This window comes from Enhydra lutris, unplaced genomic scaffold (assembly GCF_002288905.1).
Source record: "Enhydra lutris kenyoni isolate GAN:26980312 unplaced genomic scaffold, ASM228890v2 scaffoldscaffold3, whole genome shotgun sequence".
Lineage (NCBI taxonomy): Eukaryota > Metazoa > Chordata > Mammalia > Carnivora > Mustelidae > Enhydra > Enhydra lutris.
Genome location: NW_019154087.1, coordinates 30028629 through 30155165, shown reverse-complemented (window position 1 = coordinate 30155165; position 126537 = coordinate 30028629). Strand labels below are relative to the sequence as shown.

General features: G+C 39.0%; 3 protein-coding genes across 6 annotated transcripts; 1 reads left to right on the top strand and 2 right to left on the bottom strand.

Annotated features, from left to right (window-relative positions):
- Nucleotides 1-9668: 9668 nt before the first annotated feature.
- LOC111155524 (tRNA methyltransferase 10A) lies at nucleotides 9669-25121 on the bottom strand. 2 transcript variants are annotated; one of them, XM_022515692.1, is made up of 8 exons: nucleotides 25069-25121; nucleotides 19050-19246; nucleotides 18041-18203; nucleotides 16653-16724; nucleotides 15559-15633; nucleotides 12955-13104; nucleotides 11171-11276; nucleotides 9669-9966 (listed from the first exon to the last, which is right to left on the bottom strand). In XM_022515692.1, exons 2-8 carry the CDS (start codon nucleotides 19232-19234, stop codon nucleotides 9698-9700), a joined length of 1020 nt encoding a protein of 339 aa, XP_022371400.1. In that variant the 5' UTR covers nucleotides 19235-19246; nucleotides 25069-25121; the 3' UTR covers nucleotides 9669-9697. The 2 variants fall into 2 exon arrangements, with proteins under 2 accessions (XP_022371400.1, XP_022371410.1); XM_022515702.1 differs by lacking the exon at nucleotides 25069-25121 and having other exon boundaries at nucleotides 19050-19252.
- A 386-nt stretch (nucleotides 25122-25507) lies between these two features.
- On the top strand, nucleotides 25508-81832 carry LOC111155888 (microsomal triglyceride transfer protein). 3 transcript variants are annotated; one of them, XM_022516363.1, is made up of 19 exons: nucleotides 25873-25909; nucleotides 37081-37238; nucleotides 42720-42907; nucleotides 44191-44334; nucleotides 50635-50742; nucleotides 51920-52036; nucleotides 52348-52487; nucleotides 54413-54563; nucleotides 56683-56840; nucleotides 60728-60896; nucleotides 61724-61831; nucleotides 67204-67416; nucleotides 68927-69138; nucleotides 71418-71515; nucleotides 71639-71760; nucleotides 73107-73334; nucleotides 77279-77403; nucleotides 79583-79753; nucleotides 81228-81612. In XM_022516363.1, the coding sequence occupies exons 2-19, from the start codon at nucleotides 37178-37180 to the stop codon at nucleotides 81397-81399; spliced, it is 2685 nt and encodes an 894-aa protein (XP_022372071.1). In that variant the 5' UTR covers nucleotides 25873-25909; nucleotides 37081-37177; the 3' UTR covers nucleotides 81400-81612. The 3 variants fall into 3 exon arrangements, with proteins under 3 accessions (XP_022372054.1, XP_022372071.1, XP_022372063.1); XM_022516346.1 differs by lacking the exons at nucleotides 25873-25909; nucleotides 37081-37238 and adding an exon at nucleotides 25508-25580; XM_022516355.1 differs by lacking the exon at nucleotides 25873-25909 and having other exon boundaries at nucleotides 36850-37238; nucleotides 81228-81832.
- A 26854-nt stretch (nucleotides 81833-108686) lies between these two features.
- LOC111153392 lies at nucleotides 108687-114092 on the bottom strand. Its single transcript, XM_022512393.1, has one exon. The coding sequence runs from the start codon at nucleotides 114090-114092 to the stop codon at nucleotides 108687-108689; it is 5406 nt and encodes a 1801-aa protein (XP_022368101.1).
- Nucleotides 114093-126537: the final 12445 nt, after the last annotated feature.

The following is a 126537-nucleotide window of genomic DNA, read 5'->3' as shown; positions in this document are numbered from 1 at the left end:
GTGCTTTGCTTTCTCCTCATTTGGAATTCCGCTGCTCTCCTTGGTATAGAAACTGTACTCCTTGGTAGGTGAACTTGGTCCTGGCTGGGTTTCTTGTTGATCTTCTGGGGGAGGGGCCTGTTGTAGTGATTCTCAAGTGTCTTTGCCCCAGGCGGAGTTACACCGCCCTTACCTGGGGCCGGGCTGAGTAATCCGCTCGGGTTTGCTTTCGGGAGCTTTTGTTCCCTGAGCCCTTTCCGTAGAGTTCCGGAGGGCGGGAATGAAGATGGCGGCCTCCCGGTCTCCGGCCTGGAGGAGCCGAGAGCCCGGGGCCCTACTCCTCAGTGCGCCCTCAGAGAACAGCGCCCATTTACTCCCGTCACCTTGCCTCCGGCCGCGCTCTAAGCTGACCCAGCCTGCGACCGGTTCAAGGTAACGCTGAGCTTAGAGCTCACTCCTCGGCTCTGTCTCTGTAGCCAGCTTCCCTGTTCTAATACCTGTAAGCTCTGAGACACTCAGACACCCCCGATCCTTCTGTGACCCTGCGGGACCTGAGGCCACACTGACCCTGCATGGGCTTCACCCCGGTTAAGCCTCTGGAGCGATGTCCCTCAGCGGAACAGACTTTTAAAAGTCCCGATTTTGTGCTCCGTTGCTCCGCTGCTTGCCGGGAGCCGGCCCCTCCCCCCACGGTCTATCTTCCCGTCGCTTTGGATTCACTTCTCTGCCAGTCCTACCTTTCAGAAAGTGGTTGATTTTCTGTTTCTAGAGTTGCTGTTCTTCTCTTCGATCTCCCGTTGGATTTGTAGGTGTTTGCAATCTTTAGATAAGCTATCTAGCTGATCTCCTGCTACCTGAAGTAGTCTCAGCCTGCTACTTCTCCGCCATCTTGACGACTCTGGCCCAGTGGAGTCTTTCCACAACATTCCCTCCAACACTGACTCTTCTGCCCCCTTCTTCCACTGTTACGGACCCTATGATTGCACTGGGCCTGCCTGGTATCCAGCTTAATCAAGATCATCTTAAGGACACATGATTAGCAATTTGACTTCCCCTCACTGTGTAACCTCACAGGTTCCAGGGATTAGGATCTTGACAGGACATTATTCTGCCTTCCACGAGGCGGGTACATCTTAAAATCTTGGCTTTGAAATGGCAAACATCACTTCTAGTCACATTCCATGGTTGGAAAATGGTCTAGCTGAAAGGGGGTTGATAAAATTCTTAAGTGGGAATCATATTCCAGTTACAACTATATTCTATGGAGAGGAAAATTGAATTCTGGTGGATAGTTAACTCTCTCTGACACAAAGGTTTGGTGGCTGACTCAAAGTGTGGCTGGAACCTATCTGCTTAACTGCTAGGCACTACTGATGTGTATCAAAACCAGGCTCATTTCATAAAATTAATGTCAAAGCTTTGCTTTTTTTTTTTTTTCCCTGTTACAGAGAATTTACAATGGTACTGCACATTCCTTTTCCTTGAAAACTTAGTAAAATTCACCCACCCAGACCATGTAGGTTTGGTGTTTAGCCCTTTGAAAATTTTATTCCTCCAATTGTAACTGCCCTGTTTATGTTTTCTGTATTTTTGGAGGACTGAGTTTGGAAATTTTGATTTGATTTTCTGAGAAATTTAAGCCTTTCATCCATGTTTCCAAACTTATCTTTCTAGAGTTGGGACAGATTTACTATAATTCTAAATTCCTTGCTATATTTACTCTACAATCTCATTTTTATGTATTTTAATTTTTTTGATTCAGCTAGTTAATGGCTTTTATATTTTATTATTACTTTCAAAAAAATCAGATGGATTTAGTGCTATTTTCCACAATGTTCCTATACTTTATTTCATTAATATATCCTTGCATTATTTATTTTAGTTTCTTTAGATTCATTAGTATTCCAATGTCTTGAGTTGGATTACTACAGTTCTATTCATTCATTCTCATGTATTTGAATAAGTTTTTAAGATAACAAAACTCAATACCCTTCATAATTAAAATACTCAACAAACCAGGAATAGAAAGAAACCACTTCAACATAATAAAAGCCATATATTAAAAGCTCACAGCTAACCCCATATTTGATAGGGGGGACCACTGAAAGATTTTGCTCTATGATCAGGAACAAGGCAAGGATGCCCACTCTTACTATACTCTAGTCAATATTGTACCAGAACAGAATTCCAGAGTGATCAGACAAGAACATGAAATAAAAGGCAAAAAAATTGGGAAAAAAGCAAACTGAAGAAAACTCTGAAGATTATATGCACACACACACACCACACACAAGCCTGTTAGAATTAATAAAGAAATTTAGTGAAATTGATGATATAAAAATCAGTTGCATTCCTAAACAATAACAATGATTGGTTCAAAAAGGAAATTAAGAAAAAATCCCATTTACTATAGCATCATAAAGGATAAAATACTTAGGGATACACTTAACCAAGGAGGTCAAAGACTTTTACACTAAAAACCACAAAAGACTGATAACAGAAATCAAAGAAACAAATAAATGGAAAGACATCCTAAACTTACGGATTGAAAAAAATATTGCTAAAATGTCAACACTAGCCAAAAAGATCTATAGATTCAGTGCAATCCCTATCAAAATCTCAATGACAATTCTTGCAGAAATAGAAAAAAAAATCCTAAAAGTCATATGAAATCTCAAGGGACCCCAAATAACCAGAAACATCTTGCAAAAGAACAAAGTTGTAAGCCTCACACTCACTGATTTCAGAACATACTATAAAGCAACAGTAATTAAAATATTATGGTATTGGCATAAAGACAGAAATGTAGGCCAAGGGAATAGAATAGAGAGCTCAGAAATAAACCCTTGCATTTATGGCCAAATGATTCCCAACACAGGTGTTAAGACTACACAATGGGGAAAGGACTGTCTTCAACAAATAGTGTTAGGAAGACAGGATTCCAAATGCAAAAGAATGAAGTTACCTTATACCATATACATAATTAACGCAAATTTGATTAAAGACATAAATGTAAGTCCTGAAACTTAAACTCTTAGAAGAAAACAGAGCAAAAAACCTTAAGAACGTTGGATTGGGCAATGATTTCTTGGATATAACGCCAAAAACACAAGCAACAAAATAAAAAAACAGACAAATGTGATTCCATTAAACTCTAAAACTTTTTGTCAAAAGAAACAATATAATGAAAAGACAACCTATGCAATGGGGAAGAATATTTGCAAATCATATATTTGGTAAGGGGTTAATACCTAAAATATATAAGGAACTTCTAGAACTCAATCACAGAAGACATTGCTATTTGAAATGGGCAAGGGACTTGAATAAACATTTCTCTAAAGAAGATATGCCAGTTGCCATGAAGCACATGAAAAGATGCTCAACATCATTAATCATTACGGAAATGTAATCAAATCTGTAATGAGATACCACCTCACAGCCATCAGAGCCACTATCAAGAGAACAGAAAATAAATATGGGAAGGATGTGGATAAGTTGGATCATTATGCATTGTTGGTGGGAATGTAAAATAGTACAGCCATTATGGAAAGCACTAGAGACTATTCAAAAAACTAAAATAGAATTACCATATGATCCAGCAATACCACTTCAGTCTACATATGGAAAAGAATTGAAAGCAGGATCTTAAAGAGATATTTTCATACCGCATTCATAGCATTATTAAGAATAGCCAAGAGGTGGAAGAAGATGAATGGATAAAAAATATAGTACATACATACAGTGGAATATTATGCAGCTTTAAAAAGGAGATCCTGTCACATGCTACAACATAGATGAACCTTGAGGACATTATGCTACACAAAAGGACGTTAGTCACGAAAGGACGAAATACTGTATGATTCCACAATTTGAAGTATCTGAAGTAGTCAAAATTTCAAGCAAAATAGAAAGGCTTGTGAATGAGAGGAATGCCTTACTACCTTACTACTACCAAGGGCAGGTGGGATAGGGGAGGTGGAATTGGGTGTTTAGTGGACATAAAATTCAGTCCTTCATGATGAGTAAGTTATAGATCTGTTGCACAACAATGTGAATATACTTAACACTACTAAACTGTACACTTAAAAATGGTTAAGATGGTAAATTTAATATTGTGTTTTATCATAATTAAAATTATATATACATAGGAAAATATAAAGACTTCAACAGCACAGTTAATAACATCATAAAATGAGTGTACCCTCATTTTTAATTATCTACAAAGAGTCTGTGTAAGCTGACTTACATTTGGTATGTCTCACAGATATGCCCATAAAACATATAGGTCTAGATTTTAAAACACTACCCCAGTTTACTTTTGAGTTAAAAAATTCTTGGAGTTTTAATTTTTTAAGGTTATTTTGGTAATTTTGATTTATAACTTAATTATTTCATATAAACTTTCAAATGTATTAACATGAAGTATTTTATAATATTCATGTTTCTAATATCTCCATTATTAATTTCCATATTTATGTGTCTTCTCTCTCTCCCTCCCTCTTAAAAATTTTTTTTAATTTGCCAGATGTTAGTCTATTAGTCTTTTCAAAGAGTCAATTTTTTCCTTGAGCCTCTTTATGATGTTTAATTATTATTGCCATCTTTATTATTTTCCTTTTTCAACTGTGAATTTATTCTGCAGTCCTTCTTTTAACTTGTTAAATGCATAACTCAATAAAGATAGTCTTTCTTTCTCTAACTTAAGCAATTTAGACTATACATTTTCCTTTAAATGTTGCTTTAGCTACATTCCACAAGTTTTAATTCATGGTTTCATTAAATTTACTTTTAAATATATTCTAATTTTTACTTTTTTCTGTGACCAAGTTGTTTAGAAATTTTTTTTTAATTCCCAAATATAGACTGTTTTTCAATCTTGTTATATTTTTAAATGATTTAATTGCATTGTGGTCAGATAATGTGATCTGTAAAAATGACCAATCCTTTTATTTTCTTGAGGGTAGTTTTGAGGCTTAGCATATGGTCAATTTTATAAATGCCTCATATGACTTGAATGAGAAATTAAAAATTTTTGGATGCAAAGTTGCAGATCCATTAGAACAAATGTGTTATTTGTACTGTTCAAATTTTATATATACTATCTAACTTTTCTTTGTATTTATCAATTAGAAAGATGTGTAATAAAAATGTCTGTATTTCTGTGGTCTTTGTAATTTTGTCCATTTTGATTCATACATTTTGACATGATGTTCAAACACGGTCTAGAATTTTATAATGAAGTCATGACCAACTTTATCTCTAACACTAATTTTTACAAAATTTTTTACTAAAAAAAGTTCTAGGTAGTAAGGCATTCCTCCCATTCACAAGTTTATTTCCTATTTTAATATATTATCAGTTAAGCTGCCTATTTCTTATGTTTGGAACTTATTTTCTTTTGTGGCCTAATATATAGATACTTTGATGAACATTACATGGATGCTGGAAACTACTTTCAGCTTAGAGAACTTGATATATATCAATTATTAATTATAGCATTTACATCTCCCATATATTTATCTTTTGTCCATTTCAGCTATCATAGGTTGTGAAGTATGCCTTAAAGTCTCCTTCTACTAATGAATTTCTTAGCATTTCATGTAATCCCAGTTTTTCCTCAGTGAATTTGAATACTAAGCTTTGTGCATAGATATTCACAATTGCCAAATCTTAACTAAGGATTTCATTCTTTTTTTTTTAAAGATTTTAAAAGATTTTATTTATTTGAGAGAGAGCATGCACCCGTGCATGCACAGTGAAAGGGTGGGGGGGGCGGTGGATAGAGGGAGAGGGAGAAGTAGGCTCTCCACTGAGCAGGACCCTGAGATCATGACCTGAGCCAAAGGCAGACACTTAACCAACTGAGCCATCCAGGCGCCCATAAGGATTGCATTCTTGAACATTACAACCTGCCCGTCTCTTCCTTTTTTAATTATAATGTGTTGATCTTTACCTAATGTTAAATTTGTGACTTCTTTTTCTTTCATTAGCCCAATCTGCCCTTCTTTATTCTTTTTAATTCAACACTGGTGATTTTCAACATTTATACTTGCTCATAGGAGAGATTTGGTTTTGTGAGGTTATTGTTTTATATTAGCATTCTGTTTTCAGTGTCTTTTAAAATAATTCACTAAATGATCCATGATATCCATATTTTGTTTCACGAGTGCTCATTCTGGTAATTTAGAAGTTCACATTTTAAAATCTTCTCTACATCTGGGTTCCTCAGAAAGCAGAGTCTGAAACAAAGGCTTATATATGGTTTATTCATTTTGCAGGGGGGGGTGCATATAATGTCAAACAATGTGAAACAAGGGAAACAAGGCAAGATATGAAGGAATGTTAATGAGAAAGTATTGTGAAGTTAGCTGCTGCTCAGTTTCAAATCAATTGATTGCTCAACCCTAAGAGAAAGGATAAATGGGTAACATTCCTATTTCACAAGTGAGGACACAAAGACTGACAGAAGTTCATTAAGTTCCCCCAGAGTCATAACCAAAAGGTGGCTGTGCCAAAATTTAAGCCTATTCTTCCCACTAACTCTGTTGTCTTTTCATTGTGACACTGCTGCTCTCCTTCACATTTATGAAGCGCCTATTCTATGTGCCTGACTAGGAGCTAGAAACACACATAAGCATCTCTCTGCCAACTGAGGTCAAAATTTAATGAGCACCATACCCCACTGCTGTCTAATTCTAATCTCTGCCATTTTTTCCCCTTTTTTAAATTTTCTTCTTACAACTTTTGTCTGTATGTGTTCTCAGTGATCTATGGACAATTCTTGCCTTTTACCTGTATCATCTGTGACTCTCTCCATCTATAAAATGGTCTATCACTTTACTTTTTAATTGGCAATAATTGATAGGTTTCGTAATTGTTCATTCACCTTAACATTCTTTCAGAATTGCTTGCCTTTTTTGTTTGTTTGTTTTCTTTCCCAATTTCAAGTATTTTCAAATGCTTCCAGATGGCAACACACTGATTTCTGGGGGATCAATCCAAAGAACGCTCCTTCCTTAATGAACAAGCTTGATTTATTAACACTGCAGGTTTTTGAAGAAATGAAGTGAGAGAAAATTTTATTATTTCAGGAGACATATTTCCTTTGGATGCATTTATTTAAATACTAACTGAATTCCTTACCTTTATTATGTCCCAATACAGGAGACTTCACTGCGAATGAAGTCTTAAATAAGGCACCTCAATAAGCCAAAACAATGTAAAAGTAATACATTAAAATGAGAGATTACCATTATTTAAAAAAGATTTTTAAATACCTCAGCAATTACTTATTTCTCATTGTAATCTTACCCTGAGGTGAAGGTTGTGTCTCCTTGTCATCAACAGCCCAAGATATAAACTTGTATGGATAGAATTGTGCCTACTCAAATATATGTTCAAGTCCTAGTATCTTGTACCTTTTAAATGTGACCTTATTTGGAAATAGGATCTTTGCAAATGTAATCAGGTTAAGATGAGGTCATACTGGATTATGTTGGACACTGATCCAGTGATTGCTATGCTTATAAGAGGGACACAGACATAGGCAAGGAAGACTGGGGGCAGAAGCCATTTGATGACAAAGCAGACACTGGAGTGATGCAGCTGTAAGCCAAGGAACAGCAAGGATTGCTGGGACCACCAAAAACCAAGAAGAGGCTAGGAAGGACTTTTTTCCCTTTAGCCTTCAGAGGGTACATGATCCATCTTGATTCTGAGTTTTAGCCTCCAGAACTATAGGGAAAAAAATTTCTGTTGTTTTAAGCCACCGGGTGGTAATTTGTTATGGCAGCGCTAGGAAATAATACAGGGCTTTCATAATTAGTGACAAACTGCACAGTGCCTGTAATGATTTTCCCCCTCCTTTCAAAATTAACTTGTGCCTCATTCCATATTAAATAATTTAAGTAAAAGGCATAATACAGTTGACCCCTGAACAACACAGGTTTGAAATGCATGGGTCCACTTATATGTGAATTTTTTTCTATACAGTACAGTATTGTAAATGTATTTTCTCTTATGATTTTCTTAACATTTTCTCTAGTTTATTTTCAGAACACAGTAGATAATACATATAACATAAAAATACGTGTTAATACACTTACTGTGTTATCAGTAAGATCTTGGGTCAATGGTAGGCTATTAAGTTTTGAGACAAAGTTATACATGGATTTTCAACCGTGTGAGGGGGATGCTGCCCCTCATCCCCACACTTTTCAAGGATTAACTGGATTTCATGCTACTAAACCATACTTAGGAAAACCTGAAACTTTGAGAAATACAACTTAAGACATAAGCTTTGCTCTTCTAAAATGGTAGGGGCTTTTATTTCTGTACCTTGCTCACAGACCTTATTTTAAACGGATAACTATATTACTAGGAATAAAGCAACAAAAATTAGGAGACCGTGACTACCAATACTAAATCTAATGAACTTTCTACCAATGTGTACATAATTTGAGATGCCAATGAGTAAAAAGAACAGAAAATTTATCCAAACTCAGTGAAGGCTTCTGAAATCTTGCTTTAGCTATGATAAAGAATAATCACTATTTTAAACATATCTACTCTACATTTACCAGGAGAAAATAAAAACCTCTCCTTTCAGCCCCACCTTGCCAATGTCCTCATATAAAAGTTTAGCTATGGATTTTTGCACTTTCTGAAATTCAAGTTCTTAGTGTTGTTCAACACAGTCATTGAGGCAATTATACAGATATTTGGCAACTCAGTTCTGTTATTAACTGAGAATCATACATGATTATGGACAGATATATATACAATTATATATTTTTCATACATGCTTATTTATAGGAATATACAGTTATATTAGCTTGTATATTATATGCTAGTAGACAGATGCACATATAAAGTTAACTTTGTTCACTTTAAGAACCAAGAAATATATTATTTAATAAAAGTACATACAGAAGGAAAGGACAGCTAAGAGCTGTTTCCTTTTAAATTTAAGACAAAATTGATACTCAATGGCCTTTTAAAATAATCTAGTCTGAAGAATTACATTTGGTAATTGAAATAAGTTACCACCATTATTGAACTTAGGAAAGAACATTAAAGAGATTCTTTACTCTTCGGTGATTGCTTTAGAGCCACAAAAAGGCATCACAGAGGAGGAACAGAGATGGGCTCCACAGTCCAAAAGAAATAAATTGTTAAGTTTATCAATCTAATACTTCTTCCTAAGATAACTGCATTCTTTTGAAGTAACTAAGTTGAATAAAAAAGCTGCAAATAGGAGGTAACCTCCCAGACAGAACATTTCAGCAGACTTACAGGAGATTGATGAATATCTACCTCCACAACTAAGTAGGCAAAAATCAGAAAGACACTTGATATAAACATAAAAAAATAAAACTGAAAGGTCAGAAGGCACATTCTTAAAAATATAATCCAGTAATTAAGAGAGAATGAAGGTTTACCAATAAAGTAAAATTCTCGAGAAACTCTTGAGACTTAGAAAACTATTTAAAAAATTATACATTTAAATTTTATGTAAAAACAAAAAATACTTTCTTATAAGGGCTTTTTTATCAATTAGCTCTAAAAAAAGTTTTAAAAATTGACAACAGAAATAAGAGGAAATAAAATTTTCTCCCAATTAGAATATTCTATGAAGCACCTCATTTTCTCTGGCTTTCCTTAAACTAAAAAAAAAAAAAACAAACAAAAAAACAAAACAAAAAAACAACAGATGACATTAGTGTGGCATAGAGTTCACTGTAGATTCATTACTATTTTCTTTATCTTGCTTTTCTTCTTCATGTGGTGATTCTAGCTCATTTCTGCTACTTTCTTCCTCACTAGAATCATTGTCCAATCCATCTTCAACCCTGACAGATGTCTTATCATGCAAAGAACTTTCACAGGTTTTGTCTGTGGGAACAGCTCCTTTCCGTTGGGGTAAGATAGTAAAAAATGCTTCTTGCCAGTCTTTGGTCTCCAGATATTCCAGAATAATCTCAAATACTGCAACAAAGAAAAAATCCATACATTTATTGGCCAGGTTCATCACAATGTTGCATTCTGTATTTTAAAATACACTGCCTTTGTATTAAGAGTGCTAAGATGTCCTAGTAACTACATTGTTTGTATCACTTCCTTCTCCTATGCATTGTAAGAGCCAATCTGCCCCAAGGCCCACTAGGCCTGTTACCTCATCTCTAGTTTTTCCTTAATTCAGTTCTTGAGCACTCAAAGATCTACCATTATCTTTTGTCAATTATAATCAATAGGCAGGGCACCATTTTCATTTCCTTCTTATTCTTCTTATCTGTTTCACTTCTATATCCTTTATATGCTAACATAAACTAGGAACAAACAAAAAAAAAAACCGGTGAGCATTAATCTAAATTTCTTCTGTCTTTCCTATAAAGAGTCACTCACTCTGGGGAGTATCTTGCCCCCCGCTTTTTTTTTACATTAGAGATAAAGAATATAAATACTGTCTGCAAGGTACTCTCACTTTAATATATTGCTGACGGGCATAATTTGACTTTCTTTATGAAAAAGGAATTTCCACTATCAAAGGTCTTAGAAGTTCATTCCTTGAATTGATAAATTCATTTCTGTAATTCCCTAGAGTGTGCTGTAGAGAAAGTGTTTAATTTAGCACATAAAAAGAGCCCAATAAATAGTTGTATACTAACAAAAATCTCCACTAAAAAAAAAAAAAAAATCTTAGCAAAACTCCAGGCAAAACTCAGGTCTAAGAGTATCTACTACAATGTTATTTACAAAAGTAAAAAAGGAAAAAAAAAATCAGCAGTTATATTACTGTATATTCAGATGATGGAATATTATGTAGCCATTAATAATGATTCAATGACAGAAAATAAAATTATAAATGGGAGAAAAACATCCAAATTTATAATATTTTATGCAACAGAGTAAAAATCCAATTATGTAACAAATAATATTATATATGCATAGGAAAAGAACTGGAAGGACACACCCAAGAAGTTAATAGCAAGTAACTCTGGGTAGTGGAATTATAGCATATTTTTCTACATTTCTAATTTTTTCTAAAATAAGCAATATTCAAACAAATTATAAATGATTACATTTTATAATTTTGTCTCCAGCAAGATGTATATTTTCTACTTGTCCAAAGGTAATGTTATTCTTCACACTGTTCACTCAAGCATATTTTCATAATCCGCTTATAGCTTACCATGATTAATTGCCAAAACTTTCCTACTATTCATCTTCACAAAATTTCCAAGGGGGAGCTGTGCATGATCAATTCCATGATCTGATGCTTGTTTATATGTGAGTCCCTAAAACAAAGATACTATAACTTGGACTAGAACATTAGATTATTTTAACTTAAAGTCTACAACAGAATAAGAAACAACTTTAGTTCAGAAAACATTATCTACAAAGTGTGTGTGTTTGTGTGTAATTGCTAATCTGGAAGCGTTCTTTCGACAGAAAGTATCGTCAGAATGTTTAGGGCATTTGCTTTAACAGCTTTACAAATGGGGAAACCAAAGACTAGTTTAGTGTTTCCTACCCCAACACAAAGCTCCTCAGTGGAAGAACCACAAGAAAAATCTGGCTCATGCCTTTTGACTCAGATAGCTCTTCACCATTCCACACTGCCTTTCTCTCAGTTTAAAATACTCAAACTGAATTCCTAGAGAAGCATCATCACTCTTCCCGTAAATGTAAAAACATATAGAGATAAAACTATGTTTCAATTACATAACAGTAAGAGGCACAAATGGCAAAGACAAAGTAAATGAAAACCTGATTTGAAAAAAATTTTAAATTGCCTATAAATTTTATTTTCCCTACCAATTAAAAGATTGTTAAATATAAATTTTCTCCTCAAAATTAAAATTCTGAAAGCCTGTTCTAAACAGAATTGAAGTAGCCAAAAGACAAAGTACAGGAGAAAGAAGAGTTAAATTTCTTAACCAGTAGTCTGCAAATTTTAGGGACAAATAATCAACTGAGACAGGTGCTTTTGAAAACAAACTTAATGTAGTTCAGAAAAACATACAACATTAGAGAAAAAAATTTGGTTCTACACAACAAAATAGAATTTTTCCACTAAGAAAAAAATTTTAAGAAGCTAAAGATCATTCTGATAAAAATTTCCTGTGATGCTACAGAGCTGCACTCCCCAGTTACGGCCACAATTGTGACTGCTTAAGTTTAAATTGATTAGTTTCTCAATCAAACTATGTACATTACATGTGCTCAACAGCACATGGCTATCATAATGGACAAGATGATATAAACTATCCCAACGTTACAGACAGTTCTAACTCAGAGTGATGTTATACAAGAATAATGAATTATTTCATATTATTCTGATAGCATTTCCTTAGACAACTGGTAAAGATGTTTTTCTTGAATTGGGTTGAATTTAGCATACTGCAAAGTAGCTGGCCAAGTACAAAATAATGTTTTCTTTTAGAAAGTAAATTTCTGTAATTTTTCATTCAAATGAGGGTAAGGAGGTGGTGGGAAGAGACAAAAGTACAAAATACAAGAGAAAAGAAAACACACCCCATGAAAATTACGTACTTAAAAACTCATATAAATTTACCATTTGGCACTAATTTTGGTATAAATTGGTATAAATTTTGCCATCAGCAGCATCTACTATCAACACAGCATATCATTTAAGCATGTGGACTCTGGAACAATCTGCTGGTGTCAAATATCTGCTTTATCACCTACTACTATTGAGTTTAGACTTAGTTTCTCTGTGCCTCCAGTTCCTTATCTGTAAAATATAGATAATAACAACACTAACCTCACTGTGTTGTAGGGAGGATTAAGCAAACTAGTAATATATGTGAAATGCTTTCTTAGCTGGAAAGGTGACTGGATTATAGTAGGCATTCAATAATGATCAGCTATCAGTATTATTGATACTATCAAGAAAACTGGTATATCCATTTTAAAGTATGAGCAAAAGTAAAAATAAAAACTTAATAGTACCTTGTGATGGTTGTGATCTACTAACCCTCCAATCACATAAGCCTTTGATTCATCTAATTCCTTCAGTACATTAGGTGAGTCTGATGTTAGATAAATTAGGTCTTCTTTCTTTATGAATTCACTATAATGCTCTGCTTTGATGTGGATATCCTTTAAGACATAAGTAGAAAGATGTTATTAATAAGATTTTGTAAAAATTGGCTAAAAAGGATTATTTTCTTTTCCTTAAGCAAAGCCACCCAACAGCATATGAAAGGAAGTATGAAACAATATTTTACAATTATTGAGAACCTACTACTTCAATTCCTCATCACCTCACACCCCAATTATTTAGTAGCCTCCTATTGCTATTTCCGTCTCTAGCACCAGATCCCTCCAGTTTACTTCTACAGACCAATGGCAGACTCACTTTCTAAAAACCCTACTTTCAAGGATTTATCTTTACCCGTAGGATGAAAGTTAAACCCTTTTACTTAGTAATTCTTTTTTTTTTTTTAAGATTTTACTTATTTGTTTGACAGAGAGAGAGAGATCACAAGTAGGCAGAGAGGCAGGCAGAGAGGCAGGCAGAGAGAGAGGAGGAAGCAGGCTCCCTGCTGAGCAGAGAGCCTGATGTGGGGCTCGATCCCAGGATCCTGAGATCATGACCTGAGCTGAAGGCAGAGGCTTAACCCACTGAGCCACCCAGGTGCCCCAGTAACTCTTTCTTGAATATGGCACTAATGTAGCTTCCTAACTTTGGCTCTGTTCCAACAAAACGAATGCATTTTTTTGGCCACAATCGGCTCAAACTTCTCTCTAACCAAAGAATGCCTCTTCCAATCCTTCCTATCCATCTGCCTGTATCATCACAAAAGGATTATAGATTTAATAAATTCTACACATCTGTTTCTATAAAGATCACATTTGAAATCTTCACCAAAATTATCAGGTCAGAGGTACAAGACTGAACAAAAGTCAGCAGTCAAAATTTTGCAAACTACATTGATAGAGTAAGAGACGATGCATCACCAGACTCAGATTGCATTTACTTAGTAATTTTTAAAGAAATAAAAAATGAAGAAGCTTTTTCACCTTAAATGTATAAGCTACTAGGTAATAAATAGCCGCTTTTCTGGAAAATGGTATTATTAATTTGATGGCCATGCTTAATAGGGGGCCCTACAAGGCCCTGAGTAAAGACCAGTTAACTTGTGAGTCTCTGGAAAACTGGTGGTATAAATAATAAATTTAACAAGCCAGAAAATAACTGAAAGTATGCCTATACAAATTACATTATTTCTTAGGAAAATAGGCATGGGTATAAAACTTGGTAAATATATTGTACTTTAAAACTTAGGAAAGCTTTTGAAGAAAATGTTTCACACCATAGGCTATTATTAAAATAAATTCAGGGGTGCCTGGGTGGCTCAGTCGTTTAGGTGTCTCTTGATTTCATCTCAGGTCATGATCTCAAGGTCATGAGATCAAGCCCCATGTCCCAGTTTAGGATCCTCTCTCTTCCTCCCCACCCACCTCTCCAAAAAAAAAAAAAAAAAAAAAGCAGTATTATGGGATTAGTGAGTGTGAGAGGGAAAGTTTATCACGTAAAAACTGGCTCTGAGGAAAAAAAAAAAAATAGGACTAACCCAGTACTTCTCTGAATAGGGGAAGGTTCCTCAGGGATTAATACTAAAGCCAATCTATTCGTCATCTTTGCAAATGAGAACAGTTCAGTCCAATAGAAAAAAAAATGTGAGCCACATATGTAATTTTAAATCTTTCAGTAGACACATTAAAAAAAGCAAAAATTGGTGAAATTAATTTTAATACATTGTTCCCAACACATTATACCCAATATGTTATCATTTCAACATATAATAAATTTTTTAAAAAATTTCAAGCAGGTATTGTACATTCTCTCTCTTTTTTTTTTTTGTACTTTCAAATCCAATGTACATTTCACATTTATAGCACATCTCCATTCAGACCATTCCCATTTCAAGAGTTCAATATCCACAGGTGGGTAGTGGTCACCATATGGAATGGCACAGATTTAGGAGAAACAGAATATAAGTACATTTCCAAGTTTTAAAGAGATCTCACTCTGGTAATGTATTACCAGTTTGCTAGGTAGAGATTATACACACAGACTTTAAAATTTTTCCTGTTTTAAAAAATTGTTTTAAAGTTGGCAGTAAAGAAGAAAGTGAGGGTTGCTGGAGGGGGGGGTGGGCAGGGAATGGGCCAGATGGTGATGAGAATTAAGGACTGCACTTGTTGTGAGGAGCACTGGGTATTATATGTAAGTGATGAATCACTAAATTCTACACCTGAAACCAATTTCACCATATATGTTACCTAACTAGAATTTAAATTAAAAAAGAAATAAAAAAATAAAAAGATAAAGTTGGTGGTAAAATAAGTGAGACTTAATGAGAACATGTGAATAGGCATTTCAGTTTCTTTAGCTTCTACCGTTAGTAACATTAGACTTAGGTATAGTGATATACAGGGTTTAGAGACTGTTGACTCCTGTATTTATTGGCATTATGTAGAATTTAAGTAAAAAATTTAAGCATAAAAATACTTGGAATTATGTGAGAGTTCATCTATTTTAATTACCTTCCAGTTGACCCATCCTTTGTCATTTTCATCCATGTTCTTTTTCAATTGGCCTCCATGGCTTGTCAAGTAAAACTGATAGAAGAGATTGATGGACATAGAAAGAAAAAGCAAATAACTATCAGAGTCCAGTATTTTATTTTTCTTCTAAAATCATCTGATCATCAATGAACCATAAAATATAGCCATTTTAGAAAAAAAAATTTGTGACATGCTTTAAAACATACAAGAATAAATGTATGATAAAAGTGACATGTTTGTTGTATCTCATAACCCACTACCTTGAGTATTCCTTCCACATTTTTCTCCCATTTTACAAGCAGCTACAATCTGACTCTCCCTTAATAATCGCTTCTCTACAAACTCCCTACATTTATGTCAAGTTTTCATTCAGTTTCTTTTGCCACCACTGTTTTTTACCAGTCCAAAGTCTTTATCATTTTCCTTTGATTCTAAACCCTGACACCTATTCCAAGTCTAATCAAGGGTGAGAGGAATATAAAATGTAAAAATATAAAAATACTATTACTTGATAAAAAGAAAATAAATATCTAACCAGAAATATATTAAGAATTTCTGGTTCTTAACATCAGTGAGCCAGTGTTCATTTTTAGGTCACCTAGAATTCAAACAAATAGAAAAAAGACCCTACCTACTCTTAACAGTGGGAGTACCTCTCCAAATGGCCACAGACTCAAAATCCTTTAGGTAGAAGAAACCTAACCAACAGGCACGATGGCACACATCAAGCTGGGGGAAGTTCCCTCACTTTCTGTGAGGAAAGGAGTTGAGAGCTGAGAAACTGGTATGAAAATACATATATATCCTTTAGCAAAGATGTTCAACTACACAGGAATGAGGTCAGTGGGTACAAAACACAATGACTGTGCAGCGTGTGACTAAGACTGACATAGGAAAAAATGTTGAAAATACTTTATTTTTGTAGCAAATTAGAACATTTTTCAAATAGGCATTTTGTTCTTTAAGGAAAAGCATCTGTAAGATTCTTGTATAGGCAACTGGGATTATCTATGCCTTTTCCAGAGGAAGTTATAAAAGGAAACTGGAATCTGTTTTAAATTCCCCAAACATACCTGCACAGGATGCAGTGCTCGCCGATTTTCGGCGTAACATCGCTGAATCTGTTTATGAAGTTTCTTAATGTCCTATAAAAGAGTGCGATTTTTAAAGCAGCACTTTGAAAATCACCTATGGCCATTCCATAATCTTAGTAGAATAAAATAAGCAAAAGAGAGGGACTAGACAGGTACATTTTTTCCTCTGGAAATACAGGTCCTTTGTGACATTTTCCATTCAACTTCTGTACATACTGATATAATAATTACTATAAGTCAAGTCAATACCCTGATCAATAACTCAATTTTGTATCCACTTAAAATGCTAATTCATGAAAGTATTTACTCTTCTTAAAAGACAACAAAAGGGGGCACCTGGGTGGCTCAGTTGTTATGCATCTGCCTTTGGCTCAGATCATGATCCCAGGGTCCTGGGATCGAGCCCCACAATGGACTCCCTGCTCAGCCAGAAGCCTGCTTCTCCCTCTCTCCCTCTGCCTGCCTCTCTGCCTACTTGTGCTTTCTGTCAAATAAATAAATAAAATCTTTAAAAAAAAAAATAAATAGGGGCACCTGGGTGGCTCAGTGGGTTAAAGCCTCTGCCTTCGGCTCAGGTCATGATCCCAGGGTCCTGGGATCGAGCCCCACATCGGGCTCTCTGCTCGGCAGGGAGCCTGCTTCCTCCTCTCTCTCTGCCTGCCTCTCTGCCTACTTGTGATCTCTGTCTGTCAAATAAATAAATAAAATATTAAAAATAAATAAATAAATAAAAGACAACAAGAGAAGAAAAACTCTCGTAGAGCCATACTACTGCTATTTTCATAACTTACTAATGGTTTGGAAAGTAAGTAAAGCATGTTTTCTTTGCTAACATTGTTCAGATAGCCAGTTTTCTCAAATTACTAAATAAGAAATAATTCTATTAAACCAATCACATTTCTTACTTTCTTCTTCTGATTAGGACAAATAACAAAAACACTCCTGGATCTTTATGATTAATATACAGTTACTGAGTCTTATAATCTAATTACAGTGTCTGTCTCTCTCTTCTATGCATATAAGAAAGAGCAATTTATTAGCTAGTTTAACTTAGGGGGCATGATCTTGAAAAACTTTATTTAAGATACATTTTAATACATAAGTTTATATTAAAGTGATATTACCTATTAAAGCAAGAATTATTCAACCTTTTTTTTTTTAAGACTTTATTTATTTATTTGAGAGAGAAAGTGAGAGAGCACAAGCAGGGGGAGTGGCAGAGGGAGAGGAAGAAGTAGGTTCTGGGCTCCCCCCAGGATCCTGGGATCATAACCTGGGCCAATGGCAGACACTTAACCGAATGAGCCACCCAAGCGCCCCTCAACCTACTTTACCTACAGGATTTTTCTGACAATGATTCATGATACCTTCAATACCATCAAGCTGTCAAAACTGCAGTCAATGATAAGGCGGAGTGTACTGTGGACAACATCTCTTCGAATGCGTTTTCTGTCATTTCCATCTACGTTTGATTCCAGTTGACATTGTCGCTCTAATTGTTTTCTCTTGCGTTTTTCCTTCCGCTTCTGTCTAAAATTAGGAATTGAAACTTTTTGTTGTTATTTACACATTCGGATATTTACAAGACTCTTCTAAATAGACAAAAAAAGCCAATAATTTTTTTTAAATTAGCAGGCTGAACCACATAAAACTGCTACTTCTGTGGATCAAATGTCAGCGATTTCATATCATCCACCAAAAAGCTTTAGATAGAAAGAATATTATTTTGCAAAAGCAATAAAATACTTTCTACACAGACCCTCACTACTCCTAATTTCATTTATCATTGGTATTACACTATACTAAGACTTTGTAAAATACTGAATTTTGGACTTAAGGATGAATTTTTACTTTTATCATTCTTCTCCTACATGATTTTCAAACAACATTAATATAGAATAAAGCAAAGTAAGAGTGTTTTTTTAAAAACACTTCATACTTTTCCTATAATCTACACCAACTATAGTTTATTTTCTCCCAATAAATGTTGGCATTATATAATAACAGCTTCAGCTTAACTGCTCTCACCAAAACCTACAATGGTTTTTCTAGCAAAATCAATGTTAGGACCAAATTTGATCTTTCTGAGGTGGTTATTTTTGTTCTATATCTAGGACACGGATGCTAACTATATCCCTTATCTAAGTCAGTTATTTCAGAAACTGTGCTGCTACTCACAATAGGCTCTGCGTGACAAAAAGTGTACTGTAAATCTACCAAGATGGAAACAAATACAGTTTTAACAGCCAATTGACAGTGCTAACAACATACATAGCCCCAGTTTTAATTATCACAGTTACTTTTGATGTGTCAAAGGGCTATGCAAAGTTCAGCACTCCCGAATGGTGCAGCATATATATACATTTTGAAACATACTTGCGGAGTTCTCTTTGTTCTTCCCATTGTTTCTGTTTAATTAGCTTCTTCATTTGTCTTTTAGATATTGGTTCAAACTCTTCCCCTAATCTTGGCTTCTGGCTCTTCTCTTGATCTTCACTTAAGCTTTGCTTTCTTTCAACATTAGAAGACTCAGTAAATGCTGGCAACATTTCAGAAGACATTATTTGATGCCTCTGAAAAAATTGAAAAGCAACTTTTGATGTGAACAGGTCTCTCTCTCTCTCTCTCTCTCTGTCACACACACACACACACACACACACACACACACACACACACGGAAAGTTAAAAAAAAAAAAGACCAAAAGATGTAATTAAAATTAAATCCTATCAATAATGAAAAAAAATATAAATTTAGACAATTAAATGTCATTTACTGGCAAAGACCATTTGATGAAATGGGTGTTTGCATATACTATTAGCAGTCATGGCAATTTTTCCAGAAAGTTAAGCAGATCTGTGTTTCAAGAGCTTTAAAATGTCTCGATACCCTTTGACCCAGTAATTTATTTCCTTAGAATAAAATCCTGTAAATGGATTAGAAATATACACAAAATTAATGCAAAAGAGTATATGTACCAGAGTATAATTTTTAACAATGAAAAATTAGAAATTACTTGAATGTCAGCAAGAGGGGTCTGTAAATAAATTAGAGTTCATCTATAACATGGGCTGGGAATACTAACCATCCAGTAAAAATCTTGTTTCCCAAAATTATTCAGTGATAAAAGGAAATGGTTATGCTAAATGGAAAAAAATAAAAACCAAAAACAGTATAAAATTATGTTCAACTTTGTTTTAAAAAGAACATGTACACATAATCATGTTTAATTTTTACCCACTTTTTTGCATTTTCTGTATTTTATATAATGAAAATATATTGCTTTATGAAAGAAAAAATACTTTAAAAAAAGTGATGGGAAGAACCTGTCATTAATGCTACAGTACAAGGGAAAGGTTATTTTCATTATCTGGGTGTACACTCAGAAATGATTTTTAACAAAAGATATGCTATAGATTTATATATTTTGGACAGTGAAGAAAACAAATTTGGTTGCCTTTCAGTATATTTCATTGTAAATACATAATTATAAATATCCACCTTAGTCTTGGCTATAAAACAAAATATGTAAGCTGATCTTATAATCAGTCATGGGCGGTGCAAGACCATCTCAATCATATTTAATTGGATTAACCACCCACATCTTCATATCTGTTGTCCAGAACTGAATTTACCTTCAGATTAGGAAAGAGCTAAAAATACTAAGATGTCTTTTCTCTTTAATAGATTACTAGCACTACAACTTAAAAATTTATTTATCCCTAGCAAAGACTAAGCATGAATTGCAAATGTTCTATTGGCATTAAAGAAAACTCCATGATTCTTCCTTCTTTTTTTTTTTTTTTAAAGATTTTATTTATTTATTTGTCAGAGAGAAAGAGAGAGAGAGAGCAAGCACAGGCAGAGACAGAGAGAGAAGCAGGCTCCCTGCAGAGCAAGGAGCCCGATGTGGGACTTGATCCCAGGATGCTGGGATCATGACCTGAGCCGAAGGCAGCTGCTTAACCAACTGAGCCACCCAGGCGTCCCTGATTCTTCCTTCTTAAAGAGATGGCTAACAAGTCTGTGCAGAGAAGCTAGAATCTAAGAGAAAAATCCCAACAATTCAGATAACCGAAAGGACAAAGCCTTGCAGAAGATAATTTACGCAGTTTTTTTAGAGTTCTTGCTTTCTTTAAAAATGTAATGTTATAACAGGACACATGGGGATAACTAAGAAAACACAAAGGTTACCAGACTTTGACTGAAAGATGAATTTTAAGATGTGTGTATTAGGGGCTACAGCAAAAACCCTGGCGTTTTGCTAAATCACAAATTACTGAAGGGGAAAGAACCATCTGATAATCCAAGGAAGAGTTCACAAGTTTTCCTTATGCCACCAACCAAACAGTACCCTTAGTCTGGGGGTAAATATCTCTTAGAAATGAAAACCCAAATTTGATTTTATACTGGAAACTGCCTGTGGGCATGGATGAGGTCTGCTTTTGCCTAACATTTATCACATTACATTACTAACAGAGTGCCTGGCAGTTAGTAGATGCTTACTATATATTTTCAGAATAAACAAATGAGTGAATATATTACAAAAGTTTTAAAAAGTAATGAAAGTGGTTATAATGAACTTGTTAATTCTTACTATGCTAAATAATATTGTCTAAATTAATCCTTAAAACAACCCTATGAGGTAGAGAGCATCATGTGTATTTTACAAAGAAGGCACTGTGAGATAAAAAATAATTTGCCTCAAATTACAAAAGTACTAATTAATTCCTAAGAAACAAGGCATCTAGAACAAATCTAGGACAAAGTCCTCTAAATACTTGCTGAATGAATAGACAAATGAAGTGATGGAGCTAAGATTCAAACCCAGATTCAACTCTACTCTCTCCCAGAAATCCAAAATCTTATTTAGAAAATGAGGGTTTCCAAAGAATGTAAAAGAGCTGTGCGGCTTCATCCCTACTGCTGGAGGGCTCTGAGAACACTGTGTCACTGAAAGAGGAGAAAAAAATAGCTCCAGTTCAATTCCTATGCAACTGAATACAAAAATGGGACAGAGTATTCCTAGAGATAGTTGCCAAAAGTTCATGTTTTGAGGCATCCTGTCTCTCAATCTTGAAATACGTGACAACAGTAGATAAAATACAAGGGGAAACAAAAAAGGTATAGCTTCTCTCAAAACCAAGAACTAAAATAGATGTTGTTCCTGCTGGGTCTGCAATGTAAAGGCAACTGGGAGTTCTCCTAGCTTTAAAGAGGATGGGAGAGAGAATAGCGCTTTTTAAAATTATTATTAAAAGATTTACTTATTTTAGAGAGAGAGAGAAAGAGAGAGAGAGAGGGAGAACACATGCACTGGTGGGGGCCGGGCAGGGAGAGGGTCAGGGAGAAAGAGAGAAGCAGGTTCCCTACTGAGCAAGGGCTTAATCTCACAACCCTGAGATCAATGACAGGAACCAAAATCAAGAGTCTAATCAACTAAGTGCCTGGTGCCCCTAGCAGAGGGTTTAAGATGAACCTTAAACTAGTGTTGGGGATGGGGCTCCTTTTTCCATGAAAAAAAGCCTGAAAACAGATGAAATTTAGACTAAAGGCTTATACCACACTGGTTACCTGGGGAAACCTGAAGGAAGCCGTGTCTAGCTCTCAGCTATAACCGGAGCCAAACGATGAGATGACATATGACCTTAGAAGACTATAGAACTAGAGATCTGAATCACCTTTGCAAGCTGTGCGTGGAAGGAAGCATTTAACAGGGCCAGGATAAGAGCAACCACAAATTCAGCAGCACATAGAAAGATGGTTTTGAGGGGTTGGTAGTGATAATTCTATAAGAGGACTATGCAAAGCAAAGTTACACAAAGAAATGATGGGAAAACCCCAGGAAAATCAATGATCAGGAGATAAATCCACTCTTCACAAACTGAAAATAAGAGAACAATGTGAAAGACTTAAAATAAATTTGGTTGGAATCTTTCAGAGATCATAGCAATAGAACGATAAAAACAAAACCAGAAATTGGGACACAAAAGCAGGCATAAAATAAGCAAAAGAAGAATCTATGGAAAAGAGCCTATTTGGAAACCAGTAAATAAAGACATAAAAATTTCAAGATGTAAGACAAACTCCAGATTACCTGGAGCCCAAGAGGTAATGGATGAATTAGAAGACATCCTGACAATCTCAGAATTCAGAGAAACAAAATGACATGAAAGACTTAATAGCAGGATGAGAGAGATACAAGCAAAAAGGTAAACTGGAGATCAATGTACAACCTTGAGTTCATTCATTAAAGAGTGTTTTTTAAAAGCTGGAAAATAAATAAGCATTCAACTTAAGAAACAGGAGATGCGGAACATCAGCAAGCTTGAAAAAATTATAAGAAAGAAAATTTTAAAATATATATTGATTCCCAGAATCACTTTTATTTTACTTCCTTTATATACACAGTCGATTAAATAAAAGCAATGCATGTATGCAAAACCGTACAAGGTAGAGAAAACAAGTTAAACCCGTTCCACTAAGCTAAATACACAAACTTAAAATTCACAGGAAACAAATTGCTCCCTTCATAAAACAATGACTCATATTCCAAAAGAGAACATTTCTGTTCATCAGTGGCATCGTGTTTTGCTAGTTCTTTATTCTGTTAAAAAACTTAAAGTGTTGATTGGCTCTATAATGTAAAAATTAAAAAAAAAAAAAAAAAGGCAATATATAGCTATGTTTTACAGTTCATGTACACCAGGGGGAGCTTTTGTCTTTCCTACCTGAGTACTCTAAATTAAATTTAACTTGGCCTAAAGGTCATGAGCTGGTTGACATTTTCATTATTTTTAAAGCTATTCTGAATTAAGAAAATACATTGCAGCGAGTGAATTTTTTTAAGCTTTGATAAGCTAGATACATTGAGGCACAAAATAAAAATGATGCTGGCTTGAGACCCAATATATCGCTGCTTACATCACACTCTTCAAAGATAAGTATCAACTCTCACTTCCGATACCATACAATAAGTATTTCACCATATAATAGCTTGTTCAGATGACCTGAAGCAAAATGTGGCATTTTTTACTAGGTATACTTGCTTTTTAAAGTTTGTGCCACTGTTTATAAGCTCCATAGCACTTTTGTGTTCCTCCCCCCCATGCTGTGACACAGTATATTTTCATTTATTCAACCACGTTCAACAAATATTTAAGAATATTTTGTATAGAAATATCTGTGTGAAATTTAGTTTACTTTAATAGAGAATTTTTACAAAGTTGGTTCGCTTAGTTACAGAATTAGGTTATCAGATGGTCTGATAACACCAAGAACTGGATAAAGGTGACTAAGGCCATTTGGTATGAGACAAATAAGTAAAATAAATAAACAAGTAAGTAAAAGTCATCTCAATCTTCCTTGTATTTCCAATTCTCAGCACAGCTTCCAGCAGGGAACATAGACATACATCAGTCAAAAGTTAAAAAAAAAAAAAAAAAAAGGTTTCGATTGGGCTAAATAAATAGTCTTCATAACTTATGACAACCTCCCCTCCTGAAAGACCCAAACGAATGTTGGAATAACTGCAAAATGGAGTTGAATGACCCGACAGTGACAGGTCATTTAAAAAAAATGAGAGGGAAAGAAAACCTTTCTTAAAAGGCGCCGGCCAGATCTGCAGTATTGAAAGCGCATGATTTAGCTGGGCTGGTATAGGGAGAGGGGAAGGAATTAAAACCACCAAAACAAAAAGGGAGAAAGTCATCTGTTGCTATCCTCTTTACATTTCTAGAAAAAATTCCCGAATTTTAACACTTAAAATAGTTCGCTGAAATCAAGTAACGCCTGTCTTAAAAACCATCCTCGGCTCACCACCATGGGGCTAACAGCACCTGCAGCAACTTTCCCTTGGGCTCTCGGCATTTCAGAGCGTTCAGCTACGTCAGCCCCTCGCTGGGAGAAACGAGGTAAGGCGGGTTTAAAGAGGTAAAGCGACAGCTCGCGGTCTCTAGGCACCAAGTGGCAGAACCACACTCGTTTTCCAGCCTTTCGGGGTCCAGATTTCCCTCTCCCTTCATTATTTGGAAACTCACTCTCTTCATACACTAAGGACCGGATCCCGACCCCCACACAAACGCCGACCGCGGGCACTCCCACAGCGGGTGGGCAGAGCCTCGCCCAACACTCCCCTCCAAGGCACCCGTCGGCGGACGCACTCGAGGAGGGATTAAACTACAGCCAGCGAATCAGGGAGCTGCGTGGCTCTGGGGACGCGCTCTATCTGACATCACTTCCTTCGGGAACGAGGTCGCGGCTCCATTTCTACAGCCCCACTCCCCTCTCCCCCGGAAGCCGTGTTGCTAGTCGAGAATGGCATCGCCAAGAGTCCCTTTTGCGCCCAAAGAAGACCAAAGAGTAGGCAGGCGCCAGAGGCAGTACCAAGAGACTTACGGAGCCGAGGAGTTGTCAGGGAACTGAGAACACCAACACAGAGCCTTCTCGTAATGGTCTTCATAGAGCTCACGAATCTTCCTTAGGAAACTTCAACTCCCAGAGGCAGGGACGGCTGCTACGCGTAGGAGGCTACGGCGCGTACGCCTTTACGTCATCAAAATGCGCCACACTTGGACCTGCAGAAAGGGGAGGGAGTTCATGTTGGGCGGGGTCTGGAGTGAGGGTTTTTTGGAGGGGCGGTAGTTACAATGATGTCTGCTTTTGCACCTCAAAGCAAGTGTATGCTTGCAGGCATGTATTCATTTATATATTCCTATGGGGATAGAGGAGGGGTGTAAGGCATAACTACTTTTATAAATTTTAAATGCGAAACAGTGATGGTGAGCTCTTTAATTCTCTACTGGAGTTGGAAGGAAAGCATAGCTATGCCTGAACTATGATGTATACGGAAGAAGGTTGTCAGTATCACATGATTTCACACAACTCAAATGGAAAATCAAATTGGAAGAGTGAGTCAAATTCCCAATAAGATGCATTTAAATCTAGAATGTCTAAATTTTTTTCTTCATTATATCCTAAGTCTTACTCTCCTTTCATTCCTTAAACTAATTTTCTTACAGTTTTGCAAAACATCATGTGACGTTTCATTGTTCATAATACACGACCTTATGTGATCTTTTTGCTATATATAGACCAAGTCAACTTGAGGGAGAACTGAAACATAATCTAGTAGACTGTCGTTTTTAGCTTTTCTTTTAGCCTTCTTCTATTGGTGATTATTGCAGAATTTGAAGATAAGAATGAGATTTGAATGGATGACTAGAATACTGCCATATTGGTATGGGAAGAATTATGAAGTAAATTATTGATACTTGAAAACATATTTGAACATGTTTAAAGGCTTTAATGAATAGAAATTAAATTCAAAATTTGAGTTCTCTAATCACAAAACTGAAAGCATTCTTGTTTTAAACCCTCAAATTTTACTTGAAAAACTAGTCAGCTAGTTTTTCAACTAGGTCAGCTATAAGACTGTTGTGGGTTACTCCCTGTTTCTTCCTCATCTTAAATCTAAAAGATCTCTTAGCTGAACATTGACAACAAACTCTGGATCCATTTCTGATGTTAGTAGGGCATCTCTTTTCCAGCTGCCTCTATATCAGGGCAAAGAGTAGCTGAGTGAGGATTAGTAATTGGATATGTAGCTCTTCACATGTAGGTCATTAAACTCGGCCTGGCATAATGACGTGCCAAGTTTTTCAACAGCTGTTCAGTGCCTCTCAGGATTCTGTTTATGAGTAATAATATATTTTTTCAGTGTTACTATTTGGCATCCTTATGTATTTAAAGCAGGATTTTTTTAAGTTACCTTAAAAACCTTCATATTTTCATGGCAGAGTCAATAAGTTTTCTTTTGATATAGCCATGTGGTGCAAATATTTAAGTGATTCTACTATCAAGCACCAAAAAAGTGCCAGCAAAACAAAGGGGGGGGGATTTAATCAGAAATTGGAGCATAATATAGAAAGTATAGGAAAGTAAATTCATGATATGAAATAATCTTCATTGATTTGTAAAATTCATGTGTTTATTGAGTTCATGTTTTTGTCTTAGTACTGTTCATACAAAGATAACTAGATCATAATCTGTGTCCTTGTAAGGAATCCATAGACTAGTGGCAAGCCAGCAGTAAATAAATACCCATACAACATACAATGTACTTGAGATACCTATACATGAAAAGGAGCAACTAAATGCTCTTGGAGACAGGAAATACAGTTTTAGAAATTGAATAATTTTGCTCCATGTTGGAAAGTAAGTGGTTTTCCAGGTATAAAGAAGAAAAAGGTATTCAAATATTGGGAGCTATAAAAGCAAAGACCTGTCAAAATTTGGCACATGATTGAAAAGCTGTGGATAGGATGAAGAAAAAGGAGGAAAGAATAACCCTAAGGGTTTTTTAATTTGGACAACTATAGGAATGCAATTATGTTAACTGGGTCATTTAGGGAATAGTGGAAGAAAATTAGGTTTTGAAAAAAATAGTTTGATATTGAATATGTGGGTTCCGGGGAGTACGTGGGATTTCTAAGTAGAAACAGATTTAGAAATCATTAGCAAATATTTAGTGGTTTAAGCCAAAATAAGAGTTTGAAATGAAAGAGATTCAAGTTCATGGGTTGCAAACCTATAATGTCTATGAGGACTAGAAGATAACAATGAGAGAAACTATCTGGGAGAAAAGTACAAACCTGAGAAACCATTCTCTGTTTAGTCAGGGCACAGATTCCAAGTAGGAATATGGGCTTCATTACACCAGATCTCAATTTTTTTTTAAAGATTTTATTTATTTGCCAGAGATCACAAGTAGGCAGAGAGGCAGGCAGAGAGAGGAGGAAGCAGGCTCCCTGCTGAGCAGAGAGCCCAATGCGGGGCTCGATCCCAGGACCCTGGGACCATGACCCGAGCCGAAGGCAGCAGCTTTAACCCACTGAGCCACCCAGGCACCCCTCAGATCTCAATTTTTAAAGAGAAGCCAGGAAACCGGATTTTTATGTGAAATCTGGTTTTTAAGTGTTGGCAACTATTTTGTTCATTTTTTAAATAGTGAGCAGGCTAAACAAAACATGTGGACCACAGTCAGATAATTAGCACCCAGTTTGTTAAGTTGGACTGTAGTTTGTAGGGTGAGAAAGGGGCTCAGATAGAACCAGAAATTTGTAACAACAACGATGACAACAACAACAAAATGGTAATAAATACAATTATGAGCTCCTCCAAATGTTTGGCCTGAGAACATTGGGCAGTCATCACAAATTGCATTATTTTAAGCCTAGTTGTGTTATTTCATTAAGTCTAAGAGTGTCCTTCAGCAAGTTGGGAGTGGGGAGGTATGGGAATAGACTAATCCTTGTGAGTACATTAATTTCAGGCTAAGAAAGCAAAACAAATTAATTTTTAAATTAGTTGGAGTTATCTAAAAGGCAGAATAATATATTATCATTTCAACTTGTATTTTGATTGATTTCAAAAATATAGGAAAAGTTTAAAACTTGAAAAGATATAACGTACCCCTTCTCCACTTAATACATGAATATTGAAGCTCTGTGAAGATAACTATGGAGGCATTGTAGTCTGAATCTCTTTTTAAAAACAGGTTGAACATCTTGGATAGCAAAACAATAACAATAACAAATATAGACCATGACTATAACATAACTAAGTGAAAAAGAAGCCTCATAAAGCTCATAATATGAGTAGGTGGGAACAAACTGTCAACTTAGTATCAGTTTCTGGGTAGGAAGAAACAGCAGGATGACAACAGAGCATCTGAAGGCCATGAGAATGGGAGGACCCCCAAACTGCTCACAAGTATTTACTGAAAAGCAAGGGAGCCCAATATGAGAAGAAGAGCAAAACGGGCTGTCTGTAATCTCAGGGTGAGTAGAAAGGGAGGAGCAGGAAGGTCTGAAAGTGCTGGAGAGATATGAAGTTTATGAACTCATAAAACTTAATAAACCTGAGCTCCCCTGTTGAACAAAGCCCAATACTAAAAAGAAACTTCTGGGAATAGAATCCAAATTGAACAGGAATGGGACAACAGAGGCAAAGAAAAACTCAGGTCCAAATCAAAGTGGGAGAGAAGAGACAGAGCTCAGAAATGACAAGGATACATAGGTGTCATTGTATGAAAACATGAGAAAAGGAAGCTTTAAAACCATGAGGCTAGAAATCTATTACATCCATCCCTTCCTTTTAAAGGTAAAGGATAACTTATTTAGCTTAAAAATATACCACAAAAAGGATTACAGTTAAATCCTTTTCAAGTTGTTATAATAAAATATGAAATGGAGAAAAAAGCATATGAAAACTATAATCCAATATTTCAAACCAAAAGATTTTTTTTAAATGATAGAAGATAGAACAACATAAAACAAACAAAAACCTCAGAAATAAAGTAACTGAAGAAAAGATTTGAAGAGGAGTGACAGAACTCAGAGAATACAAAATACAAAAAGTACATATATATGCATTTGACCATCTTACTGGGAGTCTTAATGCAGTAAGATAAGAAAAGGAAATAGTTTTCTTAGAGATTACTAGACCAATATATTCCAACAAATTGGAAAACGTAGAAGAAATTGATAAATTCATAGAAATGCATAACCTTGTAAGACTGAATCATGAAGAAATAGAAAATCTAAATAGACCAATTACAAGTAATGAAGTTGAAACAGTAATTTTAAAAGTCTATAAAAAAATAAAAGTCCAGGACCAGACAATTTCACAGGTGAATTCCACCAAACATTGAAAGAAGAGTTAGTACCTATCCTTCTCCAAGTTGTTCCATAAAAAATTGAAAAGGGGGGAACACTTCCAAACTCGTTTTATGAGGCCAGCATTATCTTGATACCAAAACCAAAGACACCATCAATATTCTGGATGAACACAGATCCAAAAATTCTCGACAAATTATTAGAAAACTGAATTCAACAATACATTAAAAGAATCATAAGTCATGATCAAATGGGATACATTCTGGGATGCAAGGATAATTCAACATCTACAAATAAATGAATATGATATACCACATTGACAAAAGGTAAAATTATCATTTCAAGAGATGCAGAGATTGACAAAATTCAACATCAATTTATGATTAAAAAAAAAAAACTCGGGGTGCCTGGGTGGCTCAGTGGGTTAAAGTCTCTGCCTTTGGCTTGGGTCATGATCTCAGGGTCCTGGGATTGAGCCCTGCATCATCAGGCTCTTTGCTCAGCAGGGAGCCTGCTTCCCCACCCTGTCTCTCTGCCTGCCTCTCTGCCTGCTTGTGATCTCTGTCTGTCAAATAAATAAATAAAAATCTTTTTTAAAAAATTAATTAAAAAAAAAAACTCTTAACAAAGTGAGCACAGAAGGAAATGTCTCCATATAAAAAGGGCCACATATGACAAACTCACAGCTAACATCATCCTTAATGTGAAAAACTGAAAACTTTAAGGTCAGGAACAAGATAAGGATGGCCACTCTCACCACCTTTATTCAACGTAGTACTGGAAGTCCTCGCCACAGTAATCAGACAAGAAAAAGAAATAAAAGGCATCCAGACTTGTAAGGAAGATGAAAACTGTCACAAGCTGCAGATGTCACGATACTGTGTATAGAAAACCCTAAAGGCTTTATTTACTAAAAAGAACTAAAATTACAATTTAGAACTGTTAAATGATTTCAGTAAAGTTGCAGGATAATATACAGAAACTTGTTGCATTTTGTACACTAATACCTATCTAAGAACTTAAGACAATCCCATTTATTATTGTATCAAAAATAAGATATCTAGGAATAAATTTAACTGAGGTGAAAGACCTGTATTCTGAACACTGTAAAACATTGATGAAAGAAATTGATTGACGCAGATAAATATGTATACCATGCTCATGGATTGGAAGAATTAATATTGTTAAAATACCAAAGCAATTTACAGATTCATTGCAATCCCCACTGAAATACCAACGGCATTTTTTACAGAACTAGAACAAATAAACCTTATATTTGTATGGAACCACAGAACATCCTGAATAGGCAAAGTAATCTTGAGAAGGAGAACAAAACCAGAGGTATCACACTGTCTGATGCTATACTACAAACCTACAGTATTCAAAACAGTATGGTACTGGCATGAAAATAGTCATATAGATCAATGAAACTGAATATATAGCCCAGAGAAAAACCCATGCATATATAGTCAATTAATTTATAACAAAGGAGGCAAAAATATTCGATGGTGAAAAGACAGTCTTTCCCAGAAATGGTTTTGGGAAAACTGGACCACTGTCTTACACTATATACAAAATAAATTCAAAATAGACTAAAGATTTTAATATAAGTCCTGAAACCTTAAAACTCCTAAAAGAAATCATAGGCAATAAGGTTTCAGACATCAATTTTAATACTTTTTTGGGACCAGTCTCCTGGTCCAAGGACAATGGAAGCTAAAAACACCAAACAAACCAAAGGGATTATATTGAACTAAAAAGCTTTTGCACAGCGAAGGAAACCATCAAAAAAATAAAAAGGCAACCTACTGAATGGAAGATATTTGCAAATCACATATCCAATAAGGGGTAAATATCCAAAATATAAAAGAACACACACAAATTAATATCAAACACCCAAACAACTAGATTAAAAAATCAGCAGAGGACCTGGGTAGACATTTTATACCAAGAAAACATTAAGATGGACAATAGTCACATGAGAAGATGCTCAACAATATTAATCATCATCAAAGGCAAATCTAAACCACAGTGAGTTATTACTTCACACCTCACACTCAATAATGCTGTTTGATAGTATTTTACCCACAGTAGCACACTTCTTTCAAAATTGGAGTCAATCCTGTCAAACCCTGCTGCTGCTGCTTCATCAATTAATTTTATGTAAATCTTTTGTTGTCATTTCAGTGAATGTCACAGCATCTTTACCAGGAGTAAATTCCATTTCAAGAAATCACTTGATCTTCATCAAGATCAAAAGCTTCTGCACAGCAAAGGAAACCATCAACAAAACAAAGAGGCAACCCACGGAATGGGAGAAGATATTTGCAAATGATAGTATGGACAAAAGGTTGATATCCAGGATCTATAAAGAACTTCTCAAACTCAACACACACAAAACAGAGAATCATATCAAAAAATGGGCAGAAGATATGAACAGACACTTCTCCAATGAAGACATACAAATGGCTATCAGATACATGAAAAAATGTTCATCATCACTAGTCATTAGGGAGATTCAAATTAAAACCACATTGAGATACCACGTTACACCAGTTAGAATGGCCAAAATTAGCAAGACAGGAAACAACGTGTGTTGGAGAGGATGTGGAGCAATAATATTGTGAAAGGAAGGCTTCTGAGTAGTAAGTCTCAATAGTGGGCTTAAAATATTTAGTAGCCCATGTTAGAAACAGATAAACAGATATGCTGTCATCCAGGCTTTGTTGTTTCACTGATAGAGCACAGGCAGAGTAGATTTAGCATGATTCTTAGGAGCCCTAGGATTTTCTGAAAGGCAAATGAGCATTGGCTTCAACCTAAAGTCACAAGCTGCATTGCACCTAACAAGACAGCCTGTCCTTTGAAGATCTGAAGTTAGGCACTGACTTCTCTTTAGCTATAAAATTCCTAGATGCCATCCTCTTCTGTTTCTTCCACACCAAAAAAATCTATATTTAGTGTAGCCACCTTCATGAATTACTTATCTAGGTCTTCTGGATAACTTACTGCAGCTTCTACATCAGCACTTGCTGCTTCACCTTGCACATTTTTGTTATGGAGATGACTCTTCTTTAAACTTCATGAATCAACCTCTACTAGCTTCAAACTTTTCTTCAAACTTTTCTGTTAGCTTCAAACTTTACAGCTTCCTCACCTCTCTCACCCTTCAGGGAACTGAGGAGTGTTAGGAAGTTTCCCTGGATTAAGCTTTAGCTTGAGGGAATGTTGTGGCTGGTTTGATCTTCAATTCAGATCTCTCCACCTTCCTTCATATCTGCAAGAAGTTTGTTTCATCTTCTCACCACTCTTGTGTTCAGTGGACTAGCACTTTTAATTTCCTTCGAGAACTTTGCATTCAAAAGTTGGCTAATTGTTTGGCACCAGAGGCCTAGCTTTTGGCCTATCTGAGCTTTTGACATGCCTTCCTCACTAAACTTAATAATTTCTAGCTTTTTATTTAAAATGAGAGACATGTGATTCTTCCTTTCACTTGAACACTTAGAGGTCATTGTAGGGTTATCAACTGGCCTAATTTCATTATTGTGTCTCAGGGAATAAGGAGAACCAAGGAGATGGAAAGAGATGGGGGAAGAGCTTGGTTGGTGAAGCACTCAGAGCACACATATTCATTTATTAAATTCTCCATTTTATATAGACGTGGTTTGTGGTGCCCTAAAACAGTTATAATAGTAACACCAAAGATCACTAATCACAAATCACTATAATAAATATATTAATAAGGAAAAAGTTTGAAATATGGCAAGAATTACCAAAATGTGACACAGAGTCATAGAGTGAGCAAATGTTATTAGAAAAATGGCACCAGTTTGATCTACAAAGCACAATAAAGTGAAGTGCAATGAAATGAGATATGCATGTATCTTAGTTAATAATAATGTATCAATATTGGTTTGTTAATTTTAAAAACCCAAAACAAATCTTACAAATAATGTAAGATAATAGGAATAACTGGGTGTAGGCTATATGGGAAATCTCTGGACTGCCTTAGTAATTAAAATCAATCTGATCCAAATTTAAATTTTGTTTTATTTATAATAGTCTACTGAAAGAGAGTCATCCTTTCTCTCCTTTAAATGTTAGAAATTCAGGGGTTTTTTTGTGGCCAAAGATAATGTAGTTAGACTGTTCTTAGGGAGCTGTTGGGTTACTACTGAACCATAAGGATTTTTGTTGTTGTTGTTGTCAAATATATATGTGTGTGTAGGTGGGATGAGGGTAAAGTTTAATAACTTCATTTTGGAAAAATTACTATCCTTTTCAGAGAGCCTTAGATTTCAAATGTTTGAAACCTAAGTCTCAAGTTTATTCTTGTTAAGGAAAGACATTTAGTGTTAGGCAACTAGGTTCTTATTTTTCCCAAGAGAATTCTTAAGATATACCTTTTAAAATAGTTTGTGTATTCTCCTATACTTTTGCCTTGGCATAAAAGTGATCATTACATCATAAGAATATTCTCAACCTAACAGAATTATTATTTTTTTTAAAGATTTTATTTATTTATTTGACAGAGAGAGATTACAAGTAGACAGAGAGGCAGGCAGAGAGAGAGAGAGAGGGAAGCAGGCTCCCTGCTGAGCAGAGATCCCGATGTGGGGCTCGATCCCAGGACTCTGAGATCATGACCCGAGCCGAAGGCAGCGACTTAACCCACTGAGCCACCCAGGTGCCCCAGAATTATTTTTTGTAAGACCTCTTGAAAATTCTAATTCCCTCACTGAATCAAAAATGCTATTGGACTTTATTATGACCACTTAGGGGTAATTTGAAATGTCCTAATTTTTTTTTCCCTATTAATGTCATGTTTTTTTTTCCCCTAAGAAAAGAGTAAGGTGTTCTAATGTTCTAATGTTATAAAGACTTTTTTTTTCCCCCTCTATAGCTATCTTATAGCCTAACTTACTCTATCTATATCTGGTAGAGTAATACACTTCCTTCCAACCTTTAGTGGGTGAAGTTCATTTATCTTCCAATCTACAAAACTGAGTTAACTCCTAATAACCTCTGATACTCAACAGAAACACAACTGCACTTTGGAATTAGTCATCCATCTTTATGTCATAGTCTCTTATTTGTCACTGCAAAAGAGTTGTGTAGCAGATATTCCACAGTATTATGTACTATCAGTAGAATTTCTTTGCAAGAGAATTGTTTTAAAATCTATTATTTGATTTTGACCAGTTTAACACAAATCAATTTCTTCCCCTGTATGTTCTGGCTGGAACATCTAAACACAACAGTCAAGTGCTCTGTTAGCCACTGTACAAAATTGTGATGGATTTGCTAAAGTTAATGACAGTCCCAATTAATATTTCTCTGTCATCATTAAGAAATCAATTTTTCCACTTCCTATCTCTAACATTTTTTGAATAGAGTAGTGATTAGGTTTTAAGGTTTATTTTTCTGTATTTCATAAATTATTTTTACTAAATCAATCCAAGCCTCATTTTTCTAGTATGTTAATTGATTGTTAGGCTATAGTAGAAAAAATCTGAAGTGCTCAGCATAGAGTATTATACATAGTAATTCCTTCATAGATGGCAGCTTTGCTATTTTTATACTGTGCTGTGCTTCTGTCCTGCTTCATATGCCATGTAAAATAAGTGACGAGTTTGGGGAGGTATCTTCCACATATATTATACCACATTTGCTCTACTTGATCAACCGCGCAACAGAGAAGAATGCTTCTTCTTCGGTACACAGAATTCACTGAATATGGAAGAGTTTGACATTCTTATTTTATTTCTGGTAAAACAGTCTTAAGTCTTTCAAATGTCTTTGTACAAAGTAAAAGTTATAAGCAAAATATAAAAGGATGATGTTATTTAAGGATGATGTTATTTATTACTAACAGAAACAGGCTCCTTTGAACATCCTATGCTGAAATGTTTGTTTAATACTATGATTCACAGAAGTTTTCTTTCTAGTCCGAAGCAAATGCTCAAGTGAAACAGCATTTATTTTATTAAGCAATACTGATACGTCTTTTATTGGTTGGACTCTGACAAACACTTGACAACAAATGGTACTTTACCCAAAGAGACATGTATCATGCATGCATAGCATAGTCTAACCACAAACATTAAAGTTCTATGTAACTGTGAGCCTCAAATGGAAATACAAAAGATAGTTTTCATAGAATCACATGAATCAAACCAATCTTTAATTTAAACAAATAAGAATGTAAAGTTTATGTGTCTATAATGGCTTCATATAACTATGTATGTAATGCAGATATTGTAGAGGACATAGAAATCCATTCAAATGTAAAACAGCAAAGCACTTTCACATTACCTTGTACTTATAATTCCTGCTATTCATAAAAACCTATATTTATTCAACAAACATTTTTCTAAGAATGGCCTTTTCTGTTTACCCCAGGAAAACTTATTATTTATACTTTTGAGGTGGTAGTCACAGCTGAACATTTTATTTTTGTATAGGTACTTTAACCATGATTTGTATATGAAACTTAGGATAGCAAATTAAGTTTTAATATCAATAGGTGATAAAGGCAATTTTCATCCTTCAATTCTTTATACAAAATATATTTCAAGAGGTAATATGCTTAACTTTGGAAGTTTAAAAATTTTATATTTCATTTTGTGACCCCATTAAGTTAGCTGTCTTTTATCTGGTTTGTCTAAAAGATATAAGTTTAAGGTTAGGATTTTAGAAAAGGGCTTTGAGAAAGAGGAGGGAAGATTTAAGAACCTGTTTTATACTTAAAGATAGCTGTAAGTATTTTGAAATTCATTCAAATAAAGCCCTTCACCAGTGCTTTACTCCTTGCCAAAACATCCCTACAGACACCCCGACTCCCCACCAACCATCTCATTTTAGTAGGTTTTCTTCATAGCAGGTTTCTCTTGCAGGAGTTTTCAAGGACAAGAGTTGGTTCACTTAACCAAACTAGAATATTCACTTTAATTCTAGAGAAATTTCCTAATTAATTTTCTGTAGCAAAAATGCTAAGGGCTAGAATTTCCCCTCTGAATCTCTTCCTAGAAATGGGATCCAGAAAGCACAGGGGACACCTAGCCAATCTGAGGACTCAGACAAGTATTTCCTGTCATGGAAATAGCTAGAGTTCTGCTATAATATCCTCACTTGACCTGCTAGCATGTTAGTGATAGGGCTGATTTACTACAACCCCATTAATTTCACACATAAAGAGAACAATCTAGTTTTCAAAATGGAAAGCTCTATCTGCTATAACGTTATTTTGAAGTGGTTGGTGGTGGTACAACTTAAAAATTTAAAAATAAATCTTAAAATTCAGAATGATTTTTAAATAATAGCATACACATAGTATTAAAAAATTCCAAGGATGTAATAAAATTCAATTAAGTTTAGCTTAGTTTGAGAATCCTCACCACCCTCCCACATAAAGTGGGAAAATGTACAGAAAAGCACTTAACATAGGATGATGATGACTGTGTATTGAGCAGAGACGTATCACCACCAGTTTTTCTCAAGTGTCCTTCCACACTTCTGAATTGATAGGAAGGCAGACTGGTTTAGCTCTCAAAAGTGAAAATTTTCTTGATTTTTCTTCTTAAGTAAAAAAAAAAAAATAAGTAGAGTGAGAGACTGAAAACTGCAGCCCACCTAAGTTTAATCATTAATAGTGAGTTCTTTGGTGACCTTAGGTCCTCATTTTGGAGTTTGGAATCTGACCTTTCCCCAAAGATAAACATGCTTGTTGCAGGTTCTGAGGAGGGTCACTCCCTCGCTGCCATCAGAAGAGTCCACTTCTCAGTGACTCCTGGCTGGGAACTGGATGCATTAGAGGGTAGCTAGTCAATATGATTCTCCTCGCCGTGCTTTTTCTCTGCTTCATTTCCTCATATTCAGCTTCAGTTAAAGGTAAGTTTGTATTTTTGCTAAACCTTAGTTTCAATCATTGAGGGAAAAAGTGTGTGTGTGTGTGTGTGACTAGTGAAAGAGTTCCTAACTAAACCATCTTCAAAACGACATAACTTTGGAATATTCGTGAAGGCATGCCTGGGTTGGAATGAAAACCAAATTCAAATTCCTACATACATTAAGAAAACAGAGGTTCCTTTTAGTTTCAGCCCCTTAGACTAATGTGCTCCTTGCTTCAGTTTCTCATTCATGGTCTATTTTTAAAAGAGAAAAGAAATGCCAGCTATTGTTACCTGCTGCTGTTGGTCACTCACTGAATGCAGCTCCTTCATTTGAATTGTAAAAGAGGATTTAAAAAAAAAAACCCAGTTTTTAAATTTCCTTCTAGTTGCTTAGCAATGTGACATCAAGAAGAATTAGACCCAATGAAAAAGGCATTTGATCTCCCAAAGAGTTATGAATGAAATGGTAAAGCATGCATTTAATTGCATTGCCATTCAAAAGTGAGAATTATCATAATTGGTGAATTAAAGAAAATAAAACTACATGGTATAATTTAAGAAATAAGAATTATTATGTTTGGATTAATAGTGTTACCAGTTATAGTTTCTACTTGAAGAAAAGCTGATTTTAAAAAACACATAGGAATTGATACCTTTCAGAACAAACATATTTTAAAAGGGATGTTTTCTAAAAGCTGAATGAAATGTATTAATATGGAATTTTGTTTAAATCACCTAGTATATAAACAAACTCCTTGGATTTCTACATGTTGTACCTGATGTAAAATAAACACTTTTAGAGTCTCTTAAGAGGACACACTGTAAAAAACCAATTGATCTAACACATAACTTAGCATGATAGGGTCCAGTTTTAATAACTATGTACTCTAAGTGATGTAAAACAATTCACTTATAAAGTTCTAAAACACTTTTGGGATAAGTAGCTTTTGATCTTAAGATAAAATTAGTCTCAAGATTTCTCTTGAGAGACAATCTTTGTTATTGAAGCAATAAATGCAAGGCTAAATTTAAATTATTTTACCTAAGCAAATCACACTTTAGGTTCTTGAACTAAAGATGGTATTTTTCACCAGTTTCCAAAGTGTTGATTATTTAAAAATACAGTCCTTATGTGGTATATCTGCCAAATAAATTGTTTATAGTGTTTAAAATATGAGGGATTTATATATCGTATATCAAATCTAATACCCTTATTATTTTGAGAAAAATTATTGAACTATAGTAGTTATTGTACACTTCTATTTTTTCCCACTTTATAAAGGAGAAAATTGGATAACTTGATGTTTTCCAATACATGCGCTTCGGAAGACTCTAAAACACACACACACACACACACACACACACACACTACAATGACATACAGAAATACAGTTTAGAACATGACAGATAGCTACAGTTTGTTGTATACAAGCTCAGTGGCAACTCCAGAGTTTTAGAACCTGAAGCTTATGCAATTTAGGAGCCATCTTTGAGAAAAGATTGCAAAAACATCTTACTTTTGCAAATGTTACGGTAAAAAAAGATATGGCATGTGTACACATTGCTAGGATCCCCTTCCAAGTCCTTGGAAAGAGCTTGGGGGTGGGAGAGCCCCAAAGCTAAAGCATCATTAGCTTCAGGCTACAAGCTGCTTATGTCAAATATCATAAATAAAAAGTAGAGGACTTGAGAGCTCTCTCTACCTGGATGTGATAACTTTTTGTCTTATGGTACCATGATTTCATTATAGATACCTCGCCCTCTGTAATGATTGACATTTAAGAAACAAACTACTTGTAAAAGTCTATTTTAAAATCAGACCATTATAAATTTTGGGATCTCGTGTATAACCTCAAAACCCATCTCAAACCTAATTATAAATGCAACTGCTTAGCAAATCCCCAGATGTGGGGGGAATCTGAGTGCAGGTTGGACTGAAGAAAAGTAAGGGTAGAATTAGTATGGACTAGGGTCTACTTAGAAGAGATAGGCTGAGTGTGAATGTCCTAAAGACTCAAGTTTTCCCTATTTTTTTTCAATTGTATTTTGTCATACCGGGGTCTATTCTCAGTGCTTTCCTCAAGATTTCTTTATAGTACTTTCACTTTTGCTAACCCAGGCATGAGTTTTCTATTTAATCTTCTTACCTCTATACATGAACTGTCCCTTCACTTCCAGTCTTTCTCTCAGTCCCCAACCAGACCTGCACTTTTCAGTCCGTTCACATTAATCATCTTCCAATCTTTTGCCCTTATCCTTCATTCTACTCTTTTACTTTTTGCCTTGTAGTTTTCTGTTGGAATCCTAAATTCCCTTACCTATCCTTATCATTACTGCATTTGTCTTTAAGTCTCACCTTGAATTTACCTAATTTTGGTAAATGCATATTTTAAGATATTTCTTAACAGGTTCAAAACTGAGAGTTTTGTTGCTTTTAAGTCACTTAAAATTTTTAAATGCATTTGAAGGAACATATTGAAGAGGTTTTATCTAAACTTAGTTTCCAAAAAGTGCCATTTTGCATATTTTATAGAGCAATAGCCTAAGAAAGAAATAAGTCAATAGTATGAATAGAATATGCTCCCATTGCCCATTGTTGCCAGATCTCTGAATAACACAAACAGAGGAATACTTTTCAAAGAGGAAAGGATAACAGGGACAATATTACAGCAGTCCACTTATTTGAATCCTTTTAGGTTTTATCTCCTGTTAGAGTTAAAAAAGGGACATGTGGGTGGCTCAGTTGGTTAAGCATCTGGGTCTTGGTTTTGGCTTAGGTCATGATCTCAGGGTGGTGAGATCGAGCCCCATGTTGGGCTCTGCTCTGGGTGTGGAGCCTGCTTAAGATTCTCTTTCTCCCTCTCCCTCTGCCTTTCCCCAATCCCTTTCTGTTTCTCTAAGAAAAAAAAAAAAAAAGTGGGAAAAAGATATGGAATGATACCTACTTTTTCCAATGCTTTATCACCTCCAAATCATAGTCAAGAACTGACCTATAATATATTGTCTGTTTTCACATTCTTTTGATTGGTAAAGTAAAAGTAAGGAAAAAATGATCAGCATGATACTTTGGAGATCTCTGGAATTTAAGAGAGGCTACCTCCCTACAAAATTTTCATAGTTATTTTAACCAGAAGACATCTTTGTGTAGTGCACAAAACTTGGATCTCACTAATTTAGACATCAAATTCTGCATTCTATCTGCTATGTTGGATTGATAGCAGAGTCAGCTTTTCTCAGCTTGTCATATAATGCTTACCTTTCAGAATTTCTGTGAGGATTAGATAAGATATGTATTTCCTTTATGCCCTCTGTGGAATTCGATACGCATCATAAAAAGTAGGCCTCTCTGACTAAAATACCTTTCCTGGCCAGAAAGCCAATGTTTGAACTTGTAGCCGTGTCCCCACTTAAAATGTAGAAGAGGTGGAGGTAGGGGAGGCAAGAGATAGTCACAGACTTTATCTCCTTCAAGGTTTTTCCTGACTCTTTCTATCTTCTATATTTTATACCTGAGGTTCTGCCTGATAGGTGCTTAGACAGTGTCTGTTTTTATATGTATACTCTTAGATACCCACCTCCCACCTTTCCTTTTCATGGCTTTTCTAGATTCCTATTTCTTGTTTCTTTATCTCCTTTCTTTGGAGCTTTGTCAGAACATGTAACTTCACCACCCAAAACTTTCCAGGGGCTTCCCATATCACTCAAATTCTGTCATGTCCCTGCAGATCTCCTGGTCACCCATAGGTAGCTATTTGATGTCATCTTTTGTAGTGTCTTTCACTTAACTGCAGCCTCTTTGGCCTTCTTGATCTTCATTACACCTACGCTGAGCATTCCCCAGGGCCTTTAAACTTGCTATTACCTGTGTGTGTGTGTGTGTGTGAGGGGGAGGGTTGGAGGGGAAGGTAAAAGTGTTGGGATAAAGGAGAGGGAAATGCTCCTCCCACAGGTATCCATGTGGCTAGCCTAAGTAGCCTTTGCCCAGAATATAACCTTTTCAGAAAGGTCTTTCCCTCAACATTCCCATTCCTTTTCTTATTTCATTTTTCTTCATTAGCATTTCTAACACTTTGTAATTTGCTTATATACTTTTTTATTGCCCATCTCCTCCTCATTCAAGTGTAAACTCCACAAAGGCAGATATTCTGTCTGCTTATAACAGGTATAACCCCAGAAATAGAAAAGTGCCTAACACCCAGTAGGTGCTCAGTATATCCTTATTGAATGTATGAGTGAATCCCTAGCTCACTCCCTAGGAATGGAAAAGAGTTCAACCCAAGGTTTAGATGTATGTAATAAAGGAAGAGCATGGTCTCTAGAGCCAGACAGGCTGGGTTCAAGTCCTGTCTCTATCACTAACTGTCTGGGTAACCTTGGATAAAATGTATAATCTCTGTACCCTTCCCTTTCCTTATCTGTAAAAGGAAACTAATAATGGCACCTACCCCATTAGGTTTGAAAGAGTTGATCCTACTCCTTCACATTTCTTTGGATTAAGTTAACCTGAGTTAGAGAGTAGGTGAATTGCTCCATGTATCAATTATTCTGGCTCACTATATTGTTTGACATCAAACTCCCTGCCATATTAAAGCCTGTACTAAGATTTTATGTATAAAACATTATTTTATTCAGCTAATTTAAATTTACGTATGTATGTGTAGCTTTGAAATGTACCTTTGTGCTAATTTTTTTTCTTCAAGATTTTTACTTATTTATTTGACAGACAGAGATCACAGGCAGGCAGAGAGAGAGAGGAGGAAGCAGGGTCCCTGCTGAGCAGAGAACCCGATGTGGGGCTCGATCCCAGGACCCTGGGATCATGACCTGAGCCAAAGGCAGAGGCTTTAATCCACTGAGCCACCCAGGCACCCCTGTGCTAAAGTTTATTACAGTTAAATAAACTTAAATAAATATATTTACTATAATTAATAGAGTAAATTACATTGCAGGGGATTGTCTTTAAATATCCAATTCAAGGAATTGCTTTCTAGCCCTTAAAATTACCTTGGTATTGATCTGTTGAACTGAAATGATATCTTAATTACAAATGGTTTTTATTAATTTTGTGAAGCAATTCCTGACTAACCCTTTACTTTAAATCATATTCATCATACCTCAATAAAGCTGGGGGGAGAAGAGAAATCATATAATTTAAAGGTAATATGATGACATTTCTTTAAAAAATGTTCTATGGTTCAATCAGGGCAAAATTAAATAATCTGATTGTTGATTAGGGATACAAACAAAAGTTTTCTGAAAGGGAAGCTTATTTGTTTGTTAGTTGTTCTTCTTGTTGTTGTTCAAGTCTATAATTTCAGCAGATGGAGAGTAGAACTATCTTTCATTCAGCAAATATTACTAAGCTCCCACCAGGCACCACTGTGCTAGATGAGCAATGCTTTATAGCAAGAAAGCACAGTTCCTGGCCTGACAGGTCCCTTACAACTGAAATTTGACTTGTGTCACAATCTTTATGCAGGTCACACAACTGGTCTCTCATTAAATAATGACCGGCTGTACAAACTCACATATTCCACCGAAGTTTTTCTTGATCGGGGCAAAGGAAAACAAGAAGACAGTGTAGGCTACCGAATTTCATCTAATGTGGATGTCATCTTACTCTGGAGGAATCCTGATGGCGATGATGACCAACTTATCCAAATAACAGTAGGTATCCTCTACCAGAGATGCGAAGATTGGAGGTCAGCAAAGTCTTTGGGAAGAGTATCATTCAATGTTTTTGTGCTCTTCATTATATATCCATTTAGTCTGTTATCTATAACTAAAATAAGTAGATCTACAGTTTTGAAGTTTTTGCTAATCAAAAGTGATCTGGTCTTTCCAAGTTGTTGAATCAAGCAAAAGAAGGTATATGTTGGTAAGTAACTATAGCATGATGTTCAGTTCTATATTTTGCCTTAATAGGCACACTTAAACTAAAATTCACTTGAGATGTTTTAGGAATGAGAAGTCTGGAATCCATAGTCATGTGAAAAACAAGACCATTCTAGCATAAAGAAGAGATAAATAGGGAGGTCTCAATTTTTCTGAGTTCTTTCATGTAACAGAATTACCAATGAGGAAGTGAACCAATTCTGTGTTCTTCCTGAGGTAAGAACCACGCACTGGCCTGCATCGCAGTGTTTGGTCAGTTATGATAATTAGATTTATGTGTTGAGAAAGGAGGTCAAATTAGATGGCTTCTGGGGCCTTGAACTTTCAGTTTTAATATATAGTGATTCCATATTTGCTTTTAAGAGCCTAAAGGCAATATATTTCTCTAGTAAAGTCAGTTATTCTTCTCCATGTTAGTGTGAAACAGGTACACAGGACCAAGATCCGTTCCCTTGTAACTGATAAGTAGTTGTTGATAAACTTTATAATGAGGTGTCAGTAATACGTGTACCAAGTGATCTTTGCTTCTTTGGATGTCTCTCATAGTTGTTGTATCTTCCAAGTTGGATCAAAACTTCATCATCCACCTCTCTGAGCCATTTCTCAATAGGACAGTAAAGTACTTTGTGGAAAACATATGTACTTCCTTTTTCAGGAACCAGACTGTTCATCTTTAATTTTGCATATGTAAGTGAAGTATGATGGGTTAGTATTCCTTTCAAAAAAATGGTAAAGTAAAGAGACCAGGCAGACAGCAATAGTCAACATGAATAAGGGAATAACTGACAAAAAAGAGCCACCTTCCATTCATAATTATTGTAAACCTGAATTCACAGATTTCTTTAGGAATCAGAATTTTTACCTAATTCAAAAACCCAATTTTTGGGTACCTTTCTTTTAAAGGTAATGGCTAAGTCCTATGAATCGTGAATTGAAAACCAACAGAATACATTATGGACAACCCTGTTTATTGCTTTATCATTTTGTTTTCTAAGAGACTGTAATGGAAATGCACACAGCAAATTTTTCTAACAGATTTCTTTCCATGATTCCAGATGAAAGATGTAAATGTTGAAAATGTGAATGAGCAGAGAGGAGAGAAGAGCATTTTCAAAGGAAAAAACCCACCCAAAATCATAAGAAAAGAAAACCTAGAAGCTTTACAAAGACCTGTGCTCCTTCATCTAGTCCATGGAAAGGTAAAAGTGATTTTGGGGATCCCAAATCTTTCCTACTTCAAATTTTTCTTCCTGTCAGTAGTTATTATTTTGAAGTAATCATGATATCATCACTTTCATAGTAAATGGAACTTTTTCAAGAATAAGTAGAGATTGCAAATTAAATACTTCAGAAGTAAATCAAGGCATTGAATTCACTCATATTTTTTAGCCATTTGTTTCCCATTTTTATGAAAATCTTTATAGTAGAATCAAGTATTTATTGAGAGGCATTCTTAAAAGGTATATTCCTTACTATATTAAGAAGGATTAGAAAAATACTGTAACTCACTAGGTCATCACAGGTGATTATATCATTCAGGAAAGTAGACAAATTATGAGATTAAAATGATCTAATTTAGATTAATGATATTAACTCATAAGAATATCAGTATCTGGCTAATGTACAAAACTGAAGCTTTGGAAAGGGCATGGCATTCCTAAGGTTGAGTTGATTTTTTTTTAAAAAGTACTTAGAGCTTATTTAAAAACTATGATTTTGAAAAGCATTTTATTTATTAAAGTAATGTATGAACACTATAATATCCATTTGGAAATTTGCTCAGAGAATTCTATAAGTGTACATTACTTATGATTTGATTGTAGTCTATTAAAAATGGTCTAAATATGTTGGAATTAAGATACAGTTGTGATCAGTGAATTATTAGACATTACATATGTGGACTTATGAAAAGCATAGATACTATATTGACAGACCTAAAAACGTATCTGTAAAGATGATCAATTTTAGGTACCAAAGTAGAAAAATAATAAGAAATTATTAGAGTTTAAGTGCCATATGTCTCCAAAATGTCTCTAGATTAAAATTTTCTAGATTCAAATTAAAGGTAAAAACAAATACTTTAAAGTATAAATTTCAGACATGTGATATATTGCTAATAATGATGTGCATTTTTATAGGAAGTACTAAAAAAGGACTCTTGTGTTGTAATTTCTACAACCAAATATGAATCCCCATCTTAAGAATGCTTTTCTTCTCCTTGTCAAAATACTTATCATGCCTCAGGCTTTGCTCACAGGCCCTTTCTTTTATAAAGTTTATATCCTTCTAACCAGTTGGAAATCACCACCCCTCTTTAAAACCTGCTTAGCACCTTGTAGCTGACTCATAGCCCTTATCACTGTCCTTAGGTCATTTGTGCTCATTATTAGATTATGGGTTTCAGTAGAGAAAATTCCTATTGCTCTTTATATTCCAGTCCCTCCCTCTCTCCTTCATGCACTTCCACTCCCTTCCTCCCCAGAGTACCCAGAACCATGCCTTCTACCGACTGACTTGGTGTTCCGGGAGAATTTCCTAGCATTCTCCCAAACCCCATATTCTAGGCTCGTTTATATTTGGTGTTTATCACTGTATGTTGAGATTCTCTCTGTATTTGTCTGCATTCAGTATTCAGAGTAAGCTCATGGGCGCAATTGTGTCTTTAACTCTCTATATTCAGTGCCTTTGCTCATAGTGTCCACTCAATGAATGTTTGTAAACTAAAGGAATGAGTGTATAAGGATACCTGGGGTTAAAATGAGTTGAACTTTGAGAGTGGCTTTGGTTATTGTTTGCTTAATAATAGCTAAATCAGACTGGGCACTTATTGTGCACCAGAGGCCGAAGGCATTTCATGAATTATCTCTACTATCCTCATGACAGCTCTGGGAAGCATCTTGTAATAGATTAGGAAACCAAATTTAAGAATGGTAAAGAAACTTGCCTGGGGTCCTACAACTGGCAAGCAGTGGAGGTGGTATTAAAACAGAAGGTCTAATTTCAGAGGCTAGGTTGGAAACCTCTACATTATACTGTCTACCAGCGGTAAGGCTTTGGGGAAGTACCACCTCTTTGGAGGACTTGTAATATTCCTATTTGATCCTTCAATGTATCTAGTAACTCACTTGATTTTCATATGGCACAACAACTTGAAATACTGTTTTTTTCTTCTCTGGCCTTCCAATGTGTAAATACACTTGAGCTTGTAAAATATTAGTTGCATTTATAATCTTAATGACAGCCTACCATTTTATAGCCCCTTGGGTAGCAGTGGAGTACAAAGTCTTGTTACACACACAAAAGGACTTGGTGCCCTCAGTGTTCAAAGGCTGGGCTGGAGCTGCCACATCATTATATCGGTGACTCCAACATGCCAATTCTACATGAGCTGTGATGGTAATGATTTACGATAGCCTCAGGTTAAAGTGCACTGTGCTCTCTATCAATGATATGATTAAAGTACTTGTTGGAAAAAAAAAATATGACCCTGGAGACTAAGATGCCATGTGGAATTTTCAGCCACATCACTGTCAGAAAGATCATTATTTAAATGATCACTTCAGTTTACTATGAGAGGAATTATGAAAGGAAAATCTGAACTACTGATTGGCAGTGTTGTTAAAAAATATGTTCTACCCCAGGTTCGAATTAAGTTTTAACCCCCCTGAAATTTCTGTGATTTCAAGGATGCTGAGCAGCATGTATTTTTTTGTCTTTCCAGAGCCCCTGTTTTAAGCTCCTACATTTGCATTATAAACGAGAGCCCATGAAAACACTCAGATGCATATTTATTGCACATAATCTTTTTTCCATGCCCACTCATCTTCCCTATATAGGTGTTTGGGCATGGCTCTAGTTTTGTCTACAAATCATAAGTGAAGTTGGAAACATGACAGTTTCCTGGTTAAGTTGATTAACACTGACAAGCAAAAGATGCATGGATTCTTTTTTGGGCCTGAAATGCTAATCCAATTAACTGGATAATTACCAGATTTCCATTTCTGGTTTTCACTGTCACTATTGATTAAATTAACCTCGTGGCTGCTGAGATGGCTCTTTATTTTGTGTTGTTTCTGGGCATTGATTTGTTCCCTGAATCTGGCAGTTTGGCTCCTTCACACACACATAAGAAATAGGACACCTTGAAAACCTTCAATTCTTCATATATATCTTCACTGGTCTCTTTTCCAACGTGTCATTGCCTAGCTGTGCTCTGTTAGATATGTATAACAAAGATGTATGTAGAGACATCGCTCCAGCTAAGTAGATTAAATAAAATGATAAGTCTGTTGGCTGGAATTCTTTTTGTTTATTTTTGCTCTTTGGGCCAGTTAATGGAATTTTGCTTTCTCTTATTCTTAAAGAATGTAAAAATTAAGGGGATGTATGGAAACATTTTTTTCCCCCAAGGAAAAGAATATGATGAATCCCTACGAATTCCAAGGCAAAATTGGCCCTCAAAATTTGACAAAAAGAGGGGCACCTGGGTGGCTCAGTCGTTAAGCATCTGCCTTCGGCTCAGGTCATGATCCCAGGGTCCTGGGATGGAGCCCCGCATAGGGCCCCCTGCTCAGCGGGAAGCCTGCTTCTCCCTCTCCCACTCCCCCTGCTTGTGTTCCCTCTCTCGCTGTCTCTGTCATATAAATAAATAAAATATTTAAAAAAAAATTGACAAAAAGAGGCACTACATCTCCTTTTCCCCAACTCACCCGTCTTCCTCTATGTTTGGTTTCCTTGGGTTTAAGACTTAATTTGTAACTAGCTGGTATCACTGTTGCTTTCCGGAAGCTGTGGGTACTGTGAATTTAAATATTTTATTTATTTATTTGACATAGAGAGAGAAGCAAGAGCGAGCACAGGCAGACAGAGTGGCAGGCAGAGGCAGAGGGAGAAGCAGGCTCCCTGCCAAGCAAGGAGCCCGATGTGGGACTCAATCCCAGGACGCCGGGATCATGACCTGAGCCGAAGGCAGCTGCTTAACCAACTGAGCCACCCAGGCGTCCCGGGTACTGTGAATTTAGATAAGAGTCCTGTGCTCTCAGATGTTCAGAGCTCATTTCAGAACCGAATGAAGAAAATCAGCTTTATGGCCTGAATGTAATAAAGCTTACTTGGTTCCTGTTGCAAAATAATGAATTTAAGATTATTGCTGTGACAGCCAAATGGATTGAACTGCAAAGTTTTGACTTACTATTTTTTTTTTAAGATTTTATTTATTTATTTGACAGACAGAGATCACAAGTAAGCAGAGAGGCAGACAGAGAGAGAGAGAGAGGGAAGCAGGCTCCCCACCGAGCAGAGAGCCCGATGCAGGACTCAATCCCAGGACCCTGGGATCATGACCCGAGCCAAAGGCAGAGGCTTTAACCCACTGAGCCACCCAGGCGCGCCCTGACTTACTATTTTTTTTAATTTTTGAGAGCCTACTCAATTCTAACAGTTTGGTGTTTAGCTAGTATGGATACCAGAGCTTTGATTCTCTTTGGTCTGCACTAAAAGAACAGTATTTAAGCCCTAAAGATAGCAGCCATACAAGTGAGGAAAAACAAATTTGTCCACTTTTCTAGTTTTAGGGAAACAATAAATATTAATAGAAGAATGAAAAAAAAACTCTTTTTGTCTTCCAATTTATCTTGTTCAATCTGTTAGGGGGGACAAAGTTGTTAATACCATTTTTTTAGAGATCTAGCAGTCAAGATCAAAGCTTGATCCGTAGGCATGGGCCATTGATAAAAGAGCATTTAATCTTTTCTGTAGTCCAAAGATTAAATCAGAGAACTAGGTTGCCTGAAATTTTAAGTAAAACTTCATATAAATACTTCAGGCACATTTTATAGGCTGGAAGGAAAGTGAGGATACTGATGACCATACAAGTGTTTTCACCATTTAATGGCTCCTCTTTCCTTTCTGAAGTACTTAAGACTCAAGCCACAAAAATAACAGGTTGTAGGCTATGTGTATTGCCACTATGTGAGTCCTTCTGGCTGTGTCTGGGTTTAAGCGATCCACTTATGAACCTTTAATAATCATGATATCTGGAGATATACTTCCAGAAATTTGAAAAGGAAGTTACACTGTAATTCTGAAAAGGAAGGAAGACCCAGTTTACAAAATAGAACATCAGAAACTCAGCTTTGGAACTGAGAAATTGCCAGTGATTTGTTTGAGAATATGATACCATGTATTTTCAGACACTGAGGTCACCATTCCAGTTCCTTTTTAACCTGAACAAACACAATTCCAACATTTATAAGTTCGTTCAGTATAATGACTAAAATTGATTGCTGGATAAACTACCTAGTAAATTTGTCGCTAGGCAGAGTATATGTAGAAAATAAAAATAGAGATTTGAGGCACTTGTTTGGCTAAGTCAGGCCGAATATTCTCTTCTAAGGTGTGAGAGAGTTTTCATATAGTTGAATTGTTCAATTAGTATTAATTGAATTCGTTATGTAATTACTGAGTTTTCTGTTTTACTTGAGAAATCATGGTTGGTTTTAAAGAGAATAGGAAGGCATTCAGGATATTTCCAGTAGGAATGCTCAGCTATAATTACCATAGAACTTGAGGATTTTTACAAGGAAGCCATATCCATGCTCTACTTATAAATTGTGTGAGGTGTTTGGAGTTAATACAGGGTGAAGAGTGACAGACCTTCCAGAATATTCTCTGTATTTTTATTCTTGTTTCTTAAACATAACCTAAATTACCAAAATGGTATGAGACATTATTATCACCCCTGGGCCTATAAATGTCAAGGATAAAACAAAGCTAAGCCATTGACTATTACAGACAAATCACAGTCATCCTCCTCATTTCAACCTCATCTCCTGCCTTCTGAAGGACTCAAAGCAGTGCCTGTGTCAGGGCATGCAATGGTAGCAATCTCAACCTCAAATCCTCCCACCATCTCTATCTCCTTATATCCAGGGTCTACATGAATGCTCTGGAGGGCCAGAGAAAATCACTCCCGTGGAATTTTGTCCATGGACCTTATGGCCGTGTGTAGGCCCTTGTCATAGCCCTTAGAGGTTGTGCTAGCTTATGAGTATCAAGTATGTTAATTGATATTATCTTCCCAGAACTGATTTCTTTGTTTTAAACGTTGGTTCATTTTTGTTTCAAGCAGTGTTGCAGGTAGGGAACATATTGGTATGTCCAAAGAAAATATTCCTGATTTCTCTTCCTTGGGCATCCTTCTTGCTTTCACAGAAATCTCAGTCTAAATCAGTGCACTTTTTCCTTCCCTATGCTGTGCCCATCATGTTCAGAGCCTTAATTATCTGCCTCCCAAAGTTTTATATTTTCATGGTCTAGCTTCGTAGAAACTTAAATAACATCTTTTTACAAAAAAAGAAATCCCCAGCTTTGGAGTAACAGATCTCTGTCTTCCAGATTGATAAGGGTGAAAATCTGATCTTTCCCACTAATTATTTAACCAAATTGATAAATGATGCATTTTTGCTTCATATATGTTTGTCTCCCCGCCCCCACCCCAGGTCAAAGAGTTCTACTCATATCCAAATGAACCGGTGGCTATAGAGAATCTCAAGAGAGGACTGGCTAGCCTATTTCAGATGCAGTTAAGCTCTGGAACCACCAACGAGGTACTTACTAATATTAAGGATCCTGTATATTATTTGTCAATAGTTACAGAAGTTGCCTATATGGATTTCTATTTTAAGAAATTCAGTAAAAATTTACTACTGTGGTAATGCTCAGAAAGGGTGACTAGGGTGGTTAAGTCTCATTTACATGTGAAACAGATTGCCATTTATCCCAATTTGTACCCAAATACAGGGTGAAGGAAATTCGAATCTATTATACTAAGGAGACTTACAGAATGACTAAATGGCAGAGGTGCAGAAAACATTGGGGAGCATTTCAGTGGCATCACTGTACATCACTATCCCATGGGGACCTTATTTAAGATATGGATTCCCTGCAGAGATTCTGATTCAATAGATCAGGGAGGACCTGAGCATCTGTATTATAACAGTTTTCTCAGAGAGTTTGGATGCATTGTCAGTTTGGGGGACCAGGGTCTATTCCAATCCCCTTCATTTTATGGATGAAGAAACTGGGGTTAAACTAGAGAAGTTAAGTGTCTCTCCCAGTATCACACTTTGGGCCAAAGGCAGGGCTGAGTCTGAGTTACCTGTTCTGAATTCAGCCAACCCAGGAATGGGTGAAAAAAATCTAATTGGCAGGGCTGGGCCAAGGGAATATTGGGTAGTTTACTAGAATAAAAGCCACGTGTGGTGCTAGTTGAGACCCAAGGGAAGGGACAGAGAAGCTAAACAGTCTGTACAGACATACATTTGCCTACACTCAAATTGTTAACGTGACTTATAATGAGTTGAATTAATCCCACAAGTTTTTAAGGATTTCTAATTATATTCAGCTAGTCAAAGAGCGAGTGCACACCCATACTCACATCTAGATACAGCATTAAAAGTCAGATCCCTTTCCCACGTAATTATCCACTTACCAGAGGTTTTGATTATGACCAGGTCATTTGTCCAATTCTTCCTAGATGTTAAAGAGAAGTAGGAAATCCTTTATTATTACTGGGGCTCGTAAGACCCAACAAAAGAGGATGAAAAAGAATCCACACGCTTCAGGAAACACTGAATTCTTCCTGTCCTTTGGCCTTGTCAGCCTGGACAAAAAAGCAGCTCCCCATCACAATATCAGGAACCCCAGTTTTCGGGCCGCTTCCCACTGGAATTTAAGTGGTCCATGTGAAAATCCTTAAAGATGTATTTTTACTTTTTTTTTTAGGTAGATATCTCTGGGGATTGTAAGGTGACATACCAGGCTCATCAGGACAAAGTGACCAAAATTAAGGCCTTGGATTCATGCAAAATAGAGAGATCTGGATTTACAACCTCAAATCAGGTATGACCGATATGACGCTCTTTAAGGCATCCAAATAATTACATTTTATAGAGATTAATTTAAAATAATAGAAGAATAAGGTAACAAATAATTGGGGAACATTTATAATTTTTAGTTTAGGGTATTGTTTCACACATACCAAATGAAAAGGTTTATTTTCATATGTTACAAGTTTGGGTGGTGAAGGAAAGGTATTAAGAGGAAGCTCTTTTGAAAATTAGAAGAGAGTTTGCTATTTGACTTGATTCAGAGATAAAAAGCTGATTGTTGCAACTACAAATATTTATTTACTTACATATTTATTTATTTAGGTCTTGGGTGTCACTTCAAAAGCCACATCTGTTACTACCTATAAGATAGAAGACAGCTTTGTTATAGCTGTGTTCGCAGAAGAGACACATGCTTTTCGGATGAATTTTCTACAGACCATCGCAGGCAATATAGTATCAAAGTAAGATAATGAGGAAATTTAAATTCTCTTTCTTATTCTTTGATATATTATTATATTTGGCTTTTAAATATACATGTTAGAAATGTTGAATGTATGAATGTTTTATATATGTATTTATTATATAAAGAGAGTTTTCTTATTTTGACTGTTAGCTTCTTGAGAACTGTGATTATATCTTATTCATCATTAGTTTTCATGTCATCTACAATAATATAGGGCATACATTAAATACTGTTTTTTAATAGAATTTCATTTAAAATTGTATCAATAATTTATTGAATTGAAATACATTTTAAAAAGGCAAACTACTTGATTCGTTCTAGTTTATATTCTAATTTCTCTGTCAGATCTTTCCAATGGTAAGGTTAAAAAGTGGTGGCATTTGCATGTTCTCTCTTTGAGCTTTTTGTTGTTGTTGTTAAGAAATACATAAAAATTCCATCGTAAAGTGATATGACAGGATTTTTGTATTTTTGATTTATAATACTGTATTCAAGCCCATTATTTCAGTGTGAGAAAATTTCTCTGGTCAGAAGTTCTCAGGGGCTTAAGGACTAGAATTTTCAAATCTAAGAGTATTTGTTATTTTCAGATTTTAATTTAGAAGATTTCCTAACATTAAATATATTCTATCTTATGCCATCACTTGTCAAATGCTTTCTCTCAAGTAGCTCTAATATCAGAGTGCAGTGGATTCAAAGTCTTGGGAAAAGTGCTCCACACCATAAATGCTTGAAAATTCTTTTGAAGTCTTATCTGGATAGAATTTTGCATTTTGCTTTGCACCATATTCTTTTCATGTATTTTTGTATAAAATAGATATTTTAAATTACTTATCAGGTCTATCATGTTTCCATTGCCCTACAACAAACCACTCCCAATTTAGTGGTGCAAAAAGCAACCGTCATTTTATTATTCTCTCTTGGAATTCTGGGTCTTGCCTTGGCTCAGTGAGGCATGCCTTGTTTGGCCTCTATTCTGCAGTGGCAGTCACTGACCAGAGCTGGTTCAAAGGTTGCTCCCTCACCTATTTGCTATCTGGACTGGGAAGACTGAAACTATTATGGTTTCCCCAAGCATTTCTCTTTATCAACACGTGGCCTCTCAAAATGGCAGCTTCAGGGAGTCACACTTTGTACATGGCAGCTCAAGTCTCCAGAGGGACATGTGCTGCTGGCATTCCAGATGAAGGCTGAATTTCCTTTTTAAGATTTAGCCTTAGAAGTCATATAGTTTCCTTCCACTGTCCTCCTCTTAGTTGGGGGAAATCACAGAGTCCTGCCCAGGATCAAGGATAGGCATGCAGAGTCTACGTCCTTTTTTTTTTTTTTTTTTTAAGATTTTATTTATTTGACAGACAGAGATCTCAAGTAGGCAGAGAGGCAGGCAGAGAGAGAGGAGGAAGCAGACTCCCCGCTGAGCAGAGAGCCCGACATGGGGCTCGATCCCAGGACCCGGAGATCATGACCTGAGCTGAAGGCGAGGCTTTAACCCACTGAGCCACCCAGGAGCCCCCAGAGTCTACATCTTGATGGGAGAAAGCATTTCAGGCAAAAAATATCATGGAAATCATTTTCAGTAAATACGATTTCCTAATTATCTTAGTTAATAAATGGTTGTATGGATGATATTTTCAGAAAGCAGGGCTAAATTTAAAAGAAGTGACAGCACGTATCTTCTTCAGCATCCGAGCAAGTTTTCTTCCCTGTGTTCTCTTAAATCCAGACCGAGATTTTGAAGCCCTTGAGTAAAATTGTTGTTCCAGGAAGATTTCATAATTATCTCGAGGTTTCTGCAGTTTGAAAGACACGGACTCACATAGTGTGAAGAAATTTGTATCTGGTTTGCCAAAAGAATGGCAATCGGTAGCTTGTTCACTCAAAAGAAAGCTTCTAATGTGATATTTCTCTTCCTTGGTTGTGCAGGCAGAAATTAGAGCTGAAGACCACTGAAGCAGGCCCAAGACTGATGCCCGGAAAGCAGGTTGCAACCATAATTAAAGCTGTTGATTCAGAGTACAGAGCCCTTCCCATCGTGGGACAGAACTTTCAGAGCGAGTGTAAAGGATGCCCTTCTGTAAGTGTGAACAACTTTGTGGGGTGGTCAGATAGGGGAATAATCATGGCTTAAAATTCAATTTTCCTTTTGTCTCCAATGGAAGCTTCAGTTAATTCTTTGAAGAAAGCTTATGAAGAGCTACCAGCCACCACTGAATTCTAATGGTACTAGCATTTAACAGTATGCACCCGAGATGATGTGTAATCCAACAATAATTAACTAATAATTATCGTCCACTCATTTCAAATCAAAAATGTTATGACTTAAGGGCAGCTTCTGAATAATAATACCTAGAATGCAGTTGGGGGGTAAAGGGCCTAATGAAATTCGGGGAAAGCATGTAGTGTGAAGGCATGGACAAGAATCTGAATCCTGAAAGTTCTACCACTGAGTAGCAGTAAGTCCTCAGGTGAAATATTTTACTGAGCTCAGTGTTCTGAGTATTGATATGAGGACTAAAAAAGGATACTGAGCTCTCTGCTAAATTAGGAAAATTTTCTTTACCACGCCCCAACTCCCTTACCATTATAGACAGAAATGAGATAGCACATCTCCAAGGCAAAGCGTAGGTCATTATAACATTTTAAGTCCAACAAAGAGAAATTTCATTTATTGCATGATTCAGTTGTGATGGTGGCCATATATAGGACGTTAGGGTCCAGCATTTCCTAATACTTAGCCTCTTGTCAGGAGAACAAACCCTTGGCTTCATGCTCTGTTGGTAGCTACCAGAAAATGCCATTCCCTTGGATATTATTGGCAGAGAAGTAGAATTATCAAGAACTAATATCATAATTTGCTTCAAGTATAAGACACTAAGTCATTGCTAATTTCTCAAATTTATCAAAATTGAACTAAGGAAAAAACAAAAAATAAGAATCATCATTCTTAAATCTCATTTTTTGTTTGTTTTTCTTCCATATATAAGTTAATGTTCCAGAGTAAATTTTATAATGTGTCATATGAAGGTGGAAATTATTTAGGAAAGTGACTGATGAAACCAATCATCTTTTTTAATGCTGTGAACTATTCATTTCTCTCCCCATGGTTATTAAAAATTATAAGTCATTTTTAGATTTGATAATTACTTCTTCATTATTGTAGGAAAGGTTTTTGTCTTTGAGGAATTGCTGTTGCAATTTCAGCACATTGTCACCATTGCAACCCTTTTAAGAAAAAAAATCTGAATTCACACTAGTATGCTCTCTGCCCTCAGAAATGACCCAGTAGGTCTTTAGCTAAGAATAGTTGGAATTTTGCTTTGGAATACCCTCTTAAGATTAGATAATCAAAAAGGATTTGAAAAGGAGAAAATATGTGTCTATTGCTTATTAGGAGTGAATAATTTAAATATTAGTAGAATGCTGACTACCCCAGAATTAGAGAGCTGGAGGTCACTAATAGGACTAAACACATTTTTTACAATGAGGGGAAAAGTGGCAAACTATGAAAAATCAATTATTTAGCATATTTCAAAGCCAGAATATCAGTAATTAGAATTATTTGCTATTGTTAAAATCATAATAGAATAACAATAGTATTAGAATTACTTTCATCTAAATACTACTCTACTTAACATGCAAATAATGAACCCTTCAGACCTTAGTATAGTTAAACATTGCATTTCATAAAAACAATAAAATAAAGAGATAGAATAGGGAGCTCAAGTTATTACTAAGATTAATTTTCAGTGAGGTCCCAGTACATAAGAAACCTGACACAGTTATTCAGCAGTTTTATGTTTTCCCCCCTTCCAACATCTCCTGCCCTTAAAGAAAATTCTGCACAATTGCAGGATGGTCGTCAAAGCCTGGCCTTGGGTCTAATTCCCTTGGTGTAATGAATGACCTTATAGTCCTGGAAGCCTCGGTTCTTTGGAGCTAGGTACTAACAGACAAAAATGGTCCTCTTGCAGAGGAATCGTACAGGGATCCAGGAGGCCTCTAGATTTGTCTCTGAGAGTCACAGGAATGTGAGAGGGGCAGGTGGTAATCAGGGATATGGAGGTAAGACACAAAAAGCTTCTTTTGCTTGTTAGTTACAAGGTAAGCTTTCTTTCTGGGGAGAGCATCCCTTGACAATGCGGATGTTCAGAATCCCGAACGGGGTATGAGCCTGCAGCCTGGTTTCTTTGCAGCTGGCAGAGCACTGGCAGTCGACCAGAAAACACCTGCAGCCTGACAACCTCTCCAAGGCTGAGGCTGTCAGAAGCTTCCTGGCCTTTATTCAGCATCTCCGGACGGCAAGAAGAGAAGAGATCCTCCAGATCCTCAAGGCTGAAAGCAAGGAAGTATTGTAAGTTCCTGAATCTGGTGCGGGGTTGTCTGTAGAAAAGCATTTCTGGGTTATTGGGTTCTTCTTAAGCAAGAAAAACCCCTTTTAACCAATTGCCCAGCTTCCAAATCAATTATTGTGTTGTTTTTGCATTTTCATCAAAGAGTTATTATGCCACAATACAATAATTTAACAATCACTTGGCCAGAAATATATGAGAACAAAGTTTTGGTAGTGAGTCAGAATGAACATTTTTTGAGTGTTTATGAGTTTAAATCAGGTCTAAATTGGTACATAGATAAGGGAGGGCAGGGCTTCATCTTGACCCCAGTATGCATGTGCTGCCTCCCTGTGTGTGGACCTCTTAATTTACATTTGAAAAGATTCTGGAGTTGATTATAAAAACAGAAAAAGAGTATGACTTTTCAATTGAAAAATGTGATTTTATTAAAGATCATACCCATCAAAGCCATTTTTTATATAGAAAAATTGAGAACTAGGGAAATAGTCAAAAGGATCTACAAAAAAGAAATCTGTGCATTATTTGAATGTTTGCTGCAAGTGTGATTCATTGACATGCATAATAAAGAGAGTTGACTTAATTCTCAGATTTACTTTGTAAATGCAAGTGGTTTTTGTCTGTAACATAGAATTTGTACATACAAATTCAGCTGTATGGTACTAATTACCCTAATGATACAGAAAGTGGCTCAATTAATCTGACAGTCAAAAATAGCCATTAACATAATAAAAAATGGAAATTGGCCAACTTACACACACACACACACACACACACACACAGTACCAGTAGCTGTTGTCACTGAGTTCAAAAAACTCAGTTCTCCCAAGAAGAGAATTGAGATTTTTTTTCAAGAAGTTGTTCATTCTTGATTCTATTTGTTTTTACTTGCCTCAAGGACATTTTTTAAATTGATAGGAATTCCATATGACTAACTGGAGTTGGTTACTCTCTTCAAAAAATAAATATTTAAACCAGAAGTTGAAAAATACACAAAATCAGAGATTCTCAGACTCCTGTTTTAATCATAGAACTTTAAAATATATTTGTAGGGTGATTTATCTTTATAGGAAAGGCAAAGATACTGACATGAAAAGTTAAAAAAATTGTTATTAGTTTAGAATGGAGATTGAATTAAACTTTAACCCTATTTGTACCCTAAAAACCTTAAGATAGCAATTATTTCAATAATTTCATGATGTAGCTTCTAAATCAGATTACAGGTATCTTCTGCTACCCAAAAGTGAAGACTTCCTATTAAACCTTTTGTAACCCAAAATGGTGTTAAGCATAGAATTACCATTAATTTACATGGAAAATTTTTGAGCATTTTCAGACCGAAAAAAATAATCTCTCTTAGGTTTTTCTGATACCTTAGAACACATCTTGCAAATGGATACACAATGGAGATATAGCCCAGAGGCTTATAGACACAGTTCTAAGCTATGGTGGCTTGATGCTGAGATGCTCAGTGTAGGTCCCAGGGAAGGGGATTGGTTCGTGACCATACTTGCTGTTCAGGGGGCACACTGCCTCTATAATGGGCTTGCTACAAAACATGTTGAAGGCTATTTTATTTTTAACCTTTTTTTTTAAAATCAAAAATCCTCTTCAGATTTCTTTTGGTTACCAAAAACAGGTACTAACATAGGTCTTTTGTAAAAGCAAAATGGCCTAACACAAACTTTGGAAAAGCAGGGGATACTCATATTTATGTAATATTGTACTATATAATATGAACCCACAGGTAACGTAGTGTAATAGAAAGGATACTAGGATGAACTAAAATCAGAACACCTAGTTTAGTTTAGTTTTTTTTTTTTTTTTTTTAATGTTTATTTATTTGAGAGAGAGAGAGAGAGTGGGCAGGGGGAGGAGCAGAAGGAGAGAGTCTCAATCAGACTCCCTAATGGGCAGAGAGCCCCACAGGGGTGCATTCCCAGGACCCTGAGATCATGACCTGAGCAGAAATCAAGAGTCAACACCTAACTGACTGAGCCACCCAGGCAAGTTTTTAATTTTGGGAGACCTGGTTTTTAATTTTGACCTCCAACAGCGTACAATCTTTGAGCAAATTGTTTACTTTTAGCCTCTCCAATCCTCACTTCTAATGTCTGTATAATACAGAGAATGATTCCTTCTATTTATTATAGCATAATGGAAGACAGGGTGGTGGAATATAACATTTCTCAAAGTGTCCATTGTGTGTACCTTGTTAATTTGCAGAATATTACCAAGTATGCCAAGAGGAAATAATTCTGTGAGCAACCGAGTTGGACAAATACTGGGTGAAACCAAATTAAATAATTCTCTTGGCTGCAGAAATTTTCAACATCTTCAATTGTAAATTATTACATATAAGTTTACTTAAACATTTTCTAAACTTAAATAATCTTGAAAATCCCTTTCCTTACAGAATTTCATAGGAATAGAATCACATGGAAAAAAAAAAACAAACAAACAACACTTTGGGAAACACTAATGTATTTAACAGATCATGGATTCCAGAGTCAGAAAAACCTGAGTTCCAACCCCAACTATACACTTAACAGCTAGGGGCTATTAACATCTCTGAGTCTGTTTCCTCATATGTAAGGGGGAATATTAGCACTAAACTGACAGAGATGTCTCATGGGTTAAATGAAATAATTGTATTATTAACAGCATATATTTATCAAGTGTTTTAAGTGCTCTACATAGATTATGTAATCTAATCCTCCCAACAGTTCTAAGGTGACCACTATTTTTAGCCCTGTTTTATAGACAAAGAAATGAAAGCAAAAGAGAAGTTGTACACCTAAAATTTCTGGTGCAGTACTTGTGTAATAGGCACCTAATAAGTATTCTCTCTCAGTCTCTCCTTCATTCACTACTAGGTTTTTGATAGGAACAAAATGATAAAGTGCAAGTGTTTCTTTTTCTTTTTTTTTTTTTTTAAGTATAAAGCACTAAACACATGTATGGTGTGTTTATACAATGTGGAACAAACTTACATTCGTAATATATTCATCAGTATGACAAATAGTTTCAGAAATTCTAGCGTCCAGACTCAACCAGATTCCTGACAACCGGTGTATGTAATTAGAACTTGCCTGTAGGAGTTCTACTCTGTCCACACATAGCCATTATGGCTGAATATTGAACACGAACATGGTAACTATACCATGGTATTTTTTATTTTTAGAAAAAATAAGCAACATCTTCTCCCTCAGATATAAATTAAAATTAAAAGGATTTCCCATCTTTTCTTTAAATAATACTGCCTGAGTTAAACTAGGCATTTGAGAAATGTGTACATTTGCAAAGCTAATTAGACAAAAGAGAATCAATGTTTGAGATCAATAACTCTGATGTATTACTCATAGAGAAAGGGATTTGAACCTAATTTATAATTTTGTATGTATTATTTTGACATATAAATTTCCAAATTATGTTTGGTTTAGGCTATTACAATAAAATTAGTTTCTATATTCTGAGTTTACATTGAATTAGAGAGTCGTTAAAGGAAAGGTTTAAAATAAAATGGGGGGGTATTTTTGAGGAAGTTATTCATTTTTTGTTTATTTTTTTAAAAGATTTTATTTATTTATTTGACACAGAGAGGTCACAAGTAGGCAGAACAGCAGGCAGAGAGAGAGGGGGAAGCAGGCTCCCTGCTCAGCAGAGAGCCTGATGGGGCTCAATCCCAGAACCCTGGGATCATGACTTAAGCTGAAGGCAGAGACTTAACCCACTGAGCCACCCACGGACCCCATCATTTTTTGTTTATATTAAAAAATTTCACTTCTTTAGGAAACTCAAATCAATGGAGAGGCTGTGACTGGTAGAGATTTAAATAATTCCTTAAGCACACTAAATATTGATATCCATGACTCTCCTTTTTTTGTAGGCCTCAACTGGTGGACGCTGTCACCTCTGCTCAGACTTCAGACTCATTAGATGCTATTTTGGACTTTTTGGATTTCAAAAGTGACAGTAGTATTATCCTCCAGGAGAGGTTTCTCTATGCCTGTGGATTTGCCTCCCATCCCGATGAAGAACTCCTGAGAGCCCTCATTGTAAGTCAAGTGAACACTGGGAAAATAAAGGCTCTCAGCTACTAAAAAGTTCATTAGGAATCTAGGCAATGATTGGATTATTTTCTATCCATTAATCCATTAACTGTAGTAAACTGTTTCACATAGTGTCTTCTTTGCAATTCCTTTAAAATAACATAAACTGTATTATAAGGAAATTAAAAGATTATATTCACTTATATAATATGACATAGAACAAAATTTCAGAGGAGATGATTCTTGGTTATGCTTCAGAAATTGATTTTAAAAGATCTGTTTTGACTTTAAAATCCTTCTTGGCATTTAATACACAATACGTTGAAGAGATACAATTCTTCCAATACAAAAAAATTGTATTGGAAACAAAAGCTAGACTTCTCTTGGGTCCAAGATTTAAAAACAAAATGTGCACTTATCCACTTACAATCTAATGGAATAATTCATAATCTTTTTGGAAAATGGGACCATTTGAGGACCTGATAAAAGCCATGAAGCTCCTCTTCACCCATATGCAAAATTTTAAAGACTATTTTTTTGGTTCACTGACGCAGTGAACACAGGCCATAAACCCCTCGGGAGTTCATAGACTCATGTTAAGAAGACCTGGAGAGAAGAGATTCTATTAACTCTTCAATTCAAAGTTAGAAAGTGAATTTGTATGTGTTACCAAATCAAAATTTTGAATTTGCTATCAAGGAACATAAAACATTTTCCTTAGACATTGGTTACTTTGCTTCTTGAAAAAAATGTTTCTAAAAATGTCCCATGGAAATGCTTGAATGTTTTGATAACCTATTTTACCTCTGTTTACTAATTACTCTGGCTAATAGAGTAAGTTCAAAGGTTCCTTTGGAAGCAATGACATCAGAGAAACTGTTATGATCATCGCTGGGGCCCTCGTCAGGAAGCTGTGTCAGAATGAAGGCTGCAAACTCAAAGTAAGTGCAAATCCAGTCTCATGTGTTGTGCAGTTCCATATCTTTCTATGTCGTACTCACTGGGCTGCCTATCACCGGCACTCCTAATCTCCCTTACCCTACTCCACTTTCTCTATTTCGTAGCAGTTATTGTCATCTAGCATACTTTACAGTTCATTTATTCATGACATTTATTGCTTATTTCTGTCTCTCACTGAAATGTAAGCTCCATGCAAAAATGGATCTTTGTCTTATTAATACCACTTGCTTAAAATAATAGCTGATGCATAGATAATGTTCAACAAATACTTCCTAAAGAGTGAATAGTCTATTACTCCCTCACCAATATATGTTTATTGAGTGCCCACTACATATGTGGCTTTCAGTGGCATGGATGGTATAGTCCTTTTCCTCAGAAACATATTAGACTCCAGGGCTATCTCCTAGAGGAGAAGTTTTCTTTTCTTTTCTTTTTTTTAAAAGATTTTATTTATTTATTTGACAGAGAGAAAGAGAGAGAGAGATCACAAGTAGGCAAAGAGGCAGGTAGAGAGAGAGTGGGGAGCAGGCTCCCTGCCGAGTAGAGAGCCTGATGCGGGGCTCCATCCCAGGACCCTGAGATCATGACCTGAGCCGAAGGCAGAGGCTTAACCCACTGAGCCACCCAGGCGCCTGACGAGAACTTTTCTTTTTAAAGGTTTATTTATTTATTTTAGAGAGGGAAGGAGAGTACGAGCAGAAATGGCAAAGGGAGAGGGGGAGAGAATCCCAAGCAGACTCCATACTGAGCATGGAGCCCTATGCAGGGCTCGATCTCACAATCCTGAGATCATGACCTGAGCAGAAACAAAGAGTCAGATCCTTAACTGACTGACTGTGGTGCCCTGAGGAGAGCTTTATAATAAGTGTGGTGTGCAGTTTTGAGTTTTGATGGAGGGAATTTAGTTACTTCTAATTATCCAGAATTTTACATTTTGTTTTTAATTTCATTTGCTCAAAGCTTCTCCATTTGTCTGAGTGGACTATTAATTTTAACATCTTTCTCATAGAAAACCAAAACCTTACTTTGTAAGCATAACTAGATATAGAAAATCCAAATGGATTAATATCCAAAGCAGCCTATCTTTCTATAATGCAAATAGATTAAAGATGCTGAATATATAAAAAATCTTTTTTTGGTCCACATTTATTATACAGTCAGCTTCTAGTCAGCATTTTTCTTCTCTCTCAAAAAAGACACCACTATATTATTTTCCTTGCTGAGTGCTTGCTCTTAAAAATAATAGGGAGAACATTCTTGAAATAGTGCCAAAAGAGGCAACCTAAACTAGAATATAAATTAAGTACGAGAAAGATTACTAAAAAAAGAAATGGCATTGAAAATCTTTGAACATCAACCTGTTGAGTTCTGGCAGAGACCAAATTTGTATTACTTCTATGACATCAAAGAACTATGACCTCTTAGATATTTTTTCAGTTTCTATAATTATTTGAATAGCTGATTTACTTCAGTAATCATATATCAAATATCTTGACTAAAGACAGAATTCATATATGAAACATCCATTCAGCAGAATTTAATAAGCATCTACTCTGTGTTTATTACTATTAGTCACTTAATATAAAGATACATAGAATATTCTACCATCCTCAGAGAACTCCCAGTCCTTTTATCAAATAGAAACAAAAAAATAATATTGAAATATAAACAATGTACTCTGAGAATACAGAATATATAGCAAACTCTTCTTTTTGGGGGTGCTGGGGAGGGTTTCGCCAAAATAGTAGTATTTGAGCTTTGTCTAGAAGAGCTTTTTAGGTAAAGTCATGATAGTATGGAACGAAGAACATTCTAGGAGAAATATAACAATGCATGAAAAGGCCCGAAGTCAAAATGAGTCGGGTATGCCTGAGAACAGTGAGAAATTCTGTGGAGCTGGAGCACAAAGTATTCATATTAGTGGGGCAGATAGGTGAGAGCAGAGCTACAGGCAAGAAGGGAAGAGAGAAAATAAGTTGGATCTTTATTAATGAGAGGCTAACGAGTCCGGCCATCACTCCGCAGAGAGAGGGGAGAATGGTGTGTTTTTAGACAGGTGAATGAGATGCTCAGATTTTTTTTTTCTTATTTAGAAAGATTCAGAGTGCAGGGACCAGCTGTTGACTGGATTAGAGCCATCGAGATCTGATTAGAAATATTTGCAACAACAAGATAAGAAGTAGTAAAGTTCACACAGTGGCAGTAAGGTGAGAGAAGGAGAGATTCAAGAGTCAGTTGGGAGGTAGATTTAATAGTACTCAGTGACTGATGGGATGTGGGGAGTGTGAGAGAGGTAAGATGCTGGGTGACTAGTAAGGTTCCAGGGTAGGGTACTAGGTGTGGTACTAGTACGGTTTATAGAACATAGTTTGGGACTGGGAGGTGGGTAGAGCTATGAATTTGTTTTCACCATGTTAATTTTGAAATCTTCTGGGTCACCAAGTTGAATTGTCCAAAAGACAGATGGCCATAGCCACCTGTAGCCCAGAAGAGGAGTTAGGGCCAGGAACAGAGTGGCTGCAACCTTGGGAGAGAGTAGAATGTAGAATAAGAAGGAAACTGAACAAAGGATTAAATGTAAAGTTTGGCTGAAAACAGGATAGCCAAGTTCTCATCACATCTTTAAAGTTATCTTGTAGGGAGCTTAAGACTATCCCCTTTCACTGTCATTCAATTTTGTTAATATCTTGGGGCAACTTTTTAAAAAATGCATCTTTGAAGATAATTAACCACCAGATGGAATTGTTGTAAATGTTCACTTTTGTGTTTCAATGTTCTGCTGTGGAATATTCATCTACCTATAGCTTAGTTTGAAGACATATGAATAGAAAGAAAATTATGTATTCTCAGCAAAAATTTAAGGTATTTACTGGGCATACAATGCTCTGACTGCCCAAAAGGTACCTGCCATCCTATCGAGTGCTAAAGTTTTTGAGCATTTACTAGCATGAAATTTCTTGCCTACCTCATGGCAGTCGGAGTGACAGCTAGACAAGTTTACTCACTGAGTACAAAGTCCCCTATTTCTTTTTCTTATTAGTTTTTGTTATGTCTTGACCTCCTTGCATCGTAATTTCATTTTTCCTTAAATGTGTATTTGAAAAGATTCAAACCTACAGAAAAGGATAGAATAAGAAGAATAGCATAATTCCATGAACATCTGTGTTTCCTTCACCTAGATTTGCCAGTTTTTAACATCTTGCATATTTCCATTATCTCATTGTTTTATCTCAATTTATTTCTATTTTGATTCAACTATGTGAGAGTGCGTTGCAGACATCTGGCATTTGACCCCTACATGCTTTTAGTTCTTACTACGTGAATACTGTTGCATGTAGGCCCTTACGATGGACAAAGTACATATATATACTTATTAGTTGGTGAGTTCATACTGCTATCTTTAATTCCAGTCCAATGCAACAAGCTTCTTTCTCTCCTTCCATTCCATACGCTTATCTTCCTTCTCCTACAGAGAGAACTTTGGTGTTCAAGAACATCAATATATTAAGATTCATTTGCTCAAACCTAAAACACACACAAAATAGTTTTGGAATTGCTACACCAGTATTGCTACAAAAGTCAAACTAAATAAAGTTTAAGACTTCATCACAGCTCTTTTGTTTTTAGGATGTAGCTCACTAAATGTGTACCGTCAGAGTTCTAAATTCTAAGTCTCTTGCATCAAGTCTTTGTTATTCTCTTCTGTTTAATTAATTAATTATATTTGATATATACTTCTGTTTGTTTGTTTCTGTTTGAATTCAATTTTGGCAATCTTCCATCCCTGTTGACTTAATTTTATTTCTTGTATATGTGAAATATTAACATGGTTCAAAAGTCAAAACTGTGTTTTAAAAACATTCTCAAAGGGGTCCCGTTCCCTTTCCTAGCCCTTTCACCCTTTCTCGCCTGCCTCCTCCATGTACCTGTTGTCATTAGTTTTTGGTTTCTCCTTCTTGTGTTTCTTTTTGCAACAGTAAGCAGATGTACACACACATTTTCCTTTTTTTTCTTTCACAAAATACAGCATTCTATATATACTCTTTTGTAACTTATTCTTTCCACTTAGCAGTATACCCTGGAAATTATGCCATACTTGTCCTCAGAGATCTTTCTCATTCTTTTTCATAACTGCCTAGTATTCCACTATGTCTATGGACCAGTGTATTCAGAATCTCCTGCATATGGTCCTGAGATGGTTTCTACTATTTTGTGATTAAAAATCATTCTGAGATGAATGATCTTGCATGAAAATGCATGTAGGCATTTTTTCTTATTGTTGGAGATTTTTTTCTTATTGTTGGCTAGGGTTGCTGGAACAAAATGCAGATATGTTAGCTTTTGCCAATTATCTTCCTTAGGAATTGTACCATTTTATGCTTTTACCATTAATGCAAGAGAATGCCTATTTCCCCATAGCCTCAATAGGAAAGTATGTTATCAAACCTTTGAATTTTTAATCAATCTGATAGTTGAGAAATAACAATTCTCTGATTACACATGAAATTTAGTATCTTTCCTTCTATTTGGGAACCTTTTATATCTTTCCCCACCCCTATCTCCCACTCTTTTTCTCTCTCCCCTATTTTATGTGTGTGTGTCTGTGTACCTGCTGCCTAATTTCAGAATTTGCAAACCCTATGGATGGATTAGACCCTAAGAATCTTTAAAGATGAAACTGAATCCCCTAAAACATATGTAATGGCAAAGACCAGAATCTAGGTGTCTCCATTTGTAATTTGCTTTTCCATTAAATTATTAACTTATTCTCAATTCTTTTTATTCCCCTGGGCCAGAAAAGTACCTTAGCTTTTCAAAAAACATGTTTGCTACATAGAAGGCATTCGAGAAATATTTTTTGAACTGTATGGTAGCATTAATCAAATTTGGATTCAAGTGGAAATGAGCACTTTTTAAACATTTAGAATGAGACCTTACGGTCAAGTTCAGTACTTTCACCAAATTGTCACTTAAGAAAATGTACGTGGCATCACTTAGGTGACATCTAATTGCTGCTTTAGAAATTCAATGAACAGGCAATTTTATGACTAACCAATCACAAAGGAATCTTAAAAATGACTTATACATTCAGAATGTGTTCACAAGTAGATATATCAATTATTGTACCCATTCGTTCATAAGAATATTTCAGCGTATGCATTTTTTAAAAAAACACAACACCTTCATCAAGTATACTTGTCCATTTTCATTGTGTGTCTTGGTCAGCCAACCAGTGCAAAACTTTCTAACACTTTGGGTTGTTTTCTTGGACCCAAGAGTGAAGCCAGTCTTGTCCAAGCCTTATTTAATATATGATTATACGTATGTCTGAGGTGGTATGTGATTTTTTTAGGCAGTGGTAGAAGCCAAGAAGTTAATCCTGGGAGGACTTGAAAGAGCAGAGAAAAAAGAGGACACAATGATGTACCTCCTGTCTCTGAAGAATGCACTGCTCCCGGAAGGCATCCCACTCCTTCTGAAATACGCAGAGTCAGGGGAAGGGCCCATCAGCCACCTTGCCACCACCACGCTCCAGAGATACGATGTCCGTTTCATAACTGATGAGGTAAATTCCCTGAGAGTATTCGCAACATTCACAGAAGGAAAAGAAGCCTGTCTAAACTTGAGTCAAATGCAAAGTTCTCTGAAGTCAGTCTCTTTTCCCCCGCAAACTAACGATCTCTCTTTCCTGTTTAGAAATAACTCATAAATTGAATTTAAGGCTATTCTGATGCAGCCTTACATTTTGAATAGATAATGTCCTGTATCCTAAAGCATAAATATTGAAGCACATCCTCTTATTTTAAGAAACAAATTCTTTCCAGAAATACCTTTACTTCCGTAAGTTTTAAGATGCTGTTAAATGTTTCAACACTGAAATATCCTGGCTTAAGAATTCCTGTGTTGGTTCCTATTGCTGCATTTTCAGGAAGCTGTCTAAATTAAACTTGGGTTAGAACAGAAAAGTTTTTAAATCTCAAGATGGGCTGCCTGCTGAGAATGATATTTCCAGTTTGCTGCTGAGCACCTTCCTACCACTTTTGGGTCAAAGTTGGTAGGCTGCAAAGCATGACAGCCAGCATCATGGGCTTTTGAGACAGACAGACCTATACATTCTGGCTATTTTTTCCCAGTTGTTTGTGCTCAGGTGAGTTGTTTAACTCCTCTATGCTTGAGAACAAGGCCAGTATTTCAGGGAGATTGAAAAAAGCAGAGAGAGGTCGAATTGAAATAACTATTTATAAATGCCTAGTATAAAACCTCCCCTGGTCATATCCCATATTTTTAGGCAATGCTGATAATGAACAAAATCATTTGTTGCCCTTATTTATTGCCACAGAATGCCATCATTTTGGCAGATTTTTTTTGGTGTTAATGTTTTGTTAAGAAAAGGGTTCCCTAATGTAACTTGTGGACTTTGGGTGACAATGATGTGTCAGTATAAGTCTGTGAACTGTAAGAAATGTACGACCGTGGAGCAGGATGCTAATGGAAGGAGAGGTTGCTTGTGTACTGGGCAGGGGGAGACCGGAAGCAAGGGGTATAGAGGAACTTTCTGTACTTCCAGCTTGGTTTTGTTGTGAACCTAAATGTGACCTAAAAAATGAAGTTTATTAATTATTTAAAAAAGGATAAGGAAAGATCCTGAGGGACTTCATTGTAAGGAAATATCAGTTAGTAGAGCCATTGCTCCCCACTACCATCTTTAAAAATCGATATTAAGTAATGGCATGATATGCTGCAATAACAAATGGGCTTCAAAAATCTCAGCTTACAAAAAGGTTCTCATTCATGCCATGCCTAACGAAGGTAAGGGGAAATGTGGCCCGGAGCTTACTACAATAGTAGTAAAAAGAGACAGAGAAGACACAGAAGCTCTTAATTATCTCAGTCCAGAAGTCACCCACAGCAATTCTGTTCATGGTCCATTGGCTAGAACTATGGTCCCAACCTAATCACAAAGAACCCTGGGAAATAAAAGAGCACATGACTATTTTTAAGAGCACTAACTCTTCCTATCACAATATCAACTTCAAAAATCTAGATATGCACTGAATTTGAACATCTTTGAACAGGTGAAGAAGACTTTGAACAGGATATACCACCAGAATCGTAAAGTTCATGAAAAGACTGTACGCACTACTGCAGCCACTATCATTTTAAACAACAACCCATCCTACATGGAAGTAAAAAACATTCTGCTCTCTATTGGGGAGCTTCCCAAAGAAATGAATAAATACATGCTCGCTGTTGTTCAAGACATCCTACGTTTTGAAATGCCTGCAAGGTATGATGGAGTGCGTCTGTCTCCCTGTTTATTTAAGCCAACTTATTTTATTTGTTCAAGCCTATTTGTACATTGGTGTAGTACACATGTGGCTAATAATAATGGTGTGGTCATTATGCTAGGTTATGTTATATAAAACCAGAATTTGCCAAATTTCCTCTGAGAACTATTTAGCAGGCCAGATAAAACAACTTTACTTTGGCACTATGATTTGAAACCTCTATGATTCTATTTAGGTCTCCTGTTCAATCTGGTAAATATATATTGCCAAACATTTGTAATGTTTTAAAACCCAACTACATTTTTGATAGGCCTATTTTTATTAATAGTGCAACAAAGTGATATATGTTCTCACCAAGTGGTTTCTCATGTTAACTTTCCAAATGTTGGTGATCTAACATTGAAGCTTCATCCATCACAGATCAATGAATCTACTACTTAAGTTAAAAGCCTCAGGCATGGCTCATGTTTTGGGACTATGCAAGGTATGGGGAGGAGAATCAGCAGACTTCATCACTCTCAGTAACTTTTACTGGATTCATCTTCGTTCTCATTCTCAGGTCTCTTCTTCTGAATTCACTGATGTCTCCCTTCAAAGTGGGGCTTCCCCAGAGCTCTCTGCAATTCCTCACTGAAATGAGAGGGCTGGAAAAGAAATTTCCATTTTCCCTGAGTTACTTGCACAGCAGGATCCCCAGGAAAGATAAAACTTAAGCAATTTCAGTTGAAAAGGAAAACAGATTATGGGGGAGTTTGAAAAATAGATAAAGACAAAGGAAAAAAAATTTAAAGGCAGTGAAAGAAAGGGGTACAGAAGGAGTGAGTAGAAGGGAGAAAAGAGCAGGACAGATAAGGAAGAAGGAGCAGGTGAGTGAGGGAGGAAGAAGCAAAGTCTGTCTGTAGCCAGGTATTACAAGTGGAATGGATATGACTTCTGTTTCTTTGTTTGCTTTTATGAGACTCTGTGGAGGAGATCCTGGGTGGGTTTTCTGCCCTTGTCTTGTGAACCTAATGATGCAGGGGACAGTAAAAGAGGCGGCACTGGGGTAGAGAGCAGCCAGGGAAAGGTGAGGAAGCTGTCGCAACACTGCCGGGCAGATTCTCGGGACCAGAATGGTTAGAGTTGGAAAGAACATCATAGGGCCACTTCGCTTGGTATCTCTCTCTGGTGTGGGATCTAGTCTCCTGGCAGGTGGTGTCCAGTCTTTGCTTGCACCAGTCCAGTGGCAGGGGGCCCACCTCCTCTGAGGGGACTTGTGTCATTATTCAAAGACTATCACCAGTACTTCTTTGTGTAACTGAAAGCTTCCTATTGGCCCTATTTGCCCCAATCCCTGGAGCAGAGCAGAGAAGAGCAGGTCGAATCATTCATCCACGTGCAGGCCCTTTGAATATTTGAAGACAGCCATCATGACCTCCTCATCCCTTCTTGTACAGGCTAATAATATCTTATAACCTAGTGATAGTGTAGGGGGGAACCTATAGGGTTACTGTTCCCTCCCCTCAATAATTTTCTACCTCAGATTGAGATCCAGATTTCTTTAGCTGATTCTTTTGATTCTTTTGATATTTTTTGTATTATTACCATAATTTTATTATTACTGATATGATTAGTATACTAATCAGTATACTGATATGATTAGTAGTCAGGATTGGAAGAGCTCAACACTCCTTAGACAGCAGACAAGATAGAGGCATAGGGGTAAGATTTCAGACTTACTTTAGAGGAGATAATCATTTATTTATGGGTTTTACTGAGATGTCTCTTTAATTGAAAACTCCGTAAGTAGAAAAAATTCCTGGAAATGAACTGTGGCATGTCATCAGCCACTGATAATGTGAAAGAGCATAGGAAAATGTTTAAAGAAATATATTGGGAACACTGTCCCCCACCCCACCCCCAGTTTGGTACAGCTTTCCTTGAAAGTATATAGTACTTAACAATAGAACCATGATGATTCATACAACATGTGTTTTCCACTCCTGAGGTGTGTCCACCAGTTGGCTGAAGCCATTCATAGCTGGGCATCCTCGCCTTGCTGTCATTTTGATACCAACCCAAATTTCACATATCTGAGGAATGAAGGGGAAAGCCCTAATCCTAACGCTGGCACTCCGGCGGGCACCTCCCCAGTCTTGGAGTGGCGTGAGGAAAATTAGGCCCCATCTTCTTTCCACTGAGGATTTGTTTTTGTTTTTGTTTTTGTTTTTTTTCCAAATCTGACTTGGGAAGCAGCCATTACAAAGAATGTGCAGCTTTTTCCTTTTCTGTGTTGCAGCAAAATGGTCCGTCGAGTTCTGAAGGAAATGGTTGCTCATAATTATGACCGTTTCTCCAAGAGTGGGTCCTCTTCTGCCTACACTGGCTACATAGAACGTATGTCACCCAAAAAGTGGTTCTCCCTCTCTTCCCTTCCCCAAGTTGGTATTGCTGGAAGTGTTGCTAAATTACAGGGGTTTGGGTTTTTATTGTTTGTTTGTTTTTTGTTGTTGTGATTAGGTGCTCCCCACTCGGCGTCTACTTACAGCCTGGACATTCTTTATTCTGGTTCTGGCATCCTAAGGAGAAGTAACCTCAACATCTTTCAGTACATTGGGAAAGATAGTCTTCACAGTAGCCAGGTAACTCATTTTCCATTAGTTTTGCTTCATAAAGTATGTAAAAACTTAGTCCAAAGTAAAATAACATATATACCAAAGATAACACCATAGAATCCATAAGTTAACGGCTTCGGCTTTAAGTTGCTCACAATTCCATCATCTGCAGGAGGCTGTATGGTTTATAATTCCAAGTATGAACTTGAAACCTAAGTAATTTGATTTACTGGACTTGCCAAACATCTGTTTGTCATTTCAAAGCAAACCTATTCACAACATTGAAATTGTGCTAATATTTTTCAGTTATTTTTTTAAAATATTGTATCTTTATTCATAGATACAGTCCTTAATGTTCCACGTATCTAACTCTGGAATATGTTTTCCTTCTCTGGGTGTTTCTATGAAGAAATTGACTCCCTATAATAAAAATTTTGACTCTCTAAAGAGTCCATGATATTCTTCAGTACTACCAGAAGAAAAAAGAATAAAGTGTAGGCATTTGACAACTGGCTGAATTCCATCTCTTTAGTTTTATCCAAAATTTGGTTACAATCTATAAAGGCTTGCTAATCATAAAATATACTTTCTTTTTAGTTTTTATGTATATCAAATTATAACCTTCTCAATAAGCTCATTTAAGCATTAAAATGATCCAGTGCCACACAAACTTGAGTTCTCATCCAAATTATATTACTATAGCCTTTGATGAAACTCTAGTTAGAATACTATGCCCTTCCATCCTGAGGAATCACCATCTGTTTGCTGATATGCACTCAGAAATGCCAAACACCCAGTGGGTACGGGGGACAGAGAATATATATGATTCCTATGTATGGGAGAGATCTTGATGCGAGCCTCCATCATCTTTTCTTTCAGCTTAAGAGAGAAGTTGGACAGGAAGGGTGTGAGTCATGGCTTAGAGTGCTCTACACCCTTTCATAGCAGCAGCCTTATAGCCACTGTCCCAACATTTCTCCATCTCCTTTTAGGAGCTCTGTAAGACAGCTGACCCATTATGTATGACAGTCCTGGAGGGAGAGGGACTAGGAGTCTCAAGGATGATATCATAAAATGGAAAGCTCATGGCCTCTATAGTCAGACAGAAGGGGTTTGAGTTCTACCTCTGCCATTTGACTTTTTTGTCTTTTGACATCTACAAATGGGATAAAAGGTTGTAAGCATTAAATGAAGAAAACCTTGTGTTCAGGCATGGAGTTTGTTGTTGTTATTGTTGTTGTTTGCCTAGCTGCTGCAGATGTCTGAATTTCTGAGCCTTAGGAAAGTTCTAGCCACAGCTCAGAAGCCTCACCATCACTTACGGGGCAGGCAAGGAGCTGATGTCAGGACTGTTCTCTCCCTTTTTTCCCCAGGTGGTCATTGAAGCCCAGGGGCTGGAGGCCTTGATTGCAGCTACTCCCGACGAGGGGGAGGAGAACCTTGACTCCTACGCTGGCATGTCAGCCATCCTCTTTGATGTTCAGCTCAGACCTGTCACTTTCTTCAATGGATATAGTGATTTGATGTCCAAAATGCTGTCAGCATCTGGTGACCCTGTCAGTGTGGTGAAGGGACTCATTCTGCTGATAGATCATTCCCAGGTAATCTGTTCATTCTGCAAGTATTTATTGAATCCCTAACCTTTTGTAGGCACATTTGAAATGTGCTCTGTGCTCAGAGGATACAGGACAAGGTTTAGCCTATCTAGGAGTTCACGTTCTAAGCACTCACCCTACTGGTATCGCTGCCCTTCCTCCTTTTCCCCTTTGTTATAGGGAAGCAGGGTTTTCTTTTACCTTTGTTAGTTGATGAAGACACCTCCTCACTGTTGGGGCAAAAGAGAAAATAATCAATATAACATGAGTACAGTAATGTCATATATAATTCAATAAAACTAGAAGAAAAAAAAAAGAGAAAATACTGATGCTAACAGAAACAAGAAATTATGGAGAAAATAACCTAAGCCCTCTTGTTGTTGGTCAAAACTGTGTCTTATGGATATCCCTAGCTGCAAGGAAAACTGGTAAGTGTAGTTTTGCAAAGGGTGCATTGTCACTCTGAACTAGTCTGTGTTGTAGTAAATATGAATGAAGATAAGGACAATCAGCAGTACCTGTCATATTCCTTAATCCTCAAGGTCACATATAAAGAAACAGTCCTCAGATCATATCAGAATTTTGCATTGCATGTATCTATTGCAGTATTAACTCTGAGGAGATAAATTTTTTGAGAGAGAGAGAGAGAGAGAGAGCGCGAGCCTGTGTGTGCATGTGGCATAGGGGTGGGCCACAGGGAGAGGGAAGGAATCCTAAGCAGGCTCCACGCACATCATGGAGCTCAATGTGGGGCTTGATCTCACGACCCTGAGGTCATGACCTGAGCTGAAATCAAGAGTTGGGTGCTTAACCGACAGAGCCACCCAGGCACTCTGAAAGGGAGATGGATTCTTAATGAAAAATATCTCTGAAGAAGGCATAAGAGTGCTGAGGAAGTGATCTTCATTTTAAGACAGAGGAATCATGACAGTACAGCCCCATCTGTGTGTGCCCAGCTACCCATCAACAATCTCTGATGGTCAGAATTGGACTGTAAAACTTGATGAAAACACAATAATCTAGAAGTCAGACTCAGCAGACTTCTTATGTAAAGGGTAGAAAGCAAATATTTTAGACTTTGTGGGCCATATGGTCTCTATTGCAATTACTCAGCTCTGCCACCCTAGAGTGAAAACAGCCCTCAGCAATATATTAACAAACGAGTGTGGCAGTGCTCCAACAATATTGTATTTACAAAAACAGCAAGTGGGCCAGATTAGCCTGCAGGACGTAGTTTGCCAACTCCTGATCTAGAGGATCTTGTAAAGTTCTTCTGTTCATTAAGAGAGGGCACCTAAGGTGCATTCTAAGCCAAAGATCATCCCGTGGCTATTAAAACATAACTCGATGTCTGTGTATTTCCTGTTGGAGTACTTGGCAGATCAGGGGTTACTATACAAATAAGGTGTTTGAGGCTCCCAGGTTCTGCCGAGCTATCCAGTAATGCCATCCCAGCTCAGAGGCACATACCACTCTAGGTCAAATGCTGACATTGAAGGAAATTTTGGCAATGGATAGCCTGTCAAAGCCTCCAGGGCAGATGGAATTACTCTGTGCTTACTCTCACTCTCTCTTTTCGGCTAATTGGATTACTCTTCAGAGAAGGATGTCTGATAAAGTCAGCTTAATAGGGAGATCCTCTTTAGCCAGCAAAGAACATATTTTCCTGAATGGAAGCAATGGGATAAGTTTTCAAAATATCAGTGTTTGAACTCTAAGAGACACCTCTGAGACCAGAGGTCCAAGATCAAGGGGTCACACTAGCTACAAATGTAATGTATCTTGTTCTTGTAGTTCATAGGCAATAATTTCAATAAATATGCATTCTGGGTCAAATGAGGACATAAGCCCATGATCTTTATTACAATATTTCTCAGAACATGATTTCTTGCACACTAGGAGACAAGAGAGTTATGATTGTGTGATAGCCATGTGTGGTAATAGAAAAGTATCCTCCCTAGAGACAGTCTGGGTATTCATTCTGTCTCCATGTGTGGCTACCAGGCCTGATTTCCTTTTCAATCTTCAGATGTAAGTAGACCATGGAAGATTAGTGTGGGAATTAAATGACATACCAAATGTAGAGCTTTGGGGACACAGTAGGTACTCAGAACTGTTAGTTTCACTTACTTTGTACCCTTAAAAATGAGAACCACTGCACTATTTGATTAAGACTCTTTCACAAAGAAAGAGTGGTGTGTCCCTCTACAGGGATCAATGTTTAGACCTTCAATGGGAGCTCAGAAACATTCCTCTGTGACTACATCTAAGAGTTCTGTCATGGTCCCTTTGCATGAGAGAAATGGAATCTTCCCAGAAAGTCAAGGCACTCCTTAAAACCCAGACTGCAATGGAAATGCTCTCTCTTCACAAAAGGCACATTGTCTCAAAGCTGTGAAATAGTCTTTTCCATGGTATTTGGTGTGTTTTGACATCTACCTAATACATGGCCAGTGGGAAAGCCAAAGTCCACATCAAAGACCTTTTTTTTAATTGAATGGACTAACAAGATGATAGTTTTCAAATAGGGAAGAAAGGAGAAGATCCAAAGAAAGAAATACTTCTTCTTTTATTCTTTTTAGAGAGGAAGAGAGAGAGAAAGAGAGAGTGTGTGTGCATGTATGAGTGAGCACAGGTGAGAGTAGAGGGACAGAGGGAGAGGGAGAGAGGGAATCTTAAGCATGCTATATGCTGACCATGGAGCTCAATCTCATGATCCTGAGATCATGATCGGAGCTGAAATCAAGAGTCGGAGGCTTACGGGTGCCTGAGTGACTCCGTCAGTTGGGCATCTGCCTTCAGCTCAGGTCATGGTCCCAAGGTTCTGGGATTGAGCCCCACACGGGGCTCCTGCTTGGCGGGGAGTCTGCTTCTCCCTCTTGTTCTACCTGCCACTCCCCTGCTTATACTCTGTCTCTCTGTGTCAAATAAATAAATTTTTAAAAATATTTAAAAAAAAAAGAAGAGTTGGACACTTAATTGACTGAGCTACTTAGGCACCCCAGAAAGAAATACTTTTAAGACAGGGCACACAGTAGGGTTCATTTGGGAACAATCATGGTTATAATTCAAATGCAGAACTCTGAAATCTTAGTTCTGTAGTTCATAGGCATTGGTTAAAATTTGAGCATAATTATTCTAGCTTTCTCAGGATAATTTGTGTTCCTTCAATATTAGTTATGATGCATGAGACAACCTGGCATCCTACTACAACCATATTTAGTTCTAGACTAAATGTAGCTGTAAATATTTTTAAGATTCTCTCCTAATGTGTCCTGAGTTCTATATTAAGAAGCTCACACTTTCATCCAAGTGTCTTTTAGACTGAAAGTAGCTTCATGCCACAAGGAGACTTTTTGGTATACCTGGTTGTAAACCAATGCCTTTGATTGAGATTTCTTGCCACTTTTTTCAGAAAGCTGAGAGAATTCAGAAAGATCAATATGATCCTTTCTAGAAAGCAAAATTGTGGCATTTATAGTTAGGGAAATCATGTCTTGTTTGGTCTGAGTAGGGCAGTTACATAAGGAAGTTAGTCGTGCTGCCAGCTACCATGAACCTAAGATCTGTGGAGGGATATCAAAATTAAAGATACTGAGCCTTTTTTTCTCCAGAGCCATTATCTTTTCCAACACTTTCCGCAGGCAATGTGATGGCAATCCAGCTGAAGAAATTTTTAGCCAACATCACCCCAGCTAATGTCCTCAGAAAATGCAAGACTTAAAGGCTAAATACTGACGAACACATTGACTAAATACTTTAGTGAATCCACAGTCTGCTTCTAGGGATCAAGATTAGGATAATGTGTTTCCAAGCCTCAAGAAAGACTCCAACCTTAGCACAACTCAAATGTTATTATCTATAGCAGGAGATTGAACATGCCTTTGGGAAGGGGTTGACTAAATTTGCGTATTGTTATTATTACTATTATTAAATATTTTTGCTTCTAGGAGCTTCAGTTGCAATCTGGACTAAAGGCCAATATGGATGTCCAGGGTGGTCTAGCTATTGACATTTCAGGTGCAATGGAGTTTAGCCTGTGGTATCGGGAGTCTAAAACCCGGGTGAAAAATCGGTAAGCATATGTATAATATTCTATTCAATGAACTGCAGAGATATGCTTCTGGAACTGTTTAGCTCTCTGACTTTTCAAAACCTATGTTTTCTATTTGTAATTATTAAATAATGGAGTGGGATGAAACCATGGGAAGTCATTCTTTCCATAGCTTCTCATGAGTAGGCCAGTTATCTGATAGATTCAGCAGCCAAGAATCATCATGCTTGGTATTTGGTGTGCTTGCTTCACGAATGAGAAGATCATCTGCTCTTGGTTATTCCACTTTGGTAACTGACAATGTTGTCAGGAAATGTGACTTCAAAGCAAACTTTTTAGTTTATCCCTCTTGTTGGGAGTTTTTAAAAAAAGATTTTATTTATTTGTCAGAGAGAGATAGAGAGAGCAGAAGCAGGAGGAGCTGCAGGCAGAGGGCGAAGCAGGCTGTCTGCTGAGAAAGGAAGCCAATGTGGGACTCAATCCCAGGACCTGGGGGTCATGACCTGAACCAAAGGCAGCCACTTACCCGACTGAGCCACCCAGGTGTCCATCTTGTTGGGATTTTAAATCTTTACTCCTTTGCTATCTTCAGTGGAGAAAAATAAAAAGATGTTGCAGAATCGAAGTCTTAAATATTAAGTCCTTAAGTTTTTTCATTAGTATTCTTTTTTTTAAAATAAAATATTCTCAACTCCTTTAGTTTTTCTAATGTACATGTTGAGTCAAATGGACATGTTTTATTTTGAGAATAAGACAATGTTTCTGAACCAGTGTGATAATCAGGAGAATTATTCTTCTGTTTGTTGTGGAATTGAAGAAAAGAAAATGGAAGTGCAATTGATTTTTCCCTTTTTGGATATTTAAAAATACGGTGGGACAGAAGTGAGATAGGAGTGGTAAAATTAAAGTTTTGATTTCTATGAAACTGTACTTAAGGAATTGAGAAATCAAAAGGCAGCACATTTTAATGTGAAAGGTGACCCACAGTGTTACTAAAAGGAACCAAAGAAGAGAAATGAAACAGGCCATCAGAGGGATAAGCAGTTTAATTTAGGGCTTCCCGGTGAATCCATCTTCTTTCTCCTTTTTTGAGTTATTTTCTAGATAGAAGTTCCCCCAAATTAAATGGAATTGAATTTTGCTGAAAGAAACCAACAAGATCCACACCCAAAATTATCTGGATTTTTAAAAAGGACACAGTATCCCTAAGAGTTTACCAGTATCCATGCTAGAGCCAAACCATCTTAATTTTTCATTTGTTCATTTAAAAAATACCTCTTAAGCCTTTGTTGAGTATAAGATATTAGAAGATATGGTAAGGGATTCAGGGACTTACATGAAACCACCTCTGACCTACTTTTACACCAACAACAGCAAGAAGGACTTTAATTTTCACAGCCAACTTTGATAGTATCCCTCTATCAGAAAAGCCTATGCATAGAGCTCTGATTTAATTGGGGGAGTAATTTCGCACAATTTCATTTAAAGTCTACAATTAAATTAGAGTGATCCTAGAGGTAAACCTTCTACTGGGATTGTTTATCCCTTCATTGTCATCCAAGCCACGTTCCCTTGTCAACCCAATCTGCCTGTCTAGTTCTCTAGGCGACTACTGGGGAACCCACCATATTTGTCCTTCCTGGAGCAATTCATTGTACATGCCTCACTGTAGGAATAGTTTTTGGTGACATAATATTTTTTTCAAATATCTTGACAACCATAGACTTATGTCTCTGAAGACCCTTTAGAGAAAGTAATGAAATGAAACCAAAATAGCTCCATAGAAGCCCACAGAGAGATAGTTACCAAGAAAATTGTTGAATGTCAGCTGTCTTTGTGAGTTTAGACTTTTTTTTAAGCTAGCTCAGGTAGTTCTGACTTGAAAGGATCAGGTTCCAGGCACGTTTTCCCTTTGGCCCTTGGTATCACACAGTAGTGCCTGCTAGACCCTTCATTCTGACATCTGGAATTGAAGGCCATGGGCGGGTACAGGGGAAGGGCAGACCTTCACGGCCTCATCCAGGGGACTAACCAGGCCCTGATTCCTAGCAGAACTCTGAGCACATTTAGGTCTTATAGTAGTCCTTTATATGTTTCCTTCCAGTTGCGAGTTCAGACCCTGTGAAATTAGAGCTATTGGTCCAGATTCCAGATCAGTTAAATGTGATAGTAACAGGGTTTTTTTGGCCTAAATCTTTAGGGTGGCTCTGGCAATAGTTGGCAGCATCACCGTCGACTCCTCTTTTGTGAAAGCTGGCCTGGAAATCAGTGCAGAAACAGAAGCAGGCCTCGAGTTTATCTCCACGGTGCAGTTTTCTCAGTACCCGTTCTTGGTTTGCATGCAGATGGACAAGGATGGAGCTCCATTCAGGTAAGAGGCGGTGCTCGTGGAATGTTCCTGGGAAGTCTCCAGTTCTCCAGGAACGTACACCCAATTTTGAGCATTTAGTTTCAGAAATTGAAAGAAAATGGTAAAAATACAGTGAAACATAAATTTCCTTTAAATAAATAAAAGAATAATTAATAAGGTTTAAAAATCAGTTTCTAGGATACCAAGAAAATATGAGGACTAATTCATTTGATTCTGGGGATAATATTGTATTCTTGTCCAGAAATTATTTTTTCAAGGTAACAAAGGGATTTGAATTACCCTAAGAGTTGCCACGTAGTTTCAGCAAAAATAGTGGACGTGTACTTACTATCAGCTAACTTCACAACTATCTCCTAGACCAAAAATTCAAAACAAAATACTTGGCAACCATTTACCCTGGTTTAAGAGCCCAAATTAATTCATAATTCTTAGGTAATCATACAATAGGAACTTGGTCTTGTTTAAGTTTTGGGTTAAGCTTGAGAGTTTGGGACTTGGAATTGAAAAAAAAAAATGCTTTCAGTAGAATTCTTAGAGTCTCAAATACCAAATACCTGATTGTTCATGAAGCTTCCTATCACCTCTTTTACCCTACAGCTTCTCATTTACACTGTGTCCTTTGAATCTTATAACGGTTGTTTATAACAATACTATCACATGGAAATAGAAGCTTTGGTTAGCATCAACTCTTCTGTAGTTCTAGAGGTCTCCCCGACACACATTATTAACCATGAAGGCAATTGGATATTTAAAATAGCAAGCATATCTTATATCATCTCCTTCAATAAGTAGACCAGAGTTGAGCACCTTCTTTATTGTGCTGATATTTCATGACTCATATGAGGAATGTATAAATGATATCAGTACAAATATGAATAGGTTATATTTTTACAGAATAAAAGCTGTTGTCTTATATTAGCTTATATTTAGAATAAATCTCCATCAATGAATTAAAAAAAAAAATCAGCCTTCCAGTGGTCGAAATACAGTGACCACCAAGCCAGGCTCATGACTAAATGGTTTCATTCCACATTCCACTTGGCCCAGAGCTCTAGAAATGTTTGCCTGTCCGCATTCTCAGCCTACATCCAGTTGGACTAGCTACTTACTCAAAAGGGGAGTACTCCCAAGGTGGGGATCCTGGAATGAGGGGTGGGAGACATAGCAAGGCCTGCAAAGCTTAACAGCATCTCCAAAAAGCTGAGAGGAATTTGGTCCTTCATTCTAGAAAAATATATGGCAGGACTCCCATATTCCAGGCATTCAAAGTATATCTGTTGGTGTAGAAAGAAATGGGAAGAAAACAATCACCCATTCATGGGAATGGAAGCTGGTAGTCTTTGGCACTCCCATCCTTTCTCAAATTGCTTTGAAACATAAGCTTCAAGTGCACATGCTCAGTAGCTTGGCTCAGAGGAGTGTGGGGTCCCTTTAATATGTGTGTAATTTTACTATTGTTGCTGTCGTTATGCAGGCAATTTGAGACCAAGTATGAAAGGCTATCCACAGGCAGAGGTTATGTCTCTCGGAGAAGAAAAGAAAGCATCATAGCAGGATCTGAATTCCCGCTCCACCAAGAGAACTCTGACATGTGCAAGGTGGTGTTTGCCCCTGAGCCTGAGAGTAGTTCTGGTGGTTGGTTTTGAGACTGATTGGTAAGGTTTCACTTGGATCTGTCTTCTGAGAAGGGATATGATGTGACATGCCTATATACTTGCTCTCTGAGAGCACAGTGTTTACATATTTACCTGTATTTAAGATTTTTGTAAAAACCTCTGAAAAACCTCAAATGATTAAATATGGGCCCAATTCCGTGTAGTACTGATAGTGTCATTTTGAGCAAACGTATGTGACGTTTCCAGCAGCATTCCTAGTGTTCTGGTACCTCTGTCCATCCCATTTGGTACAGTGGTAAGAGTGTTATTCCGAGGAGAAACAATTGTCTGTAAAACACAAAACAAAACACACATACCCTCGGAGAAACCAACTTTGTTTCAACGATTTTCGGTCAATGTTTGTGAAGCCCTCTATAGGACCTTACACATGCTTGTTTCTACCAAATATCTTGCCTAATCAGGGGAAAAAAACAAAAACAAAACAAACAAACAAAAAATGACCTTTTTTTTTTTTTTTGAGGGGAAGTTGGGGGAGGCGATAAGACTTTATAAAGACTTTTGTCACAGCTTCAAAGTTGGATATTTATCTCTTTGTCATTAGTTTTACTAAGCACTGAGGTAGAAGGCACACAGAATTCAAACACAGCATCATCTTTCCACTGACCACATGGTCACATTGCTAGAAGAACGCCATTTTGCCCTCTGCCTTATGCCCTGCAAGGATATTGGACTTAGCAGTACGAGTTAGAAATATGAACTTCAAAAACTCCATTTGATTGTACTTGTGCTGTGTCTCTTTGAGACTGCAATGTGGGACACTGTCCTTTATAAGGGACATTTTCATATGTTCATTAGTTTTTCTTTCATTCAAGTGTTTTGGGGTGGAAGTTCTAGTCTGTTTGACTACAGTCTGTACAAAACCAAGAATGGCCAAGAGAATTTACTACTGCTTTAAGAACCTGATGGATTTGGACTTCTAAAGTATGAAATCAAGAAAAGTTTGTCTTTATTTGTACAAGTTAAAAGAGCCATGTTAAACGTTTTCAAATACCTATTAATAAACAAGATGTATGTGTTGCTAGTGATAAACTCAAAACAGGTAACAGGTGCTCATTTGTCCATTAAACACACACACATACACACATGCAATGGAAGTTTAGCTAGCCCACCACTGGTTGTAAATTTTAAATGATATGGATGAAATAAATATATGGACATCCTATTGAGTTTTCTTTGTCTTCCATTACTTTGAACACCATATTTCTCTCTTTCTGCCACTTTCTGAGCTCAGACACATACACTGTAAGCCTCTGACACTCTATAGAACAGGACGGATTCTCTAATAGGAGGTCAGAACCCTGTGGAATATGAGCCACAGATTACCAACAGTCAGAACCTTGTCAGTACCTGCAAACTTGAAAACGAGCTCTAATTCCAGTTTCCATAAGGCTCTGGACTGGCACCTTCATTGTGGTGTTATAAGAAGAAAGACAGGAATCAAAACCTAGAAGGGGCCATGTGTCATGGGTGGCGGCATTGGTCTTGGGAGAAGCATTCTGTAAAGACACTCATGCTACATACAGCAAAAGCAAGTTGACCTCGGGCACTAAGCCAAAGATGTCATAGGCCAAGGAACCTCAGCCAGGTGATGCTTAACACACCACAACTGCTTCTGTAAAATGCAAAATAGTAATTGACTTAAGAGTGATGTGTGTGGTGTCCTAGACATCAGTGTTATACTACTTCCCAACAGCTTGTCTGCCTGGCTCCATCAAACACGGTTGCCCTTTTGGAGAATGGATAGCACTGACCAGCTCTAACTTGCTCCAGAGAGATAAGAAACCTGAAGCATAGGACAAACACTGACTCCTTTCTGGCTGAATAAGGTAGAAGTCTAAGAGGGCTGGAGTGATAATCCATATTTTGAAATGACGTACTGGAGCCAAAAATACCACTATAAGCCTCGCTTGCCGTCTCTAATTCTGACCAATTCACTGTTTCAAATATCAGTGTCCAGACAGCTTTGTCCTCGGCAAAGGTGTCTGCCGGGCAAACGCACAACCCTTGGACATGAGTCCTCTACCCTGTCAGCTTCTTCCTGCAAACCTGAAGGATTTAGTCTGCCTGCATTTCTGCTGTGGAGGGCCTACTGCCATTCCCTGTACCTCATCAGATCTCTGCGCACAAGTTGTTCCCTGCTTCTCTGAACCTGGCCGCCTTCAGAAATATCTTTAAAGCTAACACTTATTTAGTGCTTGTTATGTGGCAGGTATTTTAAAAATCATAAATATATTAGATTATTTAATTCTCACCATAACTATATTGAGTAGGTAGCATTATTATTTCCATGTTATAGATCATTGCTGTCCAATAGAACTATAAGGCAAGCCACAGAAGCACTTTTAACTTTCAAGCAGTGACTTTAAAAAAATAAGCAGAAACCAGTGGAATGAATTTTAATAATATGTTTTTAATCCAATATATGTAAAGTGTATCAACATGTAATAAATATAAAAAGTATTAATGGAATATTTTGGGGGGGAGGAATAGATCTTTGAGTTGTGCTATATAATTTACATACACTAGCACATCTCAATTTGGATTAGCCCCATTTCAAGTGTTTGATAGCCCTGTGGGGCTAGTGGTTACTGAACTGGCCAGTACAATTTAATGGAGAAACTGGGGCATAGAAGACATTTGGACAATTCACCCCATAGAAGACATTTTCTCAGCTAAATAATGGTAAAACCAGGATTCAAATATAAGTGGTCTTTTCCAAGACCTGCTCTCTGACTTTGTGAATTCTATATTCATACTATATTTTCCAGATCATTTTGGTTTTTAAAAATTTGCTGCTAGAAGAAGCCAGACAGTAGTTATGAAAATGGTCAATGTGGGACAGCAACTATTAGGCTTTAAGCTGTATTACAAAATTCTAGAGCCAGTGCCCTTTCTGCCCTTTCTGTGGGTCTTGTGTCTCCATCTCTGATAGTACCAGGAGTCCTTGTATACTTAGAGACCTCTATTTTCTTTGCCAACCAATCTTTCCTCCATGAAGAGTATTACAGTTTTAGCTTTAAATTTAGGTATTTGTTCCATTTTGAGTTAATTTGTATATAATGTGTGTAGTAGTGGGTCCAAATTTATTCCTTTGTAAATGGATATCCAATTGTCCCAGCAGCATTTGTTGGAAGCTGATTCTTTCCAATTAAATTGTTTGTAGTTCCCTTGCTTAAAATCGAATGACTATAAACAATCATTTTTGGATGTCAGTTTTATTCCACTGATCTGTATGTCTATCTTTATGCCAATACCACACTCTCTTCATTACTGTTGCTTTGTGGTAAGTTTTGAAATTGGGAAGTGTGAGTTCACCTCCTTTGTTCTTTTTCAAGATTGTTTTGGCTGTTGTGAGTCCCTTGAGTTTCCATATGGATTTTAGGATCAGCCAGTCAATTTCTACAAAGCTAGCTAGGAAGCTAGCTAGGAATCTGATAGGGCTTGTGTTGAACTTGTGTATCAGTTTTAGGAATATTGCCACTTTAAATTTAAATGCATGAACATGGAGCATCTTTCTACTTACTGAAATGTTCTTTATTTCAACAGTGTTTTACGACTTTCAGGATCTAAGTTTTATACTTCTTTTGTTAAATTTATCCCACGTGTTTTATTCCTTTTGATGCTATTATAAATGAAATTATTTTCAAATTTCAAATTTACTTTCAAATCTAAATTGTTTGTGGCAAGTGTTTTTATATATTGATCATGAGTCCTGCAACCCTACTGAACTTATTAATTTTGGTAGGTACTTAGGACTTTCTATGTAAAAGATCATGCCGTCTGGAGATAGAGATCATTCTACTTCTGCCTTTCCAATCTGAATTTCTTTAATTTAATCTTATGGCTAGATTGGCTAGAATCTCTAGGACACCACTGAATAGGGGTGGTGAGAATGGTCATAGCCAAGAGAATAGTGCCGGTAAAGACGGTGATGAGGAGTAATGGCAGACAGACAGTCATGATCACAGAACATAAAAGGTAGGCTCACATCATCTGGGAATGGCTCTAGTTCTATTTTCACTAAGTAATATATTTGAAAATTCATAAAATCTTATTTGAAAGTTTAAAGGATTTAAATAGTCTACGTGCCCTCCCTAAATATGGGGCAGAGGAAAGCATCTATCCTGGCATCAAGAATCTTCCAGATTCAGATCAACTGAAGCTTCACTACTCTTCATCAGTTTAGTTGTTAACTAAACATCAGTCAGGGAGTGAGACAGGAGGCCCGGTTTGGAATTCTAGTTCCACCGCCTACTGTTTGAATGATCTTGGGCATGTGACTCAATCGTCTTCTATAACATGGGTATGATAATCTCTGTTTCACTGGGTTATTTTAAGCCGAGATAATGCATGTGCCAAGCATACAATAGCATTTGATAAATGTTTTCTACTCTCATGAGTGTTGTTTTTAATATTAGAGAGGTGGTGAGCAATATTCTCACTTAACAATCAGCTTTGATCTTATTTGTTAGCAACGAGGTTCGTTGGTACTTTATTTTGCCTTTACCTTGCAACTAGTTGAGGAGCACAGTGGTCCTCTAACTCTCGGGACTTAGTGCAGTATGGTTTGGGTATCTAAACCTCTTGTATGGAGCATGCAGAAAGGCAGGAAGTAGGGCAGTACAGCAGTGAAGGCAATTTGGAGTAAGATACTCCTGCGCACCTGCAGTCTCACCTTTTCCATGTGCTCCTGCTATACAAACCTCCCAGCCTCTCAGCTTCTGCATCTGCAAAATGAGCAGCCACTCATAGGTTGTTGTAAGGATGAAGTTAAGGTAATGGGCTAGTGCCTGGCATGTAGCAAGCACTTAGTAAGCATTCCCTAATATTAACTTTTAATATGTGGTCCTATAGAACTCTTGAATAAAGCAACATTTTATATTCTGACTCCATGGAGCTAATCTATTTTCTGTATTTTCACCCATGGGCATCATGGATGATCAGGAAGATTACCAGGTTTGCTTATTTGCTTATCATGAAATCACTAGTTTCACATTATAAAAATCATTTTCATATTTTATGACAATGTGACTTTTACCCATTTCTCCACATGCCCAAGCTGACTTCAGATTTCACTGATTCTTTCTTTACCAAATTGCTTTGCTTTTGTTCTGTGTGACTGATCATTACAGAAGAAAGAGTAAGTATTTTCATGAGAAAACATAGAATGGATCTAAAATTCAGCCATAAAATAAACAAGTTCCAGTAGAGTTCTTGGAGAAAATAGTAAGAGGACTCCACATCATAAATGAGATGGGTAGCATTTTGAGAGGGAAGAAAACACTGGAAAGAAGACTGCATCTCAGCTCAGTCCTCATCCTTCTTCAGGAGCTTGAACATAATGTCCTGTGTCTAAGCTTCTGTCTATTCTTACCCCCCCCCCAACTATCAGGTTCTCTTTCTTTGTCAGGGACCATGCATGCGCAGAGTCACTGTGTGAAACGGATGGCACATCTGAAGTGGGTAATTTGAGAAGAGCTCAATAAATGTTACAAAGATGAAGGGAAGCCACAGTGGATGGTGCAGCACCCTAAGGCTCATAACAATAGGGAGCCTGAAAGGTCAAGGTCACTGGTGTAAGGACCTATTTAGAAACTGTCCCTGCTCCCCTTCCCCCAGGGGATTTACTTGGAGAAAGTCCTGGAAACCAGCTTCAGGTAACAAAGCCCAGATATAAAGGTGGGTCAGGCCAGGTGGAGACATCCGATCAGTGGGGGGATGCATACTGTCTCCCTGGTTACCAAGGAGTAGGGGCCCCGCCCTTTGGGAGCCTTTTGGGCTCCAATCCCAATCAAGGTGTAATAGGCTGGCTCAAATGTCTACTAGGGTAAATTGTAACTCAATTGGTCACCTAGCATCACTGTGGAGTTTCCTGTGTGTGTTACAATCTCATTGACCACCTGAGCATGGCCAGGCCCGACCGCATGGCCTTTGCCCTTAAAAGCTAGACTGTGAAACAGAGAAGGGTTGCCCTCTCTTGTAAGAGGTGCCGCCCCGAACGTTCGGTTAGATTCTTGATGCTTGGCTTGAAATAAAGCTTTGCTTGACCTTCGCTTTGTATCAGTCTCGCTCCTTTAATCACGGACCCATTATTGGGGCATAACAACTGGAACCCAGAGAACATAAACTTTATAGAGCTATGGCTTCAAATTAAGGAACACAGGCAGCCCTCACCACATTCCCCCAGAAGGAACCAGGGGAACAAACACTGTGACCTCACTTTCTTTCCTCCCTCTGATCTTCTGTCAGTGGTACCCACTGGCTGAAACCAACCAGAAGCAGAGGCAAGAGTGCCTATTGATCCACACAATCTATAATGGTGTAAGGTGTAGAGAGGGGTTTGGAAGGAAGAATGGGAAAAATTCCAGCCCAAGTTTGTATGATAATTCCTTCCATATAATTTATTCATTGATTTAATCCATCATCTTATACAACATGGTGGGTCTATTTGGATCAAGAAATGTACTAGGTTAAAAAAAAAAGTAAAATATGTTGCCTTACTTCAAGAAAATAAGTGAGGTGAGGGAATTAATATGGCTAAAAATAGTTTTAGCACAATAGTATAAATGCTGTGAAAGAAATGTGTTCAATATCCTAAGAGAGCATAAAGGAAAGAAAGATGAGATGAAGAAAGACCAAGGAGTTTAAATTTGAGCTGAGCTACATGATTTCTTTACTTCTATCCCAGCCACTAGTCAACCAGAATTGGCCTCTTCCTTTGGCTGTGTATCAGATTCCTTTACTATCCACGATATCTGAAACCCCAAAGTGAAGTGTGTTCTGTGTACCTTCAGTTTGAGTGTGCAGAGAATGTAAACAATTCTCGCTCTCAGAGAACCTACTGTGTAATTCCATATTCTAATTGATGAGATTATAAAGGAATATAAAAATTTAGATCAATAACGGGTCCATCATTGGTGGTACATTAGTTCATCATTTACCTTCCATCATGGGATTACAGCTAATCTACAATGAATTTGTAATCATTTGCTACCCTCCTATTAATAAAAGTTTAATTTATTCACAGTTGACTTGGAACATCACATAAAACCTGTAAGCTATTTTCATCCTTCTATTTTTACTAGAAAGATTCCTGCCATAATCTTCTAGGATTACATGTAAAAGTTTGTTCTCTCTTGGCCATGTGTTTGTCTTCTTTGGAAAGATGTCTACTCAGGTCCTCTGCCCATTTTTAAATTGGATTATTTGGGGTTTTTTGGTGTTGAGTTGTATAAATTCTTTATATATTTTGGATACTAACTCCTTATTGGATATGTCGTTTGCAAATAACTTCTCCCATTCAGTAGGTTGCCTTGTCATTTTGTTTGTGGTTTCCTTTACCATGCAAATGAAAAGATGCTTACCATCACTAATCATCAGGGAAATGCAAATCAAAACCACAATGAGATATCACTTTACGCCTATCAGAATGGTCTGAATAAAAAAGAACTAAGAAGTGTTGGTGAGGATGTGGAGAAAAAGGAACCTTCCTGCCCTGTTGGTGGGAATACAAATTGGCACAGCCACTGTGAAAAACAGTGTGGAGGTTCCTCAAAAAATTAAAAAATAGAATTGTCATATACTACTGGGTACCTACCCAAAGAAAATGAAAACACTAATTTAAAAAGATTCATGCACCTCTTTGTTTACTGTAGCATTGTTTACAATAGCCAAGATAGGGAAGCCACCCAAGTGTCCGTGGATAGATGAATGGATAAAGGAGATGTGAGATATATATGTGTGTGTGTGTGTGTGTGTGTGTATACACACACGTGTATATATATAAATCATAAATATTATATATATGTGCATGTATAATGGAACATTACTTAGCCATATAAAAGAATCTTGCCATTAGAAACAACATGGGTGGACCAAGAGATATAATATCAAGTGAAATAAGTCAGAGAAAGACAAATACCATGTGATTCCACCCATATGTGAAATTTAAGAAACAAAACAAATGACCAAAGGAAAAAGAGACAAGCAAAGAAACAGATTTTAAATACAGAGAACAAACTGGTCATTACCAGAGGGTTGGTGGGTAAGGGGATGGCTTAACTAGGTGAAGGGGATTAAGAGTTCACCTGTTGTAATAAGCGCTGAGTGATGTATAGAATTGTTGAATCACTATATTGTACACCTGAAACTAATATGATACTGTATGTCAACTATACTTCAATAAAAAAAGTTTGGATGTATTCTCTCCAGAATAGGTTCTATCTAGGTTTAAACTACCTGATTCCTGACAATAACTTCTGTGATGTCAACCATAACAACTTTTTTCTAGATATGTCTCCTGAGGCAAGGGAAACAAAAAGAAAAGCAAAAATGAATATTAGGACTACCTCAAAATAAAAAGCTTCTGGACAGTGAAGGAAATAATCAACAAAACTAAAAGGCAACTTATAGAGTAGGAGAAGATATTTGCAAATGACATAACTGATACAGAGTTAGTATCCAAAATATATAAAAATTAATAAAGCCCAACACCCCCCAAAATGAATAATACAATTAAAAATGGGCAAAAGACATGTATAGACATTTTTCCAAAGAAGACATACAGATGGCTAACAGACATATGAAAATATGTTCAACATCATTTATCATCAGGGAAATGCAAATCAAAACTACCATGATATACTACCTCATACCTGTCAAAATGGATAAAATCAACAACACAAGAAACAACAGGTGTTGGCAAGGATGTGGAGAAAGTGGAACTCTCTTGCACTGTTGGTGGGAATGCAAACTGGTACAGACACTCTGGAAAACAGTATGGAGTTTCTTCAAAAAGTTAAAAATAGAACTATCTTACCATCCAGCAATCACACTACTAGGTATTTACCCAAAGGATACAAAAATACTGGTTCAAAGAGATACATACACCCTGATATTTATAGCAACATTATCTACAATAGCCAAATTATGGAAATAGCCCAAGGGTCCATTGATTGATGAATGGATAAAGAAGTGGTACACACACAGACACAGACAGACAGACAGACACACACACACACAGGAATATTACTTAGCCATAAAAAAGAATGAAATCGTGCCATTTGTAATGACATGGATGAGCTAGAGAGTATTCTGCTAAGTGAAATAAGTCAGTCAGAGAAAGAAATATACCATATGATTTCGTTCATATGTAGAATTTAAGAAACAAAACAAGCAAAGGGGGAAGAAAAACAGTGAGAGCCAAACTGAGAGACACTCTTAACTGTGGAGAACAAACTAATGTTTACTAGAAAGAAGGTGAGTTGGGGATGGGGGAAATAGGTGATGGGGATTAAGGAGGGTACTTGCTTTGATGAGCATAGGGTGATGTATGGAAGTGCTGAATTATTATACTGTACACCTGAAACTAGCACTACACTGTATGTTAACTAACTGGAATTTATATGAAAACTTAAAAGAATAAATTATCCAATTCCTTTCGTTAGTAGAAGTGAGTCACCATTCTACTTTGGGGTACCTAGCCCCACTTCTTTTTTTATACTTCTCACACTTAGTTTGCCTGAAGATTAACCATGTAACCACAGTCATGGAATAAGATGTGTAAGATGAATCTTTCAAATTATTGAGATATGAAGACATGCCTAGCAGTGGTATTCTAATATATTTCTCAGAAGCCCTTTAAAGAAATCCAAGGGGGACATGAATACGAAACATTTATTGGATGAGTAAACAATTTTCTAAAAATTAAAATTATTTATGCCTAACCAAAGTCTCCCTCTCCCTTTATGACTTACCAAATGTTTTACATTAGGTGCATCTGTTAGGTGCCATGGATAGTTCTAGGCACTTTATAGGTAACCGATCATTTCATTCTTATAACAACCGTATAAAGTAAGAACTATTATCATCCACCCTTGGAGCATGGAGCACAGAAAGACTCAGTGACAGGTCTAAGACCTCACAGCTGGTAAAGAGCAGAGCCAGGATTTAAATCAGGAGTCTCCCTCTAGAGTTCAGGTGTGTATCTATTGCTCTCTGCTAACTACCTGGGGTCAGTCTGAGTCCCTAAGCCTGGAAATCCATTCCCCTCCACACTCAGGTCAACATTTCATTGCAGCCTCATATGTGCTGCTCTTCATGAACAATATGCCTCCTGTTCCTTTAGCGTGCACACTCTGAACACACCAGCATTCAACTATTTCATTTCCTCTGCTCTTGTTTTTCCCTCTGCCTTCTGCCCAAAGGGATCTTAGCAAGCCCAGCTCCCACCACGTTTCCTGCACATGGAGGCTGCCAGCTGCTGGGACACCTGCTTCCCAGGTATGCTTATTACATACACCACCCACTTGGGAATTAACCATACCAACATGAGTGACTACCCTTCTTCATTGTCTCATGTTACTAAAACATTACTTTCATTATGTAAATATCTTATTTTCCCAAATATAGTATGAGCTTCTCAAGCTCAGGACTATGTATACAGTCCTTAGTATCCTCCACAGAGTGTATGATGGTCAGTAAGTACTGAGGTGTTCCCTATGGATGTCAGTGCATTTGTAACTTTCAGGATGTTCAGACTGCTTTCAGGATAGCCAAAGAGCTATTCAATGTAGATCTGTTTCAGTCAGATCCTCCGTAACAGATCAATTTTCTCCCCTTTCATCATGGCCCAGTGCTTTTACACTCCCCTCAAAAACAACAACAACACAAAAAACAAAGGAGAAAGAAATAAAGGCTAGATTAACTTTGCCAAAAAAGAAAGAAAGCAATATTTCTGAAGCACTATCTTTTAAAAATATTCACAAAAACCTTGAAGCAGGTGTCCATTGGCTCTGCTAGAAAAAAAAATCATTGAGGAAAATGAAGATTTTGAAGGAAGTATTCCACTGGGAACTGGTATGCTAAGAGCAGAGCTCTCTACTCAGCGGCATCAACCTTCTTGCTTCCTTCCAAGTATCAGCCTGTGGTTGTTGGTGAACTGGAGTCCAGAGCAGTGGTTCCCAAAATGGTGTTCACTAGACTCTCCTGGAGGGCTTGTTAAAACACAGATGCTGCCCACCCCTGCCCATTTCAGGTTCACCTGGCCTGAGGTGGGCAGAGGATTTGCATTGAGAACAAGTGATGTCTGCTCTCTGAAGCCCATGCTGTCAGTATGGGGGCTACTCTTTGAGATCCTTGCTCTAGAGAAAGAGGAAGAGACTTAACATCAAGTAAAACATTGATCTCTCCTAATGTTTGTAAACTGTGTGTGTGTAAGAGTTTGTAGTTTCTACAATGAAAATGTATTTCAGCAAATCATTAGGAGCCTCTCACCCCTCATATTTAGGATAATTTTACACAAATACTTAAATATGAAGTTTCAAGAGAGCATGAGTGTATGTTTGGGGGGAATATAAGAGGTAGGAAAACATCTCAAAATCCCATGTGTCACAAGTTTTAACAATATTCATGGCCTTTTTATTTAGTAATTCCACTTACAGGGCTTGGACTTTATCTCAAGGAAATAGTCAGAGATGCTTGGAAAAATTTGTGTTCAGTGATGTTCATTGAAGCATCATTTTCGTAGCCCCAAACTAAAAACTAAGTACTTAAAAATATAAAATTGATTAAACATGATGTGATACAGCCATATGAGGAAGTAAGATACAGCTGTTAAGAATTAGTCACCTAAGAATATAGGAAGATAAGGAGGTCAGTTTATAATTCCATGAAGCAAAAAAGTAGACCATAAAATAGCATGTAAAGTATCACATATACTTACAAAATATTTATTTCTAGGGGGCCATTTGTATAGTGGGTACCTCTAGGTGATTACAAATTTTCCTAACTAGTTTCTAGAATATTCTAACATTTTCTAAATTTCCTTCAAAGAACATGCTTTATTTCTATAACTAGAATATGTCCCAATAAATGGTTTGAGTATTTTTGAGCAACCTGTAAAGCAGTGAATTTGAATTTTTCAGAAGCAGAAACACTGCCGTGGAGATGCATATTGTAGCAGTTAATAATTCTTGAGGGCTAACCTCAGGCTAGAGGTAATACATAGTATCTCTTTATAATTCTCACATTATAATAATATGTGTAATCCAATAATGTTATTCTGAAACACTCTATTTCTAGAGTGTGTTTGTGCGTGCATAAACATATGTATGTAATAAAACCTGTTCTTATTCTGTATCTGATGGTACTGAAGTACATAATGGTGCAGGGGAGACAACATTCAAGGGAGAATCTGTTGATCAAGGTTGTAACTTCAAGGGGCAGAGAGAAATACTAGTTTTGGGTATGTCTTTGATGACTACCTTTTCTCACCACTTCTATCGGGTAAGCTTCCTGTCTAAGGACTTTGGCCAGGCTGCCTCTCCCTATCTCCTTCAGTGTAGGTATACTATCTCTTTTGTAGCTCCATGCCCCCTGGACAACTACACAATTCCTTCACTTTTGGTCTCCTGCTATTGCTCTGGTTTTCCTGATTCTCTTTACACCTAGCTCTCTGCTCCCTGCCTGCCCCATGCTGGGTCATTGGCATGGATCTCTTCTTTGTGGCTGTCAGCCAGTTTCCTCTTTCATTCTCCATGCCTTTGACAAGGCTTAGACTAGATAGCTTCATCAGCATATCAGGCATTCTCACCATATTTAAAAGCTTCCTGAAATCCTAACCTTTTCATGAATCATAACACCTGGCATTCAGTAGGCATTCATTCATTCTTAAAGGATGTTGATTCCCTCCACACTAGAAATGCAACAGTGATTTCTGCCATATGAGACTCCGACATATACTGAGCACACACAGAAAATTCACGCCCAGTAAACCTTGTATAGGCTACTCTCACTCTAGATTTTTTCTAGAATCTTTGACTGAGCCTATACTAACCTGAGAACCAACTTTAGAATTCCTTTAAAAGAAAGTGTCTGTTTAAAAACACACCTTAATGAGGATGCTGGTCTTAAAACATGTTCCCAAATTATTTGACACTTTTCCTGTCGAGGAAGGTGGGATCAGTGTTCCAGCCCATTGAATCTGGGTTCTGTATTTGCCTGTCGAATGGAATATGGAGAAAGTGATGCCATGTCACTATGTAAATTTAGGCCTCGAGAACTGGCAACATCTGCTACTGTCTGTTGAGATACTCATTGTTGGAACTCAGCCACCATGTTTTGAGGAAGCCCAAGCAGCCCCTGGAAAGGGCAGGCTGAATAGCATCAGCTTTCCAGTCATGTGAGTAAGCGATTTTGGAGGTAGATTCTCTGGTCCTTAGTCAAGCTGCTGGGTAAAGCAGACCACCCAGACCTTCCATGCTGAGCCCAACCCAAATTACAGATTCGTGAGCTTATGAGATGTTTGTTTAACAATGGATGTACTTAGTTATGAGGGTGAGGTCTTCTGCACACATTGTAGTGGGCTTGCATTAGCGGGGCTCCAGTAGGTGGCTAAATGGCTCTGTGTAAGAAATAAGAGGCTATTGGACAATTCTAAGTCAGCAAGCTAAGGAACAGAGGAGGCAGAGGATGAAGGAAGGGAGAGGGCTGTAGCAACAGGGAGAGTGGCTGATGCACAAATGAACTCAAAAGCCTGTGAACTTATCTAGCGCCAGAGATGCCAGAGATGATCTAGAACGGGGATATCCATGGTTCAGGTTTAAGGTGTTTGCTAAGGCTGCTGGCTGCCATGAGAGGGAGCACCTGCTAATCTCCATCCCATGCACCATAAACCTTCTGCCTGTTCCTGCTGTACAACTAGTTTCGTCAAGTCTGGAATACTCAGGATTCAATGAGTGTACGGCCTTAAAGTCTATAGGGCGATGCTGTGCCAAGTAACACTGAACACTTGAAGCAAAATCTCCAGTGCAATTTGAGAAGTCACTGGAAACAAGAGCTGGAAGCCAGAGGTGACTCAGGAAAACATAAGGTTTGTAACTGTCCTCCACTCGTTCTCGCCCCATAACCCCCAACCCCTGGACATATGTGAGGGATCCGCAATGTCTCTCTTTGTGGAATGTGGACTCAAATCTTTGGGGGGCTTTGATCTTTTTTTTTTCCCCACCCCCCCGGGGGGCTTTGATCTTAATGTTTATAGTCACTTCGGTTGACTAACGGTTGACTTATGGAACACACGCTACAGCATTGATTCTCCCCGTGCTCTGGGTCTCCGAAATGTGTGCCTCTAATATTTGTGCTTTGAGGGGCATAAGCACAATTATTTTCCTGGGCCTCTGAGTGGGCCCTCAGGGACACTTGTCTCGGTTGGTCTCAGGTGTCCCCCGAACTTCACAGCCCTTGGCAGACGCTCCTCACAATGCTGCTTGATGATACAAGCAGTTCGAGTCCTTCAGCTGGTCGGTCAGGTGAAATACCCTGGTACCGGGAAGGACTCGTGCCGGACTTCTGAGCCCTACAACCGTGAGATAACAGATTTGTGTTGTCTGAAGCCATGATGCTTCTGCTTCCCTCAGCAATGGAAAACTGAATCAACCTGGCTGTGAACCATTACAACAGAGGATTTTAGTTAAGTGGAGGATTTAAATTAGAATACAGAAGAAAGTCAAATTGTCCACAGCTTGGTTTTTTGAGTCAAAATAGAGACAAACAGTGCATGTTTTCTTTGCAGTTGCTTTTACTGGAAAAACAACAACAACAAAACATTTTTTTCCCAAAGAGTCAAAATAAAAGACCATTACAGAAGATTGCACAATCACTTATGAATGCCGCAGTTAAAGGTAAGTAGGCCAGTCTCACAGAGTCCTTGTCTAAGTAGTTTTCTCCTTCAGCAATACACCGAGAATGTAATTCTCAGAGCTGCTGGGCTGATTTCACAGTCCCATTGGCCAAGCTCACTGTATCTTCTAATTGAATCAGACCTCAGGTAGGAACATTTCCACCAAGACTTCTGTCTTGAGAGCAGTTTTAATGTTCACATTCTTTCCATTTACCTCTGGCTTTTTTCATAGGCAGAGGTACAGTTCGGCATTACCCAATGTCTTTCATCATTTATCACACGATTTCCTCTCCTCTGCTTGGAACATAACTTCCACAGTCTTCACATTCTTTTCCACCACCATGGCCTTTTACTATACAATAATATGACTTACATGTAAATATAGAAACCTACAACCTCAAAGAGGGAGAAAAAGAAAGGACCACCTGCTAGAACAGAGATCCAGGTAGGATAAGTAATTTCAGGGGTCCCGGCAAGGACTCTGCCATTAACAATAGCTTATAAAAAGCAATTGTGAAACTTAAAAAAAGAAATCAAATTAGATGTGGGGTATGTGTGTGTGTGTGTGTGTGTGTATGTTGTTCTGCACCATTTTGAAGTAAATAGGAATAAATCTAATAATACGCTTTCGTGGCAACACGAAACAAGAATGTTAACAGCTTACAAACACTGCTGGGAACCCTCAGTTCTCTTCTGAGACACGGGGCATACAAATGAGTCCAATTTGCAGAATCTTCCTCTGGGCCTTGTAGTCACAAGTGCCTCAGCTGGATGTGCTTGACTTCCAAAGAACCAGAGGATGCTATTCTGATTAGATTCAAACTCAAGGTACAATTTAGCAAATGCTACATGCTTTATTAATGATTTTATGCACCTGTGAGGTCTACTTAGGACCCAGAAGTTAGGTAAGAATATAGAAACAGTCTCTTGAAAATATATATATCATAGCTATCTGTATATCCTCTCAGAAATTATGAAAAAGCCTAACGTAGTTTATGAATTTGATTTTTATAAGTAGTTCTCTAAAACAAGCCTACACATAATTTTTCCCCTCAACAGTACTGATAAAATACAGGGCACCTTTTTCTTTCAAGTATTTGGGTAAAATAGTACACCCTGAGAATTTGGGGTGCAAACCTACACCTTGTAAACTGTAGAATGAAACTCCTCAAGCACCACGTAGGAAAATGTATACCATGATAGTTTTTAAACACAGAGACTATTACTGAATGTGTTTTCTTGTGCACATATATATATACTTATCATGAGATTATAGTCAATCTACTTAAGAATTAACACTGTCCTGCAGTCCAAAGTATAATTTCAGGTAGCATGAGCATTCAGTTTGTAGCAAACACAGACTCCCACTTCTATGAAGTATGAAAACCATTAAAATGCATGACATCTCTTTAAGAGGCAAGAATGATGAAGTCAAATCTGAAATTAAGAAATTTATATCACTAGATAGTTCTTAGTGTTATAAGAATGAATTTGAAACGTGCGCTAACATGTGAGATTTGTCATAAAGCTGTCCAAGTGTAATTTGGTTTAGCTTCTTTACTCAGTGGTATGTAGAGAGCTGCATATATGCCAACGTATAAAGACATATACAGACATACAGATAGACTATAAAGTCACTAACGGCATATTTGGGCTTCATTTAATCCTGAGGGCAATTTCAGAGAGCGCTCTTAAAAAAAGATATTCCAGTGGATTAAAGTTTTCATACGGGTTACAAATGTGTTCAGTTTACCAGAAATAACTCAAATAGAGTCCATTTCAACCTGACCATTTAACCAACAGGGGGAAAGAGGCCATGGGTCAAGGTTTCTGCAGACAATGCCCCACGGTTCCTCTGGAAAACTGAGTCGCACATGTAACCTTGACATATAACCTTGAGAGGAAATGGCAAAAACCAGACTCTACAATTCTGTTTCAACTCCAGTTTGAGGCACTATTTAGGAAACGCTACATGTGTTATCTGTGGTTTTGTGTATACAAAACATAAAAGCGTAGTTCAGCACCTAAAGGGACAGTGTCAGGGTAATAGCTTGGTGGATAAGAAGGCTTCATAGACTCTTATTTTATTCCACTTAACTTCCGTTGAAATAGGAAGGGTGCAACCACTTCATTCAAATACCAAGGCAACCTCAGGAAATAATAAAACACTGAAAATAAGGATTTAGATTTACTTTGTGTCTTTAAACATGTTCCTCCCCATCACTTGAGGTAGTAAACGGCCAGCAGTGCTTGTTTGGTTTTTTTGGTTTGATGAAAGAGAGAACCATAAAATTATCAATAAACAATGTGGTATTCCTAGAATATTATTTTTTAAAGTTAGAGTTTTAACCCCTTGGACATTTCCTATGTCCTCGACAGCTTCTTAGAGGATGTGGCCTCTCTGGTATTTTCTATACTAGTTTCTCCTAGTTTCTGTACTAGTTTACCTCAATGTGAGAACTGAAGGCTCAGATCTGCTGGTGATAAATAAGGATAAATAGCTTCTGGGATCCCCAGGCCCTTGGTAAGTAAGAACTCTACCACATCGGCTAGGGAAAGAGATGTCTCTTTTTGAAGACCTGGCAGGCAGCTGACTACTCAGTATGATCACTGATGATGATCCCTCAATATGAGCATGATCAACCTTTTCCTAAAAATCACACATGGTTTTAAAACAGTCCTGTCAATTCTGGTACTGTCTCCACCCGATTCCTCAGTCAGTTTTGCCAGATGTGTTCAAATACTTGAGAATTCATGGTGCTGCTTAGAGTATTACACGTTGGAGATCTTTGAAATTGATCGCACCTTCTTCGTTTAATATTAAGTGACCTTATACCCAGCCAGTCTCTACAGAAATGAGGAACGGCTGATGCTGTAAGAGCTCTCCGGTGTTGAAAAATGAAGTCAGTTCTGGGGTGAAGCTGCTGCTGCTGTACCTAGGTGAGAAGACCTCTGTGGCCAAGGACTAAGGCTTTTCTCAATACGGGACAAGGGCATCTTATCTATGCACAGAGGTTGTTTTATATTTTGCACTTCATTTCGTCACGTATCAGGGCATTAATTGAATTGTGACCAGAGCTGACTATGCCTGCCTTGACCCTTTTCTTCTACCCAACAGTATTTCTTTTTGGAGCAAGATCCCTTTAAGAAAGGCCCTAAAAGTGAAATCGAGTTATTTTTCCAAAAGGAGATTGATATAGGAAGCCTAACTACAAAGTAATGAGATTATATAAATCATACAAAAACCAGTCTTGGGTTTTTACTCACATCTTCAGTTGTGAGTAGCATAAAATGCAGTGGTTTTGAGAAAAAAAAGTGTTTTTTAAATTTTTTAAGTTTTAAGCAGAAACCAAAGGCTGATGATCATTAAAATCAAAATAAGGATCTAAAAGAAATTTACCAGGATGCCTTGTCTTCGAATAAATAAATAGATAAGATGAGATTCCTTAAAGAAAGTCTGGGAGAACCTTCAAGTTATTCTCTCTTTAAAAATAAGAAATATTCTAATGTGTCATTTGTTGAATATATGTTGACACACTTATTAATGATGACGATCTAAATATTTATCTGTTCAATCAACTCTTCAAGACTCACTGTGGACACTCACTAAAATAACCTTCAGAATTGAGTTACAACTGAGGCAGTATTGAAAGTCGCTGAAAGATTCTGTGATTTGGATTCTCGATGCATCGTAAGCCCATAAAGAGCAAGTGATACAGTCCTAGTCCTTGCTCTCGGTATGGCGGGGGCTGGAGAGAATCAGGACCACTGAATCAATGTACATTCCACTCTGCCGCCCGCCCCAAACGGGCCACTCCTCGGGCTCCAAACAATCAGTGAGAGAGGAACATGCAACTACAGAGGGAGGGAAGACCAAAAAAGGCTATCCACTCATAACAAAGTTTGGATTCCTAGAGGAAAAGAGGTATTTCATACCTTTCTGAGACTAAGAACTTAATTTTAAACACAATCACTGGCTCTTCAGTGTTTCAAGCCATTCTGTGTGAAGGCAACAAGGAGTGTTAAAACCACTAGTTTTCACAATCACATTTGAAATCATGCTAACCCCAATAAAAGAACATGTAGAACGTAACTGAGGGAATGACTAGGCTTGGCTGGTATTGGATTCAAAATGTAGACCCCTTGTATTTAAAATCGAACATGTGTTCCAACTCTGCCATCTAATCCTCACATATTCCAAGAAGCTCTAAGAAGAACTGTGATCCAAATTATTGATCTGCTGGCGCACTTTACAACAGAACCAAACTCATTCTGTCATGTGTTTTGATTGAACTATGAGAATGCTGAAGGGATGGTTTGCCTAGTCATGAGTACAGGAGGGAAAGAGGAAGAGAAAGTTTGTCTTCTGTATTAAAGTATAAAAAAAAATCCTTTTACAGGGGAAAAACTGCAACCATTCACTCAGCTTAGTAACACCAAAATAACACAAACTGTCTTAACAGGGTTGTTCAGGAAAATATAGAAACTTACACACTTGGTTTATAAGAAGCAAAACCTAAGAATAACACATGTAGAGGAAGTTTTTCAGCTGAATTCTTAGTGTTGTTACGACGCAACCTTCCGATTATAGAACAGTCCATCTTCTGTCTTGCTCCTGTAGACAAACATAGTCAAAGAAAAGATCATTAGTTCTAAAAGTAAATCGCACTTTTCAAGAAGCAAGAAAAATGTCAAGATACATTTTATTTAACTATTTGGCTAATCTCAACATTACTAATGATGTTCACATTTTCATATGTGTTTGGCAAACGTGTTTCTGAACTTACTTAGACATTATATTGACTTTAGGAAAGTACTCAGAGTGGAACCTCTCTTTGGAACTTGAATTAGATTCAAGCAACTGTTTGAAAATGATTGTAGAGTTAAATGTTTAGTTTCATTGAAATCATCCCTAGCAGAGATAAAACAGTGTAATAGATATGTTCCTAAAGCACGTAGAAATTATATTTAAGCTAAAGAGAAATATCTGAAATTTACCATGAGTTAGTAATCTAGTTAAGGGAGTAAACTCTATGCTGGGAATTCTTTTTTTTTTTTTTAAAGATTTAATTTAATTAATTTATTTATTTGACAGAGAGAGAGAGAGAGAGATCGAGAACACAAGCAGGCAGAGCAGCAGGCAGAGAGAGAGGCGGAAGCAGATTCCCTGCTGAGAGGAGAGCCAGATGTGGGGCTCGATCCCAGGACCCTGAGACCATGACCTGAGCCGAAGGTAGAAGTTTAACCCACTGAGCCACCTAGGCGCCTCTATATACTGGGAATTCTTAAAAGTGAATGATCACTACTTAAATTGTATAGGATTTTGTACACTGCATTTTGATAAAATGAGATATTCTGGGGCGCCAGAGATATAACTGTGTCACCAGGCAGTTGGGCCTCGATGACTTCCCGTGATTATAGGACCAGAACATGACAGAGCTCAGCAGGGATGCTGGGTCAGATTTTCCCTTGCTCCACACAGACCTGTGCCCAGACAAGAGGAAAATCTCTACATGCAGCTGGCAAACGATATCCAGAGTTGTATAACATTCTGGAAGGTCTTGGTCCTAGAGTACCCTGACCCACAGCCAACTGGCCTGCCCCTTAAGATAAGCCAGCTCAAAGGGGACCACAGGGCTGAGGGCACAGCCTTCAGTTGAAGCAAATATAAAGCAATCCTGGACGCAGGCCCCTGATGGCACCCTGGAAATCTGCCTAGATAAGGGCCAATTTTCTGCTCTGGTGAGGGCCCCTCAAGGATTCTTAAAGGGTTCTGAGGCATTTAGGAAGTTCACAGCTGTTTGCTATGTCCTTTGTAATGGTTTTAGAACTCAATCTTCAAAACACTCCTGCAAGGTATTTCCATTTTACAGTTGAAGAGACCAAGGCCAGAGAGGAAAAGTCACTTGTCCAAAGTAATATGAGCATTAGAATTTGAGCCAGAGCTGCCCGACTTCAAGGTGCATACACTTGGCCTTTAGTCAAAGCCCTACAGCTCTCCTTCAACTACAGTGCATGAAGCCATTCCACTCACTTGGACATGCCACACCGCCCCCTCCCCACATACCACAGTTACCTCCCTTCCCCCACCCACTGGGCGCCACAGCCACCCCTGGAAGCTCTGAACCTGCCTTGAATTCTCTTTGAGGCATAAGATGTTCAAATAACTAAGGATGGAGAACACGGAGACTTAGTATCTGCTAGATCTTGCCAGATTCAGGGTCAATTTGTTACCTGATTCTCTTCCCCGTTTTCCCAGGGAAGGAAACAGGGACACTTTGCCATAAGAAACTGAGGCCTGGAGGCCAGAGAGCAAAAAAAGCAGGCACAGAGGGGTCACCCGGGAGAGCATGGGCCAGGGAGCTGGAAGGGCCTGGACTGCAGCTGATCTGTTCATCTGGGAGAGGTGATTTTTTCATGGGTCAAACAGGAATTAGAAATAGTACCACCTTATTTTAAGAATCAAATGGCGTGATATTAAGGCTTGATACGTAATAAGTGATTAATCCCCAGTAGCTATTACTTTTCATTTATTATTAATTTTATAGACGGCAGAGAAGAAAATATAAAGGCAATCCAATGGCAGAGAAAGGTACAAAAGAATAAGCTGGAGGGAAGCTACAATCCAGGAAAAGAAAAAGGGAGAAAAGGCAAAGAAGACATTAGGAAGATAATAAAAGAGCAGCCACAGATAATCAGTGAGAGAGGAAGCCACAGCTAAGTGAGGGGAAAAGCAGAAACAAACAAAGTGATTCAGGAATATAATTATAAAATGCACTAGAAATGAAGAGTCACGCTGCACTGCAGCCGGCAGCCCAACCCCCCGCCTCCGGCACAGAGCCGCAGAGAACGTGCAGGTGGGGCATCGGACCACAAGCTCCTGTCCTTCAGGCCATGCAGTGGGTGATGAAAACCCACCGAGGAAAAGAAAAGGTGAACACGGGAAGAAGCAGCTGGAGCATCACACTAAAGCAGCAAAAGCGAATGGGAAAACGGAGACCCTGAAAGGGACTGAAATCACCAAAGAAGCAGGAAAAAAAAAAAAAAAAAAAAAAAAGCAGTGAAAATTAAATTCCTAAGCCAATGGTCAGGGAAGAAAGGGATGGGGAGTGAACAGGTGAGACAGACACCAGGAGGGAGGGCCACCAGAGAAGAGTGGCCTTAGAGAGAAAAAGAGGAGGCCAAAATGGAGAGCAGGAAGGAAGCCAGCTGGGAAGAGATTCTGGTAGAGGATAATTGGGGTTTTGAGTCCCAACTCTGCCTTCAGGGACACTGTGATATAAAAACGGTCACTTAACCTCTCTGAGCCCCAATTTCCTCCTGAAATTTTATTTTATTTTTTATTTAATTTTATTTAAATTCAACTAGCCAACATATAGTACATCATTCACTTGTGATGTAGAGGTGAATGATTCATCAGTTGTGCGTAACACCCAGTGCTCATCACATCACGTGCCCTCCTTATGTCCATCACCCAGTTACCCCAGCCGCTCACCCTCCTCCCTTCCAGGAATCTGAACGCAAGGGACAGGGTTTGATGATCTGAGGAGTCCTTGAGGGCTGCCTCTGCTCCCAGCCCCACTCTCTTTCCACTTCAGCTGCTGCTGTGTGGGGCTCCATTGAGGGGCAGAAAGAACCCAGTGGAAGTGAGGAGGAGAGAGAGACCAATGTGTAGGAGCAATGTAAAGCACACTCAGAAATGAAAAGACAAATGGATCAAGTCTTACAGGGAAAAAATCAGACATTCAGTAAAACAAAACAACTGTGTGACCCTCTGTGGTGCAGGCGTGGTACCCATTTATGTTTTCTTTTGGAGCACCTGGGTGGTTCAGTCCATTGGGCAGCTGACTTTGACTAAGGTCGCAATCCCAGGGTCCTGAGATCGAGCCCCTGCATCAGGTTCCCTGCTCAAAAGGGAACCTTTTTCTCCCTTTCCCTCTCCCCCTACTTGGGCATGCTCTCTCTCAAATAAAGAAATAAAATTAAAAAAAAAAGTTTCCTTTTGTTATTATCACATATTTATTTTATCTTTATGCCCTGCAAATGGCATTGGTGATCAAGTCTCAATGAATGTTTTAAAACAAAAATAGGGGGGGCGCCTGGGTGGCTCAGTGGGTTAAAGCCTCTGCCTTAGGCTCAGGTCATTGTTGGGTCCGTAATCAAAGGAATGAGACTGATACAAAGCAAAGTCAAGCAAAGCTTTATTTCGCACCAAGCATCAAGAATCAAACCAACCATTAGGGGCCGCCTCTTACCAAGAGGGCGACCACCCCCAGGCTCACAGACTAACTTTTATAGAGCAAAGGCCATGTGGTTGAGCCTGGCCACACACAGGTGGCCAATGAGATTGCAACACACAGAGAAAGCTGCAGTCATGCTAGGTCACACATGCAGTCATGCTAGGCCAAGTGAATTACAATTCACCCCATAGTAGCTATTTGAACTAGTCTATCTCCTTGGTCAGAACTGGCTCCCAAAAGGCGCCTAAAAGGCGGGGCCCACACTCCTTGGTAGCTAGGGAGACAGTAGGAGCGCCCCACTGATTGGATGTCTCCACCTGACCCGACTCATCCCTGCATTAGGGCTGTTATCTCCACCTGACCTGACCCACCCTTGTATTTGGGCTTTGTTACCTGGTACTGGTCGACCACCTTCTACTGGTTTCCCGGACTTGCTTTTAAATAAGTTCCACGGGGGGAGGGGGGCAGGGTCAGTTTAAGTTTTACTGCATAAACAACAAAATGGCTGTTCAACCGAGGTGGAGCTGCTCTGGCTCAATAGGCCCTGACAGTCATAATCCCAGCGTCCTGGGATCGAGCCCCGCATCAGGCTCTCTGCTCCGGGAGCGGGGGAGCCTGCTTCCTCCTCTCTCTGTCTCTGCCTGCCTCTCTGCCTGCTTGTGATCTCTGTCAAATAAAGAAATAAAATCTTAAAAAACAAACAAACAAACAAACCCAAAATACGGTATCAAAGTGGGTGGGCAGGAAAAATCATGAATGTGAATATGTTGGGGAAGGAAAAATACAGCTACGTGTATTGAATGACAGAAAGCTCAACCAAAACCAATCTCATCAGAAAAAGCATCAAAGATCCTGTGGAAAAGGGACTTTCAACGCAGAAGTCAACGAACGACAAACTGGCGTGCCCAGCACATTGGTGTGTCATGCCCGGGCTCCTGCCGTGACTCTGGGCCACTGGGTCACGGGCTGTGAACTGCTCCATCCATTGACCACAATGTGCGACTTCATTACTAAGGAAGGATAAAGGAAGCAATATTGCTAATTATCCTCTTAGCTGGGCTGTGATCTGGCCAAGTTTGAGGAGTGGACCACAGGAAGGCAAGAAGCAGCAAGACCCACCTGTGAGAGCTGAACCACAGGGAAATTCATAACCTAACCATGAGCGAGCAAGCACGGCAGCTGGTTATGCTCCGGGAGACAGGGGGAGAAAGCAAAGCTCCCTGTTACAACGTGCAGCTAAAAATAGGCGATGAAATACTTATTATTTGAGCTGGAAGAAATCTTAAAGGTTAAGATAGGACTTGAATCCTGGTATGGCAGTTCTGTGCGTATGGGTCTGTGTGGCCTCCTGCTGGCGTGTGGGCTCTTGGCGTGTGACACCGGGTCACACGTGGGTTGACAGCCTCGCCGCAGAGTACACTGTGACTGGTGGAGTGTAAAAATGTAATTCGTGTTCTTTGGATGAGTGAGGGAATGAGTGCATTTCGTTAGAATATTCATTTTGTACACAAGTCCAGAGAGACACAGAGGGGAGCCCAGGTGTGCTGGCTGTCACAGTGCAGAGCTCATTATGCTCTCTGCCATCCTTCCCTGGCTCCAGGCCTCCTATCAAGGAGCTTGCAGTGTGGCCCGGGAGCCAAGAGCCCCTTCTGCAGGTGCTGGCTTACCTCATTCCCTGGGGATTGTGACAAAGCCATTCCATTCTAAGCCCTAGTTTTCTTCTCTGTGAAATGTTGCGATTGGATCAAATCACTGGTGTGACTTCTTAGTAGAAAGGGGCACATAAACTCCTACCCTACCTCAAGGAATATCTCTGAAGTCAGTCTGGTTTTCAAAGGAAATCATGAACCGAAACCAGCTCCCAAGTCTTCTCACCCTGACCATCTATATGAGAGTATCGTTGATCAATGAGTGTGTACAGTGTAACTGTTTTTTATATATCCGAGCAATGTTTCCAATCTTTTGTACACAAGAGAAAGAACTGCACACTTTTTTTAAAATGTATCTTTCTTTGGAAAGCAGTATCAAACTCTCAGGAAGGTGAATTTTGAAGGATTTTAGTTAGTTATCTGAGTTTGGATGGTAGATTTTTGCTTGTACACAAAATGCTAATTGTTAGTTCCTGACCAGTCTTCCTAGTTGAGAAGCCAGCTTTTGTACTTCTATCTTTAGGGCCATGGACCAAAATAAAAGACTATGCTTTCAAAGGGGAAAAACTTAAAAAAAAAAAAAAAAATTACTGTTCAAATTTTGAACCTTCAAAATTCAGATTTATATTTGTGTCTGACGGCAACAACTCCATGCTTAATCTCTCCAGACTCAGCAGACAGGAGAAAAGCCAAAAGCAGCTGCTAGAGGGACGGCATACAAGTGTGTGCCCGGCTGCTCCCTCCTCTGTGCCCTGTCCTCTCTTCCCCTTGCTTCTGCACCTCCACGGCTCACACAAAGGCCTCACAGGATTAGCTACCCCAAAATAGCTTTAGGTAAACATACCACCTGTCTGGAAGATTACAATATTTTTGTTGAGAGGCTAATCTTTTTTTCCTGCAGAACTAAGTGTCTAATTCTGAGCGTCTTTCAATGCATATTGGATTTTTTTTTTTTACATTGTATAAAACATGCATTATATACCTTTAGTCCCCACAACCCCTCTTTGTGATTTCGGTTGCAAACTCTTAGAGAAGAAGATTTCGAATTATCTGTTTCTAGAGTGCAAGGAAAATGAGGCTTGGGCTCCCACCTGAATTTCTAGAGCAAAGCCCAGGGATTTTTGAACAGTGGCCTAATGTCTAGAAGTCTAATAAACATAATGCACCGTAATAGTCCCTGAATTTGGAAAAGGTTTTATACTTTAAAATATATTCTGATGTCATCTGACATTTAGATAAATTTTGAGGAGTAGATACTATCGACACAAGTGTCATGAGTGCTAGAGAATGTGTGTGCCCAGGAACACACCACTGGTGAGAAGACCAAGCTGTGTCTAATTCAGTGACTCCACTTCCTAATTTAAGGCTCTTTCATTGCACAAAGAAACAATGTTCTTCTGTTCCTTTCAGTTCAGAATAGAACTCCATCTCCCTTCTTGGTTCAGTACAATCTTATCGAAAAGTGAAGTCCTAGAAGGATATATGAAGCCAACACATCCTAATCTGAAAAGAACAGGAAAACGAGGGGGCAGATTTGTCCCCACACTGCTGACACCTTGGGCTCCTATGTGAAGGCTACTCCTGTCTTAGGTGTTTGACCTGAAGAGTCCTGTCAGACAAGCCAAGCTCACTTCTCCTGTCAAGTTCCATGGTTTTATTTACAGGAAGGATTCCAGTCTGTGAATGTGGATTAATTCAGGTGTTAGGCATCTACTTTATCTGACTTCTTTAGAGGGGGGCAAGTGGAGGTCGCTTATTTTCTGAAGGGATAGAATGCAGAGATAAAAAGGAACATCTTACAGGGATTAGCAGCTGAGCGCAGTGGATCCAGTCTAATCAGACTGGATCAAACCCAGCAGCCCATCCAAGGAGCCACTGCAGGTGGAGGATCTCCCCGCTTTTCGTGGAGGTCGTGTGTGTGTGTGTGTGTGTGTGTGTGTGTGTGTGTGTGTGTGTGCATGCGTGTGTGTGAGAGAGAGAGAGAGAGAAAGAAAGAGAGAGACAGAGACAGACAGAGAGAGAGAGATTAAAGACCTTGACCTCATCCCAGGAGAAGGTAATTGTCTGGAAACAAAAACAAGAGCTTAAAATATACAGTCCCTTCAAACAAGAAAAGTCAAGAGAAAGAAGATGTGGTTGGGGGGAAAGAAGCCTTTCTACAGATTTTGGAAATCCTCCGAACAAGAAAATGTCAGTGTCATTCTCCCTCCTTGTGAGGAGCAACCAGATTTGCAGTGTTCCCAGGGATGTCTCTGGATGTTCGTGCCTCCTGTCACTGGGGATGTGAGGGGAATAGAGTGAATAGAGTGAAGCTCACTCCACAAAATCCAGACCGGGTTTTCCTTCCCCTGCCAACCTTCGCCAAAGGCTAACCTGACAGATCTGAGGTTCACTTCCCTCCTACTCACTGGTGGAAAAAACACTCAGGCAGTTTGAAAAGGTCAATGGGGGAGAGGCTGGCTGCCGGGATTGAGGAGTGGGAAGAAGAGGAAACTTGGCAAGAAAATTAGCTCCTTAATCATCTGGATGGGGTTTTAGTTCTGTTCTCCCAAGATGCCCCTTTCTACATACCGCCTCCCCAGCCACTTCAAACACAAAGCAATAGGATTGCTCTTAATCCCTGAAAACTGATTATCAAAGTAACATTCACTTACCAGCAGCTGCTCCGTTCTGCTTTCTGGTGATGGCGCATCATCTATGTTCTACCACAAAGCTCATGGTGGTGCCATCAAAGGAAGGGGGGGCAATGATCCTGGGCCCCAGGGGTTGCGAAGTGATGCTGATGACAGGCTTGCCGTGCAGCTGGGTGAAGCCTTTGGCCCCCACAAGCTGGGATGTGGCTGCCGGGGCCGAGGAGGAAGAGGAAGCAGGAGACTGACCGGAGGCCATGAAGTATGGGGCCTCAGTGAATGTCGCAGTTGCCTCTTTGCCAGGGGGGTCTGCTGCCATGGAGGAGAGCTCGCTTCCCCCTGGAGTGTGAGCAATCGGCGTGGGCTGCAGGGCATTGGCAGGCAGCACCGTGGGGAGAAACCCAGGGTAGATCATGTAGGTGGGTCCATAGGCCCCAGGGCTCAGGGCCAAGGGAGGCACAGGGAGGGACATGGGAGCCACAGCCTGCTGCTGGGAAGTCATGGGTACATCCACATACTGCCCTGTCTCAGGGTCAAACAGTCTTCGGGTCATGGGCTGTACTGGTGTGTCCACCAGATAGTACTGGCCGGTCGTCACATCCAGGAGCATCTTGCGCTGGGTCTGCTGGGGCTGTGGTTGCTGGAAGGGGTCTGTGGGGACTGAAGCTGGGCCTGCAGGTGCTGTGGCAGGCATGCTGGGTGGGGAGAAGCACAGGACCTGGGGCTGGGCTCCCTGCAGGGCAAAAGGCAGTGGCTGCTGGTGGTAGATGGCAGTGGGAAGATGCTCCGGGCTCTGTGGCCCTGTGGCGGCAGCTACTGTCTCCCTGGGGTTGTCGGGTTTGGTACGCCAAGCTGGCCGGCTGGTTCCACTGACCTGAGAGCCTTTGGGATTGCTGGGGACCTGGCTGCGGGCGCTCAGAGGGGGCAGGCTGCAGAGAGTGGCCGCTGAGGGGGCTGGGGGCCCCTCCCTCCCAGCCCCGGGCCTGCCAGGAAGTTCTCCCGCTGAAGAGCTTCCTTTAAGGGGGATGGACAGATAATTCTCACAGTCACTATTGTTCTTTTCCAAATTGCTGCTGTTTTTCCTAGTGGTCACCTCATCAGGAGGTGCCCGAGTCGCCGGAGAGATCTTGAGGGACCGGAGTCCCTGGGTTTTGATGCCCTTTGCCGCCGAAGGACTCTCTGGAGAAGGCCCTTGGGGAAACTTGCCAGCGACACCCCCAGTTTTCTGGGTGCTGCTGGTACTCACCGTGAACACGTTTCGGTTGCTGGGGAGTGGTGGGAGGGGCTGCAGGGGTTGGGTTCTCTCCACATCCTTGTGGACTGGGGGGATATAGAGGGATCGCGGCCTTTCCCTGGCCATGTTCTCAAAGGCGGCTGCCCGGGCAGACACGCTCTCAGCACTTGGGTTGGAGTTCCTCCGCTGCAGACGCTCCCCCGGGCCCCTCCGCAGCACCACGCCTCCCTTGTTTCCGGTGCCCCGCTCCTCCAGCTCACCCAGTCGTTTGGCCAGCTTGTCTGGGTCCCCCTCCGCCCCTGCAGCCCCTTCCCTTTCCTCACTGGCAATGAGCGACAGGACATGGCTGTCCATCATCATGGGCAGGGGGTCGCTTTTGCGCTTCCACTCGTTCCTGTTGAAGCTGTACAGCTCTTCCATGGACCTCACGGCTGCCGTCAGCTTCTCCAGGGCGTTCCGAGAAGTCTTTGGGGCTTTCCCTTCCTCCTTGACCTCCTCCTCCTTGGCCTTCTCTGGGGTCTTCTGAGCAGAAGCCTTAGAGACGATCTTGAGCACAGGCAGGTAGGAGCCCTGCTCAGGCTTATTGGGGGCAATGGTGGCCACAGGCAGCCTGCCAGACGCCCTGTGAACCAAGACTGTCCCTTCTGGCGAGGACGAATTCAAGAACCTGGTGCTGACCCCTGGGCCTACGTTCTCCCTCGGCTCTCGGTCCATGCTCTCTTCCCTCGGGTTAACCACCGCCTGGCACGTAATCACTATGGGGGAAAGGGATCTGGATCCGCCCCCTGCCGCAGCCAGCTGCCTGGGTTTGGGCCCGGTCAGCCCCTGCTCTGGGGTAACACTGCCCTTGTCACTGCTGTCCCCAGACCCTTTGATTAGTTTCCTGACATCTCTCACCTGATGGAGGGGGCCTTGGGCCTTGGACTTGTCTCTGACGTCTCTCACCTGGAACTGGGGCACTTTTTCCAGGTTGTCTCCCCGGAAGAGCTTCTGCTGCGCCCTGCTGTTGTCCTCAACTGTCTTGAAAAGGTTAGAGGCGCTGCCACTGGCCAATTTGGGCGTGAGCAGTTTGGCAATGTTGAAGTCCGAGCTCGGCTGTTGCACACTCCCCAGCCGGATCTTGATTTCGGGAGCCTTGGGCCGGATGACTGCCGTGGAGGTGGCTTGGGCGGCAGGGTACTTGGTAACCTGCTTCCCCGGCTGCTTGTCCTTGGGGGTCTGCTGGATGTTGGGGACAAAGAGGCGCGACATGATGGTGGACTTGCTGGCAGAGATCTCTCCAAGATCAGCCCTCCAGTCGCCCCCTTTGGGAAGCTTCAGCTTCCCAACAGGGGCCTTTTCTTCCCGCTTCTCGGCCTCCTTCTCCTTCCAGGAACGGAATGCACTGTTCTGACTGCGGAGGAAGATGCCTTTGACGGTCTCGGATGCACTCTTTTTGATTTCACAGACTTCCTCAGTGCGTCCGTCTGCGAAATTTCGACCCGAGGCAGCACTGCTCTCCCGAGGAGCACTGGCTTTGAAAATTGGCGATTTAGACTCAGCCACCGAGCCCTCAGCCCCTGCGTCGGACACGCTGACCACCGTGTACTCAGAGCCGGCCTCTGAGTGGCGAGAACCCTGCCTCTGCAGACCCCTCTCCCGTAGCTTCTCCCCCCGGGCTGGGCCCTCCGTCTCCTTGGAGGTGCTGGAGGGGTTACGGTGGGACGTGTCAGTGACTTCTCCCCTCTCCATTTTGAACTCGTGTTCCCGCTGCATCTTCTTGGAGATGACATTTTTGAGCAGACTGGAAGCAAACTTGGATTTCTTCTGGGGGCCTTCGGAGCGGGAGGCGGGCTTGCTGCTCTCAGAGGCCTCCGAGCCATCGTCTGTGTACACCGACCCTGGGCCCTTGCCGGAGCCTTTGGCGGTTCTGCAGGGCCCAGTGGCTGAGCTGGCTTTGCTCTCGCTGCGGAAATTCAGGGGCTCGAGGAGGGTGACCACACGGGAACCCGTCTGGACCTGCTTCTGGAAACACAGAGGTGTCTCCACATGTTTGATTTCCCCCTCGACTTTGCTGACCACGAACTCCAAGGCTTTGGTCTGGGACTTCCTGGACTGGATGTAGAGCTGGTCTGCAGTCGTCCTGGCCCCACTGCCCTTCCTCAGACCTGCAGCCACGGAGGCCGCACTACTCCTCAGGAGGCTCTGCTCCACCCTGGCTCCGACACCCCCACATTTTAAATCCAGGAACGTCGACCACCGCCCAAAGCCGACCTCGGAGAGTGTGGAGGACTCCCGGGAGCTGATGTTCAGGGCCTCAAAGTAGGGGTAGGCAAGGCTCCGGAAGGCCCGGGAGGTCAGGTTGCGCACCTCCTTGTCCGCATCGTCCAGTTCACTCACGGCACTGGAAGCCCCGCTGGAGTAGTCCACCAGCTCCTTCGCCCGGATGGCCCCGCACCGGGTTTGCAGGCGAGCAGGGACAGCGATGAATTTTTTTGCATGGTCCTGAGCCACGGCTGCAGCCGGGTCTTGCTTCAGTGAACTTGAATTGTGTTCAGCAGCTGTAGAGACGCGGAGGCTCATGTCGCCTTCATGCTTGGCAGCATAGATAATGTTTTGCTTTGCACGCACGTTGCTAGGCTCATTTATAGCCCGGGAAGTCGGTTTGATTGATAGGAGGATCTGGCTTGCTGCACTCCCACAGCTGCTGGCAGCCACGGCTGCTGTCCCTGAAGTTGCCTCCGGGGGCTCGGGCAAGGGCTCACTCAGGGTGGCAGTGCCAGGCCCAGTGGGTGGGGGAGTGGGGTCACTGTCAGAGGGGCCGCTGCCCACCTCTGTGCTGCTGGTGTGGCGACCACTGCTGTCTGCGCTGGGACGGGCTGGGTCACTGCTGGTGGGGCTCGGAGTCTGAGTGGCATGGGTGCTTGGAGTGGTGCTGAGGTAGCAGCTGTTGTCGTCGTCCTCTTCGGTCGGGGTGGTGACATCCCCTGGGGTCTCGTCGCTGCCACCAAAGGAAGCATAGTCCACAAATGAGTAGATCACGTTGTTGTCCTCGAAATCCCAGCGGGAGGCCAGTCCCACATCAAAATCCATGTCCTGCTCCACCTCGCTCAGCTGGATCTCGTGGGTGGTAATATAGTGAGCCTCCTCATTTTTGGGGGGGTCCCTGCTGCCCTGAGACTTGGCAATAATGTCCCTGCACTCTGTTCCATCTCCCTCTCCCCCTCCTCCCCCTCTTTCTGCCCCTCCTCCTCCTGCTCTTCCCCCTTCTCCTCCTCCCCTGGGCTGGCAGCTCAGGGCACTCTCACCACTGTCACTCTCAAAGCCTAAAGACGAAGACGAGGTGGCCAGAGCCCCTGCTGATGTGGTGGTATCATCCATCTTGGAAACGCCACCTTCTTCTGCTTTGTCCACTGGGGAGGAGGAGGAGGAGGAAGATGAGAGGTTGCTGTGCTCATCGGTGCGGGAAAGCTGGGATCTGGAGAGTTCCGAGGCAGCAGGATTCTTCTGGGGGGTCGGAGCCTTCCTCTCTTGACTGCTCCGTTCCTCTTGGGCTTCTTCCCTGGGGCTCCTAGGGGTCCTCTGCTCGCCCGGGCGGTGCTCCAGAGCGATTCTCCCGGTGCGGGGACTCACCCCTGAGACTGCGGCAGAAGCACACATCTCCACATACTTCGCTTCTCGCTGGGAGGAGGCCGGTGGCCTGGGCAGCAGTGGCAGCTGCTGCTTCGGCTCCTGGCTATCTTGAGCTCTGCTCCCCCGGTCGCCCACCTCCCTCAGTCTGGCCTGCGGACTCAGCTCAGGAGTGGCGGCTTCCATCTTGAGCCCTCGCCCAAGTTGCAGTGACAGGAGGAGACAGTGGTGAGCGGCACCGCTGGGGCTGGCCCGGGTCCCTCTCTGGCCCTGGAGGGGCTGCAGAGTGGCCCGAAGCAGGGCCCCACGTGCCTGGACTGGGCTCAAGGCTACAGGCACCACTGTGGCTGCTGCCACCACCTCCCAGTTCTTCAGCCCCTCTGGCGGGGCCAGGACAAGCCTGAGGGAGGGGGGAAGGCTCCTGGCAGTGGTGGCAGAGGTGGTCTGGGGCCGGGGGGCTGCTGCTCCGGCCGAGACCGTGGCCAGCTTCCCGTGGCTGAGCTGTTCTGTCCAGTTGTTTGCCTGGCACCGTCGGCGGCGGCGAGGAGTCTGAATGCCATCGGCCACGGAAGGAGCAGCATCTGTAGGTCGACCCAGGGACTTCCTGAAATGAAAGGAAAGCATGTGCTGTTTCTTGTGAAGCCTTGTCCCTTTCCTGGATGGGGCGAGAGTGGGTCACGTCATTCCAGAAATATTTTTAGTGTCTATTCCCTAGTCATACTGAAACCACACTTGAGGGGAGAGAGAAGAGGCTCTGAGATGACAAGGGAAGGTTGAGTGTGGAGGGAGGCATGTGGGTTCTCACTGGCAACAGCCACATGCTCTGTGTAATCTGGTGTAGAGACGTCTAGCTGGTGTGAAGGGATTCTTTACTCACCGCTATCTTTCACTCCCAAGTGTGATTAAACGGGTTCGTCCCCTTGTTCTTACACAAAATCCAAATTTTGCATTGCATTTCAAACGAATTCAGGACGATCCCGAAAGATTTCAAAATCTCTCCTAGACATATGGTAGGCTCTCTGCTTGCCTCAAAAATCTATGCATTTTCTTTTTCCTTCATCTCAAATCAGATCAGTTCTGGTAATAAAATCTTCAGAGGAATAAAATATTCCATTCCTCTTTTTCTCCGAAGTTATACTCCATAGAACAAAATCTGTTTGAAACTAGAATCCCTTATAGAATCCTTACTGCATTGACGTGAAGTATAAAAGGGCAATTTTCAAAGACTTAAGACATAACACTTTAAATACTCCTTTATGTATAGTCGCTAAAAAGGAGCACGTGGGGTCAAAAACGAACACTGCTTCAAATCCGTACATATCCAATCGATCTCGAGAAAAGTTCCTTAAACTTCTAAAACTGTGGCAAGACAATAAACTTTCAGTCTAATACAGCCTGAGCTGCAGCCTCATGATTTGTTTTGGCTGGCTGAATTCCAGACCTGCAGGGCGTGGAGTCAAAAGGCACAAAAGAACAAGGAATACACTTACCCTTCATGAGTACAGTGTGGCTTGGAGGAAGGTTCAGAGAGGAAATGTGACCCGCTGGCATGCCCCATGGACATGAAGCCAAAGTCCTAGTTCACTGGCTCTGAGGTTCATCCACGTCAGATAATTCAGTAGTTGTGCAAGGGGATTTACCAGGTGCCCCACGATGGGGGTTCTGTGCTGGCCACCCTCAGCACAGATCCTTGGGTGCTATCAGTGGAGAACCACGACTCTTGGTTTGGGTGAGATCTGGCCCTCATCACCTGCCAGGCCCAATTTCACCACTATACATAGTCTATGTGTCACTTATGCCGATTGAATAAAGCACTATTTTAAACATCCACATTTGTGGGGAACAAAAATAACATCATCACCCATCCCCTTCCAACATGAATGCCACCCCCGCACAGAAAAATGTTCCTTCCTAGGGATAGGCGTGGGGGTAGGTATGGAGTGGGAGCCCCTAACAACTGAAGCATTTACCTTCCCATACTTGAGATATGGAGACGACAGCCCCACTCTCCCCATGACAATTTGCTTCTGCCCACATCATTCCCATTAAAAACATGACATAAGGAAAGACTGGAAATATCAAGTATCATAGCGTGGATATAAGCCAGAGCGTGAGGTGGAGAGTAAAAGAGAAAAGGAAACAGAAAGAAACAAAGGGAGAGAAGGGGAATGAAAGAACAAGAAGAAAAGAGAGAATTTGCTAAATTTGCGAACAACTTTTTTGATTATGGGGAGCCAGATGTAATGGCACAAAATCATCAATTTTTAATGATAATAAAAATTTAAAAGAGATAATCACAACTAAGAGATATATAGCATTTCTTGTGTGTGAGGCACAATGCAAAGCAATTTTACATGTGTATGTATTATTTTATTTAATCCTCATAACAACCTGATGAGTGAGGTACAATTTTTATAGATAGGAAAGCTGAGGCACAGAGGTGCTAAGAAATTAGGAAGCAGGACTCAAACCCAGGCAGTCTGGCTCCTGAGCTTGAACCTGAACTGTGATGCTACAGAGGCTTGCTGGCTTCTCTGCCCAAATGCTCTCTGTGGCACCAAGTGCACAATTAGAGGACAGCAAGGCGTCCATTAGGCAATTCCATCCACGTGACTGCATACTAATCACATAATTGTTTCTGTTTTTTTTTTTTTTAATATTATCAACCTGTGTATACATTATATACTCAGGGCTTAAGGAACATGACCTTACACACAAAACAAAATAAAATATAATCGGTTGCTTCAAGCAAGCAGAGTAATTTCAATGCCCCGTTTTAATCTTTCTTGGGGACCTTGGACAATAAATTCTGAACACTACCTCAAGCACTGTGGGCCATACACACTCCAAAGAGGATACAAGGCAGAATGTCTGCCCATCAAGACAATTATAGTCTAAGGAGGGATTTTCCAGCACTTTCCATATGGCCCTGTCTGTCATGATAACTCAATGTATCTCAGCAGCTTCTCCTTGCAGTTGGCACAGTACCAAACTGGAAGGTCAGATGCCCTGGGTGTAGGTTAAAGTATAATTGCCTGATGCCTGAAGTTATGAAAACCTGCTTCCAGAGTCTAGCTCCCTCCAGAGAGCATAGCCCTAGCCCAAGCTCCCCAAGAGACGAAAAGAAAGGGTTATCCTAAAAGAGGTACTTACCTCTAAATTCTCTGTGCAGCTCTTTTTCTCTTTTCTAATTAAACGAACACCAGTGGAGGAAAAACTTGTAAGAAAATCTTTCTTAAATAAAGTCAATTTCCAAAAAGTAATGTTTCATTCAAACCATGAATTCTATTTAAAATTCAGACAAACAGAGAATTCAGAATAAGACAGACTCTATTAAAAGATGGGGAAAAAAGGGAGAAGAAAAAGAAACTCATAAATGGAAAACAATAGCCCATTTTAAGGTAAAGTCAACACAATTAAGAACTCCAAACTGCCTGCCCCCTGCATTTTCAGTTCTCTGTTGGTATATGTTACTAAGAAATACTCATTTGGTAGCCGTCAAGCCTTTTATTCCTTAACATGACTATAGTCATTTTTTTTTCTACAGATGAACTCAGTGATTGCCTATCTGATCTCAACTCTTGAGCAATTAACAGTGACTAATGTCACCAGCATTAACCCATGTTAAGCAAGCATTCTTGCTAGACCAGGCAAGGTATACTTGGTAGATAACTTTATATGGGATTTCAAAGAGCAACAAAGGAAATGACTCAGTGTCATTATTTTTATCTCTGCAGAGAAAGTTCTTAGCATTCCCTGAAAGTCTTGTGAAATGTATCATAGTATGAGAAACTTTAACATGATTAAAGAAATTGAGAATGAAGACCAGGCTATCCACCAGCTGGAAAAAGGATATGGTTATATTTCAGGTCCCTGACAGTGGCCTAATACAACAGACAAATATATCATTCAAAAGGAAGAACCCTTTAGCAGATACAGACTACTAGAAAGGAACTAGAGATAGGTTTCGACGTGGGCTCAAACCAGAAGTCAGACAAAAGATTTACCAAACACAGACATTCTCAGGATTCTCGGAGCGTGCAAAAGCTGGGAGAGATTTTCTGATTACTTTAAATTCTGTGTAAGGCTTCCCATAAACCCCTGCACACCTGGTCACACACCCTGATGGGAAGGAAGCTTCTCTGTTGGTCACTGCTTAATACTGAAGTGTGGCCAGCTGTTTCCGCTTCCCGGCCCAGGTGGGCGCGCCTAAGAATGACATCGGAAGGAAAGGCATCACGTTATTTTTTATTTTTATTTGTATTTATTTATTTATTTTTTCTTGGGGGTGCCGGAAAGAGTTTATTTCTGTCGTTACTGAGGTCAGTATGTGCTTTGGCTTGTTTAATCCTCTCAAAAACACTACAAGAGAGCAACGATTGTTCCCATTTTACGGAATAAACGGGAAGGCATGACTTGTCATGACTCGTTGTGCCTGTGTACTGACCACCCCGTTCTGAGGGTCTCAAGCCCACCACGCTCCGTCGGAGATCGAGCCCTCGGTGTGTGAGGCGGAGGTCACAGGCTTATTGCTGTCCTTATTTGCTGTCCCACAGCCTCGACCAGCTGCCTGCGTGGGGGACCAGCTGGTCACCATGAAGTCCAAGGAAACAGAGTGGAAGGATTAGTGTAAAACTCTCCCTGCGAGTAAAAAAACAGCATGTACCCTGAGGATGAATAAGTAGCACTACAGACTTGTGCAAAGAAGAGCACGTTGTGGTAGGAGCGTGCCATGCACATCGTAGAGGCAACCCCTTAGCTATGCCCTTAAAACTTGGAAGGACAGGAAGAAACAGTTCACCGCCAGAAATAAAACTTTGACACTCAAGCCTGCACACAGAGGGCAGAGGTGGTGCGAAGCGATTCCATACGTTTTCCCCTCCTGTCAGGACCGGTGTCAAGGAGTTGCTTCTCCCTGGTCTCCTGCACCCCCCTCCACCTCCTCTCTCAGTGGTCTAGGCTTTGCCCTCCTTTTCCCACCTCCATTTCCCCCTGGCCCCTGACAGAAGCTTCCATCTAGGGAGTAGTGCAGATTTTAGTGTTTCAGATCTTATTAGGTACAGGAAAATTATCCTTTCCAGACCTGTCTCAAAGGGAAACACTGATGGGACAAATAAATCTTTCTCTGTGTAATATGACCATTTTGAATAGCCTAGCACTGTCCATCTCTCCAGACTTGGCTCTTGGCTCTCCGTTATGCTAGGAGGCGGGAGGCAGGGTCCCCGAGGGGGGAGCTGCTGAGGATCCAGAATAGCAGCAGGTGAGGGAAGATGCATTATTAGGCTTTAAAAGCTGCTGGAAGTTTTTCCAGGTTGGTGTTGAAACAGACTTGAAATAACCAATCAGCTCAGCTGCCTGTCTACAGAATGACACGAGTGACATTTCTGTGATTTTAGACAGGATTTTTTTTTTTTTTTTGTCTTTTAATTCTTCATATGGCATTTTGGGGGCAAAAATCATCTTTCTGTTTTGTGTTCCTTTGGGAACAATTTCCCCTTCCCACATTTCTGATTTCAGACTTCTGTGGTTTCAAACATGAGCTTTTAAAGATACACTTAATATTTTATTTTCAGCTTTCTGTTTTCTATGACTACTTGGAATATTACGAAAATTGTTTAAGATCTCATTTCTTTCCTCACTTCAAATCTCACATTCCAATCTGCTCCAAACTCAAGTCTTGAGATGCAAATTAAGCAACTTTTTAAAAAACCTTCTGATGATTTCTATCTATCACACAGAATAGGAATATTAGGGTTTAATAATATATGTGCAGGGATGTTTATTGCAACACGTTGTGATAGCAAAAAATTGGAAATCACCTAATATTCATCAGAAGAGGCATGGTTAATTGATTACAGTGCATGCATGCTATGGTACATTGTGCAGACAGTAATTCTGCAGACATTTAATGAACAGGACCACAATGTTCTGGTCTTGAACGAATTCCAAAAAAAGAAAATTACAGACGAAAATGTATTAGCATGATTTCATTTCAAAGACAACAATAAGAAAACTCATTAAGGGAACATAGAGTTGAAGCAACAGGAGGCATATAGATGTATAAACACAAAACTAAAATTGTTTCTGTATCCTGGGAAGGTAAGATTGAACAATTATCATCAAATTTTCCTTTACGCAGCTTGGTGTTGTTTGGACGAAAACAACAAACATGCTTTCCTTTTGTAATAGAAAAAAATAATTTTATTTTAGAAAAAATTTATTTCCTCTATATGCTTTCCTTAAGTGAAGCCCATTTAGCTTTGAACTGAAGCAAAGACAACTCATACAGGGATAAACCAAGAGATGGTCACTGCCTTCTGCCCTCCCTCTCTCCTCTCTGTGTGGTCTCCTAGACATTGCCCCTCTCCCCACCCCCAAACTTCTTTAATTTTTTAATGTAAGGAAAGCAGTTCAGAGAACTTTAGTGACTTGCCCAAGGTCACACAGCTATGAGTAGTGGATGAAGGCTAGAATCCTTTCTCCTGACGCCAGATGTAGTGCTTTCTCCTGTATTGCTCAAAACCGGTCACTGGAGTGCTCAAATGGAAGGGGAGACTCAAGCTCATACCCCCCAAAATGGGGAAATATTCCCTAAACAAGCAAATAACTTCATTGTGGCATCAAGTTTTATCCTACAAACTAATGTTAACTTATATTAGCTGCTGCTACATGCAATAATATAGCCACATATTACAAATGCGATGTTAGGATAAGAAGCCAGTTGCAGGGGAAATGTATTGAGTGAGGGAGGGCTGCTGCTGGGGGTGGTGTCAGAGAAGGGGCAGACGGGGGCTCTGGAAGAGCTCCGTTTCTTCATCTGGCTGCTGGTTGCCTGGACATATCTCCTGTGCGAAGTATAGCAAGCAGTATGCTTATGATCATTCGCTTTTCTGTATGCATGTTACACAGTGTTCATTAAAAATTAATGTGATTTTTACATGCATTATATTCTCGTATCTGCTGACATATATATTTTTTTCAAGTCTTGAGATAAACTTGACTATTTATAGAAACATGCAGTATTCATTTTGCCACTTTACCTAGCACTCGGCAAACTCTGGGAGTCTCTAGAAGTGTCAATACCCTGGTATTGATGACAGGCATTGGGTCATGGCTATCTCTGGCATGCAGCAGTAGCTCAGGATATTCCGGGACAGTCAACAGAATGTTCCAGAGCTTGGGCAGTGGAGTTACACTGCCCGAGTTTGAATAATGACTCCACCTTTCCTGGCAGTATAACTAAGGACAAGTAATGTAACTTCCTTTTACACCAGTAGGGTACACCTCAATAGGGGTTTGAGAATTGATTGGGATAATGTATTTAGAGCACTTAGTACAGGGACTGGCCCATAGTAAGCATGGGAACAAGTGTTAATGTTTGCTAACTATTGTTAGGCTGCGAGCAAATTTTAATCCTTCTCCCTCACACGTGTCTCTCCCATCCCAAACCCCCAAACCAGGACACCACACATTGCTTTGTATGTATCAGATGCTCAACATTTTTTCAGTTGAATTGGGTCTAGTGATTCCCCACAGTCTGTAGGAGAAAGTCCAATCTTCTTCAGTTTCATTTTAGTTCCTACCTATTCTCCGGGTTCAGTTTCTTCACTATTCTATATTAATCCCCTGTTCTTATCACACAAGTCTAAAACCATTTCCAGTATGCCTCGTGCTTTTCTCTCTCAGAGGGTTTCTTTGCTTGTCTTGAATTCTCCCCACTATCTGAAACAGCCTTCCTCCTCTGTACCTTCCTTAACTTCATGAATCTTTTAAGACTGACTAAATTGATCTCCTATGGCCATGCTTCTAATCTTCTTTAATTCACAAAACCCGTTGAGAATCTGACAACTTCAATCTGACAATTATCCTGGAAATAAATATGTACTTATATACAAACCATCCTGTTTTGGAGGTTTCACAATCCCCCTGAATCCTGGTCCAGCCCCCCATCTCTGGTCCTTGGGTGACCGTCACCATCATGAAGTGACTCTTACTTCAGTGCCCACACTAATTCCTCTCTGGACAAATACATTATTTCTTCTTTTGCTGTTTATTCCCAATTTCATGTGTGTGTGTGTGTGTGTGTGTGTGTGTGTGTGTGTGTGTGTTTTCTCCCACGGAGAATATAATATGTCTGGAGACTGGCCCATTATATCATGCAAGAGACTCCTGGGTCAAATGAGATCTCTGAATACATAATCTTTAAAAGGTGAGGGGTCATCAATCAAGAAAGACTGTTGGCTGTAATCAGAAAGTGACCATTTTCTGCCAGCAGACAGGGTGATCAAGGGCGCAATGAGATCCGACTTTCACTGCTGAGCATGTAGGCTTAGTGGAATTACAAGGAAGGAGAAATCAGCCAGATACATTTCAAGCCTGTGGACCCTTCTTATATTTATAACAACATGTTTTCCTAGTAACAGTTTATTTTGCTGAAAACATTTAAATAAAAACTTCCAGAGCCTCTCTGAGAAGATGGTTTTGCATTCCCCCGTCAAACACCTGCCTGATTTTAATGTGCTACTATTTTAGTCCCTGTAAACATATACTCCCTTCCATAAGACTGGAGTTGGTCTCTGTATAATTATCACACACACGGCCTCTAAGAATAGAAATAGGTGCAGAGTATTTTTTTTGGTGGGGGGGAGCTAACTCTGGTGAACTGTCCTCTCTGTATGCCTATAGTGGCTACAGAAGCCAACTAATGGGCAAGAAAACCATTTCTAACTCAACACAACATACTTTTAACACAGCAGCTCACAAAACACGCTCTTACTGACTTTGGGATATGATCTGGATTAAACCTAACAGACTGATCAAAAATAGTCCTGAATCGCTCGAACCTCATTTCCTTCTCTGTTTCTGGTGAATTCCAGGGTCTGACAGATAAAGACCCCACCTTGGTAACGATCAGATTTCGATTAATGAGTTCTTGGGCCCAGAAGACACCCATCCCATGGGCCTTCTTGCCTTCTGAAGGCCCATTTAATTCGGAGGAATCATAGGCTGGTTGGGATTCTAGGACTGTGCTCAAGGTGGACAGCAAGTAAGATCAAAATTATCCTTGGAGATCCTTTAAGTTGCTCGTAAAGTCTGATTTCAGGGTTTTCAGTACACAACTTACATAATATGTGAATCTGCATAATTACATAAAATATGTAATATAAAAGTGCATGTGTGTATTCAATATATAATAAATACAAAATAACATTCAATAACATTTTATTTCCCAGCCTCCCACCCCCACAGAGTGGTTGAATTTGCATAAATCAAGTGCACTTGGGTTGAAGAATGGTATTTCAGACATTAGAGACACCTTCTGGCCTCTGAGTTCTATTCTGAAGGCTTGCTCCCCATTCTGGGCTCAAAACGAGCCCACTTGGAACCAGTTGTAGACCTTAGATACTGTTTCCATGCAAAAAGCTTAATGAATACCAACAACCTTAACTGGACAAATCAAATGGTCACCCGAAACCCACCTGATTATCTAGAAAGACTGGCAGGTTTTTCTTTCCAAGACAGAGCCCCGTTCTTTTCAAATTCCTATTTGTTATTTGTTGCCTTTCCTCTATGAAATGATTCATTTACATGGTTGACTTTTGGAGTAGTACTTGAGTTTTTTTTAAGCCATGACATTTAAAATATGTTGCATTTCTGGTACTGTGGCACACAGTACAAATAAACCATTTGAAATGGCTGAAGTGAACACTTCACGTATGTGTGTATTCATATCTGCAGTGCAAGTGGGCGTGGGGAGGACTGGAGTTCCCAACTCCTTTTTTTTTAGAAGATTTATTTTATTTTATTTATTTGACAGACAGAGATCACAAATAGGCAGAATGGCAGGCAGAGAGGGAGAGGAGAAAGCAGGCTCCCTGCTGAGCAGAGAGCCTGATGTAGGGCTCGATGCAGGGCTCAATCCCAGGACCCTGGGATCATGACCTGAGCCAAAGGCAGAGGCTTTAACCCACTGAGCCACCCAGGTGCCCCTGGAGTTCCAACTTCTAAGCAAAGTGTTTTGCCTCTCAGAATGCACTTCTAGACCTCACAGTTACCCTTTTGCTGTGGATGGGTGTGTTTCCTCAGTTCTCACTTTGCAGAGCTGCACTTTTGAAAGTTCAGCTCCGACAGCTGCTCACACAAAGAAGACCATACTGAAGACTCCATGGAGAGAGTAAGAATGTTCTCTCCTGTGTCTGTTGAGTAGAGAATGTAGAGCACTCTTAATGAGACACCAGGCAGCTCTCCAACCATGGTAATAATAGCTAATAGGGTCAGGATGAGGGTTAGGGAGATAAGACATGTGAAGTGCTTAAAATGTTGTCCAGCATATAGGGAGGCCTCCGCTGTTTTGGTGCTGCTTCCATGGGTGGCCTCATGACTCCAGGCACCCTGGGAATGAGTTTCGATCATTTTGGAACCATCTCATGAAGTTTTCATAACTTACTGGCCCAAGATATGTCAAAGGTATATACAAAAGGCAAGCAGAGATCATCCTTAATACAAGATATTCATTTAGAAATAAAGATTCAGCCAAGCCTTTCGTCTTTGATAGCCTCAGGGGGAAAGGCAGTGGGCTTGTCATTTCCCTGTTGGAGGAGGAGTAGAGATCTGCAGGAAGAATGAATATGTAGGTCATTTTGTTCAACCCGCGGGTGTAAGGCCAATAAAATGGAAAACAGGGGATGCACCAAGATAACAGATACTTGTCACCATCAGTAGGTCTATCCTACACTAGGTATTCTCCCTTCATTTGTCAATTTCCATGGGGAAAGGAAAGCCAAAATCACACTTAACCATGAAACTGAAACACAGCCCAATCTCCTTTAAAGAAAGCAAACTTTATGTAGTCTTTTAAATTAATCCTACTCTGGAGATGTGGCTAAGCCCACGAAGCTGTATCTTGTCAAATGCTTTTTCTGTATCAATTGAGTGGACCAAGTGGTTCTTCTCTCTTCTCTTATTGATTTGTTTCTATCACACTGATTGATTTGCAAATGTTAATGATCTTTGAAAGAGAAAGTTCCAAAGTAGCTTCAAAGAATTCAGAGGAAGACAAGCTATGAGGGAAGTAGAACTCTCTGGAAGCCACAACGCCCACTAAGAGAAACTAGGCCTCGTGGTCATCTCAAGACATGTGGTCAGCTCAAGACATGAAGACTCTTCCAGCCTCACAGAAGGGGAGAGCCAACTGTCATATCCAGGCCTCAAGAGAACTGAAAGGCTGGATTGCAGAGAAGAAGAAGCATGGTAAGATCTGTGCACCAAGGAAGTTTTGCCAACAACCTAATCTGTGGTAAGCTCTTTGACACTTGTGTCTATTCTGCTTGAACCTAAGTCCAGTAGCAATAAACCATGAGGGTAATATCAGAGTAGAAAGGTTCTGGGTCCAAGAGTGCTGGGAAGAATTTATATTTGCGGCATCTGGAGGCCTTGTGGCTGGGACAGTCATTATTTAAAGGACTCAAAGTTATAACTACAGAAAAGGAGCTAAGCACCAAATCCAAACCAGATATGAAGACAGAAAGGAGAAAACAGCAAAGTATATAGAAGGCTAAGATGCAGGGCAGACAGGGGAACAGGGGAACAGGGGAACAGGGTTCTGAAACAGAGGCTGGGAATGATTTGCCCCAATCACACTTTATTCTCAGCTCTCCAACAAAACTGCTCTTGTAAGAGTTACAGATGAGTCCTTGGATTGAGCAGTGGTTTTCGGTCCTCTACTTTTTTCAGCAGCATTGGACACCTTCTTCCTTGATTGTGTGTTTCTTTGTTTGGCTTCCAGGAAACTATGTTGCTTGGAGCTTCTTCTACCTCATTAATTGCTCCTTCAGTCTTTTATGTTTGTTCTTTTTTTCTCAGCACACGGTCTTCTTTTCTTCTCCATGTTTACACTTTCACTTTGTGATTTCACCCATGAAATTCAGTACTTTCTGTATAATTTAGATAGTGGTGATTCCCAAATGAATATCTCTAGTCTAACCTCTCTCATGAACTCCTATTCAGGTCTCTGCTGGGGTATTTAATGGATACCTCAAACTTCATATGTCCAAAATTGAACCCCTTATTTTATCCCCAAATCTCTTTTACTCATAGCTATTCCCATTTCAGCCCGTGGGAACTCCATCCTTCCAGATGCTGAGGCCAAAATCCTTGGTGTCATCTTTGAACCCCCCATTCTCTCACCTCTTGTCCAATCCATCAGCAAATCCTATTGGCTCTGTCCTCCAAATACATCCAGAGCCCTATCTCTTTTCTCCACTCCCTCCCCTGCTCTCAGCCTCTGGCTTCTCTGTCCCAATTAGTAAAGCTGGATCCCAAGCATTTGTGCTGTTTTAACCTTTCCCCTACAGCCTAACTCCAACAGGACAGCCAGATTTGTTTCCTCTTGGAAGTATAAGTCAGAGCATGTCATTCTTCTGTTCAAAACCCATTTCCCACAGAATTAAAGCCAAATTCCTTATAATATTCAAAAGACCTTACATGAGATCACCCCCCTTACTTCTCTGACTTCATCCTTATTTCTCTCCCCCTTGCTCATTGGTCCAGCCATAATGGCTTCTTTATGGTTTTAGAAAACAGGAGGTACCGTTCTACTTTTTGCTATTTACACTGGCTATTTCCTCTGCCTGTAACATTCTTCCCTAATTATCCACGACCTCCCTCTGACTTCTTTAAGTTCCTGCTTAAGGTCAATTTCTTCATGAGGTCTACCCTGGCCACGCTATTTAAAATTCCAAGCTACTCCCAACACCACTACTCAGATGTCCTTTCACTGCTCAAAATTTTAAATCATACTTATTACCTTCTAATATATTATAAAATGTACTCCTTTACACTCTTCCATTATGTTTTCACCTGTGACTATCTCCACTGGAAGCAAATAAGCTCGACAAGGTTAGGGTTCCTCTCTGTTTTGTTGACTTATGTATTCCAAGGGTCTAGCAGAGGGCCTGCTATGAGCTAGGTATCTATAAGGACGTGTTAAAGAAATACATGATGCAAAGAGTTAAAGGGGTGAGTCTTGAGGCTCTGGAGAGAGAAGACTTCTACAGAAGCGTGACAGGTG

What these genes read in the sequence shown, in the direction of transcription:
- LOC111153392 (XM_022512393.1), bottom strand. Translation starts at nt 114,092, where the DNA reads ATGCTTTCCTTTCATTTCAGGAAGTCCCTGGGTCGACCTACAGATGCT.
- LOC111155888 (XM_022516346.1), top strand. Translation starts at nt 25,508, where the DNA reads ATGATGTATACGGAAGAAGGTTGTCAGTATCACATGATTTCACACAAC. An exon ending in GCTGAAAGCAAGGAAGTATT is followed by an intron (nt 56,841 to 60,727) that starts GTAAGTTCCTGA and finishes CTTTTTTTGTAG; the next exon opens with GCCTCAACTGGTGGACGCTG. An exon ending in ATGAAGGCTGCAAACTCAAA is followed by an intron (nt 61,832 to 67,203) that starts GTAAGTGCAAAT and finishes TGATTTTTTTAG; the next exon opens with GCAGTGGTAGAAGCCAAGAA.
- LOC111155524 (XM_022515692.1), bottom strand. Translation starts at nt 19,234, where the DNA reads ATGTCTTCTGAAATGTTGCCAGCATTTACTGAGTCTTCTAATGTTGAA. An exon ending in AAGGATGGGTCAACTGGAAG is followed by an intron (nt 13,105 to 15,558) that starts GTAATTAAAATA and finishes TATGTCTTAAAG; the next exon opens with GATATCCACATCAAAGCAGA. An exon ending in AGTTTTGGCAATTAATCATG is followed by an intron (nt 9,967 to 11,170) that starts GTAAGCTATAAG and finishes TCTTTGTTGCAG; the next exon opens with TATTTGAGATTATTCTGGAA.